At 42.5% G+C, this 130,028-nt stretch overlaps 11 protein-coding genes across 11 annotated transcripts; 1 reads left to right on the top strand and 10 right to left on the bottom strand.

Moving 5' to 3' along the window:
* Window positions 1–12,953: 12,953 nt before the first annotated feature.
* On the bottom strand, window positions 12,954–16,070 carry LOC306969815 (extracellular calcium-sensing receptor-like; the record flags this gene model as incomplete). Its single annotated transcript, XM_079565499.1, has 7 exons — window positions 12,954–13,876; window positions 13,976–14,099; window positions 14,175–14,402; window positions 14,470–15,252; window positions 15,366–15,663; window positions 15,780–15,839; window positions 15,934–16,070. 7 exons carry the CDS (start codon window positions 16,068–16,070, stop codon window positions 12,954–12,956), a joined length of 2,553 nt encoding a protein of 850 aa, XP_079421625.1.
* Window positions 16,071–21,768: 5,698 nt separating this feature from the next.
* Window positions 21,769–24,833, bottom strand: LOC306969804 (extracellular calcium-sensing receptor-like; the record flags this gene model as incomplete). Its single annotated transcript, XM_079565492.1, has 7 exons — window positions 21,769–22,679; window positions 22,779–22,902; window positions 22,978–23,205; window positions 23,273–24,055; window positions 24,124–24,421; window positions 24,558–24,708; window positions 24,782–24,833. 7 exons carry the CDS (start codon window positions 24,831–24,833, stop codon window positions 21,769–21,771), a joined length of 2,547 nt encoding a protein of 848 aa, XP_079421618.1.
* An 11,379-nt stretch (window positions 24,834–36,212) lies between these two features.
* Window positions 36,213–39,051, bottom strand: LOC306969792 (extracellular calcium-sensing receptor-like; the record flags this gene model as incomplete). The annotated part of the gene is made up of 6 exons (XM_079565490.1): window positions 38,972–39,051; window positions 38,571–38,868; window positions 37,720–38,502; window positions 37,425–37,652; window positions 37,226–37,349; window positions 36,213–37,126 (listed from the first exon to the last, which is right to left on the bottom strand). The coding sequence occupies exons 2-6, from the start codon at window positions 38,859–38,861 to the stop codon at window positions 36,213–36,215; spliced, it is 2,340 nt and encodes a 779-aa protein (XP_079421616.1). The 5' UTR covers window positions 38,862–38,868; window positions 38,972–39,051.
* Window positions 39,052–39,765: 714 nt separating this feature from the next.
* LOC306969785 (extracellular calcium-sensing receptor-like) lies at window positions 39,766–42,761 on the bottom strand (the record flags this gene model as incomplete). Its single annotated transcript, XM_079565489.1, has 6 exons — window positions 39,766–40,679; window positions 40,779–40,902; window positions 40,979–41,206; window positions 41,274–42,056; window positions 42,125–42,422; window positions 42,583–42,761. 6 exons carry the CDS (start codon window positions 42,759–42,761, stop codon window positions 39,766–39,768), a joined length of 2,526 nt encoding a protein of 841 aa, XP_079421615.1.
* A 592-nt stretch (window positions 42,762–43,353) lies between these two features.
* LOC306969777 (extracellular calcium-sensing receptor-like) lies at window positions 43,354–46,410 on the bottom strand (the record flags this gene model as incomplete). The annotated part of the gene is made up of 7 exons (XM_079565488.1): window positions 43,354–44,267; window positions 44,381–44,504; window positions 44,580–44,807; window positions 44,875–45,657; window positions 45,726–46,023; window positions 46,181–46,314; window positions 46,405–46,410. The coding sequence occupies 7 exons, from the start codon at window positions 46,408–46,410 to the stop codon at window positions 43,354–43,356; spliced, it is 2,487 nt and encodes an 828-aa protein (XP_079421614.1).
* Window positions 46,411–46,926: 516 nt separating this feature from the next.
* LOC306969760 (extracellular calcium-sensing receptor-like) lies at window positions 46,927–54,549 on the bottom strand (the record flags this gene model as incomplete). The annotated part of the gene is made up of 11 exons (XM_079565477.1): window positions 46,927–47,840; window positions 47,973–48,096; window positions 48,504–48,734; window positions 48,911–49,729; window positions 50,034–50,322; window positions 50,391–50,598; window positions 52,300–52,434; window positions 52,585–52,645; window positions 53,068–53,865; window positions 54,076–54,346; window positions 54,413–54,549. 11 exons carry the CDS (start codon window positions 54,547–54,549, stop codon window positions 46,927–46,929), a joined length of 3,987 nt encoding a protein of 1,328 aa, XP_079421603.1.
* A 356-nt stretch (window positions 54,550–54,905) lies between these two features.
* Window positions 54,906–57,031, bottom strand: LOC306969753 (vomeronasal type-2 receptor 26-like; the record flags this gene model as incomplete). Its single annotated transcript, XM_079565461.1, has 4 exons — window positions 56,951–57,031; window positions 56,703–56,826; window positions 55,968–56,615; window positions 54,906–55,153 (listed from the first exon to the last, which is right to left on the bottom strand). The coding sequence occupies exons 1-4, from the start codon at window positions 56,990–56,992 to the stop codon at window positions 54,906–54,908; spliced, it is 1,062 nt and encodes a 353-aa protein (XP_079421587.1). The 5' UTR covers window positions 56,993–57,031.
* A 55-nt stretch (window positions 57,032–57,086) lies between these two features.
* Window positions 57,087–58,711, bottom strand: LOC306969743 (extracellular calcium-sensing receptor-like; the record flags this gene model as incomplete). Its single annotated transcript, XM_079565450.1, has 5 exons — window positions 57,087–57,098; window positions 57,158–57,178; window positions 57,249–58,049; window positions 58,246–58,516; window positions 58,575–58,711. The coding sequence occupies 5 exons, from the start codon at window positions 58,709–58,711 to the stop codon at window positions 57,087–57,089; spliced, it is 1,242 nt and encodes a 413-aa protein (XP_079421576.1).
* Window positions 58,712–59,070: 359 nt separating this feature from the next.
* Window positions 59,071–63,272, bottom strand: LOC306969728 (extracellular calcium-sensing receptor-like; the record flags this gene model as incomplete). The annotated part of the gene is made up of 6 exons (XM_079565432.1): window positions 59,071–59,969; window positions 60,100–60,223; window positions 61,282–61,509; window positions 61,665–62,417; window positions 62,541–62,826; window positions 63,061–63,272. 6 exons carry the CDS (start codon window positions 63,270–63,272, stop codon window positions 59,071–59,073), a joined length of 2,502 nt encoding a protein of 833 aa, XP_079421558.1.
* A 451-nt stretch (window positions 63,273–63,723) lies between these two features.
* Window positions 63,724–73,525, top strand: LOC306969716 (extracellular calcium-sensing receptor-like; the record flags this gene model as incomplete). The annotated part of the gene is made up of 11 exons (XM_079565419.1): window positions 63,724–63,797; window positions 68,986–69,159; window positions 69,227–69,524; window positions 70,489–70,575; window positions 70,771–70,878; window positions 70,950–71,116; window positions 71,203–71,680; window positions 71,762–71,986; window positions 72,087–72,210; window positions 72,298–72,770; window positions 73,088–73,525. The coding sequence occupies 11 exons, from the start codon at window positions 63,724–63,726 to the stop codon at window positions 73,523–73,525; spliced, it is 2,646 nt and encodes an 881-aa protein (XP_079421545.1).
* A 14,733-nt stretch (window positions 73,526–88,258) lies between these two features.
* LOC306962945 (neprilysin-like) lies at window positions 88,259–121,887 on the bottom strand. Its single transcript, XM_079556331.1, has 23 exons — window positions 121,351–121,887; window positions 117,800–117,976; window positions 114,730–114,765; window positions 113,231–113,392; window positions 103,009–103,089; window positions 102,790–102,885; window positions 102,582–102,700; window positions 102,212–102,280; window positions 101,594–101,728; window positions 100,125–100,226; window positions 99,906–100,042; window positions 99,672–99,765; window positions 98,623–98,751; window positions 93,967–94,065; window positions 93,792–93,869; window positions 92,795–92,898; window positions 92,502–92,560; window positions 92,309–92,428; window positions 91,852–91,985; window positions 90,812–90,877; window positions 90,371–90,466; window positions 89,894–89,970; window positions 88,259–89,692 (listed from the first exon to the last, which is right to left on the bottom strand). Exons 1-23 carry the CDS (start codon window positions 121,391–121,393, stop codon window positions 89,593–89,595), a joined length of 2,313 nt encoding a protein of 770 aa, XP_079412457.1. The 5' UTR covers window positions 121,394–121,887; the 3' UTR covers window positions 88,259–89,592.
* Window positions 121,888–130,028: the final 8,141 nt, after the last annotated feature.

Here is a 130,028-nt window from a genome sequence, read left to right as displayed (position 1 = left end):
TGCAAACCAAGCTCCTGCTGCGGTCATACAGGGAACGGACCGCCCTTAGCAGAGGGCCCCGGACCCCATACTCCCGGAGCACCCCCCACAGGGCACCACGAGGGACACGGTCGAACGCCTTCTCCAGGTCCACAAAACACATGTGGACTGGTTGGGCAAACTCCCATGAACCCTCAAGCACCCGACGGAGGGTATAGAGCTGGTCCAGTGTGCCACGAACAGGACGAAAACCGCATTGTTCCTCCTGGATCCAAGTTTCGACTATCGGCCGGATCCTCCTCTCCAGCACCCTGGAGTAGACCTTACCGGGGAGGCTAAGGAGGGTGATTCTTCTGTAATTGGAACACACCCTCCGATCCCCCTTCTTAAAGAGAGGGACCACCACCCCGGTCTGCCAATCCAGAGGCACTGTCCCCGACCGCCACGCGATGTTGCAGAGACGTGTCAGCCAAGACAGTCCTACAACATCCAGAGACTTAAGGTACTCAGGGCGAATCTCATCCACCCCCGGAGCCTTGCCACCGAGGAGCTTTCTCACCACCTCGGTGACTTCAGCCCCGGTGATGGGCGAGCCCACCTCCGAGCCCCCAGCCTCTGCTTCCTCATTGGAAGACGTGACGACGGGATTGAGGAGGTCCTCGAAGTACTCCTTCCACCGCCCGACGACATCCCCAGTCGAGGTCAGCAGCCCCCCACCCGCACTGTAAACAGTGTTGGTGAAGCACTGCTTCCCCCTCCTGAGGCGCCGGATGGTTTGCCAGAATCTCTTCGAGGCCGACCGATAGTCTTCCTCCATGGCTTCTCCGAACTCCTCCCAGACCCGAGTTTTTGCCTCTGCGACCGCCCGAGCCGCAGCACGCTTGGCCTGCCGGTACCTCTCAGCTGCCTCAGGAGTCCCACAAGCCAACAAGGCCAGGTAGGACTCCTTCTTCAGCTTGACGGCATCCCTTACTTCCGGGCGCCACCACCGGGTTCGGGGATTGCCACCGCGACAGGCACCAGAGACCTTACGGCCACAACTACGAGCAGCCGCATCGACAATGGAGGAGGAGAACATGGTCCACTCGGACTCCATGTCTCCAACCTCCCTCGGAATCTGGGTGAAGCTCTTCCGGAGGTGGGAGTTGAAGACCCCACTGACAGAGGGATCCGCCAGACGTTCCCAGCAGACCCTCACAACACGCTTGGGCCTGCCAGGTCTGACCGGCTTCCTCCCCTGCCAGCGGATCCAGCTCACCACCAGGTGGTGATCAGTTGACAGCTCAGCCCCTCTCTTCACCCGAGTGTCCGAGACACGCGGCCGGAGATCAGATGACACAACTACAAAGTCGATCATCGACCTCCTGCCTAGGGTGTCCTGGTGCCACGTGCACTTATGGACACACTTGTGCTCGAACATGGTGTTCGTTATGGACAAACCGTGACTAGCACAGAAGTCCAATAACAGAACACCACTCGGGTTCAGATCGGGGAGGCCGTTCCTCCCAATCACTCCCTCCCAGGTCTCACTGTCGTTACCCACGTGGGCGTTGAAGTCCCCCAGCAGAACAATGGAGTCCCCAGTCGGAGCACTATCAAGTACCCCTCCCAGGGACTCCAAGAAGGCCGGGTACTCTGCACCGATGTTGGGCCCGTAGGCCGAGACAGCGGTGAGAGACCTGTCCCCGACCCGAAGGCGTAGGGACGCGACCCTCTCGTCCACCGGGGTGAACTCCAACATGTGACGGCTGAGCTGGGGGGATATGAGCAAACCCACCCCAGCCCGCCGCCTCTCCCCGCGGGCAACTCCAGAAAAATGGAGAGTCCAGCCTCTCTCCAGGAGTTGGGATCCGGAACCCAAGCTGTGCGTGGAGGTGAGCCCGACTATATCTAGCCGGTATCTCTCAACCTCCCGCACAAGCTCAGGCTCCTTCCCCCCCAGCGAGGTGACGTTCCATGTCCCGAACGCCAGAAGCTGCGCATGTGGACCAGGTCGTCGAGGCACCCGGCCTCGACTGCCACCCAGTCCTCTCTGCACCCGACCCCTACGGATCCCTCTGCGGGTGGTGAGTCCACAGGAGGTTACATTTCAGTAACAAATCCACACACCAGTGGTAAATGAAATGGTCCAATGACGGTAGCTATGGCCATGCTCATTGAGGATGCACTCACTCCCAGAATAGCCTGCACTTGTGCTGATCTGGTGCATAGCGTTTCAGAGGAAACGAACGTTGCTTCATTGCAGTTGGCGGAGGCTAGTGCTCCTGCAACTCCATGAGGAGTGGATCCACAAGAATCATACATCTTATATCCCAAAGAGACACCTGGCAGCAGGTCTGAACTGTTGTTTATCTCTGCTATTGCAAAGAGCATAGCCTGTGCAAACTGGAAATTCCTGATATTTAAGCTGACAACAGAGATACTTGTTTTACCACTCTATTTAGTACACTCTATTTGTGTAATGTACATAAATTCATAATGATAAAAAAAAAAAACATGAATTCTCAATTTTCCTTGAGGGTATAATGATGGAGTGTGTAACTTACCTGACGCACTGCAGTGGCAGTGGTTTTTGAGTATAATTATTCTGCCTGATAATCCAGCTGTCATGAAAAGAAAAAATCCCCCCCAGCAAAAGTTCAACATCCTTCAAAAAACTGAAGCTTCTTTGATCCCCTCTCTTAAAACAAATGTTGTCTTTAGTATGTAACAAAGCAGCCTTCATGAGCAGACAAAGTAAAGCCAAACCACTACAGTCTGAGTGTCTGACCATCATTGGTGTGGGCCTGCGAGTGGCAGTTCCCTGAGAGCAGCACACTCATTGTGTTTTTATATCACAGTAACATCACGTGATCTCATGTTGAGGTTGAATGTTATAATTAGGGATGCACCGATACCACTTTTTCTAAAACTGATACAAATACGAGTACTTTGATTTAAGTACTTGCCGATACTGAATACCGATACGAGTACATGGCATTTTCTCCAACATACTTACTTTTTCACAGCAGACTGGTTAGTAATTAGTCAATTTGCCTATTTACATTTCCTTAAGTGAAGTAGGCTACACTTTTAAGAGAAGTTATATCAAAATTGTACAGATGCCTTTTTTTTTTCATTCAATATGATTTTTATTTTTTATTGCACTGTCCATCATAGACAGAACACCCCATGTACAAAAGCTCCAATCCCTTTGCTTTATTCATTTATGTATTTTTTTTTTTTTACAATAGTATTGAGATGGTTACTATGGAAGCCCGTTTCCGCCATGTTAAAAAAATAAAAGCCCAACAGGAAGTCTAAATTTCGAGATTTAAACTCGAAATTTCGAGATTTAAACTCGTAATATGAGATTTAAACTCCTACTACGAGTCCTACTCGGAATTACGAGTTTTTAAGATCCGTAATCATAGACGTCAGCCCTAATTTACTTTGAAAATCCGGATGTTGTTGCCGTTCTCTTTCCTGTCTGATGCGTCTCAACTGTGGAGCTGGATCTGGCCAGCCGAGCCGTATCTTGGAATCGTATCATGCCTGAAAAACAACTGCTATTTTGGGGCAAACTCGTGCCTCTTTGCCTCTGCCATGTCCTATGGATACCCCTATGGTCTCCCCGCTTGATTAAAGGGCGATGCATGTGCAATCCTCCTCATTGTTGATAAAAAAAAAAAAAATTGCAATTAACCACCAATGCGTCAATCCTGACCCAGTGTGTGATAATCTTCAAGGCTGCATTATGTGGTTACTGGCTTTATTGACGTTTTTAGTGTATAATACTTAATTCCACAAGATCCATTATTGGAGCTGGATGCTAGAGCTGCTCAGAAGCTAGTTAGCTCTGGGTGCTAAGCAATCGTCTACGGCCATAAACTGCAAAATCAACCAGCCCGGCTCAGTGTGTGATCGTTGTTAAAGGGATGCTTTATGTAGATGATGGGTTTATTGACTTTATTCATGCATATTTCACATTTTCACATGATCATGATCATCCGAAGTTCATCGAAGTTCATAATGCTACGATCGTAGCATTAGCTTTGGGAATGCCCTGCATCATCAAGGCCTAAACACATTCCTATCGTGGATACAGTCATTTTTAATACGTTTTCTTGTCACTTCTTTTAATCCTGGGTGTTGAGGTAAAATAAACACTTCTGTGTGTCTTTGTAAAAGTCCCAGAGTTGCTGTAGCTCGTAGTACGAGTTTAAAAGTCGTAATTTCGAGATTTAAACTTGAAATGTTGTGTTTTAAACACGAAATTGTGACTTTTAATCCATAGGTTACTTATGGATTAAACCAACCCCGTGAACTGCTACCTTAACGTGGTGGGGTTGTTTGAGTGCCCGAATGATCCGAGGAGCTATGTTGTCTTGGGCTTTATGCCCCTGGTAGGGCCTCCCATGGCAAACAGGTCCGAGGTGACGGGTCAGACGAAGAGCAGTTCAGAAGACCCCTATGGACGTGACACATTCAAGGACCGTGACGTCGCCCGGCATGGCGCAGCCGGGGCCCCACCCTGGAGCCAGACCTGGGGTTGGGGCCCGAACGCGATAGTCTGGTGGCCGGGTCTGCCCACGGGGCCCGGCCGGGCCCAGCCCGAAGGGACGACGTGGGCCCGCCCTCCTGTGGACCCACCACCCGCAGAGGGATCCGTAGGGGTCGGGTGCGGAGAGGACTGGGTGGCAGTCAGAGGCGGGTGCCTCGACGACCTGGTCCACATGCACAACTTCTGGCGTTCGGGACTTGGAACGTCACCTCGCTGGGGGGGAAGGAGCCTGAGCTTGTGCGGGAGGTTGAGAGATACCGGCTAGATATAGGCTGGCTCACCTCCACGCACAGCTTGGGTTCCGGATCCCAACTCCTAGAGAGAGGCTGGACTCTCCATTTTTCTGGAGTTGCCCGCGGGGAGAGGCAGCGGGCTGGGGTGGGTTTGTTCATATCCCCCCAGCTCAGCCGTCACGTGTTGGAGTTCACTCCGGTGAACGAGAGGGTCGCGTCCCTACGCCTTCGGGTTGGGGACAGGTCTCTCACCGTTGTCTCGGCCTACGGACCCAACATCGGTGCAGAGTACCCGGCCTTCTTGGAGTCCCTGGGAGGGGTACTATATAGTGCTCCGACTGGGGACTCCATTGTTCTGCTGGGGGACTTCAACGCCCACGTGGGTAACGTCAGTGAGACCTGGGAGGGAGTGATTGGGAAGAACGGCCTCCCCGATCTGAACCCGAGTGGTGTTCTGTTATTGGACTTCTGTGCTAGTCACGGTTTGTCCATAACGAACACCATGTTCGAGCACAAGGGTGTCCATAAGTGCACGTGGCACCAGGACACCCTAGGCAGGAGGTCGATGATCGACTTTGTAGTTGTGTCGTCTGACCTCCGGCCGCGTGTCTCGGACACTCGGGTAAAGAGAGGGGCTGAGCTGTCAACCGATCACCACCTGGTGGTGAGCTGGATCCGCTGGCAGGGGAGGAAGCCGGTCAGACCTGGCAGGCCCAAGCGTGTTGTGAGGGTCTGCTGGGAACGTCTGGCGGATCCCTCTGTCAGTGGGGTCTTCAACTCCCACCTCCCCAGATTCCGGGGGAGGCTGGGGACATGGAGTCCGAGTGGACTCTGTTCTCCTCCTCCATTGTCGATGTGGCTGCTCGTAGTTGTGGCCGTAAGGTCTCTGGTGCCTGTCGCGGCGGCAATCCCCGAACCTGGTGGTGGCGCCCGGAAGTAAGGGATGCCGTCAAGCTGAAGAAGGAGTCCTACCTGGCCTTGTTGGCTTGTGGGACTCCTGAGGCAGCTGAGAGGTACCGGCAGGCCAAGCGTGCTGCAGCTCGTGCGGTCGCGGAGGCAAAAACTCGGGTCTGGGAGGAGTTCGGGGAGGCCATGGAGGAGGACTATCGGTCGGCCTCGAAGAGATTCTGGCAAACCATCCGGCGCCTCAGGAGGGGGAAGCAGTGCTTCACCAACACTGTTTACAGTGCGGGTGGGGGGCTGCTGACCTCGACTGGGGATGTCGTCGGGCGGTGGAAGGAGTACTTCGAGGACCTCCTCAATCCCGTCGTCACGTCTTCCAATGAGGAAGCAGAGGCTGGGGACTCGGAGGTGGGCTCGCCCATCACCCAAGCTGAAGTCACCGAGGTGGTGAGAAAGCTCCTCGGTGGCAGGACTCCGGGGGTGGATGAGATTCGCCCTGAGTACCTTAAGTCTCTGGATGTTGTAGGACTGTCTTGGCTGACACGTCTCTGCAACATCGCAAGGCGGTCGGGGACAGTGCCCCTGGATTGGCAGACCGGGGTGGTGGTCCCCCTCTTTAAAAAGGGGGATCGGAGGGTGTGTTCCAATTACAGAGGAATCACCCTCCTTAGCCTCCCCGGTAAGGTCTACTCCGAGGTGCTGGAGAGGAGGATCCGGCCGATAGTTGAACCTCGGATCCAGGAGGAACAATGCGGTTTTCGTCCTGGTCGTGGCACACTGGACCAGCTCTATACCCTTCATCGGGTGCTCCAGGGTTCGTGGGAGTTCGCCCAACCAGTCCACATGTGTTTTGTGGATCTGGAGAAAGCGTTCGACCGCGTCCCTCGTGGTGCCCTGTGGGGGGTTCTCCGGGAGTATGGGGTCCGGGGCCCTCTGTTAAGGGCTGTCCGTTCCCTATATGACCGCAGCAGGAGCTTGGTTCGCATTGCCGGCAGTAAGTCAGACCTGTTCCCGGTGCGTGTTGGTCTCCGCCAGGGCTGCCCTTTGTCACCGGTTCTGTTCATTACTTTTATGGACAGAATTTCTAGGCGCAGCCAGGGGCCGGAGGGTGTCCGGTTTGGGAGCCTCAGGATCTCATCTCTGCTGTTTGCGGATGATGTTGTTCTGATGGCTTCAACAAACCAGGACCTTCAGCACGCTCTGGGGCGGTTTGCAGCCGAGTGTGTAGCGGCCGGGATGGGGATCAGCACCTCCAAATCTGAGGCCATGGTCCTCCACCGGAAAAAGGTGGCTTCCCCTCTACAGGTCGGTGGGGAGTCCTTACCTCAAGTGGAGGAGTTCAAGTATCTCGGGGTCTTGTTCACGAGTGAGGGACGGATGGAGCGTGAGATCGACAGACGGATCGATGCGGCGTCAGCAGTGATGCGGTCGCTGTATCGGACTGCCGTGGTGAAGAGGGAGCTGAGTCGAGGGGCAAAGCTCTCGATTTACCGATCGATCTACGTTCCCACCCTCACCTATGGTCATGACATTTGGGTAATGACCGAAAGCACAAGATCGCGAATACAAGCGGCCGAAATGAGTTTCCTTCGCAGAGTGGCTGGGCGCACCCTCCGATTTCGGGTGAGGAGCTCAGTTACCCGGGAGGAGCTCGGAGTAGAGTCGCTGCTCCTTCACGTCGAAAGGAGCCAGCTGAGGTGGCTCGGGCATCTGTTCCGGATGCCTCCTGGTCGCCTCCCGCGGGAGGTGTTCCAGGCATGTCCTAGTGGGACAAGGCCTCGTGGAAGGCCCAGGACACGGTGGTGGGACTATGTCTCCGAGCTGGCCTGGTGTCGCCTCGGGGTCCCCCCAGAACAGCTGGAGGAGGTGTGTGTGGATCGGGAAGTTTGGGCATCTCTGCTGAGACTGCTGCCCCCGCGACCCGGCCCCGGATAAAGCGGAAGAAAATGGATGGATGGAGGTTACTTATTACTGAAGATAAGTTGTCTCTCTTTTCGCCTTTACTACAGCTCCGTGTGGATTTTCTCGTGTGTTTATAGTAACTTAGCCAGTAGCCAACACCATTTTGATTGTTTTGCTGCAGCTCATTTTCGCTCAATATGGACACGCTGTATCTCTTTAAGTTGGATTTTCTGAGTACTTTTTAGTCGCTGGGTTAGTTTTTCGGATGAATAAGTCACCAAAACTGTTAGCCACGAGTTAGTGGCTAGTTAGCAACATCAGCAACGTTAGCGTGTATCTTGTAAACACTGCAGACTCCACGCTGTAGCACTAACAACATTTAGCTCTGATTAAATCCAGTACAGACTCTGATTTAGGCAGTCTAATCTGTAATAAAGTCAGCTCTATGTGGAATATTGTACTTCCACTAAAGAGTTCTCCAGTTTGTTGCCATTTTCTCTCCTCAGCGGAGACGTGTAGAAGTGCCAGCCGCACGTCAAGTGGTATCGCTTTCTGGTATCTGAACCTCATTAATGAGTGCGAGTATGAGTACAAACATGTTGTATCGGCCCAATACCCGATACTGGTATTGGTATCAGTGAATCCCCACACTGCGTTCCAAATTATTATGCAAATTGTATTTTTGTATCAAAAAGGTAAAAAAATTAATTAAAAAAATTAATGAAACTCATGGATGGTATCGTGTCTCGGAGCTCTATATCACTGACATTAATCTCAGAGACCTGTGATGATTAGTTGTCAGGTTAAGCCCAGTTAAGGGAAAAACTGCTGAAAAAGGGTGTTCCACTTTATTAAGCAGATCATCATTTTCAAGCAATATGGTAACGAAAAAAGGATCTCTCTGCTGATGAAAAGCGTGAAATAGTTGAAAGCCTTGGTCTAGGTATGAAAACCTTCGATATTTCATGAAAGATGAATTTGTGCAGATAATGGCACAATAAGGACGGTTTCTGCCAGACAAACACATCAGATTAAGAGAACAGATGCTACAAAGCAGCAGACCGGTATTTGAAGCTGCTGGTGCCTCTGGAGTCTCCCTAACATCAAGGTGCAGGACCCTCCAGAGGCTGCAGGTGTGCATAAAACTTCAATCTGGGCCTCCCCTAAACTGTTAATTGAATGCTGATGAACAGAAATGGCTACAACGGGCTCAGAAGTACATGAGGACTCATTTTCAAAGAGTCTTGTTCACTGATGGTCAAATCAATGGAGTAGTGGATAGTTGGTGAATGGCCACAATGTCCCAACAAGGCTGCGACGTCAACAAGGAGGTGGCGGAGTCATGTATTGGACCAAAATCATAAGGGAGAGAGCTGGTCGGCCCCTTTAGGCCCTTTTAGGCTCCCTGAAGGTGTGAAAATGACCTTTGAAAAATATGTGGAGTTTCTGACTGACCACTGTCTTCTATGCTACAAAATGAAGAGCCGTGCTTTCCCTAACAACATCCTCTTCATGCATGACAACGCACCATGTAAACCGTAAAGAATACCTCTGCATCACTGGCTGCTATGGGCATAAAAGGAGAGAAATTCATGATGTGGACCCCCTCCTCCCCTGACCTCAACCCTATTGAGAACCTTTGGAGCCTCAACAAAAAAAAAACATCTATGAGGGTGGGAGGCAGTTTTCATCCAAACAGCAGCTCTGGGAGGCTATTCTGACATCCTGCAAGCAGAAACTGTCCAAAAACTCACAAGTTTAATGGATTTAAGAATTTTGAAGCTGCTATCACACAAGGGCTCCTATGGTAAAATATAGCTTGACCTGTTAATATTTTTTTTGATTGAAATAGCTTTTGATTCAGTAAATATGACCTCCTAATGCTACAAATTCAACAAATGACCATTTTCAGTTAATTTCAAGCTTTAAAATGTATTGAAACGATGAGTTGCATAATAATTTGGAACTACTCTAGACAGCACAGACACTCGAAAACGGTACAATATTTGTGGATAATAATGAATTTGTTTAAAAAAAAACAACTAGGTGAAATTGGATAATTTTCCAAGGCACATCAGACAATATCTCACGGCACACTAGTGTGCCACGGCACAGTGGTTGAAAAACACTGATATAGAGGACAGATTCAGACGGGCTCATTACAACGTGTAGCGCGGATCCTAAAACAGCGCAGACGTTTTGTTGCAGTGGTGCGTGTATGTGCAGGCGTGTATCTGCAGCTGCTCCGCGCCTGCAGGTTTCTATTATAAAGAGGCTTTGGCGCAAAGCGGCATCAATAAGAGGCGACGTTAATGATCATCCGAACCGGTTCTCCTTATACTCCCTATCGGTGCTCCTCCAGTGGGACAAAGAGCCACTACAAGGAGCTTGAAAAACCGCATGTGGCTCCGGGGCCGCGGGTTGCTGACCCCGGTGATAGGCCCTTGAATATGGTAGGCCCCTGGGAGGCTCCAGCCCCTGCTAGCCTATTGGTTAAGGCGGCTCTGAATATAATATGAGAGTGGTGAATCGTGACCGCTGCTATGGTTGGGGAGGTGTGATGCGTACTGGCGCGGAGTGTGCGCTTGGAGAGCCTTTGGCACAGCTGGACGTTCAGTTCCTCCACAGGTGTGGCGGGGCTGAAGATCTTGGGATGCCTTTTGGCGGCACATATTGCATGGGGGGCTAATTTTGCAAGTTCGTGTAGGGCTGTGCAATTAATCGAAATTGGATTACAATTTCGATTATTACACTAAACAATTACAAAATTAGCATAATCGGGATTTTTTTTTCCCCGATTATGCTATGTTTTTTAATTTTTTTATATATATTTCTTTTTGCAAAGCAGACTTGCATTATTTCATGGCGCTGAGATTATTTTACCTTCGCATTTCATGTGCCATGGCTCATGCTTTTGCCTGACAAATAAAAACAAACAGTGCTGTGTGATGTCATCAGGCCACACTGCTCAGTTTACTTGCACAGGTGTGAAGGCTGGCCAGCAGGGGGCAGGTGTGAAACAGAGACCTCTCCTTAATCGAGGCATACTTGAAATCATTTGTACTTTTATTAATAAATTAATATTTGTTAATAAATTAATATATGTACTTATTTTATTAATAGATACATACATAAAATAAAGACAACATATTCTTAATAGTCTATCACTCAGATAAGCAAAAAAGGCTTAATTGTGGGAAACCAGCTTGAGTTTACTGTAATAATGGATGAAATAGATATTTTATTATAATATATGATATTCATAGCCAGAGTTGACTCATCACCCACAGCTTCAGGGGGTACACAGCTCCAAAAAGTTTGGGAAGCACTGGCTCAGGCTATTTTTTGTGACACAGTCTATCTGGTCCTAACATTTCCTCCTCATTGAAACAAACAGAGAAAGAGATGAAGAGGTTCAAGAAAAGCAAGTTGGTCAACCTGAAGCCTCAGCTTGACAGCAAAAAAACGAGAAAGAATCATGAAGAAGACAGGGAGAGAAGAAAGTGCAGGTAGTGTCCATGGCGTCTCACTAAAGTTTCTTTTAAAGTTTTCTTTGTTCTGGCTTTGACAAACCTGGGGTTGATGTTTCACACTGGGTTTGGAACATAGTGTTGGTTTTGAAATAGCTGTTTAAATAAAGCTTTATAATAAAGATAAAGCACATTTTTGTAATCTGAGAGTGAGTGAGCATGAGGGTGCATGAGGGTTGATGAAGCTGTTAGAGTAAAGAACTGTGTTTTGCTATGGTTTGTTGTGACTAAACTGATGTAAAACTGGAAATTGATGTTAGTCAGCAAGGAAAGCTGTAATATGGAAAATAATACTAATGCATTAGTCTTATGTAGCGCTTTTCAGATGCTCAAAAGTTGCTTTACAATTTTGTGCATTATTCATTCACTCACTCACTCACTCACTCACTCACTCACTCACTCACTCCAGGCCGGTCTCCAAAAGTGCAACAAAAAGCTGCTCACAGTTGGGCAGATACACTACTACAATAAAGTAGTTTCTGAATTGGGTTAAATGTAATGTACTTACTCTCAATGGGAGCTTGGGGGCGCTGTTTTAGCAAATGTCTTATGGTCGTAATTCAAGGATAAAACAAACAACCACTTGTGTCATATGGATTTGGAGGACTTGTTGCCCCTTTTACCATCTCTGGTTGAAAAAGCACTGCTAAAATTAGGTGGAGAGGCCTCAGGGAGGACAAGTTTTGCATCTCCACCCAGTCAGGTTTCAATTAAAAATAAACAAGTTTATGATCTAAAATGAAATAATTTATGATAAACAGCTTGTTCAGCAGAGAGCGGACATTTTAAAGGGCCATGTTTATTGTGATGGGGGACTGGATACTAACAGAAGTATGTGTGTTGTGATTTGGAGATAGGTCTGAGGTTATTGATGTTAGCAGTGTGAATGATAGTTTTACCTTTAGTCGGCTCTCGCAGCAACTACTTCGCCCACTAAACCATTTATAAATGCAACGGTATAGGGATTTGTCAGTTAAAGGTTGTTCCTATGATGCAGAGGAGTAAACATGTAATGCAATTGTTTTTTTATCTTTTGAAACTGGTGGGCTTGCTTTAATTAACATACATGTCCATCAATCCATTTTCTTCCGCTTTATCCGGGGCCGGGTCGCGGGGGCAGCAGGCTTAGCAGAGATGCCCAGACTTCCCGATTCACACACACCTCCTCCAGCTGTTCTGGGGGGACCCCGAGGCGACACCAGGCCAGCTCAGAGACATAGTCCCACCAGCGTGTCCTGGGCCTTCCACGAGGCCTCGTCCCACTAGGACATGCCTGGAACACCTCCCGCGGGAGGCGACCAGGAGGCATCCGGAACAGATGCCCGAGCCACCTCAGCTGACTCCTTTCGACGTGAAGGAGCAGCGACTCTACTCCGAGCTCCTCTCGGGTAACTGAGCTCCTCACCCGATCTCGAAGGGTGCGCCCAGCCACCCTGCGAAGGAAACTCATTTCGGCCGCTTGTATTCGCGATCTCGTCCTTTCGGTCATTACCCAAATCTCATGACCATAGGTGAGGGTGGGAACGTAGATCGATCGGTAAATCGAGAGCTTTGCCCCCTCGACTCAGCTCCCTCTTCACCACGACAGACCGATACAGCGACCGCATCACTGCTGACGCCGCACCGATCCGTCTGTCGATCTCGCGCTCCATCCGTCCCTCACTCGTGAACAAGACCCTGAGATAACATACATGTCACCAAAAGAAAACACCAAACATCATTTAATGAATATTTCTTTATTCATCTATGTTTTACTTAGTCTTATATACACTAAAACATTATTTTACTGCATATTATTAATAATAATAAAAAAATATGTTTTACCAACTCCTAGTCAGAATGTTTCTGTTCATATCACTTTTTTCATTTATTGGTTTTAAAAGTAGCTCTACTCTTACCCATTACATTCTTTTTTGTGTTCTTCTCTGGTTTGAATAAAATGACATAACACTTGGGGACAAAAATACAAAAAAGAAGCCCAAAACTTGAGGCCAGTATTGCAAATATCTCCACAGCAACACTAAACTTTCCTGGAGAGCTGACATAAGCTGGGATAAAAGCGATCCAGACTGTACAGAAGATCAACATGCTAAAAGTGATGAATTTGGCCTCATTGAAGTTGTCAGGCAGTTTACGAGCCAAGAAAGCCAATACAAAACATAAAACAGCCAACAGGCCTATGTATCCCAGTACAGCCCAGAAGCCAATGGCTGAACCCATGGCACACTCCATAATGATTTTGTAAGTGAACTGTTTCATGTTTTTGAAAGGAAATGGAGGTGATATTGTTAACCAGAGGACACATATCAGCACCTGTACCAGAGTAAAGGCTACAACACTGAGTCTCTGCTGAAGAGGCCCAAACCACTTCATGACATTACTGCCTGGAAGCGTGGCTCTGAAGGCAAACAAAACCAGTAAAGTCTTCCCCAAAATACAGGAGATACAGAGGACAAAGGTGATGCCAAACGCTGTGTGGCGCAGCATACAGGACCACTCAGAGGGACGGCCGATGAAGGTCAGAGAGCACAGGAAACACAGGCTCAGGGAGAAGAGCAGCAGGAAGCTCAGTTCAGAGTTATTTGCTCTCACTATTGGAGTTTTTCTGTATTTGAGGAAAATCCAGGCCACAACACAAGTCATGCAGGTCCCTAATAAAGAGGCAGCTGTGAGTAGAGCTCCCATTATTTCTTCATAAGACAGAAACTCTGTTTCCTTCTTCACACAAGCGACTCTTTGGGCATTGGACCAAAAATCTGGAGGGCATTGGATACAGGTGATGGAGTCTGTAAATATTCAGAGAAAACACTCAGTCAGTGTCTGTGACAATATTTAAAATGAGATACATCATTTTTACAAATGTGTAATACATAAATCTTTGAAACCTGTAGTGTTACTGATTTCTCCCTCTGCACAGGGTGTACAGTCATAACAGCAAACAGGCTTTCCTTTCTGGAGGACTTTACGTGTTCCTGGTAAACATGGTTTGCTACAAATGGATTCTGGCACCTATAGAAAAACATGTACAGCATATTTATAAAGCTACTATACTGCTTCATATTGTAGCCTCCGTGAATTACTCCCCTGCTTTGAATTCTGTGCCCAAAATAGAGATGTGTTTTGTAGTTTCAGCTGTCGGTCCACAGGTAAAGAAGCATCATACAAACCAACTGTGACAAACTCCACTGTGCCCTGTGCCGTAGGCTGCCAGTTTATAATTTCATATTTAGCAGCAGGGTCTCCTTTTTCATTGAAATAAACCTCTTCTCCTTCTTTGGTTTGGAAACGAATGTTTTTTAGATGCTGCAGAGTCTAATAAAAACATACATTCATTTAAGAACTTGAGTGAGCAGGCAACAACACTTGTCACCATACGCACCATGGATGGATCAAGAGTCACATTCGTGTCACAGGTTTTGTTACATTTGAGGATTTTGTGCAGGGCATGAGCCACTGCATACACTCCCTTATAGACATTGTTGAAGATTGGCATCAGTGACATGTCGGTGAAGCTGTTTTGCACATCACTCAGGTCTTCAGTTCCTGTACATCGTTTGTGGTTGTTCTTGGAATTAAATTCACAGCTGAACAGAGCTTCCCAAAACTTTGTGAACAACTGATTACCAGATGAGTTTAAAGGCTTCACATCCATCATAAACTCTTCAATGCCGCGGACATGAGCCTCTGGGATGGACAACCCTATAGCCCCGTCCAGAATGTGGTGCTCATCTAAAGCAGCAGTTTGAGCGTGTAAAATCCAGCCCTCACTGCCCACCCACTGGTAGCCACTCACATTGTGATACGATAGCTTATGTATGATTACATCCATATCCATGTGTGACACAAAAGCCACTATCACTTTGGCGGAAGAGTGTTTTATCACGTTGACTATATTGAGTATTTTTTCTGCAGGATCGGTTCTGAAGAAAGACACAGAATACTCCAAACAGATGCCCAGCTCATTGGCTGTTTGAGTAAAAGTGGCCATGCCATTGTTGCCATAATCATCATTTGTTCTGATGGCTCCCACCCATGTCCAGCCAAAGTGTCTGACCAGCTGGGCCAGGGCTCTGCTCTGGTACAGGTCACTGGGTATAGTCCTGAAGAAAGAGGGGTATTTGGCTTTGTCACTCAGACAGGCACAAGTGGCAAAGTGGCTGATCTGGAAACAGATATTACATGATATAATTTATTATATAATTATATATAATTTATAATTATAATTTATTATATATTATGTCTCCTGACATTTTCCTGCCACTGACTTAAGCTTACCAGTGGTAAATGAAATGGTCCAATGACGGTAGCTATGGCCATGCAAGGGGAAGATGAAGTCTCTCCCAGAATAGCCTGAACTTGTGCTGATTTGGTGCATGGTGTTTCAGAGGACACAAATGTTGCTTCATTACCATTAGCCAGGGCTAGTGCTCCACTCACTGCTCTTGCAATAGAGCCACAGGCATCGTACATTTTATAGCCCAGGGAAAGGCCTGGCAGTATTTCTGAGCTGTTGTTAATTTCCGCAATAGCAAAAAGCATCGCCTGGGCAAACTGAAAATCCATTAAGTTTAAGCTATATTCAAAAGGCAAACAGAATGCTGAATTAAAATTAACTTGGCCATGCCCAGTGAAATTTGTTACTTGCAAAACCCTTTGAAAGGATCTTTCTTTTCTTACCGTCTCACTTACCTTGTACATTGCAGTGGCTTAGGTTTTTGTGTGTAATTGTCTTGCTTGTTTATCCATCGGCTGTGAAAAGACAAGATTCCTCCCAACAAAACATCACCATCCTTGAATATCTGAGGTTCTTCTACTTTGCCAATCTGCTGACAGACTGGCTCACGGGCCTGTGAAAATGATACCACCAGCAGCAGATGAAGGAAAGCCCAGCCCTGCTCTGGCCAGCTCTGTGTAAACGTCGTACTGTCGAAGCAGAGCATCATTCAGCACATATTGGACTGGGCAGGGGCCGTCACTCATATTTATACTCTAATCTGGTCACGGTTGGATGATTCTTTTCCTGTTTAATGAAACAAAGTGAAAAGTAAAAAAGACAATAAAGATTAAGATTTTCAAATTCAGCTACAAAGAAAACATTATATATTATATTATATATATTATATATAACATGTTATTCTTTTGCTTGATAAACAGTCAACAACTTGATTTTTTTGTCATTAAGTAAATGAGTGGCTGAGTCTCAAAACATGCTTGCTTTATCATACCCCCCAAAACAATCACTCTCTCCTCTTTGAAGCCAAGGCAAGTTTTTTCCTGTATAGAATTGCAATGCAAAGAGCTTCATAGTTACATAAAATTACATGAAGGCAATCCATAAAACATCAGTATAATATATATAGCCGCAAGCGGCGATTATCGGCCCTCGCCGACCGCCCTGCCCCCTTTTGTCTCCCTCAATCTAAATTTACGGTATTGCTACTGCCTTTATGTTTGTTTGCTTTTTAAGTTTTTTCCCTAGGGTCTTACTTTTAGGATTTTTGGAATGCGCTAATGTGCCCTCTCGGTATCTGACAAAGTTTTTTTCAGAAAAAAAAAGAAAAGTTTTTTGACAATGCTGAGAACTCTGCTCTTGATTTATACATTATACAGAGAAAACTGTGAACACTGCATTCCAAATTATGATGCAAATGACATTTTTCTCTGATTTCCTAAACTGTCAACTTAAATGTGAGTCAGCATCATTTCAAGTCTGTAACTGGTCGAGGATCATTTAAATGTGGTTGACGGCATGGTAGCGCAGTGGTTAGCGCCTCTGCTTCACAGCAAGAAGGTCCCGGGTTCAATTCCCACCAGGACGGGGCCTTTCTGTGTGTAGTTTGCATGTTCTCCCCGTGTCTGCGTAGGTTTCTCCTACCACTAAAAATATGTGCAATAGGTGAATCCTCCAGCCAGGTGATTCTGACCATCATGGAGGTGGGGCCCCGGGCGCGGCACTGCCGTCGACCACTGCTCCCAGCGGTATCGAAGGATGGGTTTAATGCAGGGGACAAATTTCCCTACGGGGACCATAAATTATACAAACAAACAAACAAACAAACAAAACAAACAGAAAATCTCCCAGTGAAAACAGTATTTTTTTCAAAAATAAATATAGTAAAAAAACTCAAAATCTACTGTTCCAAATTATTATGCAACTCATCGTTTCAATACATTTTAAAGCTTGTAACTTTAACTGAAAATGGTGATTTGTTGAATTTGCAGCATTAGGAGGTCATATTTATTGAAATCAAAAGCTATTTCAATCAAAAACATCTCAGTAGGTCAAGTTGTATTTTAACACAGGACCTTCTTTGAGCAGCTTCACAATTCTTAAATCCATTAAACTTGTGAGTTTTTGGACAGTTTCTGTTTGGATTTCTTTGTAGGATGTCAGAACATCCCTTGTGTGGCCTTTGATTGTAGATCAATATTTTTTCAAACATTTTTTACATAGTTATGTTAATCCACTTCTGTTCTGCACAAAACTTTTAAAGTTTGAAGAAATGTCTAAATATTTAACAATTTTATAGTCAATTTAAAAAAAAACTAACACACACAATTATTCATTTTTCATTAAAAAAAAGTGATTTGGGGCTGAATTTGAATTTACATTATAAAACACCCTTGGGTATGTCAAAGATCAGTAACAACTTTGATCTTGTTTTTATGTAAAGTTGAGTTTTTGCATTTTCTCCCTAATCTTACGTTTCAACTGCTGTAAAAAATATTGTAGATTAACATTTTTTAAAACTTTTTTCACATAATTATGTTAATCCTCTTCTGTTCTGTACAAAAGTTGAGGGTGTGTACGGATATTCTGGCCTGTGGTGGGATTGAGTGTGTTGGGGGCGTGTGGGGATATACTGGCCTGAGTGGGGTGCAGGTGTGTTGGAGGTGTGTGGGGGTATGCTGGCCTGGGTTGGGGCGTAGGGGTGATGCGAGGATCTGGGGAGGTCTGGGCGGTGTTGGGCAGATGTTGGGGATATACTGGCTAAGGGTGGGGTATTGGTGTATTTGGTATGTTGAATTTGTGGGGGATATACTGGCCTGGAGCATGATGGAGGTGTGATGGCAGATGTTGGGACTGTGTGGGTGACTATAATAGTCTGGGGCAGGGTGTAAGGGTGTTGTAGGTGGGGATTGGGGGATATACTGGCTTGGAGCGGGGTGTGGGTGTGTTGGTGGGGTGGTGTTGAGAGTGTGTGGGGGATATTCTGGGCTGGAGAGCGGTGTAGGTGTTTTGTGGTGTGTTGGGGGTGTGTGGGGGAGGTACTTGTCCGGGGCGGGGTGTGTTTGGGGGGTCTGGGGAGTGTGTATTTTTTAGCATCTGTGTTTAGGTGTGTTTTATAGAGAGCTGCTTGATTACAGCCATATTTGTAAACAAAAACACCTGACAACTACCCCCACCATGGACAACCACCCCAACTCACAAACCCTCCAACACCCCCCAGCACCTCTCCACAGACCTCCCCCAAGGCCCTGTATAAGCATATCCCCCATGAGCCTCAGAACTCTACAGAAACAGCCTCAGTATGATATTAGGTCTTCTCCATTGAAATGGTTTGAAAATGCATTTTCAGGGTAAATGCTCAAAATTCAGTTTGAACTATAAACTGGAAACTGTTCCAAAAATATCTAATGCAGAGTGAGCGCTCACTTTATCCACAAACAATATTTGATCCCAAATGCTCTGGTGCTGCCATTTGGTGCAGCTGGAGTTTAGTAAACAACAGAGCGTAACTTCAGGCTCTGCGGGGCTTTCGCTAAAGGTAAATAGACGATGTGTTTCTTGTTGTCACTGCCGTGTTGTCACTGCTTTTCTCTTTGTCTAAGAGCTTTAGTTTTTTATTCAGTCCAGGTTTAGTCCTGTTTTTTAACCAGCTTTCTGTAAGTGGTGTCCTGGCTCAGACCGCGGCTCTGCCATCTCTGATAATGACGAAAGTGTTAGTAAGTTATAGCTTTGCTTCGCTTCTGCATTTGCACTGAAGCTGGTCATGAGTTATGGTTGCTTTTTTAGACTCACTGCGGATCATTTAAAAAAAAGTTTTTCAAAACCGCCCCCAACCGGAACATTTCGGTCGGTACCAAGTAGGTACCGTTTAACGGTACCCAGGCCTATTCCTCACTGATGCCATGGCCGTAATTAATTGTTTTGTGGAGAAGCAGTGTCTCCAAGTTCCAGTAGTTTTACCAGAATTATGGCATTTTAATGAGCAAACTTAAAACACATGCATAATTATGCTTGATGAATGAATGACTGAATAATATTTTATTCTAACCAACATTTATACAACCTGCCATGAGTGAGGCAGTTGTGAGCTGAATACCAACATATTTCGTCATCATTTTAGTCAAATTAATATATGTGCTGACTAAAACCTGACTAAAACTAAATTAAAAGTTATTTAATCAACTAAAAGTAGACTAAAATTGAAAAGACTTATGTGACTAAATCTTGACTAAAACTATAAACAACATTTTCTTCAAAAGGCTAAGACATAATTCAAATAAGTTGTCCAAATGAACACTGGTTCATAACACAGTTAAAACGCTGGGAGCCCAAAGAACACATGCAGCACCCGCCAGTTATAATGGGAGTTCAAAAACAAAACTTTGGGTTCATGTACAAATATTTTATCAGTTAAAAAGACTAAAAATGTCAATGGTTAATTTCCAAAAACATCCAGCACTACACATCTCCACTTACTCGGTTAAGAGTAAAATATAAATTTTGGAGCAATGTAGGTTCTCAGTAATCCATGTGGTCAATTCAAACAATTCTCAACACAACATGCACGATGACCTATAATAGTATTCTCATCCTGTTATTGTGAAAATTAACCTGTATTTATTCATATTGTGAAATAACTAGAGGTGGGCATAGATATTGTTTTTAAATCTAGATTAATCTAGATTAATTTTGAAATTAATCTAGATTAATCTAGATTAAAATGGCTCGCTTGAATTCTGCCGAAGCCATTCAGAATATGTGTGCTGCTACCCAAATAATGACTAAAAGCAAGTCTTTGAGAACGAGTTTCTCAAGCCAGGCGGTGCAGGGTCCAGGGGCTCATCTCCTGTTTCCAAAATGCATCACAAACTGCATGAGAACGTTCTACTATGATAATTGGTGATGAAAATAATTCATGTTCAAGAAGATGCACTTGCGTTTACTAACTGTTTATTCAGTTAAACATTAAAGCAGTACTAAGTAACTGTTCCCCCTAGAGGCCATAAGCGCAACTGCAGGTGTAGTAGCAAGTTACGATTTTTTAATTTATTAATTGTCTTGGAGAGTAAATACTACGCTGACAGGAAAGGCGAAGGGAGAGAGGGTTACTGTGCAACCAATTATACAATTGAAATATTTTTTTTCACTCAAACTTGGCAGTAAATACTGTTTAAAGTGACGTTAGCCCGCAGTTAGCTTTGCCCGTTAGCATGTTAGCTTCTTCTTCGTGATTAGATTAGTGTGTATTGCTTTCTCCGCACCGGGGGCAGTCAAGTTGCAAACATGGTTTTCTGGCCAGAGACACCAGGGGGAGATGAAAGACCCTCCAATCATCCCATAAACACTTGTGTTACCCCCACAGGGACTACGGAAAGGATTTATTAAGGTAAATAAGTTACTTAGTACTGCTTTAATTTTGAACTGTAGGCTGACATTAGGGGTCCTGATGAACGGTTTACAGTCAGTAGCTTTGTGTCAATCAGTCCAAGCTGTTTCTCCTTCTTCCACCGGTCACTCAGGCTGACCAGCTTGTTCACATTTTCTGGTGACAAACTAAATCTCCTTCTTTGCACAAAATGACCTGCTAAAGAAAAAGGTCTCTCAGTTGTGGCAGGAGTCCCCAAGTATTTATTTACTGGCAGATCATTATTTATATATTTTTTATTTACCAGATCAGAAAATATAGGCCTCTGTGAGTGTTGGAAACATGTGCGCGTCTCCTGATTGGTCAACAGTGTCACGTGATCACTGTCACAACAACGCAGTTCATGCTGCTGGAGCTGCTGCTAGTACGAGCTTCAACTTGGCGATAGTTCTGTCAAAATGGAGATAAACGTCGACAACACGAAGATGCGGGACGTATTTCTTTGGATTTAATAAGAAAAGGAAACGGACATGAGGCGGAGGAGACAGTGGAGAGCGGAAAAAGAGAAGCTAACGGAGAAAAGTAGCTGGAAAGTCCGTCTCCAAACTCAGTAAGTGCTGTGGTTAAACTCTGCTCGCGGTTGAAATGTAGCTGGAAAAGGCTCTGGTGAACTTTTGGTGATAAAGTTGCGCTGTTTCGTGTGGGGTTGTGGCCATGAAATGAGATGTTTATGTCGCTGTTTTGAAAGAGAAGTGAACACGGATGGGCTGCGGTGTTTTTCTGTCTATTTTCACTTTGTCATTGGCCGCTGCTTCTGAGTGTCGCTTTGGAACCGCTATATTCACTCATGTTTCTCCTGTGCGTTGGGCATAAAAGTCGTGTAATGTGTGCTGACCTTAAAATATCACGGTGAAAGTCATCATAGCTTGTAGAGTATAGACCCAGCTCCCAACCCAGCTTTGAGAATAGATTAACGGCGATATTTGTTTTATCGCCCGATAAGAGTCTCGCATTAACGCAGCACGTTAATGCCGATAACGGCCCACCACTAGAAATAACATATAAGCTTAACAAACATGACACTATATTTTATGATTTCCCTTGCTCATTAAATATTTTTTTGAATTCTTTTCAGGTTTGAGTAAAATAATATAACACTTTGGGATGAAAATGCAAAAAAGAAGTCCATAACTTGAAGCGAGGATGGCAAATATCTCCACAGCAACACTGAACTTTCCTGGAGAGCTGACATAAGCCGGGATAAAAGTGATCCAGACTGTACAGAAGATCAACATGCTAAAAGTGATGAACTTGGCCTCATTAAAGTTGTCAGGCAGCTTACGAGCAAAGAAAGCCAATACAAAACATAAAACAGCCAACAGGCCAATGTATCCGAGTACAGCCCAGAAGCCAATGGCTGAACCCATAGCACACTCCATAATGATTTTGTAAGTGAACTGTTTCAGGTTTTTGGAAGGAAATGGAGGTGATATTGTTAACCAGAGGACACATATCAGCACCTGTACCAGAGTAAAGGCTACAACACTGAGTCTCTGCTGAAGAGGCCCGAACCACTTCATGACATTACTGCCTGGAAGTGTGGCTCTGAAGGCCATCAGCACCACTATAGTCTTCCCCAGAACACAGGAGATACAGAGGACAAAGGTGATGCCAAACGCTGTGTGGCGCAGCATACAGGACCACTCAGAGGGACGGCCGATAAAGGTCAGAGAGCACAGGAAACACAGGCTCAGGGAGAAGAGCAGCAGGAAGCTCAGCTCAGAGTTATTAGCTCTCACTATTGGAGTTTTTCTGTATTTGAGGAAAATCCAGGCCACAACACAAGTCATGCAGGTCCCTAATAAAGAGGCAGCTGTGAGAAGAGCTCCCATTATTTCTTCATAAGACAGAAACTCTGTTTCCTTCTTCACACAAGCGACTCTTTGGGCATTGGACCAAAAATCTGTAGGGCATTGGATACAAGTGATGGAGTCTGTAAATATTCAGAGAAAAAAATCAGTCAATGCCTGTGACAATATTTAAAATGAGATACATAATTTTGGCAAATGTGTAACATATAAATCTTTGAAACCTGTAGTGTTACTTATTTCTCCCTCTGCACAGGGTGTACAGTCAAAACAGCAAACAGGCTTTCCTTTCTGGAGGACTTTACGTGTTCCTGGTAAACATGGTTTACTACAAATGGATTCTGGCACCTGCAGAAAAACATGTACAGTATATTTATAAAGCTACTATACTGCTTCATATTGTAGCCTCCGTGAATTACTCCCCTGCTTTGAATTCTGTGCCCAAAATAGAGATGTGTTTTGTAGTTTCAGCTGTCGGTCCACAGGTAAAGAAGCATCATACAAACCAACTGTGACAAACTCCACTGTGCCCTGTGCCGTAGGCTGCCAGTTTATAATTTCATATTTAGCAGCAGGGTCACCTTTTTCATTGAAATAAACCTCTTCTCCTTCTTTGGTTTGGAAACGAATGTTTTTTAGATGCTGCAGAGTCTAAGAAAAACATACAATCATTTAAGTACTTGAGTGAGCAGGCAACAACACTTGTCACCATACGCACCATGGATGGATCCAGAGTCACATTCGTGTCACAGGTTTTGTTACATTTGAAGATTTTGTGCAGGGCATGAGCCACTGCATACACTCCCTTATAGACATTGTTTAAGATTGGCATCAGTGACATGTCGGTGAAGCTGTTGTGCACATCACTCAGGTCTTCAGCTCCTGTACATCGTTTGTGGTTGTTCTTTGAATTAAATTCACAGTTGAACAGAGCTTCCCAAAAGTTTGTGAACAACTGATTACCAGATGAGTTTAAAGGCTTCACATCCATCATAAAATCTTGAATGCCGCGGACATGAGCCTCTGGGATGGACAACCCTATAGCCCCATCCAGAATGTGGTGCTTATTCATAGCCACTGTTTTCGAATCAAAGATCCAGGCCTCTGTGCCAACCCACTGGTGACCCGTCACATTGTGCTCAGATAAGGCTCTGATCAGAATGATAATGTCCTTAGGTTGCATAAAAGTGACAATAACTTTGGAAGTGGATTGTTTGATTATATTGACTATACTGAGTAATTTTTCAGGAGGGTCAGTACTGATGAAGGGCACAGAATACTCCAAACAGATGCCCAGCTCATTGGCTGTTTCAGTAAAAGTGGCCATGCCATTGTTGCCATAATCATCATTTGTTCTGATGGCTCCCACCCATGTCCAGCCAAAATGTCTGACCAGCTGGGCCAGGGCTCTGCTCTGGTACAGGTCACTGGGTATAGTCCTGAAGAAAGAAGGGTATTTGGCTTTGTCACTCAGACAGGCACAAGTGGCAAAGTGGCTGATCTGAGGGAGGGAACAATCATGAGCATATTTGAAATCAATCGTTACATTTCAGTAACAAATCCACACACCAGTGGTAAATGAAATGGTCCAATGACGGTAGCTATGGCCATGCTCATTGAGGATGCACTCACTCCCAGAATAGCCTGCACTTGTGCTGATCTGGTGCATAGCGTTTCAGAGGAAACGAACGTTGCTTCATTGCCGTTAGCGAGGGCTAGTGCTCCTGCAACTCCATGAGGAGTGGATCCACAAGAATCATACATCTTATATCCCAAAGAGACACCTGGCAGCAGGTCTGAACTGTTGTTTATCTCTGCTATTGCAAAGAGCATAGCCTGTGCAAACTGGAAATTCCTGATATTTAAGCTGAGAACAGAGATTGTTTTACCACTCTTATTTAGTACACTCTATTTGTGTAATGTACATAAATTCATAATGATAAAAAAAAAAACATGAATTCTCAATTTTCCTTGAGGGTATAATGATGGAGTGTGTAACTTACCTGACGCACTGCAGTGGCAGTGGTTTTTGAGTATAATTATTCTGCCTGATAATCCAGCTGTCATGAAAAGAAAAAATCCCCCCCAGCAAAAGTTCACCATCCTTCAAAAAACTGAAGCTTCTTTGATCCCCTCTCTTAAAACAAATGTTGTCTTTAGTATGTAACAAAGCAGCCTTCATGAGCAGACAAAGTAAAGCCAAACCACTACAGTCTGAGTGTCTGACCATCATTGGTGTGGGCCTGCGAGTGGCAGTTCCCTGAGAGCAGCACACTCATTGTGTTTTTATATCACAGTAACATCACGTGATCTCATGTTGAGGTTGAATGTTATAATTAGGGATGCACCGATACCACTTTTTCTAAAACTGAAACAAATACGAGTACTTTGATTTAAGTACTTGCCGATACTGAATACCGATACGAGTACATGGCATTTTCTCCAACATGCTTACTTTTTCACAGCAGACTGGTTAGTAATTAGTCAATTTACCTATTTACATTTCCTTAAGTGAAGGAGGCTACAATTTTAAGAGAAGTTATATCAAAATTGTACAGATTTTTTTCATTCAATATGATTTTTATTTTTTATTGCACTGTCCATCATAGACAGAACACCCCATGTACAAAAGCTCCAATCCCTTTGCTTTATTCATTTATGTATTTTTTTTTTTTTACAATAGTATTGAGATGGTTACTATGGAAGCCCGTTTCCGCCATGTTAAAAAAATAAAAGCCCAACAGGAAGTCTAAATTTCGAGATTTAAACTCGAAATTTCGAGATTTAAACTCGTAATATGAGATTTAAACTCCTACTACGAGTCCTACTCGGAATTACGAGTTTTTAAGATCCGTAATCATAGACGTCAGCCCTAATTTACTTTGAAAATCCGGATGTTGTTGCCGTTCTCTTTCCTGTCTGATGCGTCTCAACTGTGGAGCTGGATCTGGCCGGCCGAGCCGTATCTTGGAATCATATCATGCCTGAAAAACAACTGCCTCTTTGCTTCTGCCATGTCCTATGGATACCCCTATGGTCTCCCCGCTTGATTAAAGGGCGATGCATGTGCAATCCTCCTCATTGTTGATAAAAAAATAAATAATTGCAATTAACCACCAATGCGTCAATCCTGACCCAGTGTGTGATAATCTTCAAGGCTGCATTATGTGGTTACTGGCTTTATTGACGTTTTTAGTGTATAATACTTAATTCCACAAGATCCATTATTGGAGCTGGATGCTAGAGCTGCTCAGAAGCTAGTTAGCTCCGGGTGCTAAGCAATCGTCTACGGCCATAAACTGCAAAATCAACCAGCCCGGCTCAGTGTGTGATCCTTGTTAAAGGGATGCTTTATGTAGATGATGGGTTTATTGACTTTATTCATGCATATTTCACATTTTCACATGATCATGATCATCCGAAGTTCATCGAAGTTCATAATGCTGCGATCGTAGCATTAGCTTTGGGAATGCCCATGCATCATCAAGGCCTAAACACATTCCTATCGTGGATACAGTCATTTTTAATACGTTTTCTTGTCATTTCTTTTAATCCTGGGTGTTGAGGTAAAATAAACACTTCTGTAAAAGTCCCAGAGTTGCTGTAGCTCCGGTTCACAACACGATGAAGCTAATCCTCCATGATTGTTTACATTTGCACCAGTGGTTCCGCTGTCCCCGCCGTACCGACGTCTATGATCACGGATATGAAAAACTCGAAATTCCGAGTTTAAATCTCGAAATTCAGAGTTTTAAAAGTTGTAATTTCGAGATTTAAACTCGTAATTTCAAGATTTAAACTCGTAGTACGAGTTTAAAAGTCGTAATTTCGAGATTTAAACTTGAAATGTTGTGTTTTAAACACGAAATTGTGACTTTTAATCCATAGGTTACTTATGGATTAAACCAACCCCGTGAACTGCTACCTTAACGTGGTGGGGTTGTTTGAGTGCCCGAATGATCCGAGGAGCTATGTTGTCTTAGGCTTTATGCCCCTGGTAGGGTCTCCCATGGCAAACAGGTCCGAGGTGACGGGTCAGACGAAGAGCAGTTCAGAAGACCCCTATGGACGTGACACATTCAAGGACCGTGACGTCGCCCGGCATGGCGCAGCCGGGGCCCCACCCTGGAACCAGACCTGGGGTTGGGGCCCGAACGCGAGCGTCTGGTAGCCGGGTCTGCCCACGAACGGACGACGTGGGCCCGCCCTCCTGTGGACCCACCACCCACAGAGGGATCCGTAGGGGTCGGGTGCGGAGAGGACTAGGTGGCAGTCAGAGGCGGGTGCCTCGACGACCTGGTCCACATGCACAACTTCTGGCGTTCGGGACTTGGAACGTCACCTCGCTGGGGGGGAAGGAGCCTGAGCTTGTGCGGGAGGTTGAGAGATACCGGCTAGATATAGTCGGGCTCACCTCCACGCACAGCTTGGGTTCCGGATCCCAACTCCTAGAGAGAGGCTGGACTCTCCATTTTTCTGGAGTTGCCCGCGGGGAGAGGCGGCGGGCTGGGGTGGGTTTGCTCATATCCCCTCAGCTCAGCCGTCACGTGTTGGAGTTCACCCCGGTGAACGAGAGGGTCGCGTCCCTACGCCTTCGGGTTGGGGACAGGTCTCTCACCGTTGTCTCGGCCTACGGACCCAACATCGGTGCAGAGTACCCGGCCTTCTTGGACTCCCTGGGAGGGGTACTAGATAGTGCTCCGACTGGGGACTCCATTGTTCTGCTGGGGGACTTCAACGCCCACGTGGGTAACGACAGTGAGACCTGGGAGGGAGTGATTGGGAAGAACGGCCTCCCCGATCTGAACCCGAGTGGTGTTCTGTTATTGGACTTCTGTGCTAGTCACGGTCTGTCCATAACGAACACCATGTTCGAGCATAAGGGTGTCCATAAGTGCACGTGGCACCAGGACACCCTAGGCAGGAGGTCGATGATCGACTTTGTAGTTGTGTCATCTGACCTCCGGCCGCGTGTCTCGGACACTCGGGTAAAGAGAGGGCCTGAGCTGTCAACCGATCACCACCTGGTGGTGAGCTGGATCCGCTGGCAGGGGAGGAAGCCGGTCAGACCTGGCAGGCCCAAGCGTGTTGTGAGGGTCTGCTGGGAACGTCTGGCGGATCCCTCTGTCAGTGGGGTCTTCAACTCCCACCTCCGGAAGAGCTTCACCCAGATTCCGGGGGAGGCTGGGGACATGGAGTCCGAGTGGACTCTGTTCTCCTCCTCCATTGTCGATGCGGCTGCTCGTAGTTGTGGCCGTAAGGTCTCTGGTGCCTGTCGCGGCGGCAATCCCCGAACCTGGTGGTGGCGCCCGGAAGTAAGGGATGCCGTCAAGCTGAAGAAGGAGTCCTACCTGGCCTTGTTTGCTTGTGGGACTCCTGAGGCAGCTGAGAGGTACCGGCAGGCCAAGCGTGCTGCAGCTCGTGCGGTCGCGGAGGCAAAAACTCGGGTCTGGGAGGAGTTCGGGGAGGCCGTGGAGGAGGACTATCGGTCGGCCTCGAAGACATTCTGGCAAACCATCCGGCGCCTCAGGAGGGGAAGCAGTGCTTCACCAACACTGTTTACAGTGCGGGGGCTGCTGACCTCGACTGGGGATGTCGTCGGGCGGTGGAAGGAGTACTTCGAGGACCTCCTCAATCCCGTCGTCACGTCTTCCAATGAGGAAGCCGAGGCTGGGGACTCGGAGGTGGGCTCGCCCATCACCCAAGCTGAAGTCACCGAGGTGGTGAGAAAGCTCCTCGGTGGCAGGACTCCGGGGGTGGATGAGATTCGCCCTGAGTACCTTAAGTCTCTGGATGTTGTAGGACTGTCTTGGCTGACACGTCTCTGCAACATCGCGTGGCGGTCGGGGACAGTGCCCCTGGATTGGCAGACCGGGGTGGTGGTCCCCCTCTTTAAAAAGGGGGATCGGAGGGTGTGTTCCAATTACAGAGGAATCACCCTCCTTAGCCTCCCCGGTAAGGTCTACTCCGGGGTGCTGGAGAGGAGGATCCGGCCGATAGTTGAAACTCGGATCCAGGAGGAACAATGCGGTTTTCGTCCTGGTCGTGGCACACTGGACCAGCTCTATACCCTTCATCGGGTGCTCCAGGGTTCGTGGGAGTTCGCCCAACCAGTCCACATGTGTTTTGTGGATCTGGAGAAAGCGTTCGACCGCGTCCCTCGTGGTGCCCTGTGGGGGGTGCTCCGGGAGTATGGGGTCCGGGGCCCTCTGTTAAGGGCTGTCCGTTCCCTATATGACCGCAGCAGGAGCTTGGTTCGCATTGCCGGCAGTAAGTCAGACCTGTTCCCGGTGGGTGTTGGTCTCCGCCAGGGCTGCCCTTTGTCACCGGTTCTGTTCATTACTTTTATGGACAGAATTTCTAGGCGCAGCCAGGGGCCGGAGGGTGTCCGGTTTGGGAGCCTCAGGATCTCATCTCTGCTGTTTGCGGATGATGTTGTTCTGATGGCTTCAACAAACCAGGACCTTCAGCACGCTCTGGGGCGGTTTGCAGCCGAGTGTGTAGCGGCCGGGATGGGGATCAGCACCTCCAAATCTGAGGCCATGGTTCTCCACCGGAAAAAGGTGGCTTCCCCTCTACAGGTCGGTGGGGAGTCCTTACCTCAAGTGGAGGAGTTCAAGTATCTCGGGGCCTTGTTCACGAGTGAGGGACGGATGGAGTGTGAGATCGACAGACGGATCGGTGCGGCGTCAGCAGTGATGCGGTCGCTGTATCGGACTGTCGTGGTGAAGAGGGAGCTGAGTCGAGGGGCAAAGCTCTCGATTTACCGATCGATCTACGTTCCCACCCTCACCTATGGTCATGAGATTTGGGTAATGACCGAAAGGACAAGATCGCGAATACAAGCGGCCGAAATGAGTTTCCTTCGCAGAGTGGCTGGGCGCACCCTCCGAGATCGGGTGAGGAGCTCAGTTACCCGGGAGGAGCTCGGAGTAGAGTCGCTGCTCCTTCACGTCGAATGGAGCCAGCTGAGGTGGCTCGGGCAGCTGGAGGAGGTGTGTGTGGATCGGGAAGTTTGGGCATCTCTGCTGAGACTGCTGCCCCCGCGACCCGGCCCCGGATAAAGCGGAAGAAAATGGATGGATGGAGGTTACTTATTACTGAAGATAAGTTGTCTCTCTTTTTGCCTTTACTACAGCTCCGTGTGGATTTTCTCGTGTGTTTATAGTAACTTAGCCAGTAGCCAACAGCATTTTGATTGTTTTGCTGCAGCTCATTTTCGCTCAATATGGACACGCTGTATCTCTTTAAGTTGGATTTTCGGAGTACTTTTTAGTCGCTGGGTTAGTTTTTCGGATGAATAAGTCACCAAAATTGTTAGCCACGAGTTAGTGGCTAGTTAGCAACATCAGCAACGTTAGCGTGTATCTTGTAAACACTGCAGACTCCACGCACTAACAACATTTAGCTCTGATTAAATCCAGTACAGACTCTGATTTAGGCAGTCTAATCTGTAATAAAGTCAGCTCTATGTGGAATATTGTACTTCCACTAAAGAGTTCTCCAGTTTGTTGCCAATTTCTCTCCTCAGCGGAGACGTGTAGAAGTGCCAGCCGCACGTCAAGGGGTATCGCTTTCTGGTATCTGAACCTCATTAATGAGTGTGAGTATGAGTAAAAACATGGTGTATCGGCCCAATACCCGATACTGGTATTGGTATCGGTGCATCCCCACACTGCGTTCCAAATTATTATGCAAATTGTATTTTTGTATCAAAAAGGTAAAAAAATTAATAAAAAAAATTAATGAAACTCATGGATGGTATCGTGTCTCGGGGCTCTATATCACTGACATTAATCTCAGAGACCTGTGATGATTAGTTGTCAGGTTAAGCCCAGTTAAGGGAAAAACTGCTGAAAAAGGGTGTTCCACTTTATTAAGCAGATCATCATTTTCAAGCAATATGGTAACGAAAAAAGGATCTCTCTGCTGATGAAAAGCGTGAAATAGTTGAATGCCTTGGTCTAGGTATGAAAACCTTCGATATTTCATGAAAGATGAATCGTTATCATCATACAGATAAGAGATTTGTTGATGATTCAGAGCACACTCGGGTTTGTGCAGATAATGGCACAATAAGGACGGTTTCTGCCAGACAAACACATCAGATTAAGAGAACAGATGCTACAAAGCAGCAGACAGGTATTTGAAGCTGCTGGTGCCTCTGGAGTCTCCCTAACATCAAGGTGCAGGACCCTCCAGAGGCTGCAGTTGTGCATAAAACTTCAATCTGGGCCTCCCCTAAACTGTTAATTGAATGCTGATGAACAGAAATGGCTACAACGGGCTCAGAAGTACATGAGGACTCATTTTCAAACAGTCTTGTTCACTGATGAGTGCCGTGTAACCCTGGATGGTCAAGTCAATGGAGTAGTGGATAGTTGGTGACTGGCCACAATGTCCCACCAAGGCTGTGACGTCAGTAAAGAGGTAGCGGAGTCATGTTTTGGGCCAGAATCATGAGGAGAGAGCAGGTGTGAAAATGACCTCTGAAAAATATGAGGAGTTTCTGACTGACCACTGTCTTCTATGCTACAAAAAGAAGAGCCATGCTTTCCCAAACAAAATCCTCTTCATGCATGACAAAGCACCATGTCCTGCTGTAAAGAATACCTCTGCATCACTGGCTGCTATGGGCATAAAAGGAGAGAAACTCATGATGTGGACCCCCTCCTCCCGTGACCTCAACCCTATTGAGAACCTTTTGAGCCTCAACAAAAAAACATTTCTATGAGGGTGGGAGGCAGTTTTCATCCAAACGGCAGCTCTGGGAGGCTATTCCAACATCCATCAAGCAGAAAATGTCCAAAAACTCACAAGTTTAATGGATTTAATAATTTTGAAGCTGCTATCACACAAGGGCTCCTATGGTAAAATATAGCTTGACCTGTTCATATTTTTTTGATTGAAATAGCTTTTGATTTCAGTAAATATGGCTTCCTAATGCTAGAAATTCAACAAATGACCATTTTCAGTTAATTACAAGCTTTAAAATGTATTGAAATGATGAGTTGCATAATAATTTGGAACAGTGTATTTTGAGGTTTTTACTATATTTATTTTTGAAAAAAATACTGTTATCACTGGGAGATTTTTTTCAACCACATTTAAATGATCCTCTACCAGTTAAAGACTTGAAAATTATGCTGACTCTCATTTGAGTTGACAATTTAGAAAATCTTCGGAAAATGTAATTTGCATAATAATTTGGAACACAGTGTAGTTATTATCTCAATGTATAAACATTTAAAGAGGGGGTATTATGCTTTTTTCACATAGCACCAGTCTATAGCACACTACAATGATGACGAAACCTTCTGTTGGTCTGTAAATGCAGTAGATTAAAATAACTGCCTTGTATAAAATTGCACTCTCAAAATGGCTGTAGCGAATGGCTTGAAATTGGCCCCTCTCTCCCCGACCCTTTCCGACACGCCCCCTCCACACGCTGTCTGTGGCATCATCACAACACTCCGCTCGTTGTCTCCACACATATTCAAACTACGATAGATTTTCGGTGCATATTTAATTTTTATTGTTGGAAAGGACCTACGCTTTATCACTTTGTGAACAATGGCCACACAGGATATGATTTGATCCAGCGTCTGACCCGGAAAGTGACTTTGCTTTGGAGACGAACTTCCACACCGCACGCTAAGGAGCTGTTGCCTGAAAAATAACTGCTGTTTGGAGGCTCTAGTCCCTCTTTGCCAGAGGTGGGAGTAAGTCACTAAATGCAAGTCAAGTCCAAGTCGTGAAGGTCCAAGTCCCAAGTAAGTCCAAGTCAATCGGTCATGGGCTCAAGTCAAGTCAAGTCATAGCTTTTGTCAAGTCAAGTCAAGTCAAGTCTTGCTTAAGCCGGCAAGTCACCTCAAGTCACAAACGCCAGCGTGTCTACTTTTCAAAATGTGTTTAATCTTGAAAATTACAAATGCTTTCTCAAGATATAGCGATTTTAAAAGTTTAGGCTAAAATCAAACCTTTTAAAATCTCATGGATTTGGATTTAAGTTTCAAGTTTCAAGTTTAATGGTTTTGTATAGCCCAATATCACAACAGAAGTTGCCTCACAGGGCTGCACCAAACATTAAGGCAATGCACCAAACATAAAGTCTAATTAATATTTAATTGCCAAAAAATTCAAACTAAATATATTTTAAATGAACAGTCTATGTACAAAATTACTGGGACAGCATTTTAAGGAAGGGGGCCCGGGGGGGGCCGACTTAAAAAAAAAAAAGAATGAAACAGAGTCTTTTAAACATGAGCTGCTATTCCTTGTACTATGAAATATAAATATAAAATATTATTTTTATTTTTGTTACTCTCTGGCGGTTTTTCTGTCAGTGGTTCCCCTGTACTGCCCCAGCCCCTGTATACTCGGATTCGCCCCCACTCAAAATACATTCTGCGTAGCCTTTAGTCCAGCTGTCACTGGGCTGTGTGCGGATGCGTAAAATAGTCTCTAAATGCGGTAAACTTTGTGTGAACGAATTAAAACATCGAAAAGCCCCAAGATTTCGGTTGATTAATCCAGCTCTTACGCATCGTCGTTCTGGAGGCCGCATGTTTGCGCTGTAGGTACAGTCCATTGTTTCAAACGTTTTCCTGTCCGTAAATCTCCTCCTCTTCACTGTCTTTCGAAAACTTTAAATGTATCCAAAGAAATATTTCCTCCTGCCTTTTCGCACTGTATTGATTAGACGCTCCGTCTGGAAACCGAACGCGCATGTGGCTAATTACCATATGTAAACATAGATGCGCCGCTTTTACGAAATTAATCCTGATCTTTCGACAGTTTCACTCAAATAAATAACTATAAAGTCACAGCAAGTCATTGAGAGTCATTGGCCTCAAGTCCAAGTTAAGTCTCGAGTCACAAACAGCAATTCAAGTCTTTTTGGAGCTTTGGTCAAGTAAGTCTCAAGTCCCAAAAATTTCGACTCGAGTCTGACTCGAGTCAAGTCATTTGACTCGAGTCTCCCACCTCTGCTCTTTGCTACTGCCATCCCCTATGGATCTCTAGCTATTCCCCCACGGACTACACCAAGAACTTCAGGAGCCCATGCGACTCAAAAGACGAACATTATCTGTGCAGGTGGACAATGGTTATTCGAGGTTGCCCCGTTAGCTTGTTATAATCGACTACAGCTCATTGTTCATGAAAAGTCTGCAATAAACCACAAATGTGTAAAGCCAGGCTCAGTGTCTGATCATTATAAAGGCTGCTTCAAGTAGTTGCCTGCTTTATTGACGTTATTTGTGCAAAATATGTTGCTTGTTTTCAATGAATGTTCCGAGCTGGTTGTTAGCTTGTCGCGGCTAATAGTGCCTTAGCTCCGGGAGAAAACCACTTGGCTACGACCCACTGTAGATGAAATGTGAGCAATAAACTTCCAAATCAACAAGCCAGGCTCCGTGTGTGATCATCATAAAGGCTGCTTCAAGCAGTTGCCTGGTTTAGTGACGTTATTAGTGCATAAAATGCTGCTTGTATTCAATGAATTCAATGAACTAGCTGTTAGCACCTCGCGGCTAGCTTGTTAGCTCATGGAGAAAGCCACTCGGCTACGACCCATTGTAGATGAAATGTGAGCAATAAACTTCATAATCAACAAGCCCGGCTCAGTGTGTGATCATTGTTAAACGTTTTTTTATGTATGTGGTTTTATGGGCTAATGCACAGTGACCCCACGTGATTTCCGCCTGGACAGTCAGCCAGACGCTGTCCTTCCTGTCCGTTATCTCTTCCCATTAAAAATTAGCAGGTCCCACAGAAATGAAGCAATAGCTTAAGATTTGGCAAAGGACAGCTAGTAAAAGTTAAGATGTGAGTGGAGCAGGTTAAAAAATATTACATGAGGCGCAACGACTTCACTGGAGGAAACGCGGCTAACAAAATAAAAAATAAAACTATCGCAAAGTTTTGAACGAGCCTGCGCAAAAAAGAATTGTCCTGTTAGTAGTTTAAATAATATTTACTTGTTTACATGTTATATGATCATTTTTCAACACTAGCCTTTAGCTCTAAGATAAAAGCTCCTACCTTACAACAGCTGGCGTTTCCTTTGGGTGCTGGATTCACAGCGAACATGATGTGTGTAATACGTTGCTGTGACTGTCCATCAGTAACTCGTTGTCCTTAACCAGATCCTGAGCTATCTCTATATTTGTGTGGGAACCTGCTAATTGTGAATGTAAACGATCGCTGACAGGAAGTACAGCGTCTGGCTGACTGGCCAGGAAGACGTCACGTGCGGAAACTGTGCATATAGCCTATTGACTTTATTCGTGCATGTTTCTCGTTTTCACGTGATTGTAACGCCCAGAGTTCCGTCTGACAACCAGTAGGTGGACAAAATTGCAGAGCCAGGTATTGTTTTTAAAAAGGTAAAGTTTTAGTATTACAAAAAAGTCAAATTGTTAAAAAGGTAGGATAAAAGGGGGGATTTTTCCAAAAGTGCGGTGTGCGTAACGGTCAGGAAGGGGAAAAGTTAATGGAGGAGTTGGGTCGGTTCTGTTGGTCCGACTGGCAAGACCTGGCAGCTGTGACGCGAAGCATTGCTGGGCTGCGGTGTGTCGGACCTTTGGCTTGGACCCACTTTGCTTCTCCAGAGGGCCACGCCCGTAGCTCCCCCTTCCACACACCTGCACAAGTGTAACCAGAGACAGAGAGGTTAGTCACATGTACAACACTTGTTTTAAAGTATGTATTGGTCATGTTAAGTTATTAAAGTATGCAGTTTAGAAGGTAGGGCTGCTGCGAGTTACCTGCACAAGTGTAACCAGAGACAGAGAGACAGAGTGGTATGTGCCTGCTGCTTAAGTAGAGTGTTCCCTGAGCTGATTCCCGACACCTGTACTGCCACACCAAGACACGCCCACAGCACACAAACACAAAGAGGAGGAGGTGGGGATACAACTCTACCAGGTTACATGATGACTCGAGGTTTAGCTTAGCACTATCTTTCTTCGGAGGCTCTGTGCATCATCAAGGCCCTAAGACATTCCGAGCGCAGAACCAGCCACTGAAATAAGTGTTCCTTTCACCGGTTTTAATCCTGGGTGTTTAGGTAACAGAAACACTGATGTGTGTCTTTGTAAAAGTCTCAGAGCTGCTGTAGCTCCGGTTCACAACACATGAAGCTAATCCTCCATGATGACTCTGACTGTTTATATCTTAGGGCTAGACACTGCGGGGAGGGGGTTCTGCTGAGGAGCAGTGGTTGGTTAATCCGCAGGTGACGAAAGGTCGGAGGCATCTCCAGGAGGTGGGGGTGTGCCTAGGAGGACTCAGGCAAACCTATCCCTAAGATGGCTGCCATCAGAGTTTTTACAGATTACTCAAAAATACGTGAATGTGCCAAGGCAACACTTCAGGCATGTTTTTAATGAGGGAATGACATAATAACATGATGTAAAGCTTGAAAAAGTCAATTTTGCATAATACCCCCCTTTAATACACTTAATAATAATAAGTTAAATTTTCACTGAAATGTGTTCAATACCTCACTTGTCTTTGGATTTACTCAGGAATTACACAATGCAACCAACGATGATGATGACATTTATTTCAAAGCTGTTAAAATCCAGGGTTTTACTTTTTCATTAAAATATTTTTACAGCATCACAGTTGATCCTTTGTTTTGTAATGTAGCTTTACAGTCCTCTGTGAGAGACTTTGCCCATCAGATGTTTCTTTGTATTGTGCTCAGGTTTTAATAAAAGGATGTAGCATTTAGGCAAAAATATGCAAAACAATAGCCCATAGCTGGAAGCCAGAATTGCAAATATCTCCACGGCAACAGTGAACTTTCCTGGAGAGCTGACATAAGCTGGGATGAAAGTGATCCAGACGGCACAGAAGATCAACATGCTGAAAGTGATGAACTTGGCCTCATTAAAGTTATTAGGAAGTTTACGAGCCAAGAAAGCCAACACAAAACATAAAACAGCCAACAGGCCAATGTATCCGAGTACAGCCCAGAAGCCAATGGCTGAACCTAAAGCGCACTCAAGTATAATTTTCTCTTCAAAGTGGTTCATATTTTTTAAGGGGAACGGAGGGTTGATTGTTAACCATAAGATGCATATTACAACTTGTACCAGTGTGAAAGCAAGAACACTGAGTATCTGCTGAAGAGGCCCGAACCACTTCATGACATTACTGCCTGGAAGTGTGGCTCTGAAGGCCATCAGCACCACTATAGTCTTCCCCAGAACACAGGAGATACAGAGGACAAAGGTGATGCCGAACGCTGTGTGGCGCAGCATACAGGACCACTCAGAGGGACGGCCGATGAAGGTCAGAGAGCACAGGAAACACAGACTCAAGGAGAGGAGCAGCAGGAAGCTCAGTTCAGAGTTATTAGCTCTCACTATTGGAGTTTTTCGGTATTTGAGGAAAATCCAGGCCACAACACAAGTCATGCAGGTCCCTAATAAAGAGGCAGCTGTGAGTAGAGCTCCCATTATTTCTTCATAAGACAGAAACTCTGTTTCCTTCTTCACACAAGCGACTCTTTGGGCATTGGACCAAAATTCTGGAGGGCATTGGATACATGTGATGGAGTCTGTAAATATTTAGAGAAAAAAATCAGTCAGTGTCTGTGACAATATTTAAAATGAGATACATCATTTTGGCCAATGTGTAACATTTAAATCTTTGAAACCTGTAGTGTTACTTATTTCTCCCTCTGCACAGGGTGTACAGTCATAACAGCAAACAGGCTTTCCTTTCTGTAGGACTTTACGTGTTCCTGGTAAACATGGTTTGCTACAAATGGATTCTGGCACCTATAGAAAAACATGAACTGCATATTTATAAAGCTACTATACTGCTTCATATTGTAGCCTCCATGAATTACTCCCCTGCTTTGAATTCTGTGCCCAAAATAGAGATGTGTTTTGTAGTTTCAGCTGTCGGTCCACAGGTAAAGAAGCATCATACAAACCAACTGTGACAAACTCCACTGTGCCCTGTGCTGTAGGCTGCCAGTTTATAATTTCATATTTAGCAACAGGGTCACCTTTTTCATTGAAATACACCTCTTCTCCTTCTTTGGTTTGGAAATGAATGTTTTTTAGATGCTGCAGAGTCTAATAAAAACATACAATCATTGAAGTACTTGAGTGAGCAGACAACAACACTTGTCACCATACGCACCATGGATGGATCCAGAGTCACATTCGTGTCACAGGTTTTGTTACATTTGAGGATTTTGTGCAGGGCATGAGCCACTGCATACACTCCCTTATAGACATTGTTGAAGATCGGCATCAGTGACATGTCGGTGAAGCTGTTTTGCACATCACTCAGGTCTTCAGTTCCTGTACATCGTTTGTGGTTGTTCTTTGAATTAAATTCACAGCTGAACAGAGCTTCCCAAAACTTTGTGAACAACTGATTACCAGATGAGTTTAAAGGCTTCACATCCATCATAAACTCTTGAATGCCGCGGACATGAGCCTCTGGGATGGACAACCCTATAGCCCCGTCCAGAATGTGGTGCTTATTCATAGCCACTGTTTTCGAATCAAAGATCCAGGCCTCTGTGCCAACCCACTGGTGACCCGTCACATTGTGTTCAGATAAGGCTCTGATCAGAATGACGATGTCCTTAGGTTGAATAAAAGTCACAATAATTTTGGAAGTGGATTGTTTGATTATATTGACTATACTGAGTAATTTTTCAGGAGGGTCAGTTCTGAAGAAAGACACAGAATACTCCAGACAGATGCCCAGCTCATTGGCTGTTTCAGTAAAAGTGGCCATGCCATTGTTGCCATAATCATCATTTGATCTGATGGCTCCCACCCATGTCCAGCCAAAGTGTCTGACCAGCTGGGCCAGGGCTCTGCTCTGGTACAGGTCACTGGGTATAGTCCTGAAGAAAGAGGGGTATTTGGCTTTGTCACTCAGACAGGCACAAGTGGCAAAGTGGCTGATCTGAAGGAGGGAACAATCATGAGCATATTTGAAATCAATCGTTACATTTTAGTAACAAATCCACACACCAGTGGTAAATGAAATGGTCCAATGACGGTAGCTATGGCCATACAAATCGAGGAACCACTCACTCCCAAAATGGCCTGCACTTGTGCTGATCTGGTGCATGGCGTCTCAGAGGAAACAAATGTTGCTTCATTGCCGTTAGCGAGGGCTAGTGCTCCTGCAACTCCATGAGGAGTGGCTCCACAAGAATCATACATCTTATATCCCAAAGAGACACCTGGCAGCAGGTCTGAACTGTTGTTTATCTCTGCTATTGCAAAGAGCATAGCCTGTGCAAACTGGAAGCTCCTCATATTTAAGCTGAGAACAGAGATACTTGTTTTACCACTCTTATTTAGTACACTCTATATGTGTGAAGTACATGAATTTCCTTGAGGGTATAATGATGGAGTGTGTAACTTACCTGACGCACTGCAGTGGCAGTGGTTTTTGAGTATAATTATTCTGCCTGATTATCCAGCTGTTGTGAAAAGAAAAAATCCCCCCCAGCAAAACTTCCCCATCCTTCAAAAAACTGAAGCTTCCTTGATTCCCTATCTTAAAACAAATGTTGTCTTTAGTATGTAACAAAGAAGCCTTCATGAGCAGACAAAGTAAAGCCAAACCACTACAGTCTGAGTGTCTGACCATCATTGGTGTGGGCCTGCGAGTGGCAGTTCACTGAGAGCAGCACACTCATTGTGTTTTTATATCACAGTGACATCACGTGATCTCATGTGGAGGTTGAATGTTCTTATCTCAATGTATAAATGAAGAGTTAATTTAAAAAAACAGATCAGCGCCACTGAAAAAAAATCAACGTATGCTTGCATTTCTCTTTACATAGCAGTGTTTTTCATTACCAGGTCTGTTTCAGTGCCATGAAAATATAAAGTCACAAGATAATCAAATTTACACAACTTTAGCTTCACAAGTGTCATCTGTAGAGTACAGTAACACATATCCAAAACAATTCTGACAAAAATAAAAAAACTTAGATTTCTGCTTTTGCAAATGAACTCTTCAAATTGTTTAGTACGCTTGCCATTAAATTTTCACTTAAAGGTACTATACTTGTCTTTGGATTTACTCATGAAAAACACAATGTAACCAACGATGATGATCACATTTATTTCAAAGCTGTTTAAATCCACAGTTTTACTTTTCATGAAAACCTTTTACATCATCAAAGTTCATCCTTTGTTTTGTATTGTAACTTTACAGTCCTCTCTGAGAGACTTTGCCCATCAGATGTTTCTTTGTATTGTGCTCAGGTTTTAATAAAAGGATGTAGCATTTAGGCAAAAATATGCAAAACAATAGCCCATAACTGGAAGCCAGAATTGCAAATATCTCCACGGCAACAGTGAACTTTCCTGGAGAGCTGACATAAGCTGGGATGAAAGTGATCCAGACGGCACAGAAGATCAACATGCTGAAAGTGATGAATTTGGCCTCATTAAAGTTATTAGGAAGTTTACGAGCCAAGAAAGCCAACACAAAACATAAAACAGCCAACAGGCCTATGTATCCGAGTACAGCCCAGAAGCCAATGGTTGAACCTAAAGCGCACTCAAGTATAATTTTCTCTTCAAAGTGGTTCATGTTTTTTAAGGGGAACGGAGGGTTGATTGTTAACCATAAGATGCATATTACAACTTGTACCAGTGTGAAAGCCAGAACACTGAGTCTCTGCTGAAGAGGCCCGAACCACTTCATGACATTACTGCCTGGAAGTGTGGCTCTGAAGGCCATCAGCACCACTATAGTCTTCCCCAGAACACAGGAGATACAGAGGACAAAGGTGATGCCGAACGCTGTGTGGCGCAGCATACAGGACCACTTAGAGGGACGGCCGATGAAGGTCAGAGAGCACAGGAAACACAGGCTCAGGGAGAGGAGCAACAGGAAGCTCAGCTCAGAGTTATTAGCTCTCACAATTGGAGTTTTCCTGTACTTGAGGAAAATCCAGGCCACAACACAAGTCATGCAGGTCCCTAATAAAGAGGCAGCTGTGAGTAGAGCTCCCATTATTTCTTCATACGATAAAAACTCTGTTTTCTTCTTCACACAAGCGACTCTTTGGGCATTGGACCAAAAATCTGGAGAGCATTGGATACAGGTGATGGAGTCTGTAAATATTCAGAGAAAAAAATCAGTCAATGTCTGTGACAAAGTTTAATATGAGATACATCATCTTGGCAAATGTGTAACATATAAATCTTTGAAACCTGTAGTGTTACTGATTTCTCCCTCTGCACAGGGTGTACAGTCATAACAGCAAACAGGCTTTCCTTTCTGGAGGACTTTACGTGTTCCTGGTAAACATGGTTTGCTACAAATGGATTCTGGCACCTGCAGAAAAAACATGAACTGCATATTTATAAAGCTACTATACTGCTTCATATTGTAGCCTCCGTGAATAACTCCCCTGCTTTGAATTCTGTGCCCAAAATAGAGATGTGTTTTGTAGTTTCAGCTGTCGGTCCACAGGTAAAGAAGAATCATACAAACCAACTGTGACAAACTCCACTGTGCCCTGTGCCGTAGGCTGCCAGTTTATAATTTCATATTTAGCAGCAGGGTCACCTTTTTCATTGAAATAAACCTCTTCTCCTTCTTTGGTTTGGAAACGAATGTTTTTTAGATGCTGCAGAGTCTAATAAAAACATACAATCATTTAAGTACTTGAGTGAGCAGGCAACAACACTTGTCACCATACGCACCATGGATGGATCAAGAGTCACATTCGTGTCACAGGTTTTGTTACATTTGAGGATTTTGTGCAGGGCATGAGCCACTGCATACACTCCCTTATAGACATTGTTGAAGATCGGCATCAGTGACATGTCGGTGAAGCTGTTGTGCACATCACTCAGGTCTTCAGCTCCTGTACATCGTTTGTGGTTGTTCTTTGAATTAAATTCACAGCTGAACAGAGCTTCCCAAAACTTTGTGAACAACTGATTACCAGATGAGTTTAAAGGCTTCACATCCATCATAAACTCTTGAATGCCGCGGACATGAGCCTCTGGGATGGACAACCCTATAGCCCCGTCCAGAATGTGGTGCTTATTCATAGCCACTGTTTTCGAATCAAAGATCCAGGCCTCTGTGCCAACCCACTGGTGACCCGTCACATTGTGATCAGATAAGGCTCTGATCAGAATGATAATGTCCTTAGGTTGCATAAAAGTGACAATAACTTTGGAAGTGGATTGTTTGATTATATTGACTATACTGAGTAATTTTTCAGGAGGGTCAGTTCTGTATAAAGGCACAGAATACTCCAAACAGATGCCCAGCTCATTGGCTGTTTCAGTAAAAGTGGCCATGCCATTGTTGCCATAATCATCATTTGATCTGATGGCTCCCACCCATGTCCAGCCAAAGTGTCTGACCAGCTGGGCCAGGGCTCTGCTCTGGTACAGGTCACTGGGTATAGTCCTGAAGAAAGAGGGGTATTTGGCTTTGTCACTCAGACAGGCACAAGTGGCAAAGTGGCTGATCTGAAGGAGGGAACAATCATGAGCATATTTGAAATCAATCGTTACATTTCAGTAACAAATCCACACACCAGTGGTAAATGAAATGGTCCAATGATGGTAGCTATGGCCATGCTCATTGAGGATGCACTCACTCCCAGAATAGCCTGCACTTGTGCTGATCTGGTGCATGGCATTTCAGAGGAAACAAATGTTGCTTCATTGCCGTTAGCGAGGGCTAGTGCTCCTGCAACTCCATGAGGAGTGGATCCACAAGAATCATACATCTTATATCCCAAAGAGACACCTGGCAGCAGGTCTGAACTGTTGTTTATCTCTGCTATTGCAAAGAGCATAGCCTGTGCAAACTGGAAACTCCTAATATTTAAACTGAGAACAGAGATACTTGTTTTACCACTCTTATTTAGTACACTCTATTTGTGTAATGTACATACATTCATTTTGCTAAAAAAACAAACATACATTGTTAAAACATGAACAGAGCTAATGGTATTTCCATGAGGGTATAATGATGGAGTGTGTAACTTACCTGACGCACTGCAGTGGCAGTGGTTTTTGAGTATAATTATTCTGCCTGATTATCCAGCTGTCATGAAAAGAAATAAGCCCCCCCAACAAAACTTCACCATCCTTCAAAAAACTGAAGCTTCTTTGATCCCCTCTCTTAAAACAAATGTTGTCTTTAGTATGTAACAAAGCAGCCTTCATGAGCAGACAAAGTAAAGCCAAACCACTACAGTCTGAGTGTCTGACCATCATTGGTGTGGGCCTGCGAGTGGCAGTTCACTGAGAGCAGTACACTCATTGTGTTTTTATATCACAGTAACATCACGTGATCTCATGTGGAGGTTGAATGTTCTTATCTCAATGTATGAATGAAGAGTTAATTTACAAAAACAGATCAGCGCCATTGAAAAAATTCAACGTATCCTTGCACATTTCTCTTTACATGGCAGTGTTTTTCATTACCAGGTCTGTTTCAGTGCCATGAAAATATAAAGTCACAAGTTCTTAATCAAATTTACATAACTTTAGGTTCACGAGTGTCATCTGTAGAGTACAGTAACAAATATCCAAAACAATTCTGACAAAAAATAAAAAACGGAGATTTCTGCTTTTGCAAATGAACTCTTCAAATATTTAGTTTTTCACTTAAAAGTACCTCACTTGTCTTTGGATTTACTCATGAATGACACAACGCAACCAACGATGATCATAACATTTATTTCAATCCAGGGTTTTACTTTTCATGAAAACATTTTACATCATCACAGTTTATCCTTTGTTTTGTATTGTAACTTTACAGTCCTCTGTGAGAGACTTTGCCCATCAGATTTTTCTTTGTATTGTGCTCAGGTTTTAATAAAAGGATGTAGCATTTAGGCAAAAATATGCAAAACAATAGCCCATAACTGGAAGCCAGAATTGCAAATATCTCCACGGCAACAGTGAACTTTCCTGGAGAGCTGACATAAGCTGGGATGAAAGTGATCCAGACGGCACAGAAGATCAACATGCTGAAAGTGATGAACTTGGCCTCATTAAAGTTATTAGGAAGTTTACGAGCCAAGAAAGCCAACACAAAACATAAAACAGCCAACAGGCCAATGTATCCCAGTACAGCCCAGAAGCCAATGGCTGAACCTAAAGCGCACTCAAGTATAATTTTCTCTTCAAAGTGGTTCATATTTTTTAAGGGGAACGGAGGGTTGATTGTTAACCATAAGATGCATATTACAACTTGTACCAGTGTGAAAGCAAGAACACTGAGTCTCTGCTGAAGAGGCCCGAACCACTTCATGACATTACTGCCTGGAAGTGTGGCTCTGAAGGCCATCAGCACCACTATAGTCTTCCCCAGAACACAGGAGATACAGAGGACAAAGGTGATGCCGAACGCTGTGTGGCGCAGCATACAGGACCACTCAGAGGGACGGCCGATGAAGGTCAGAGAGCACAGGAAACACAGGCTCAGGGAGAAGAGCAACAGGAAGCTCAGCTCAGAGTTATTAGCTCTCACAATTGGAGTTTTTCTGTATTTAAGGAAAATCCAGGCCACAACACAAGTCATGCAGGTCCCTAATAAAGATGCAGCTGTGAGTAGAGCTCCCATTATTTCTTCATAAGACAGAAACTCTGTTTCCTTCTTCACACAAGCGACTCTTTGGGCATTGGACCAAAAATCTGGAGGGCATTGGATACATGTGATGGAGTCTGTAAATATTCAGAGAAAAAAATCTGTCAATGCCTGTGACAATGTTTAAACAAAATCTGTTGCAATGAGATACATCATCTTGGCAAATGTGTAACATTTTAATCCTTGAAACCTGTAGTGTTACTTATTTCTCCCTCTGCACAGGGTGTACAGTCAAAACAGCAAACAGGCTTTCCTTTCTGGAGGACTTTACGTGTTCCTGGTAAACATGGTTTGCTACAAATGGATTCTGGCACCTATAGAAAAACATGAACTGCATATTTATAAAGCTACTATACTGCTTCATATTGTAGCCTCCATGAATTACTCCCCTGCTTTGAATTCTGTGCCCAAAATAGAGATGTGTTTTGTAGTTTCAGCTGTCGGTCCACAGGTAAAGAAGCATCATACAAACCAACTGTGACAAACTCCACTGTGCCCTGTGCTGTAGGCTGCCAGTTTATAATTTCATATTTAGCAGCAGGGTCTCCTTTTTCATTGAAATAAACTTCTTCTCCTTCTTTGGTTTGGAAATGAATGTTTCTTAGATGCTGCAGAGTCTAATAAAAACATACAATCATTTAGGTACTTGAGTGAGCAGGCAACAACACTTGTCACCATACGCACCATGGATGGATCCAGAGTCACATTCGTGTCACAGGTTTTGTTACATTTGAAGATTTTGTGCAGGGCATGAGCCACTGCATACACTCCCTTATAGACATTGTTGAAGATCGGCATCAGTGACATGTCGGTGAAGCTGTTGTGCACATCACTCAGGTCTTCAGCTCCTGTACATCGTTTGTGGTTGTTCTTTGAATTAAATTCACAGCTGAACAGAGCTTCCCAAAACTTTGTGAACAACTGATTACCAGATGAGTTTAAAGGCTTCACATCCATCATAAACTCTTGAATGCCGCGGACATGAGCCTCTGGGATGGACAACCCTAAAGCCCCGTCCAGAATGTGGTGCTTATTCATAGCCACTGTTTTAGAATCAATGATCCAGGCCTCTGTGCCAACCCATTGGTGACCCGTCACATTGTGTTCAGATAAGGCTCTGATCAGAATGATAATGTCCTTAGGTTGAATAAAAGTGACAATAACTTTGGAAGTGGATTGTTTGATTATATTGACTATACTGAGTATTTTTTCAGGAGGGTCAGTTCTGTATAAAGGCACAGAATACTCCAAACAGATGCCCAGCTCATTGGCTGTTTCAGTAAAAGCGGCCATGCCATCGTTGCCATAATCATCATTTGATCTGATGGCTCCCACCCATGTCCAGCCAAAGTGTCTGACCAGCTGGGCCAGGGCTCTGCTCTGGTACAGGTCACTGGGTATAGTCCTGAAGAAAGAGGGGTATTTGGCTTTGTCACTCAGACAGGCACAAGTGGCAAAGTGGCTGATCTGAGGGAGGGAACAATCATGAGCATATTTGAAATCAATCGTTACATTTCAGTAACAAATCCACACACCAGTGGTAAATGAAATGGTCCAATGACGGTAGCTATGGCCATGCTCATTGAGGAACCACTCACTCCCAGAATAGCCTGCACTTGTGCTGATCTGGTGCATGGTGTTTCAGAGGAAACAAATGTTGCTTCATTGCCGTTAGCGAGGGCTAGTGCTCTTGCAACTGCATGAGGAGTGGATCCACAAGAATCATACATCTTATATCCCAAAGAGACACCTGGCAGCAGGTCTGAACTGTTGTTTATCTCTGCTATTGCAAAGAGCATAGCCTGTGCAAACTGGAAATTCCTGATATTTAAGCTGAGAACATACAGATACTTGTTTTACCACTCTTATTTAGTACACTCTATTTGTGTAATGTACATGAATTCATTATGATAAAAAACATACATTGTTAAAACATGAACAGAGCTAATGGTATTTCCTTGAGGGTATAATGATGGAGTGTGTAACTTACCTGACGCACTGCAGTGGCAGTGGTTTTTGAGTATAATTATTCTGCCTGATTATCCAGCTGTCATGAAAAGAAATAAGCCCCCCCAAAAAAACTTCACCATCCTTCAAAAAGCTTAAGTTTCCTTGATCCCCTCTCTTAAAACAAATATTGTCTTTACTATGTAACAAAGAAGCCTTCATGAGCAGACAAAGTAAAGCCAAACCACTACAGTCTGAGTGTCTGACCATCATTGGTGTGGGCCTGCGAGTGGCAGTTCACTGAGAGCAGTACACTCATTGTGTTTTTATAACACAGTGACATCACGTGATCTCATGTGGAGGTTGAATGTTCTTATATCAATGTATAAATGAAGAGTTGATTCACAAAAACAGAATTCAACTTATGCTTGCACATTTCTCTTTACATAGCAGTGTTTCAGTGCCATGAAAATATAAAGTCACAAGTTCTTAATCACATTTTTACAACTTTCGCTTCACAAGTGTCATCTGTAGAGTATGTCAAATATCCAGAACAATTCTGACAAAAAATTTAAAAAATGTAGATTTCTGCTTTTGCAAATGAACTCTTCAAATTGTTTAGTACGCTTGCCATTAAATTTTCACTTAAAAGTACCTCACTTGTCTTTGGATTTACTCATGAATAACACAACGCAATCAACGATGATCATTAAATTTATTTCAAGAGTTTTACTTTTCATGAAAACCTTTTACATCATCACAGTTTATCCTTTGTTTTGTATTGTAGCTTTACAGTCCTCTGTGAGAGACTTTGCCCATCAGATGTTTCTTTGTATTGTGCTCAGGTTTTAATAAAAGGATGTAGCATTTAGGCAAAAATATGCAAAATAATAGCCCATAACTGGAAGCCAGAATTGCAAATATCTCCACGGCAACAGTGAACTTTCCTGGAGAGCTGACATAAGCTGGGATGAAAGTGATCCAGACGGCACAGAAGATCAACATGCTGAAAGTGATGAACTTGGCCTCATTAAAGTTATTAGGAAGTTTACGAGCCAAGAAAGCCAACACAAAACATAAAACAGCCAACAGGCCAATGTATCCGAGTACAGCCCAGAAGCCAATGGCTGAACCTAAAGCGCACTCAAGTATAATTTTCTCTTTATAGTGGTTCATATTTTTTAAGGGGAACGGAGGGTTGATTGTTAACCATAAGATGCATATTACAACTTGTACCAGTGTGAAAGCAAGAACACTGAGTCTCTGCTGAAGAGGCCCGAACCATTTCATGACATTACTGCCTGGAAGTGTGGCTCTGAAGGCCATCAGCACCACTATAGTCTTCCCCAGAACACAGGAGATACAGAGGACAAAGGTGATGCCGAACGCTGTGTGGCGCAACATGCATGACCACTCAGAGGGACGGCCGATGAAGGTCAGAGAGCACAGGAAGCACAAGGTCAGGGAGAAGAGCAGCAGGAAGCTCATTTCTGAATTATTTGCTCTCACTACTGGTGTCTGTCTATAGTGAAAAAATATCAATGCTATTGTCATAGCCAAGCAAGCACCAAAGACCGAAAAAGAGACAAGGAGTACACCCATAAGTTCCCTGTAGGTGAGGTACTCGATTGCTTTCAGATCACACTTAGTCCTCTTGGCATTTGACTTGTATTCTGAAGGACATTTGTGGCATTTCACAGCATCTGAAAGGATAAATATTTTTAGGCTGTGCCACATCCACGTCTTGAGAAAGTGTATATAAGTAGCAGTGGTTATTTTGCCCATGAATAGCGTAATGAAGGCAAGAGTAACGGCCAAGAGTCCCGGGTTCTCACTGGTGCTATTGCTGTACTCTCCGTCAGCACAAGTGATGCAGTCAAAACAACAGACTGGTTTCCCTTTAACAAAGGCCCGACGTGTCCCGGGGCGACAGCTCTCACTGCACACAGATCTGGGAACCTGTGGGGTTAAAGACGTAGTGTTTGGTAAAATATCCCCCCATATTTTACGCCTATGTGTGGGGTCACAATGATCAATGTGAATCATGCTCTTTTTCCAACAAAATATAACATACAGCCTGTATCAAAATATATGTGTGTAAAGGGCAAATAATTCGAAAAATGTGGTCATACATTTGGTGCAAATTAATAATTTGGATAATTTTACTCTAATTATTGGGGCAGTGGTTTAGACTTTCATGAAGGGGCAACTTTATAGTTTATAGTTTTTCATTTTATGTCAAGATTCATACTCAATGTTGTGTTTCCCACACAAATGTTATCATTTCTGTCTGATAATAAAACTGTACAAAGAAAAAGTGAATTGATTGTTTGTGCGTTATAGAGTCATACTGTATATTTGTGTACCTCTGAACTGTGGCCTGCCCATACAGCTTTTTCACCCCTTGTCATGTCAAACTGTTGACCTTCTGGTTGAGAGGCGTCATAGTATCCAATAGTGTTGAAAAGTATATAACTTTTTTTGTCCATTTGCCAGTTCACCAGAGCGTATCGGGCCACAGGGTCGCCCACCTCATCAAAAAACACATTCTCACCAATCTTTGTGGTGAAATTGACTTGCGTTAGGTAATGCAAAACCTGTAAGGACAAAACATCAAATGCAATTTGGAAGGATTAAATATTGTGGAAATTGTATACAACTGCATTTAAAACAATACACCTTTTCAACATGCAAGTTTTCTTTTCAGAGGTTTTGTAGTTATATCTTGAACATAAATCCTAAAATGCTCCTTAAATTGTTTATTTACTATTACCTGCCATGGTTTAACATTGCCTCTTTCAGCACAGGAGTTGTTCTCAAACGGTCCGAGTCTTTCTTGACATGTAAAAAGCTTATGCACTGCATGGGCTATAGCATATGTGGCCTTGTACACATTATTCAACAGACTGGCATCTGACACATCTGTGAAGCGCGAGTCTGTATCCCATAAGGATTCACTCCCGCTACACACAGGCAATAAAGATGTAGTATCAGATTTGGCATGTGGAGTACATTTGAACACAGATTCCCATAATTCATGCAGACCCTGATCTCCAGATTGAGTGGAGGGCCTACTGTTGGCCAGAAACTCCTGCAGCCTGGGGATATGTGCATTGAGGGCAGCAAACCCCACTGCTCCCTGTACAACGGCATAATTGTCGGCGGAGGCAATGTAGCGATACGTGATCCAGCCCTCACTGCCCACCCACTGAAGCCCTGTCACATGCTGAGCATGGAGTTCCTTTATGAGAATGTCTAAGTCCGTGCCATCTGCAAATGCCACGATGACTTTAGAAGTCGATTTTTTGATGATTTCCACAACTTCCAAGAACCATTTTTTAGGGTCCGTTCTGTAAATAGCCACAGAATACTCCACACAAACTCCTTCCTTTGCAGCGGCTTGCATAAAAGTAGCCATGCCCCCATTTCCATAATCACTTCTGGTTCGGATAGCACCAACCCATGTCCAGCCCAGATGTTTGACAAGTTTAGCCAGTGCTTTGCTTTGGTATAGGTCACTGGGTATTGTTCTGAAGAAAGAAGGGTAGTCTCTCCTGTTGCTAAGGCAAGCACAAGTGGCAGAATGGCTGATCTGGAAGAGAGGAGATAAGTCAGTTATGCTACGGGCATAGAGTAAGAATGGACAGGGCTGACAGGAAAAACCTTTGGTCAGCCGCTAAAGGGTTGATTTTCATATGTTTTGGCATATGGTTTAGGGCTAATCTTTCAGCATTACTTAAACACACGTGAGAACAGTTTTGTGTTTGTGGACATTGAACAATACTGTCCATAAATGCTTGTTTGACATTGAGACAGCAACTGCTCCCCTCAACAGGACCTTTTGACATCAACAGATGTTATATGAAACAACCAATAACTGTGTGGCATACACTCACTACAGGTATATGGAAGGGTCCCATGGTGCGTGCGATACCAATGGTGGAGGTAGAGGTGGTTTCCCCTATGACTGCATGCACAGTGGAGAGCGTCTCACAACTCTGATCCCCCGCACTCTCAAAACGGTTCATGAGATTTAGTGAGGCACGAACAGACAAGGGGATACTTGGGCAGGAGTCAAAGATCCTATAGCCCAGTGTCACATCAGGCAGAAGCTCTGTGCTATTGTTAATCTCCTCTATGGCAAACATCATGGTGTATGCATACTGAAGCTCACCGGGATCCAGCCTGAAAAAATACAGACACATTCCACTGTAAGTTACAAAAAAACAATCATCCTATTACAAAGAGCTTACCCATTGCACTGTATAGTTCCAGGGTTGACTTGGAAAGTCTGATGTACACTGAGAGGGTTTTGGTGGAAGGAGAATATGCCTCCAATGTTGATGTCCCCTTCCTTGGTAAACTGGGACATCTCTTTGATCGCATACGTTTTACAGAGGGGATGACTTCCTCTGACAGACATACAAGTCAGAAGGAGTATAGCTGCGAGCAGTAACATGGCTGTTCACACTAATCCTATGGGTCGTGGCAAAGAAGACAACCCTCCACACTTGGTATTTTATAGCATTTTTCCTTCGGGCACCGGCACAATTGCAAAGGGGCTCAGGTGCATTGTTAGAGGTGGATGAGTTTCTCTCAACCAATCACAGTTCATCAGGTGTGAATACAAATGGTTTAAGCCAATGAGATCTTTCATTATGTCTCAATGTCTTAGCTAATGACTTGTCATGTTTTTTGTTACTCATACACATAACATATAACCAGTAAAACAAATTGCATTGCCCAGTCTTGATATACTGAAAAAAATAAAACATGGGGGAAAAAATATCTATATGTATGCTCTACACAAAAGAGTGAGTATAGTTAGTTATTGGAGCGACAATACTACATAACAAATTTAGTACATTTATTTTTCAAAATTAATCAAACACGATCCCAGTGGTGTGTGGTCTAAACAATTTTGAGCCTTTATTTGTTGGTGGCTTTACATACTATCTAATTGCTAATCTGTTTGTGGCAATGCATGATGATGAACAAGACTCATGCATGTAAACATGCCACACCAGATTGCAGCCATGCGGGCTATCTTCCATCCATCGCACTAGTACACACAAACACACTCATTCATTGTGGCCCCAGAGGGGTTCCTATTGTACATGCTTTTAGTGGTGGGAGACCCCAGAGCACCCGGTGGAAACCTACGCTGGAACAGGGAGAACATGCAATCCCCAGAATGAAAGGCCCTACGTGGCACAGGCATCAAACCCTGGGATTTCACAAACAAATGCAACGGCGTACAACCACTTTCCCCCTGAAAAAGTAGTACTTTACCCACAGTTTGCTTTGAGCTTCATTTGAAAACACTTCTTCGATTATTTTTCTACGATAGTATGTTTCTATATGCGTCATCACAGGATCAACATCGCAGCTCATCACATTAATTGATTCTTCCCATCATGTTTTTTTTTGTGTTTTTCTCCGGTCTCAATAATAAAATGTAACATTTTGGCATAAATATGCAGAAAAGTAAACCAAAACTAGAGGCCAGAATAGCAAAAATCTCCACAGCGACAGTGAACTTCCCCGGAGAGCTGACATAAGCTGGGATGAAAGTGATCCAGACTGCACAGAAGATCAACATGCTGAAGGTTATCAACTTGGCCTCATTAAAGTTATCAGGCAGTTTACGAGCCAGAAACGCCAATATAAAGCACAGAATCGCAAGTAAACCAATGTAGCTTAACACTGCCCAGAATCCAACATTAGATCCCAACTGGCACTCAAGAATGATTCTATCTTTTGCATAAGCTGTATTTTTGTGTGGAATGGGTGGAGCTAGAGTCAGCCACAAGACACAAACTAACACTTGTAATGATGTAAAGACAAAAACGCTTGTTCTCTGAACAGGAACGGAGCACTGAGGCGCAGTGTTTCCAGGCCTTCTCGATTTAAATGCCATTACTACTGCTATGGTCTTAGCTAGGAGACAAGACATGCACAAAGCAAAAGTGATGCCAAACGCAGTGTGGCGCAGCATGCATGACCACTCAGAGGGACGGCCGATGAAGGTGAGAGAGCACAGGAAACACAGCGTTAGGGAGATCAACAAGAGGAAGCTCAGAAAAGAATTACTAGCTTTTACAAGAGGGGTGTGACGAAACCTGAAAAACACACACATCACCATCATGGTTAAGGATCCACCGAACAAGGACAAAGCAGCGAGCAGGGCGCCCATGGTCTCTCCGTAAGACAGAAACTCAATCGCCTTCAGCACGCACTGGCTGTTGTTCTTGTTGGACCAGTACTCCAGTGGGCACTGTGTGCACTTGGCTGAATCTAAATTGACAGCAAATGTGTTGCTTAAAATAGCGTTTTCTTCATCCCTTTATGCATATTGTGTCTGTTGGTTTTAAAGTGACTTACTGTTTTGGTGACTGATCTCTCCAACTGCACAGCGAACACAGGAGAAACAGCAAAGAGGTTTACCTTTGATCTGAGCTTGACGGTAACCTGGGGCACAGCTTTGACTGCAGACAGACATGGGCTTCTGCATAAACAAGGCACATTTTTATTACAATCATAAATGAAGAGAATGTCAGCAACACATTGACATTCATACATTATGCCTTTGTAGGCACTGTATAATGCTAGCAGTATTTGTATTGTGTTACCCTTTTTGAATGATTGGCCCATGTTATATTTTTGCCATTCATTGTAAATTGCTTCCCCTCAGGAAGTAAAGCATCATAGTTTCCAACAGTCACGAAGGAAATGCCCCCATTTTCATTTTGTTGCCAGTTCACAAGCTCATATGAGGCACTAGGATCACCATGTTCGTCAAAATACACTATGTCACCAGATTTAAGGGTAAAATGTATATGCTGAAGTTGTTCCACCACCTGTAAGATAATGTAAGATACATTATACACAGAGAATGAAGGGACATTTGGTTACATTGTCTAATCTTACTTGGATTGGCTCAATTGAAGTCGGTGAAATGCAGTCCTGGTCCACCACGTTGAAACATTTGATTATATTGTGAAGAGCGTGGGCCACTGCATACACTGCCTTATACACGTTGTGTGATATTCGTAGCTCTGATACATCAGTGAAAGAGGTGTCAGCATCACTGAGTTTCTCTGATCCAGTGCACTTGACCTGATTTTGCACACCAGCCTGAAAACTACAGCCAAATATTTCTTCCCAGAATTCTTTAAGCAGGCTGTTTTGAGGATCTTTAATTGGATTAATCTTTAGGAGGAATTCTTTCAAGCCTGGGATGTTTGCTTTTTGAAGAGTAAAGCCGAGTGAACCCGATAAGACTCCTGAGTATCTTTGAGTTGCCAGATAACCAGCTGTTATCCAGGACTCACTGCCCACCCACTGCACTCCTGTCATGTTCTGCTTCACAGCCTCCTCTAACAGAATATCAATCTCACCCTGAGCAAGAAAGGCCACCAAAACCTTTGCAGTTCCTTGTCGGATAGTTTTGACCACACTGGCGACTTTATCCTGGAGGTCCGTCCTGGAAATGGCTTCTGAATACTCTACACAGACGCCTTCTTGGGCAGCTGCCGCCACAAATGTAGCCATGCCATTGTTGCCGTAGTCATTGTCACTTCTCACTGCGCCGACCCACGTCCAGCCAAAGTGCTTGACTAATTTTGCAAGAGCCCGACTCTGGTAATAATCGCTAGGTATTGTCCTGAAGAAGGTGGGGAAGTCGTTTCTGTTACTCAGACAGGCACATGTGGCAAAGTGGCTGATCTAAACAAACAAGCACAGGCAAGATCATTCACATTTCAAGAACCAGTGTTCATTTTGACAACACCTTTATGTCAGCACATTAGGTTGGGAGCACAGGAAGTGTGTCAAGTCCCCCAAAGTGCTTCACACAAGGGAAGGGGATAGCCATACTGTACATCACTCCATAACTAACATCTGTAAAAACAAAACAAAAAAAAACAATCCATTTACCACTGGTATATTGAATACCCCCGCCGTCTGCAGCACCTCAATAGTGGATGACGACTCAGAGGCTCCAATGATTGCGTGAATGGGAGAGTGTCCAGAGCAGGTTTCTCCCACCTGCCCATTCATAAGAACCATGACTGCCTGCTGGGCTGCGCAGCAACTATCAAGCACCTTGTAGCCAATGGAGATGTTGGGCAGAAGGTCATTATTGTTGTTAATCTCCTCTATAGCAAATATCATAGTGTGGGCAAATCGTAGCTCCCTTGAATTAATCCTGAAAAAAAACAACATCATCATCAAATATTTTTCAATGAACATCGACTGATTTATGTTCATTTACCTGGTGCAGCTCAAAGCATCCGGAGCATTTGTAAAAGTTGTTGGAGTGCGTGAGATTTGGCTGTGCAGGGAGAAGGCACCTCCAACCAAGACATCACCGGCTTTGTAGAGAAGAGGCTGTTCCAGTGGCCTGATCATCTTGCAGTCATTTTGCTCTTCTTCTCTTGCGGCCCAGAGAACGCAAATCGAAATCAAAAGCAGTAGCATTGTGCAGTCCGTGCATAGAGGCATGTTAAAACTTGAACGATGGAAAATAATGAAACCTGTGCGTGCGATACTGACTGAGATTTATACTTGCTGATGATGATGGTCATGGGTTCAGACAAATCATGTGGATGCATACATTTCCCTGGAGGTTAAAACTGAGCAAGGTGACAGGTTTATACTTTATTCACTATTGTACAAAATGAAGTAGTAGTTCAAAAATATCATTTGATTTGTCATTATGATGCTCCTTTTTTAAATGTATTGTATCTTTTTAAAACATCATCACATCATTGTTTCCCCATCAGAAACTTCATTTTGTTCTGTTCAGGTTTAAAAACAATTATGTGGCATTTTGGGGCAAATATGCATAACAGTAGTCCATAACTTGAAGCCAGAATAGCAAATATCTCCACGGCGACAGTGAACTTTCCCGGAGAGCTGACGTAAGCTGGGATAAACGTGATCCAGACGGCACAGAAGATCAACATGCTGAACGTGATGAACTTGGCCTCATTAAAGTTATCAGGCAGTTTACGAGCCAAGAAAGCCAACACGAGTATAGTTAGTTATTGGAGTGTCAATGCTAACTACATAACAAATTTAGTACATTTACTTTTCCAAATTAATCAAACACAATCCCAGTGATACATGGTCTAAACAGTTTTGAGCCTTTATTTGTTGGTGGCTTTGCATACTATCTAATTTATTAATCTGGTGGTGTCAGTGCATGATGATGAACAAGACTCATGCATGTAAACTAGTACACACAAACACACTCATTCATTGTGGCACCAGAGGGGATCCCATTATACATGCTTTTAGTGGTGGGAGACATCAGAGCACCCGGTGGAAACCTACGCTGGAACAGGGAGAACATGCAATCCCCAGAATGAAAGGCCCTACGTGGCACAGGCATCAAACCTTGGGATTCCACAAACACCAAATGCAACAGTACCAAACCATTTTCCCCCTGAAAAAGTTGTACTTTAAGTAATGTTACCCACAGTTTGCTTTGAGCTTCATTTGAAAACACTTCTTCAATTATTTTTCTACAATAGTATGTTTTTTTATGTGTCATCACAGGATCAACTCATCACATTAATTGATTCTTCCCATCATGTTTTTTTTTGTGTTTTTCTCCGGTCTCAATAATAAAATGTAACATTTTGGCATAAATATGCAGAAAAGTAAACCAAAACTAGAGGCCAGAATAGCAAAAATCTCCACAGCGACAGTGAACTTCCCCGGAGAGCTGACATAAGCTGGGATGAAAGTGATCCAGACTGCACAGAAGATCAACATGCTGAAGGTTATCAACTTGGCCTCATTAAAGTTATCAGGCAGTTTACGAGCCAGAAACGCCAATATAAAGCACAGAATCGCAAGTAAACCAATGTAGCTTAACACTGCCCAGAATCCAACATTAGATCCCAACTGGCACTCAAGAATGATTCTATCTTTTGCATAAGCTGTATTTTTGTGTGGAATGGGTGGAGCTAGAGTCAGCCACAAGACACAAACTAACACTTGTAATGATGTAAAGACAAAAACGCTTGTTCTCTGAACAGGAACGGAGCACTGAGGCGCAGTGTTTCCAGGCCTTCTCGATTTAAATGCCATTACTACTGCTATGGTCTTAGCTAGGAGACAAGACATGCACAAAGCAAAAGTGACGCCAAACGCAGTGTGGCGCAGCATGCATGACCACTCAGAGGGACGGCCGATGAAGGTGAGAGAGCACAGGAAACACAGCGTTAGGGAGATCAACAAGAGGAAGCTCAGAAAAGAATTACTAGCTTTTACAAGAGGGGTGTGACGAAACCTGAAAAACACACACATCACCATCATGGTTAAGGATCCTCCGAACAAGGACAAAGCAGCGAGCAGGGCGCCCATGGTCTCTCCGTAAGACAGAAACTCAATCGCCTTCAGCACGCACTGGCTGTTGTTCTTGTTGGACCAGTACTCCAGTGGGCACTGTGTGCACTTGGCTGAATCTAAATTGACAGCAAATGTGTTGCTTAAAATAGCGTTTTCTTCATCCCTTTATGCATATTGTGTCTGTTGGTTTTAAAGTGACTTACTGTTTTGGTGACTGATCTCTCCAACGGCACAGCGAACACAGGAGAAACAGCAAAGAGGTTTACCTTTGATCTGAGCTTGACGGTAACCTGGGGAACAGCTTTGACTGCAGACAGACATGGGCTTCTGCATAAACAAGGCACATTTTTATTACAATCATAAATGAAGAGAATGTCAGCAACACATTGACATTCATACATTATGCCTTTGTAGGCACTGTATAATGCTAGCAGTATTTGTATTGTGTTACCCTTTTTGAATGATTGGCCCATGTTATATTTTTGCCATTCATTGTAAATTGCTTCCCCTCAGGAAGTAAAGCATCATAGTTTCCAACAGTCACGAAGGAAATGCCCCCATTTTCATTGTGTTGCCAGTTCACAAGCTCATATAAGGCACTAGGATCACCATGTTCATCAAAATATACTATGTCACCAGATTTAAGGGTAAAATGTACATGCTGAAGTTGTTCCACCACCTGTAAGATAATGTAAGATACATTATACACAGAGAATGAAGGGACATTTGGTTACATTGTCTAATCTTACTTGGATTGGCTCAATTGAAGTCGGTGAAATGCAGTCCTGGTCCACCACGTTGAAACATTTGATTATATTGTGAAGAGCGTGGGCCACTGCATACACTGCCTTATACACGTTGTGTGATATTCGTAGCTCTGATACATCAGTGAAAGAGGTGTCAGCATCACTGAGTTTCTCTGATCCAGTGCACTTGACCTGATTTTGCACACCAGCCTGAAAACTACAGCCAAATGTTTCTTCCCAGAATTCTTTAAGCAGGCTGTTTTGAGGGTCTTTAATTGGATTAATCTTTAAGAGGAATTCTTTCAAGCCTGGGATGTTTGCTTTTTGAAGAGTAAAGCCGAGTGAACCCGATAAGACTCCTGAGTATCTTTGAGTTGCCAGATAACCAGCTGTTATCCAGGACTCACTGCCCACCCACTGCAATCCTGTCAGGTTCTGCTTCACAGCCTCCTCTAACAGAATATCAATCTCTCCAGGCTGAGAAAGAAAGGCCACCAAAACCTTTGCAGTTCCTTGTCGGATAGTTTTGACCACACTGGCGACTTTATCCTGGGGGTCCGTCCTGGAAATGGCTTCTGAATACTCTACACAGACGCCTTCTTGGGCGGCTGCCGCCACAAATGTAGCCATGCCATTGTTGCCGTAGTCATTGTCACTTCTCACTGCGCCGACCCACGTCCAGCCAAAGTGCTTGACTAATTTTGCAAGAGCCCGACTCTGGTAATAATCGCTAGGTATTGTCCTGAAGAAGGTGGGGAAGTCGTTTCTGTTACTCAGACAGGCACATGTGGCAAAGTGGCTGATCTAAACAAACAAGCACAGGCAAGATCATTCACATTTGCAGAACCAGTGTTCATTTTGACAACACCTTTATTTCAGCACATTAGGTTGAGAGCACAGGAAGTGTGTCAAGTCCCCCAAAGTGCTTCACACAAGGGAAGGGGATAGCCATACTGTACATCACTCCATAACTAACAACTGTAAAAATCAACCTATTTACCACTGGTATATTGAATACCCCCGCCGTCTGCAGCACCTCAATAGTGGATGACGACTCAGAGGCTCCAATGATTGCGTGAATGGGAGAGTGTCCAGAGCAGGTTTCTCCCACCTGCCCATTCATAAGAACCATGACTGCCTGCTGGGCTGCGCAGCAACTATCAAGCACCTTGTAGCCAATGGAGATGTTGGGCAGAAGGTCATTATTGTTGTTAATCTCCTCTATAGCAAATATCATAGTGTGGGCAAATCGTAGCTCCCTTGAATTAATCCTGAAAACAAAAAGACATAATCAGATATTTTTCAATGAATGTCGACTGATTTATTTACCTGGTGCAGCTCAAAGCATCCGGAGCATTTGTAAAAGTTGTTGGAGTGCGTGAGATTTGGCTGTGCAGGGAGAAGGCACCTCCAACCAAGACATCACCGGCTTTGTAGAGAAGAGGCTGTTCCAGTGGCCTGATCATCTTGCAGTCACTTTGCTCTTCTTGTCTTGCGGCCCAGAGAACGCAAGTCGAAATCAAAAGCAGTAGCATTGTGCAGTCCGTGCATAGAGGCATGTTAAAACTTGAAAGATGGAAAATAATGTGCGTGCGATACTGACTGAGATTTATACTAGCTGATGATGATGGTCATGGGTTCAGACAAATCATGTGGATGCATACATTTCCCTGGAGGTTACAGCTGACCAAGGTGACAGGTTTATACTTTATTCACTATTGTACAAAATGAAGTAGTAGTTCAAAAATATCATTTGATTTGTCATTATGATGCTCCTTTTTTATTATTATCTTTAAAAGTGTTGTATCTTTGTAACATGATCACATCATTTTTTCCCCATCAGAAATTTCTTTGTGTTCTGTTCAGGCTTGAAAACAATAATGTGGCATTTTGGGGCAAATATGCAAAACAGTAGTCCATAACTTGAAGCCAGAATAGCAAATATCTCCACGGCGACAGTGAACTTTCCCGGAGAGCTGACGTAAGCTGGGATAAACGTGATCCAGACGGCACAGAAGATCAACATGCTGAAAGTGATGAACTTGGCCTCATTAAAGTTATCAGGCAGTTTACGAGCCAAGAAAGCCAACACAAAACATAGAAGAGCTAACAGGCCAATGTATCCGAGTACAGCCCAGAAGCCTATAGGTGACCCCAAAGCACACTCGAGTAAAACCTTCTCTTTATAGAGCGTCACATTTTTAAATGGGAACGGAGGGTTGATTGTTAACCATAAGATACATATTACAATTTGTACCAGTGTGAAAGCCAGAACACTGAGTCTCTGCTGAAGAGGCCCGAACCACTTCATGACATTACTGCCTGGAAGTGTGGCTCTGAAGGCCATCAGCACCACTATAGTCTTCCCCAGGACACAGGAGATACAGAGGACAAAGGTGATGCCGAACGCAGTGTGGCGCAGCATACAGGACCACTCAGAGGGACGGCCGATGAAGGTCAGAGAGCACAGGAAACACAAGGTCAGGGAGAAGAGCAACAGGAAGCTCAGCTCAGAGTTATTGGCCTTAACTAAGGGAGTGTCTTTATGATAGAAAAACAAAATGGCTGTCGATATTGTTAGCAAAGCACCCAATGCAGAGAAAAACACAATAACTTTGCACATTACATCGCTGAAGGAGAGGAATTCAATGCTTTTAATGACACACTTATCTCTACTTTCATTGGACCAATATTGTTCCGGACACATTATGCACCCATTAGAATCTGTAAAGGAACGCAAGTTACTATATACAATGATAGCATTTTACAAACAATATGATTAGGCACAAAGATTGGAAAACATATCCAGTAATGATGCTGTCATATTTCAGGTCATTTACTGTTATTGTTGTACCTGTGGTGTTGCTGATCTCTCCTTCTGGACATGGGTTGCAGTCATAGCAACAAACAGGCCTTCCTTTCTGCAACACTTTGTAACTTCCTGGACGGCAACTCTCACTACACTGGGACACGGGGACCTGCAGAACAGGGCAATTCCGAAATGTGTTAAATGCAGATGTGCACAACATTTTATTCATTCATTTAGAAACTGACTGAGCTCATGACCTTTAAGGATACATTTTTTGCTAGTGAGAACGCAATGATTTTGTTGGGGGAACGCAACATCTTTGGCCTTCACATGCACACGTCATCATCAGCACATGACTCAGACTGCAGCTCAAGTGATGAATATTGCAATCCCTCATGAAATCATGGCATTTTCTTGCAAAGGGTATGTTTTTTTCTGTCAATATCATAGTGTTCCTACATATTAAAATGCACTTCTATAAGGTCCTCTAACCTTTTTTCCTTGAGGCCCCTTAAAGCCTTTACCAAGTGCATTTTCTCCAGTTTGGCTTTACCCAAATCTAAAAGCTTCTTGACTGGAGCTTACAGCCCATAGGCCAGTGCAACGCCTCATTTGAAAGCTAACACTCATCTCGCCGGATTTTTATGGTTTATGGTTTCATTTCTTGCATATTGCCAAAATATTCCTACTTTCATTTTGTGCCAATATTGTTCTGGGCACATTATTCACCCATTAGAATCTGTAAAGAAAGTTTTCATTGCTTTTTCATGTCTTTTCTCATAAATTTTATCCACGCTTTTCGTCTTTTTTTGGTCACATTTTTGCTTACAACCTGGAGGCCAGTGAAATGCCACATTTGAAAGCTAAGACCTTGTAGTTTCTGAAAATATGTGTAAGATCTGTGTGGTGGATGCAGGTAGCTGGTTAACCATATAATTTGGCCACATAATATAATAGTATAAATAATACATATGACCTGACCCTCTGGGAACCACAGCTCTAAGTGGCTCATTATTTACTTACCTACATATGTAAAAAAAAAAATAAAAAAAAAAAAAGCTAATTTTTTGTTATATTTTTAATCAAATTAATTTAACTTATGTGCCTAATGTGTCCGTAACTATGGAAACATTAGGCAAGGAAACTTTATTCATACTGCACATTTCACACACAAGGCAGCTCAATGTGCCTTACCCTGGGAAGATTCATTGTTCTTTTCACACTTGCCTGTTGCAGTCCTCCAGGCCATGTAATTTGCTGTGTTTGCAGGACAAATCTCTGTCCTAGAGGCAGCGAGGCATCATAGTATCCCACAGGCTTGAACTCAATCGATCCATTAGGGCCTCGCTGCCAGTTAATGACCTCATACCGAGCCACAGTTGCCCCAGTGCTGTCGAACCAAACTCGGTCTCCGGTTTTGATGGTGAAATTAACTTTCTTCAGTGACTCTATCATCTACAAACATGGGAACAAAAAGTCACCTAAGTTCTTCATCAAGTTTTCATGTATATATTGTTCTTCTAATTTAGTTAGTTTTATCATTTTGGATGAAGTCCAAATTTGGTCCTTTTCATCCTCAAATCTCCCTTGATTATCTTTAATATCCATACCTCCCTTGGAGTGACGGTCACGGTGCTATCACAGCCCTTATGGTCGGAACACTTGAGTAAGCCATGCAGAGAGTGTGCCACTGCGTAAATAGCCTTGTAGATGTTGGTGGAGTACCTCAGTTCTGCCACGTCATCGGCATAGTCTTTTAGAGTGTACAGGTAGTGATCGTCTTTACATTTCGCAATTCCAGTACCATTTTCCTTTGCATATCTGCACAGGATGTCCGTCTCCCAGTATTCTCTGAGTAAAAAGTTATCGTGACCCGTGATATTTGCTTTTGGCACAGCAAAACCCAGCGCACCCCCCAGCACGCCGAAGCTGGTGGGTGTGATCAGGCTGTCTGCGGTCATCCAGCTCTCCACGCCAATGAACTGCCGACCCGTCACGTCTTGCAAACTCATCTGTTTTAAGAATTCATTCATTTCGACATGTGAGAGAAACCCAACAATGACTTTTGCTGTGCCTTTCTGGACAACTTCCACCACTTTTTTCAACTTATCCAGTTCAGTTCTGCGGAATTTCTCAGAGTATTCGACGCAGATTCCTTCATCTTTGGCAGCGTCAAGAAAAATTGCCATGCCGTTGTTGCCGTACTCGCTGTCACTGTTCACCGCACCGACCCACGTCCAACCAAAGTGTTTGATCAGGTAGGCCAGAGCGCGGCTTTGGTGAAGGTCACTGGCAATGGTCCTGAAGAAAGATGGATACTCCTTCCTGTTGCTAAGGCACTCGCATGTAGCTGAATGACTGATCTGAAAGTACAGAACATACAATCAAAAAATAGGTGGTATGCTTTTAAAAGTTAGATATGTTGTTAAGTAGTCCAAAAACTTGCTTGAGAATCGGTACTGTATAATGCAAATTGCCTCTCTTACCACTGGAAGCTCAAAGGGGCCTGAAGTGCGGGACAGAATGACTGTAGAGGACGACTCGGACTCCCCTATAATGGCCTGGACAGAGGACTGACCGGAACAGCTCTCGGTAGCCTCTGCTTCTTCCCCGTTCATCAGTCCCATCACCGTTCGCATTGAGGTCAGAGTGGAACCGCAGTTGTCGTAAATCCGATATCCAATGGTAACATTTGGGAGAAGGCCATTTCTGTTAATTTCCTCAATAGCAAATATCATGGTCTGAGCGAACCGGAACTCCCGAAGGTTCATACTGGAATACACAACACATACTCAACCTTGGAGGAGAATTGGAGACTGAAGTGTAAAAAGTATTGCTGAAATCTGAAACTCAAATCAAATGTGCATATTACATTGACTTTCTGAATAGATTTTTTTCGACTAGTCATTATATATGTCTAAAGCAATAATAATACATTTTGTACTTTTCACTAAATTAAACGTTTTACCCACAAGATAAGACAACAAAGTTCATACACAGTGTTACCTAGAGCATGACAGGTCTGAAGGTTTCTCTGTGAACAGAAGTGGAAGTTGTGATATTTGGCTGTGTATAGAAAAGGCTCCTCCAATAATGACGTCTCCTGGTTTGGACAGCAGGGGTAACTCGGGACTCCCCATAATCTTACAGAGGGGCACCTGTCCCAGCAGTCTCCCTAATGCCAAAAGAAGTATTGTCGCTGCCAGTGTAAGTGACATGGTTGCTTATGGTCGAAGAAATGCTGGTCACAACTTTTTATAATGTGTGAAGTGTGATGTTGTTTGCAGCTGGCCAATCCTGTCATGGCTATTCCCTGTTCATTACAGAAACAGAAATGTCTATATTATACTATTGTTTTATGGCATACATTTTACTTCAGATGCTCTTCCTGACAACCATTCAGCCATAATTGTATGATATGTTATGTTTCCAATCCAAAGCACAAAGGAACTCAGTGTCAAAAAGAAAGCATTAAGTGAGAATAATAAGGACATTTTAGAAAAACAGGGTTTTATTGGTAGAATTTGCCCATAATCTCTCATGTGATCTGTGGATCTGGAGAAGGCATTACCACACAACTGTGACAGCCTCTGTGGGTACTCTGCAGTAAGGCTGCCTTTTGTCACTGGTCCTGTTTATTGTCTTTATGGACTGCAGTAGTTGTTAAATATGTATGGCACCTCGGAGGCAGCACATCTAGCAGAATCCGCTTTGGACCTACAGCTGGATGTGTCTTTTGCTGGGTCTGGGAATCTTACTCTCAGTCTTGCCACCATGACCCCTGATAAATGATGGATATATTATAATCTTTATTATTGAAATGTTAATATTATTTTGATGCCTTAACAAAAATCAAAAGCTGCATAATTCATGTTATACACGACAAACTAATACTTCGAACTCAAACCAATCTATCATGTGTCAAAGACAAGGCCCGCGGGCCAGATACGGACCATGAGATGATTTAATCTGGCCCGTGACTTGTAGAGCACAAATTCCTGAGCATGTCCCCCCCCCCAAAAAGTCTCTAGCCCATTCCTGTACGGAGGTTTTTGAAGAAGTAACCAGAATGCTCACTCCAGCCACTAGGGGACAGCCAAAAATAAATTAAAAGTGCAGAGGGCACTGACATAATAAGGGATCAGGATATAAACCTCTCATTATAGCCACGTGGTAAATGGTCAGTCTACTCCAGGGCAGCTGTGGCTACAACGGCAGCTTCCCGCCAGAGTGCGGAGTGAATGCATAATGACAGCAATGTAGCACTTTTAAGCTTTTAAAGCGCAATACAACTGTAAGCCGTTGTTATTATTTAAGTCCATGCATGGATTTCTGGGTATGTCCAAAAAAAAGTATGTTTCTAAACCATTCCTGTGTGGAGTTTTGAATTTTTAAAGACATAATCAGAATGCTCACTCCAGCCACTAGGGGGCTGATTAATTATTTTTTTTTTAAAGGAAAGAATTCCGCATGTGTCCGGCAGAGGGCACTGACATGATAAGAGATTAGGATATAAAACAGCATATTAAAGCCATGTAGAAAAATGGTCAGTTTGCCCTGACGGCGGCAGTGGCTACAATATTAAGTTAACCGCCATCGAGTGTGGAGTGAATGAATAATGTCTTTAAGTAGCACTTTGAGAAACGTGTGACACAGGCTGATAAAACGTGTGTAAGCCATTATTTATTAGGCCACAGTCCTTTAAATGGTAAATGGACTCAACGTATGTAGCGTTTTTCTACCTTTATCAGGCCCAAAGTTCTTCATAGTAAGGAACCAGTCACCCATTCACTCTCTCATTCATACACCAATGTATGCAGACACTGAGGCAAGGTGGTTGAAGTGTCTTGCCCGAAGGACACAACGACAGTGTGCATGTGCGGGAGCTGGGATTCAAACCCACGACCTTCCAATCAAAAGACGACCCGCTCTACCACCTGTGCCACCGTCGCCCCAATATTCTGTAAATGCAGCCCGCGACCCCAACGAGTTCGACACCCCTGCCATACGCAACAAACAAAACGGGACTAAACCAGTGTTAATTTTGACAACATATTTTATCTTAGTTTTAGTCTTAGTCTTTTGACTAAAATGTAATTTAATTTTAGTCGAGATTTAGTCTAAAAAAAACTTTTCAATTTTAGTCTAGTTTTAGTCGACTAAAATTGCATGTCAATTTAGTCGACTAAATTTAAGACGAATTTAGTCGACTTTGCATTGAAAATATTCATTATAATCATATTTAATGTTGTTCCTCTGCTTCATGGAGCTGCTCCACATGAACAAAGCACAGAGCTGATCCTTTAACAGAGAATTTACATGATCTGAGGCTCTTTCAGACGCTCAATAGAAGTTTGGATGATTTTAGTCTCTACTTTTCATTTTTATTTAGTCTTATTTTAGTCGACTAAAATATCTGGACATTTTAGTCATAGTTTTAGTCTCATGAAAAACTTTTAATTTAGTTTTAGTCCAATTTTAGTCGCCAAAAATATCACTTTGACTAAAATTAAGTCTAAATATTTTAGTCGACGAAATTAACACTGGACTAAACAAGATGGGTAAATAAGGGATCTCATGCGACATCAATGATACGCTGTCTTTAATACAACAATAATTTAACCTGACGCTCACAATCACATTAAATATTGCTTGGGTCACTTAATAAACATATTATTCAACTTTATACCTTTCATTTTATTGTCAGACAGATAGAAAGTTTCTCTTTGAAAGTAGTCAGTAACTTGTGCCACATCAGAAAAACAAATTGATGCAACAGCACAGCAGCTGATTAGACAGAGCAGTGAAGTGTGAGACATTTAATTTGATGTTATTGTTATTTGGAGCTAAAAGGGCTGTTTATGAGCTGCCGAAACCTCTCCGAAGGCCTATTTTAATTATGAAGAATGATTGTTTGTGTATCCATGACGTTGTTTGCAGTTTGTTAGTTTATGAAGTAGCTGCCGTCCTCGTGGGAGCGGCGGATTCAGCAGGAACATGTCTGCAGTGCCCCAGGAAACACCTCCGGCACTTTCCCCTCAGTCTCTAACAACACTCACAATAACTCCCTCTAGTGTAGAGACGTCATGCATACACAGTGCCCTTGTATCACTTTGACAGTAACAGCAGAAACTTTTGATGTATGTTAGGCCTATGATTATTTCATCTGGTAAAGAACATTACCGTATTTTTTTTTTTTACAAATTTGTCTGCACAAAAGGAGATTGTATTGGGTTAGAACTGTTAAATGTATTGAGTATATTATGAAATTGATGTTGAGTGAACAAAGGGATGCCGTAATTTGCCATAATTTCCGGCAAACTAATAGAGATTAATTAGGTTGTGGTATTTTTGACATTGCAGTTTAAGGATTTAAGTTGAATTTATTGTCAGTTCAACCACATGAACACATACAGAGAACCGCAATGTTACTCTCAAACCCTTAGGGCTGACAATATACTGAACAAAATGTCACTATATGAAACTTTATAACTACTGCTTTACTACTAACACATATAACATGCATACAGTGCATGAGTTTAATATGATGGCACAGTAGTATATTAAAGTCATGATTTTAGAGCTGTGTCTGTGTTTATGGGCCTTTGAAAGCACGTTATGTGTAAAAACGGTAGGATTGGTCTTCATGTAGAAGTGCTGAAGCTTCACAGGAACAATGTCTCCATCTTCAGGAACACAAAAACAACTTCAGGAGATCTTGAGCCTCTTCACAGATCAGCATTTAGGGATTTCACAGTGAAGTGTGAGAGTATAATTACACAGTTTAAACCTCATTTAAAGCAAACAGTCTCAGGGCTTAACTGTGAAGGGATTTGTGTAGCTACATGGTGAGGCACAGCGCCTGCAGTTCATGCATTTACACAGATGATGGCAGCACAAGTACAAACACTGTTATTCTGCACAGTGGTTCTTTCCTCCCAAATATCCTTTATTAAATAATGATCAGGAAACTCATTTACGTACGAATGATGAGCTGGGGACAAAGAACATTAAACACACTGTATTCATGTTGCCATGATTACTTCACAATGATATATTTATCAATTTATTTATGAATTGACCTTTCAGGCATTTGCCTATTTCACCTGAACTTTGTTTTTTTTCCTAAAACTAAAACAAAAGTTTGTGTTTTGAGTCAGTCACAGTTAATTGCTGTTGTTAACCTTTTTTTTGTTCCGACAAAGGCTGAATGACAGAGGAGACAAAGTAACTTTGATCAGGGTTCAGAACAACTTTGGAAAGGACAAAGTAGTTGGTGAAGTTTCTGTTTTCGATTACAACAGTCCACAGGTCATTAAATTAATTATGCCACAGAGAGGCCCCAGTCACACCTGGTGCAGTGTTTTGTCAGGTGCCTTGTTGGAAACACTTGCTTGTCATTACTTGCCCGCTCAGCCCTCTGCTTCTCTCTCCAGGGAAATCTGCATCAACAAGTTTAGAGAAACACAATGTTGCCACTTCTCCCATGGGACAAACAAACCTATTCTCCTATGCGAGCAGAAAACAACTGTTTTACAAGTTTTACTCCATAAAAGTACTAATAAAATATATACACAGAATTGTGTTAGAAAAGTGTTAAGGTTGAGCTTTATGAAAATGATGTAAAATTGGCTTAATCTTTATTTCTACAGTTAACAGTTAGAATACCACTGTGATCACGATAAAGTAACACATTGCAAAAGTACATGCATGTTTATGGTTGGTTCAAACTATCTATTATTGTATTTATTTATTCATTTCAAAACTCACATGCAGGTATGATAGAGCATCATGTTGAGCAGCTTCTCTGGAGCATGAATTTTTATCACTTTGAGGACATTTTTAAGTTTACTTCATCGGCCCAGAAGTCATGAATTTAGTTTCACTGAGAAAGTAAATCAAGACCTCACATCTAATGTAGTTCAGTAGAGACTAACTTTCTTTAAATTGTTGCTACTGTTTTATTTGTTTTTATAAACAACTGCAGACTACTTCTGGTAGAATGTTTTAGAAAACCTAAGCCTTGGCTCGACTTTTCTTTCTTCTTCTTCTTTCTCTAAAACTGTTATTTTTTGTGAGCCAGGCTTTAATTACATGTATTTTTGCAAGCCATCGTCAGACTTTCCTCTCCAAAGTTGAGCTTATATGAGCCAAGGTCAAACGTCAGGTGTTAGGACTTGCAAAATGTGGTCGCCCTTGCAAACGAGATGTTTCATTTCAAGGGGTTTTCCATTAACAAGCTTGAAATGGAAAAAAATCCACAAACACAACAATATAAAGCTCCCTTTCAATTCAGAGTTTAGAATTCAGAATGAGCCAATCATCTGGGCATGATTCAAATAACCAGGATGTGTCTTTTGGCTTTGTTGGCCGTCTTTTTTACAGATTTGGCCTTGCTTTTACAGTTTTACACAGTTTTTTAAAAGAGTGTGTAATAGTCAAAAAAATAATAATAATAATAATACTGTAAATCCAATGCATGTGCAGAGAACCACATTGTAGTATACATGCACAAGTGATTGTTCAACTACTGGAGTGTCTTGTCTCCTCACATGACTAAATCATCCATCAGGCTAAGTCATGCATGCTGCAGAGAAACAACCTTGCCTTTATTTTTTCCTATTTAGATCAAGAGTTCATTCACTCGTTCATTTTGTTGTTGTCACAAGTGTAAAGCAGGGAGGCCATTTTCCATTGATCAAGTGAAGGGGAACAAGTTCAGAATGACAGCTCCAACAGGAACAAGACGATATATACAAGACCCACCACACCATTTATTGTACTGCACACACCGCAGTACGAGCATGTGATATTTGTTGCAGATGATCCTGTTATTTCAAGAATACAAATTAGTATAATGGCCAACAAAAACAAATTTATATCGAAAACAACTAAAATTGTGCTTCATATTGTGAGCTTTCTCATTCGCAGTTCCATCCAGCGAGAATCTGAGGACGTTTGTGACGTTATCCCGGGTTCAATGTCACTGCCAGTGTTGCAAAAAGAAGGGGACATTGTCTTGGGTGGTCTGTTCTCTTTGCATGACATGGTACTTGAACCAAGCGTTTCGTTTCAATCTGTACCAATGCCAACACAGTGCACAAGGTAAAGTATGTTAGTTCTCATGTGTGTTCTAGATTAAGGATTGCTTTATGTGTATGTTTTATTTCAGGTTTAACTTCCGAACATTCAGATGGATGCAAACAATGATTTTTGCCATTGAGGAGATTAACAGACATGGAACCCTCCTCCCAAACATCACACTGGGCTACAAGATCTATGATTCATGCAGCACCCCGCACCAGGCTCTGAAGGCCGCCATGGAGTTAATGGGCAGCACAAAGGAGGCTGGAGGTCAGGCAGAGGTCACACGTCGCTGCCTAGGGACGGTGCCTGTGGTGATCGGAGACGGAGGATCTACCCAGTCTCTAGTCGTCGCTCGCTTCCTGGGGGTTTTCTATGTGCCTCAGGTAGCCGTGGGAAAATCAGAGTTTCAGTCCTGATTAACCCAGTCCAGTTGACAAATGACAAAGCCATTCTAATTGCAATTTGTGCCCTTCGTGTAAGAGTTCATGCTTCACTGGGTTTGGATATTGGAAATTATTGCTCAGCTCTTGGCACTATATACACTGCGTTCCAAATTATTATGCAAGCTGTATTTCAGTATCAAAAAGGTAAAAAAGAAAAAGAAAAAACTTTTTCAATGAAACTCATGGATGGTGTTGTGTCTCAGGGCTCTTTGAATCACTGACATCTGTCTCAGAGACCTGTGATGATTAGTTGAGGTTCAGGTTAAGCCCAGTTAAGGGAAAAACTACTAATGTTCCACATTATTAAGCAGACCATCATTTTCAAGCAATAAGGGAAAGAAAAAGGATCTCTCTGCTGATGAAAAGTATGAACTAGTTGAATGCCTTTGTCTAGGTATGATAACCTTCGATATTTCATGAAAGATGAAGTGTAATCATTGTACTTAAGAGATTTGTGGCTGATTCAGAGCACACTCGGGTTTGATCAATTAAAGGCACGATATGGACGATTTCAGCCAGACAAATACATCAGATTAATAGAACAGCTGCTACAAAGAGGCAAACAGGTATTTGAAGCTGCTGATGCCTCTGGAGTCTCCCGAACATCAAGGTGTAGGACCCTCCAGAGACTTAAGAATTTTGAAGCTGCTATCGCAGAAGGGTTCCTATGTTAAAATGCTTCTTGACATGTTTTTGATTGAAATAGCTTTTGATTTCAGTAAATATGACCTCCTAATGCTGCAAATTCAACAAATGACCATTTTCAGTTAATTAAAAGCTTTAAAATGTATTGAAGCGACGAGTTGCATTATAATTTGGAACAGTAGATTTTGGTGTTACACCTTTTAACAAACTGTGCGTTGTTTAATTTAATACTTTGAATACAAATTTCTTTCCATTTCAGGTGAGTTATTTTTCAAGCTGCGCCTGTCTCAGTGACAAAAAGGAATTTCCAGCTTTTTTAAGAACAATGCCCAGTGACTTTTTTCAGGTGGGTGCGCCAAACATTGAAGTCGGTGGTTCAGTTACATCTATTTCCAGTGTGTGTTCGTGATGTTCTTTTGAGCTGGTCACTTTAATCGTCTCCAGTGTTCATTTGAATGCTATGTGTGAGCCTGTGAGTGTGGATGATTTTCTTTCAAAGTGGTTAAAAGAAGTCAGACATGGTTATTATTCTTTGTTCTAGGTCGATGCGTTGGCACAACTCGTCAAACATTTTGGCTGGACTTGGGTGGGTGTTATCGCTGGTGACGATGCTTATGGACGTGGGGGGGCCAACATTTTTGCTGAGGAGGTAGATGCAAACCACAAGACACTTCTTTCATCAACATATTTGGATGATGATGAATCTATCTTTGCTCGTAGGTTCGAAGGCAAGGAGCATGTGTTGCACTTCATGAGATCATCCCTAGAATCCACACACAGAGGAAAATTTCTGATATAATATCCAAAATTCGGTCATCAAGGGCCAAGGTCATTCTGCTTTTTGCTGTTGAGCATGATGCTGAAGCTCTATTTGATGGTGCACTAAGGTACTACTATATTACTTTATTTAGTCTCTGATTTAGGGAATTTTGTATACTATATATGTGCGTTGTTTTTTTTTACATAATTTCAGGAATGACCTGACTGGGATACAATGGCTAGCTAGCGAGGCCTGGAGCACAGCCGCAGTCCTGTCAACGCAGAAAAAATATCATAAAATCCTTCATGGCTCAATGGGATTTGCGATCAGGAGAGCAGACATACCTGGGCTGCAAGATTTTCTCCTTCGACTCGACCCATCCAAGACTGATTATGATAGAAATCCGTTTCTTCTACCATTTTGGGAAGAGGTGTTTCAGTGCCACTTTGGAGTCTTGCACTATGGCCACGAGAACAGCACCAAAAGTAAACCATCATGCACTGGAACCGAGGATCTCAGAAGTGTTGAAAACATCTACTCAGACGTGTCCCAATTGAGAATTTCTTATAACGTTTACAAAACTGTCTATGCTATTGCTCACGCACTGAAGGCTATGCGCGATTGTGAGAATGGCAAAGGGCCATTCGACCACAACGTGTGTCCAGATATTAATAACGCTGAAAGCTGGCAGGTAAAGGGTCAGAAATCAGTACATAAGAATATGGAGCATTTTACAACAGTTGTTTGTATTGTTTTTTTTTTGTTTTGTTAGCTGCTTCATTACCTTAAACAAATCAACTACTTTACCACTTTTGGAGATGAAATCAAGTTTGACAAAAACGGGGATCCAGCTGCTGTGTATGACCTGGTTAACTGGCAACTCAACTCCAATGGAGAAATGCAGTATGTCACCATCGGAAAGTTCGATGAAACCACAGTCGCTGGACAACTTGATATACAACACGGCAATATCGCATGGAACGGAAATCTAACAGAAGTAAAGGAAAAGATCCAGGCATTGCTTTTATTTAAACCAGTAGGAGCTGAAATTGTGACGTTTGACCGGAGCAGTGTGCCTCTCTGTGCTCTCTCCTGAGGTGCCGTTGTCGGTGTGCAGCAGCATTTGTCCACCCGGCACGCGCAAGGCAATCAAACTCAACTTCCCTATCTGCTGCCATGATTGTGTGGTTTGTACAGCTGGGGAGATTAGCAATCAGACCGGTGAGTTGAGCTCTATAGCATTGGTCACAGTTCTCATCTCAATGCCCCATTTCTGTGTCCCGTGTTCACCCATGCCCCCCCCTGCAGATGCCATAGAGTGTGTGCGCTGCCTGCCCGAGTTCTGGTCCAACGACGAGAGGACAGAGTGCATTCCTAAACAAGTGGATTATCTGTCCTTCACCGGGACCCTGGGCATCGCACTAGTGGCCATTTCCCTGTTTGGTTCTTTCTGCACCTCTGTCGTGGTCTTCATTTTCTCCCGGCACAGAAACACACCGATAGTCAAAGCCAATAACTCGGGCCTCAGCTTCCTCCTGCTCTTCTCTTTGACCCTGTGTTTCCTGTGCTCACTCACATTCATCGGTGAGCCCACCCAGTGGTCCTGCATGCTGCGCCACACAGCGTTCGGCATCACCTTTGTCCTCTGCATCTCCTGTGTTCTGGGGAAGACTATAGTGGTGCTGATAGCCTTCAGGGCCACACTTCCAGGCAGTAACGTCATGAAATGGTTTGGTCCGGCACAACAGAAGGCAATCATTGCTTCTTGCACTCTGGCCCAAGTAAGGAACGCAATACTTTTACAAATAAACATGTTTGCATTGGCTTACTTTTTAGCTTCTACCTAAGTTATTTTGTTGGTTTTAGGTGTATTTTCTTTAACTCTTTAACTTTTTTTCAAGCTCTCTTATTTTTAGTTATTGCTTATACCCTGCCTGCATTGGTTTCCTGCAGGTGCTCTGGTTTTCCCAAACTCTAAAAACATCAAAAGGCCAGGATCAATGCGAGTGCAGGGCCACAGATGTCCCGAATCAAATAAGCCAATACATAAAACTTTGGCCTATGCAATTGAGTATTTGGATGATACTTTTTATTTCAGGTCATCATTTGTACCGTGTGGCTGGTGGTGGCCCCCCCTAGCCCTCAGCGCCTGATGCCTCGGGAGAGCGCTGTAGTCATTCTCCTGTGTGAAGAGGGCTCTGCAGTGGCGTTCGCGCTGGTCCTGGGTTACATCGGCCTCTTAGCCTGCCTCTGCCTGCTCCTGGCTTTTCTGGCCAGGAAACTCCCGGATAACTTCAACGAGGCCCGTCTCATCACTTTCAGCATGCTCATATTCTGTGCCGTGTGGGTGGCCTTTGTGCCTGCCTACATCAGCTCTCCTGGAAAATACTCCACGCTCACTGAAGTGTTTGCTATACTGGCCTCCAGCTATGGACTGCTGGGATGTATCTTTGCCCCCAAATGTTACATCATTTTACGGAGGCCAGAAAAGAACACCAAGAGGTTTTTAATGTCCAAAGCCTCTGGCAAAATTTAGAAAGAGGAGCACCGACCTTCTTAACCCACCAGGTGGTAGCATTGTGTTACTCCACAAACATCACTCTCTGGTTACTGCATTCACACAAATGACATTGTTAATGAGTTCATTGGCAAATGCAGATATCTCGTCTGTGTGACTCTACAGATGACACTTGTAAACAAAAGCGCAGTAAATCTGACTGAGAACAAGTGTTTTTATGGTACTGAAACAGATCTGGTGATGAAATTTACAAGCAAACATTCTCTCATGGCACTTATCTTTGCAAATCTTCATATACAACAAAGATATTATACTGTACTTTACTGTAAATAAAAGCATAGATTTTAATACCTCAACACTCCCTCAGGCCAACATGATGTGATAAAAGAGCACAATGTCATGGATATAGTCTATACGTTGCATGTGCTTATCATTGCATCAATCATAATTGCAAATATTGTGCCTTTGTGCTTGAAACCCTGGATAATGACTTTGAAAGACAATAAAAGACACACAGACATGATTTATGACACATTCCCTGGTGTGTTTGCCTGTGATGATGACTTTTTTTAATATGTCACTCCCTGCCAAATGTTGCTTTAGATTATTCATGAAAATGCAATATACCCTGCACCTCTCGCCGTGTTGCCTGTCAAGATGTTGTTTATGCAACAGAGTCATAAAAAAACATCAGCGGTCATTTTCATATGGAAAACAATAATAAGGAAGTGAAATATTCTGCAGAAACCTCGGCACCCATTGCTTCATTAAAATGTCATTCTGGACAGAGGCAACATCTCAATGAGTTTCTGCAGCAGTAAAAAAAAAAAAAAAATCAATTTCAAGTCTTTCTGTGTCAACAAGTGGGATAAATACACGGGGGCAGCAGAGATAAATTTGTGTTCATGATGTATAGTTCTATTTCAGTTTTCACAAAGATGTTAAATGTTTATTTTTCAAACACAGATAGACTTGCCATCTCACTAAACGTGTGTGAAATTGCAAGTCTAGAAAGCAAGATGTTACATAAGATCAAGATCGGTATTAAAAGTCAATGTCCATATGAAATGCTTCGTCTAACACTTGATCATAAGGTAGACTGAAAGGAGCACACTCTCCGGTGAAAAGCAGCAGCAATGTATTTCTCAGGTTATCGACAAGAATCTCAACAATGTTCTTTTTTTTTTTTGACCTGACAGGATAAGCTATCCCGGCTGTAGATGCACTCCCAGTAGTGTTATGCCCAGTCACCAATGTGGTTGTTGCCTAACACAAACAAAGTGTGAGGTATTCGGAGGTTTGGGTCCGGGGTCCTTTTTAATTCCTTACAGCGGAAACGTCTGTTTGGCGGTGCTTAGAATAAACCCTCCATCTGTCAATCACCGTGGTGAGGCCATAGAGGATCAGAGTCATGGAACACTTGGAAAATGGGGATGCAGCACGAGTTAAAAGAGCATTGATTAATCGACTTATGAGAGCATGGCACATAACACGCTCAGTGAATACCCAAACATGGATTAAAGAGGGCAACCAAGCAAGAAACACGATTCTTCACAGGGACTTTGTAACCTTAACATCAATCATGATTCTGTTTTATCTGCGGATGCACAACAAAACATGCTGCCCAAACACAAAATATATGAATATAAATACAAGGCAGCAGGCAGTAATATGATGAGGAAATTTACAGTGCAGTGCAAGTTAGCGAATTAGAAAATCTTGGAAAGTAGCGGGAGCTTTTAGTGCATAGAAAATGTGTCATTGATTGCAATATTGGTTTGTTGCATAATTACTGGTGTGCATTGGTGTAAACAATATTTACTATTCCACATCATGCTGCCAAGAGATAAAACTGAATAATTTGCGGTAATTACTGAAATGAAATGCTTTTTCCCTCCGATGTAACCTTGATGCTGTACTACTGTGTTTGTGGCAGTGCGAGTGTGCTTGTAAGATGCACAATTGTGAACATTAGGAAGGCCCTCTATTGATGAGAGATGGTGGAGCAGAGGGGAGGGCAGGGCTGTCATCTTCAGACCTGCCTGTCTCTAACAAGGGCTCATCCAATTATTCCACAAGTGCACTTCCTCCTCTCCTCCTTCACTCTGCTCTGAGTCGGAGTCCACTTTTCAGACCACCTGATCACTCTCCTCGGCTCTTCTTCTCCCCCTCTCATCAGTGCACTTCGCCCAGTCACAAGACGAACTGAATCTCTTTGGTTTTGTGCGGTGCAGAAAAAGTAACCCACTCATGCCTTACCCGCCGCGCACATACTGTATGCACACGTTTGCAAAGGGATTGTATCAATGCTCAGTTAAGTGCAACAAATACTGGCCTATTCTACACCAGCAGGCTTTTCACCCACCCCCAATCACACAGTCACAAAAGAGGACATCAGCAAGGACAAAATGTGTCTCATCAAATATGTCACAAAAACAAGTTGAAATGAATAAATCATTTTTGTTGGCATGTTGTATTTGCTCGAGTGCAAGTTCTCCCTCATCCGATCAATGTGTTGCCGCGTGTAGCTCTTCCTTCACCATAGTGGTCCCAAAAAAGCAAACTGGTCCAGACCCAAATGTGGCCCCCGGAAAAGAAACATTTGGAACCCATCCAGAAAGATTACGCCCCCAAACCACTCTGTCCCGCACCGTGTTGCTCCTGTCGAAAAGCACCTGATGATGTAATGCTGGTCACTTGAAACAAATCACCAACAAGCGGGCATCTGCTGTAAAAGGCGGTCATGGACTATTTTCAGTGTAAAACGTAACCCAACTGGTTGTAGTACCCGTATTGCACAGATTTTTGCACAGACATTTTTTTTTTGTATTTTGAAAACTACAACAAATTGGCAAACATGAAACCTATCCACCTCTGTAGGTGGATATAGTGAAAACAAGCAGCAACCTCAGTACAGCTGATTTTTTTTTTGCATTTTTCTGCGTTCTGCAGTTGTGGTTTCTGTGTTCCACATTGTTTTACTGGATGATTTTGTATGTTTTTGCCATGTTTTTCTGGGGTTTGATGGATGTTTTTTACTTTGAGAGTCCATGAAGTCCTGAAGGGACAAACGAGGAGGTATCCGGGCGAGACTCACAGCTAAGCTACACAGGCCTTCTATTGTTCTGGCTAATGGACGTTCACTGGAGAATCAAACAGATTAACTGCTAAGATCTTCCCAGAAGATGGTGAAAGACTCTTGTGGAGTGGAGGGAGCTGCGTAGGAGGAAGAGGAAGGAGGAGGTGGAGCTGGCCAGTGCAGGACACCACGCTCTGAAACAGGGACAAACCCAGGAGGCGCTGCACCGTTTCAGAGGACCAGAGGAGACTGAAATCAACCAGGTTTCCTCCAGGTGCTCCGGTTTCCCCGACCTCCAAAAACATGTCAGGTTGACCCACAATGGCGGTGCGGCTTGGGACTTACACCTGAACACTATTTGTTGTCGCTTGTGCAATGACAAATAAAGCACTTACTTACCATTACGGTTAGGTCCTTTATACTTTACACATAATATAGTAGCGTGTTTGACTCTCCATCTCTTGGAGCTCTCTCGTAGCCTCAGCTGTAGAGGCTCTCCCAGGGGGGGACCTGGGCCGCAAAGCTCATGGGTGCTGCACAGCTGGCACCCAAGGCTCCACAGAGAAACAGAGTGAGCGCATTGAGCCAACCATCCAAAATGATCCAACTTACCCACGTCCAGTTAGTCCAGTGCCAATGTTTGTTTGCATTGCATGATTACAAGATGGATTTGCGTTGTGCTCCACCGGTGTTTTTCCAGCCTGCCTACCCAGACGCCAAATCCTCACAGCACCGACATCATTATGGCAAAAGGATTCAAGCCAGTGGGAAAGAAGTGTCCAATAGAGGTAAGCAAACAAAGCATCCGCAAATACGTGGCATACTCCTTTTCATCTTTCATCTTCATTGTGTGTGCTTTGCTCTAGATGTGGGACTAACAGATCCAAACCAAAAGCTCTTCCCGGCTCTTCTCATTGTGGGCTGGGTGGTGTGCTGCACAGCGGTGGTCTATTTTGTCTACATATTTGCGTGGGTATGTCGCCTTTCTCCTTCTCTTTATCGGCTCCATAATTCCATTTGAATTGTTTGGTTTGAATTGTACTTTTTTCTTCTTTTTTTGCTTGACAGAAGAGAGGTTTTGGAGGAAGAATCTAAAACCAGGCCAAATGTATGATCTTCTGCCAAGACACAAGAAAGAAAGTGTCTTCTGTGGTCTTTTAATAGTTAAATATCCATTGGAAAGTTGCAAATGTTTGATAAGCAGTGTTTAAAGAAATTTACCTTTTTCTTTATGCTTGTTTGGTTGCTTTTTTGTTGTGGTTTATTGTATAAGAAAACTAACCTCACCCCGTAAACAATGCTTTATTTTGTAAAACATAATTAGTTTGATATTTATACATTTATAAAGCATATTTCAAGTGAAAAGCACAGGCCAGATGTGCTCGGGAAGAAAATCAGTTACAGTACATTACAAACCATGCGTAAATATGGCATTTTGAAGAAATCATTTAGTTTGACAATCTTAAAAATGTCCAAAAGAAAGGCTTGTTTGAGTCAACCAGATGTGTTTTGAAGTGTGATAAAGCGGCGCAGATGTGGTGAATGAAGTACTGTGACTAAATATGATTTTGAAGTCTATCCTTAGTTTGACGGGTGACCAGTGGAGAGATGACAGAATGGGTGTGAAAGGGTTGAAAAGCAATAGTTTTGGTTAGAACTCTGGCAGCTGCATTTCGGACGAGTTAGGGTTTGTTTATTGATTGTTTTGGTAGTCCTGAGAATAAAACAATAGTCGATACTGCGGGAGATTGATGCATGAACCAGTTTTTCTGAGAGGAGCGGAATAGGGGACTTTTGCAATAAAACGGGGTTTTGGAGAGTTTATTGATGTGGTTTCTACACCTGGGGAAGAGTAAACATTTTGACCAATATTTTTCTTCCTCCCCGCAAAAAGGAGTTAATTACAGCAAACCCATCCATCCACGGATAGTTCCAAAGGACAGTGACAGAATAATTGGCTTTTTCACCATATTTTCTTCAAGCTACAGTTATTTAATGGATGGATTAAAGGTTTAATCTAAATGACAGAACGTTCTGGGTTTCAGCTTTTGTCCCACTATACTTTTCAGCCCTTGGAAAAGAGACTGATTTGTTTTAAGAAGCTGTTATTTTTATGTAATCTTCAGAGTCTGTACTTTTAACCCATGGGAATTATGTAATTGTAGCTTGGTTGCTGTCTCATTTTTTCAGGACATGAAATGTAATACGGTTAACAAAAATATATATTGCGCAAGTTGTATTTTGTTTATCTCTCCATAAATCATAATATGATATAGTGACTCTTCTCATTTCATCTTGCTCAGTTCAACTTAAGTTAGATGATCAATTTGTGTACACTATGCCAGGCCGGAACCCCATTACAACCATGTGAACAATCCCGGATGCCAACTGTGTAAAGCTTATTAAATATAGTTATACCATGGTGTGGGTGAATACTCAATTCTGATTGGCTAACTGGACTGTGTTAAAACTGTATAACTGTGCATTGTGGCGAGTTCATGTGGTCCTATCGTCCTAGCTTTTTAGTTAAACACTGCTACTGACATCAACTTTTGCAAAAAGTTAATTTACGTGATATTTTTTTTTAACTTACAAACTAACGTTTAGGTTTTGAGACCCTGACGTATTTAAATGATTAGCTCAGCTAAGCGCTAATCAATGATAAAAGATCGTTTTTATTTGATGACATCAAAATCCCCACTTTCCCACATAAAACCCACATGAAACCAACTGGGGGACAATGACGTCATCTCGGGGAGACAAACACCCCAGTCCACATGGATGCACCATTAGTCCGGCAATAGTTAAATCATGTTCTATATCACTCCACTGCGGCTGTTTCCAACGACAAACATTTGACTTGGAACTAGTTTCAGGTAAAAGCTTAAAACTTAAAATTACTCCTGCCCCGGACTTTAAAAAAAAAAGCAAACAGGCCACAATGAATGGTTTCAGTTTGTGGGACCATGGTATAAGTGGATTAAACAACTCAGAGCTGTGCTTTATACAGTTTTAATGCACGCTGGGCATTAAAACTGTATAATGCACAGCTCCTGTTTGTTGAATCCTTACATAATTTCAAGCAAAAAATATTTTGTAATATGTATTTGTTATTTCACCTCAATGCACAAATCTATGCTGTTCTCAATAAAGAATTAAACAAATACACAATCAAGAGTTTTCTTCTTTTTTTTTAAATCTTGCATTCATTTTAGAACCGCCTATATCAGTGTCCACGACCCCCATTTTGGGCACAACCCCCACTTTGGGAACCACTAGGCATCCTGAATGTGCACTCCAGATGTCAGCAAAAGACGCAGGTGAAAATGAGGTGATAGAAACCGCAGACAAACACCGACCATGTTTGTGTGAACCTAATCTGTTTACCTAAATAACCAAGCACATGTTATATCTCTGCATTTATAGGGCTCTCCAGTTATTACAGCATCTGCTCTGCTCAGATAGATGGTTACGCAAGGACACCACATGCTCGTGGCTTCAAGGTAGCATGGGTTACAAACGTTTACGGCATGCAGATGGTACAGTGGAATGCAATTTTCTTTGGGCCAAAAATTGCCAAAAGGTATAGGTTGTAAATGATTTAATGTGTGCCATAAAAACAAGAAAGAACTTTGTAGAGGTTATTCTTGAAAAGATTTACAGTGAACTTATTTCAAGCCACAATGTGTTAGTGCAATGGATACTGTAAGTGCAGCTCACAATAGTTAAGAGACATGCTCAAAGTGAAGTAATTAGTAAATTAACCTGCATTGGACCAAAAAGACTGAGGAAAAGTGTGGCTCACATTTAAAGCTTATGTGCAAGCTTCGAGATCGACGGTAAGCAAATCAAATCTGAGTAAATGGAAAGAGGTAAGGAAAGAAAGGCATCTGAAATAAAAAGAAAAAACATGAATATATGTATTATGCAAATCACAGCACACTGCACAGTTCTTTGGTTATTCTTTGAGTGGAAAGACAAAGCATGCAGAGGAGGATACAGTTAAAGAAAGTATATGAAGATATTTTTATGGCATGTGTCCCAATGTGCAGAATATCAGCACAAGCAGTTTATGTGACCACAAGATATGGTGGGTGCTTCAAATAAAGGTTACTCTACTGTATCACAAAATCTAATGAGAAGTGCAACCGTATAGATTTTACAAGTAAACCTGCTGTAGCGCACATATGAATCCCATGTGACTTTATGACAAACACCGACATTTGCTCTGGCCATTACTGTGTAACTGAAGAAGCTTGTAATTTTTCACAAGCACCCCACAGGTAGCGCCCTGTGGCGGGTTTATTAAGCCATGTGCTTAAATGGGGTCAGAAAGGTCGCTGAAAATGAAGCTGTGTTTTTGTTTTACTTCCAGCCACTTATTTCAATAAAAAAAAAAAAGAGCTTTGAGAGCATTTTATAAAGGACTCGGCTGCCTACTGGTGACCTTTAACAGTGAGCGCACCCTGGGAGAGCACTATACAGCGAGAGTGAAGTCCAAATCAAACAACATTACCGTTCCACTTTAATTGTGCTTTCAACACATTTTATGGTATGGATTTGCTTCAACGCACATCTGAAAGATATACGGTGTCATATGGGCCGCTGTGATTCTTGAAGCACACTCTCACACATGAAGCATTCCTGAGGCAGCATGCCCACTGCCCCCACAGACATACCACCGCCCCACTGCTGGAGTCACACAGGCTCTGCAAAACTGAGACACTTTATGGAGGGCAAATAGTAACAATGTTGCATGGGAAAGGTTGGTATGATCGCTAACTCTAACTCTTTTAACATTTTTTAACATGTTAAATGCTTAAACCACTGAAAGGACATGCTAAATATTTTCTTGTTGGTTCAAATGTGTCAGATTTTCCCCTCAACTGATATCCCCCCCCCCTCTGTATTGACTTGATAACATGTTTTTACTAGCCATGCACATGATTTGTCTGTCATAAATTTGAGCAACTTAAACAGTATATCTACGGTCCCGGAAGTCAACTTCATGAACGATTTAAAATGCATGTTTTTAATAAGCATAATAAGTGGGTAGTTATTTCCACAGATCTCTGCACATTATGCTTTATTAATAATAGATATGCTTCTTTCTTTTCAATTCATTGAATTATACTGTATATTATAACTCCTAATTTACTTTCATACATTCAGTTTACACTCCTATTAAAAATACATATAAACATGTTGCCATCTGCAAACATCCCTATTACTTATTTTATTCAAGTACTTTACAGATGATTAATAAAGTCTAGCTTTTATCAGCTCAGGCAACTGTCCAAGGCAAAACTGTTTGTTCCCTTGCAGCATCAATTTCAGATTTTAATTCATGCTTTCATCACAAATCATCTATTGCAGCACACTTTATGTCAGGCTCAATTAGTCTCTCATCTGACTACAACTTGTAAAAGCAAAATGCTGCTGCTCGGCTTTTAACAGGCACCAAAAGCACGTTTCAAAGAGTGTTGAGTTTAAAATTCCTCTAGTTGCTTTTAAATGGCTTCATGGTCTTGCTCCTGTTGCAGCTCTATACCCCTGGCCGCTCCCTCAGGCCAGCAGATCACTCCTTGTTGGCTGTTCCCAAAACAAATAAGAAAACCAGAGGGGACCATGCTGTCACTGGTCCTAAACTGAATGCACTCCTCCAGCACCTTAGACAGAGTCACTTGTTATATTTTGTATTTTTACTGTTCCTTTTGACTTTTAATATGCAATTTTACTGCTGTGTTCAGTACTTTGGTTGATGTTTTTAAAATGCTCTATGAATAAAGTTGGATTGGTTAAACTGCTTTGGCCCCAAGACTCAGCCTTGTGGAACTCCACAGACAATATTTAGTTTGAGTTTTGATCATAATGCTGTCATTCATATAATAGCTTTTAGATTATCATAACACTAAACTTCTAATTCAATATCTTCTAGCAAGTCGTTGATTGTTGTTTTATCTCCAACAAGTCCTCCAAATCCATACGACACAAGTGGTCGTTTGTCTTATCCCTTAATTACGACCATATAAGACGTTTGCTAAAACAGCGCCCCCAAGCTCCCATTGAGGGGATGTACATTTACATTACATTCAACCCGATTCAGAAACGACTTTATTTTACGTAGTGTTTTGCGATGACGATTCCAAAACACAAACGCAAAGAAATAAATCACAAACTGGCAAAATTAGCCCCACATGCACTAAGTAAAGCCGTCCCAGGTCTTCAGCCCTGCCACACCTGTGGAGGAACTGAACGTCCAGCGGTGCCAAAGGCTCTCCAAGCGCGCTCTGCGCTATTACGCATCGCACCTCCCCAACCGCAGCAGCGGCTACAGGTCACCACCCTCATCATTTATTATATTATATGTGTGAGCTATAGGTTATCGCCATTTTACTCACAACAACAGCGACACCAAAGCACAACTCACCATTGACGCCTTCGTTTCTTCTCCTCCATATGCGTCACTGCCAACTCCATAAACTCTCCTGTCCGCTTCCATCTCTGTCCTCAAACGTCCTCGTGTCTCAGACTCCGTGTCTCCCGTACGTCCGGTTGTCCGGTGACCGCGGCGAGCCTCGGATCCGCCCCGGGTTCCAGTGCGCATGATGCGGAGAAACTCCTCTGTCGTCCCGGCAAAGTCGGGCCTCGGCTCCGCTGCTGTTCTCCACAAAGTCCCGCATCTCTTTCAGAGTTCCTCTTGAAAAGGTGCAGCCAAATGTCCTGATCAAACTGATGTGGTTCATTTCTCCGCAGTTTCGTCATTTAAGGATAAAAATATAAAACATCACAGCTGTGTTTAGCTCGCGGGTTTTTCCAACTAGATTTGACGGACAGGCGCTCTGTCCAATGAAAACACGTGAATCAGCTCGAGGGCGTTTGGGCAGGTGAGCCTGCGCTCTGATTGGCTGAAGGGTCTGCTACGTCATATCCAGTAATATTTGTTAATAATTATCATCATTATATTATAAACAATCTGAAATAAACTGTTGTAAAGCATTTCCTCTGATGTTTGTGATTTATATGAACAATGTTACACATTTTATTATTTTTCTATTCAAAATAAATTTCTTGGTCATAATAATCATTCTACCCATATGTGTTTCTATGACATAATGAGCTAAACACATGAGTGCAGATAAAGGTTAAGATCATTTATGTGACATTACAAAATGTGTCTCTGCATTTGGCCCCTCCTTCGACTGAGGCGAGCCGTCAGTGGGCAGGAGCGTGTAGCATCTGGGGACCATCTCCAGATGTGGAGCAAGGCTGATGGTCAGAATCACCTGCTGGAGGATTCACCTAATGCACATGTTTTATGTTTAAAGCAAATGTAATAGAGACACTGCAGATGTGGCACTTTGTGTTCAGTGTGAATGTTTTGTCATGTCTGATTGTGTGTGCGCAGATGAGCGGCTCTGTCGCCAAGAAAGAAGACAAATCCCCCTCTGGGGCTAAAGACGTTTATCTTATCTTATTATATCTTATCTTTTGTTGGGGTGCAGATGAACTCCACACTTAAAGGGAATTTAACCCAGGACCCTCTTGCTGTGAGGCCAGAGCACAAACCACTCAGCCACATGAGCCGCCGTCATGTAAGTCATACAGGCGACTGTCAAGTATGTTTTAATAAGATATAGAAATGTAAACATGACTTTATCAAATAGTAACATATGAGGGTGTTGCATTATTTCTGATCTGTTTTAGGAACATCATCATCATTCCCTATGATGTAAACTCTAGTGAACAGCTGCAGGGACAGATGTGCTTCATGGAGTTCTGGACAGTCCAATTGTGTCCAGTTCTTTAGGTTCCTTTGTGAGCCGGTGTGCGACACTGAGATGGTCAAATGTACACGCTCACTTTTATGTTACATGACTTAACACTGGTGATCCACATGTGGCTGAGGCTCCTCCTGTGGCTCCTCCTGTGGCTTCTCCTGTGAGCTCCACCGACATCACATATGATCAACCAACACACACATGCACCACATGGATGTGCGAACCCTCACGGTCCAGATGAAACGTGACATGATGAAAACTATAAGAATTATGTTTTTGTTTCTTAATTTGATCATAACCCCTGAGTAAATGTTTGTCTAATTAAGGTTTAGTGTTGATAAAGCAGAGAAAAAACATAAAACAATGTTGAAAATTCGGATATGTGTAAAAAATACCCCAGAAAAAAATAAATCACAATTATTTTGATAAGACACAAGAAAATTAATACAGGTTTAGATTCATTGTGCTTTGATTCATTTTCATTTTTTTCTTCAGTTTGCCGCTTGCAGATTTACTCAGTAAAAAGAGAACTATACACTCGAGTACAGATACTACTTCAAAATAATATTACTTGAGTAAAAGTAAAAAACTCAAATAACAATTAAAAATATAAATAAATGGATCCCAGAAAGAATTTTTATTGCTGCGGTAAATATATAAATGCAGAAGTAGTAGATAATAAGAAATGTACAAATAAATCAATCAAATCAAATACATAAACCCCTTTCTTTTTTCTTCCCTCCTGTGCACCTTTTGCTATAGGGTTAAATCCTGCTTTAGTTCATATAAATCACGGCATCAGAGGAAATGCTTTACAACAGTTTATTTCAGATTGTTTATAATATAATGATGATAATTATTAACAAATATTACTGGATATGACGTAGCAGACCCTTCAGCCAATCAGAGCGCAGGCTCACCTGCCCAAACGCCCTCGAGCTGATTCACATGTTTTCATTGGACAGAGCGAGTGTCCGTCAAATCTAGTTGGAAAAACCCGCGAGCTAAACACAGCTGTGATGTTTTATATTTTTATCCTTAAATGACGAAACTGCGGAGAAATGAACCACATCAGTTTGATCAGGACATTTGGCAGCACGTTTTCAAGAGGAACTCTGAAAGAGATGCGGGACTTTGTGGAGAACAGCAGCGGAGCCGAGGCCCGACTTTGCCGGGACGACAGAGGAGTTTCCCCGCATCATGTGCACTGGAACCCGGGGCGGATCCGAGGCTCGCCGCGGTCACCGGACAACCGGACGTACGGGAGACACGGAGTCTGAGACACGAGGACGTTTGAGGACAGAGATGGAAGTGACAGGAGAGTTTATGGAGTTGGCAGTGACGCATATGGAGGAGAAGAAACGAAGGCGTCAATGGTGAGTTGTGCTTTGGTGTCGCTGTTGTTGTGAATAAAATGGCGATAACCTATAGCTCACACATATAATATAATAAATGATGAGAGTGGTGACCTGTAGCCGCTGCTGCGGTTGGGGAGGTGTGATGCGTAATAGCGCAGAGCGCGCTTGGAGAGCCTTTGGCACCGCTGGACGTTCAGTTCCTCCACAGGTGTGGCAGGGCTGAAGACCTGGGACTGCTATTTGCCCTCACTTATTGCAATTGGGGCTAATTTTGCCAGTTTGTGATTTATTTCTTTGCGTTTGTGTTTTGGAATCGTCATCGCAAAACACTACGTAAAATAAAGTTGTTTCTGAATCGGATTGAATGTAATGTAAATGTACATCCCCTCAATGGGAGCTTGGGGGCGCTGTTTTAGTAAACGTCTTATATGGTCGTAATTAAGGGATAAGACAAACGACCACTTGTGTCGTTTTCTGTTGGAGGACAGTCTCTGTTTTATTGTTCTAATGCATTTGTTATTTCTTCAATGGCCGATCTCAATCGCGATGTTGACGTATTTGATCTGAAACCAAATTTGCTGCTGTTGGGAAAGAGGCACTTTTTTTACACTTAACCTCGAAGGAATAAAATTGTCAAAATGTGTTATTGACACGTAGGTTGTGAGTTATAGTCCACACTCTGAAAATGTTTTCCTTTAGTTGAATTGGTTAAATTTGAGTTGGAAAAATCAAATTTCTCTGGAAAATCAAACCTTGGCTGTGTTTTCAAGGATGTGCAGGTGCTGCGATGGTCGCTGTGATGGTACCGATTTCTTGCTACCGACAGAAAGGGTGAAAGGATGAGAGAGGTGGGTGGTGTGAACATTCACCTTTCTGCCAGAGGATTAACACCGAGAGTGGAGAAAACCAGGCGGTAAATAAGCAATTTGAACTGCTGAAAACAACACATCAAGGCCAGCAACAGAGTCAGTGTATTACAGACAATAGAATGAGCTCCCGATGAGAAGAAGTGATGCAGGAACTTATTTATACTCATTATTGCTTTTACAGATTTCCACTAAATGCGAACATTCTTGAGGCCAATAAGTTGTATTATGTGATCCAAGTTATTGAATATTCTGAGCTCGAACATTTTTTGACCATACAATAATTTGGAGTACAGTTGTAACAACTACATAATTGGTATTAGCTGCAGTAACCAATCAAGAGGCATAACCTCGGTTCTGTCTTACATACATTTTCTGTCTTTATTTAAGACTTGAAGGAAAATAATAGTTTGAAACGGTGTGTAAACATGTTTTTCCCTCATGTTTTCACCTGCTCTGAAAGGTCTCAGGTCCTACAATTAGCCCTGTTTAATATTATTCTGAAGCACTGCATGTTTTAGTCTGCCATCTGTCTGGTGTTATTACTCGGTTTGGCTTCTCTCACACCTCTTCAGGTCTCTCTCGCATTTTCCGCATGTAGACCTGCAGTTTTAGTCTCTCCCGTTTCAGCATGGGCTGCTCCAGTGCCAGGAAATGTGCTGCAGCATGGGCTTTATTTATTGGGCAGTAGCTGGGGAGTCGTCATAAAACAAACATTTGGCTATTTTCATTGTGCTTGTATCTTAACATATTATGCCCATATTCCCCAAATGCCTGCAAGTAATTAGCGGGGAAGCGGGCAGAGATAATGCTGCTGTTACATTACCGTTTTGGGGGGCTCTCTGTGGACACGGCTAAATTAAACTAAATCCCTGATTCATGACAGTCTACTCTGCCTCCGTTCAAGTGTGCTCCATCAGTGGGCCTACTTTCAGGAAAATATCACTGTTATTTTGGGAACGCTCTACACAGTGTACTCATTATGAATCAAAAATGATCCCCATACAACTCATGTAAAGTAGGCCATTGTTCTATTTGATTGCAATTATACCTAAAATGTGCTTCCACTGGGAGCACACAGAAGTACCTATATCTGGTATAAGAATATGAACAACCCAGTGGCAGCCATTTTGTTTAAGTTAATCACCCACTGGTTCAATGGAGAGAGAAAAAAGGCAACAAGACCAAATAACCATATTGTAACCCTGTAGCTCAGGTGGTCAATTCTTTTTCTTTTAGTTTCTTCTTCATGTAAAAGATTTGTACATGAAGTATTGGCATTAAACCATTTAAAATGATGTCCCGGATCACCGAAGCCAAAATGTATGTGTGGAGCCCTGTAAGTGGTTTGTTAAGGTGGCGGACTATGGGAGACAGAACCCTCTGTGGCCCGGCCTCCACACTCTGGAACTCAGTCCATTCACACATACAAACAGCTGATGAGATTGATGAGATTGGTCATTACAAATCTGTTCTCAAAACACATCTGTTCAAATTGGCATTTAACCTCACTGAGTCAGTGCAACAACCCGTTTTGTGTGTGTGTGTGTGTGTGTGTGCATGCGTGCGTGTGTGTGTGAGTGGGAGGGGCGTCTTGAAAAGCGCTACATAAATCATTATTATTATTGTTATTATTAAGGTAAGTAAAAAGAAGTGAAAGAGTGAAAATATGCACCAAGGAAGGGATTTTTAATTTAAAGATTTATTTTGAAACAAATGTTCTTCAATACGATTATCAGTCATTATAAAGTATCTAAATACAGGCAACTGAGGTATATCTTCTTTTCTACAGGTGGAGTGTGGGAGGCAGAGACAGGCAGTGAGCATCGTGCCCTGCCTCACAAACTATGTAGAAATGATTACAATCTTCAACAATTTGCTGCACTATGAATCAAAGGCAGGTTGTTTGTGTTGTAACTTAAAACTAAAACATCATTAAGATGATCAAAAATGAAAGCAATTGTGATTTATGTGAAAATTCCAACAAATAGTTATGTGATGTGTATCTAATTACGATGCAGAAAGGTATTTTTTTTAAAGTTTATAGCAAATTCATTTTTCTCTACTTTTTTGTTGTTGTCCGTGACTACTGTTTGTCCCGTATTCCACATCCACCCACTCTAAGCACATACAACAGACATTAAATGTAAGGCATAGCAGTCGTCTGCTTTGTAGACCCAACATAATGAGACAGGGATGTGCTGCTAATGAGAGACTCATAAGGAGAGAAAGGCTGCATAAAAAGGTGTCAGATGATTGTCAACTGGCAGCAGCAAAAGGCAAGAACCTAATTTCGGTTCATTTGACAATCTGCTAATAATCCTGCCATCCCAGAAACTGTGTATAATACTGTACTTGATAGCTATATACAATATAAAGATCCATACAAAAATATATGACTTAAACATGGTGTGTCAGAGGCAGTCTTCATTTGGCTCCAAAAGACTTTTTTCTTCTTTGTGTGTTTTTTGTTCTTTTTTTTCTTTTTTTGGCTTGTTCTTTTGGCACTATTACCTTGTAATGCCACACAGTTAGTGGCATAATGTTTACCCTTTTTAATATATATATATATATAAAAAAAAATCTAATTTAACCACCAGCATATTCTTAGTGTGTCATCCTTCACCACACTGTTACCATTACATTATGTCTTACTACGTCCCACACAGAATTAGGGCCAATTAAAGTTTCCTCTGAGTGGTCATAATCAAAGCAAATAACTGAATGGAGCATGTTTACAGTCAGGTATGAATGATAAACACGTGATTGTATCCAGTGAAACTAAATATGAATGAACTACACACTCCATCTGTTTGCAAAGTCCACCAGTGTCTTAAAACAAGTGCATACTGCGGTGTCAGTCCACCAGTCCTGGTCCACTTGGTTCTAAAAGGCGGAAGAGGCTGTTTTTACTGTTCGCCTCCACATTCAAAAACCCAATAGTCACGGGGTAAATGCTGGCATGTGACAATCTCCAGCTCACATTATGGTTTCACCAGAATCACCACACACGGCAGACGTTCTCTGGCACCATGTAGCTGTTCTTGTTGCACTTGAACGCTCTAGCAAATTCAGGGAAATTTTGAAGCGAACCGAGTACCCTGTTAACAGAAACAGAAAGTGCATTAGAGTTAGCAGAAAGCAACTGTCTATTGAAAACCTTTAGGCAGTCTTCAAAGTGTTGTTAAAAGATTTTTCTGAATGCTGCATGGCCTTTTTGTGTTTGCAATTAGCAAGTGTAGGAGTGAAAATATTACAGTAAACATGCTTTGTCTCTGTATTATGCTTGTATATTACTGTACCTGAATTTCCCTGGACTGTGAACATCGACTTTGATGGAATTGATGGCTTGCTTTGGCCGATGTGTTCCACACCAAATCTAACATAGTGAGCACAAGGGAAGGAAGGGAAGAGAATGATTTGAATAGCGTTTTTTTTCCAGAGAAGGTCACAAAGCACCTCACAAGGGGCTACTATGCATTCACACTTCACACTCACTGGTGGTAAGTGATGTGTGTAGTTACTTCTGCCCTGGAGTGGACACTAACCACTCACTCACACACCACCTTCATCAGCAAAGGTGAATGTGAAAGTGCCCCAGCACACAATGACAGTACGCAGTGAATAGAGCTGGATTCGAATCGCCAGCCTATTGTTACGATTGTTAGGGCTTTTGAGCCATACTCCTTCATTATTATTATTATCATACAGTAAATCACGCATGCATTAGCTTTCCTTCACAGCACTCGTCTTTGTCGATGCAGCAGAATGTTTGATACCTGGGCAAAGTTTAGAAAGAACAGCTGATCGTGGGACAGGTTGATTCCAGGCAGAGGTGGTTCTTCACCGTGCAGCGCTTCATAGTTTTTATAGGCCTGCAACAAGAAAGGATACAGTGCAAGTTGAATACGTTTGATATTCTTATTTTAGTTATTAAGACATACACATGTCAAATGTGTGATATGCATAATCCAGCAACACACTGTGAATTCCCACCCTGGCAACAAATTATGTTTTTAGGCAGATAACTTTTTAAACTAACAAATGACGTGTCACATTTATAATGTGTCACATAAGAAGATCATTCATTTTCTTTGAGAGGTCATAATCATAAAGAGCAAAAAATAACTCCAGACTTCAACTCTATTTGTAGAGAAAAAAAAGATTCTATAACTTCCTCTGGTAACGCTACTTCAAAACTGCTGCCTGTGGCTCATTACCTGATAGGCCTGCCGTATACCGCCATTGTCAGCGATGTTCTCCCCGAGGGTGTTATTACCGTTTAACTGTGGACGAGAACAAAGAGGAGACACAGATTGGTGAGAGGCAGTGCACTGGAGGAGACTGTAATTGTTTCATTTTATTTCAGCCAGTTACAAATATCACTCATTTTTAATATAAAAAAATAAAAATCATTTTTCCCAGAGGAAAATAAATAACAGCATTGTTTAAAAGACGCAGGAGGCGGGAGGCAGAGGGGGTGAGGGATGGTTATGACAACACAATATATTAAAGACGGAGATGAGATGAGCCAGCACAAGTGCTTTGACGGGAGACAACTATAAATAGGCCCTTGGTTGAATGGAAAGGCTTGATGCATTTTCATTCCCATGGTAAAATATCCTGCTGCATTGCCAAGGCTTTTGGCTCTCCAAAATACTAACTATCATGATATTTTTCTATAATGTTTGTTTGTGTTATGTGTTCTGACTTCAAAAGCTGAACATATGGCTTTGGTGCATTACTTTGTCTCTGTGTGCTTTAGCACCAGCATTGTTCTTATTTATTATTTACAATACAGCATAACACGCTAATCGAGTCGACGGTGTTAACAAGGACAAGCCTGAAGTGCATCCTACTGATAAGCATTCTTTCTTTCCAATCTTTCCACTCTAAATTATTCAAAACCAACTGGATTACAAAAATCTGACACCTATAAGACAAATGGAAAGACACCCACTATGGCAAAACAAGCGAATGATTACTTATATGCTGAAGAAAAAAAAAGTTACTTTCCTCGCTTAGCTCTATTACCCATTAACACTACGCTGTATGTACTGTATGTCCTTCTACATTACTTTCAGAACAACTCAACTACATACATGTCAGAAGTGTATTAACATTTTTTTCGCTCGAGCCTTTCAAGATGGATTTTGGATAGATTAAAGTCGAGGCTAGGGAGAATATTGGTTTGTGTTATATAATGCTGGGTCAGTTTGAGAAAAGAGGAGCACTTCGCAAACAGAGAACAGTGACGTACATGGAGCCCGTTTGCCAGGTCCCAGGAGAAGTTTCCGTACTGGTCCACAATGCACTTGGACAGCTCCAGGAACCTCTGCGTGGAATCTGGGGTCCACCAGTCCTTCAAGTCCCCATCTTTATCATAGTTCCTGCCTGAATCACCAAATTATTTCCGTTAACATAATACATATAAACACGTTTTCAATAGGTTTAGGTCAAGGTACTCTTCCTCTGAATTCAACCTTTTCCTCAATCACATTTGAGCAACCAGTACAAAGCAGCCCAAACTTTTACAACATAGGTACAAGTACAGACAAAGAGAAACTGTAGTAGCACCTAAATTATTGCTACAATGTAATGTATGAAAAACTGAAGAAAGACATGTAGTACTTGTTCTACTTCAAATCTATTCATCTCACCAAGGAGATCTGACTAAATCACTTTGTATCAAATAGAAGCACTGAATAAAGTTATACCATTGTCGTCAAAGCCGTGTGTTATCTCGTGGCCGATCACCATGCCAATACCACCGTAGTTGAGGGACTTGGTTTGGCCTTTGCTGAAGAAAGGAGGTTGTAGAATCCCTGCAGGGAACACTGAAACCATACAACACACTGTTAATGCAAGCTCACAAGCACATCATTGGCTGCATTAGCATACACTCCCTACCTATTTGGTTTTTACTAGAAGAATAAAACGCATTTACAACAGCAGCTCCGGTTACCCACCTGCGGAGAGAAGCGAGTGTGCATTTGAGATTCAGTCTGAATAAGAAAATTAACCTATGCTAATAATAACCAAAGCTAATATTAGTATTCCTGCTGTTTCTCGTGAGTGTGGGTGTCAGTGTGGGAGAAAGCACTACAGTAAATGCAGGCAAACTCGCAACACAAGAGCGCTTTCATTCAAATGTGTGGAATATCATTTCCCATGTATCTTTTATAGCACAAGCACAGCCTTACTCTTCTTTGTTGACTTTGACTCTGAGTTTCCGCAGCCGCTTCTTCTGTGCAAATTCCAAGTTTTTCAAGATGTTTTCAAAGTACTCCTCAGCACTGTAGTTGAGCTGTATCACGCAAAAACAGAGGAGATTAGCGGCGATGAAAGCTCTCAACGCCAAGTCATTTATTGTGCTACAAAATCTCACATCACCAGCCCATAATTCACTGAGAGGCTTTTTTTTAGAGGTTGCTGGTTCAGTGAAGCGGGTATTGTTAGAGCAAAAAAAGAAAAAGAAGGCATTCGCACAGTGGTGAAAAATGTGCTTAAAAGAGTTGGTAGCACTTTTACAGTCCTTCACAGTCTTAGCAAGGTAATAGTATTGAAACATAGTGGCACCATTTATATTACTATTTGTATGTGGACTTTATTATCCCTGTGAGGACATTTTGTCTCATCCTTCAAACAGTGCCCATTTCCAGACCGTAAGCCTGGATCCTGGAGGTTTTAGTCTCCTGTGCACGTTGTGAGTTGATGGGGGAAACCGGAGCACCCAGAGAAAACCCAGCCACAGACAAGGACATGAACATGAACAGGCAAACTCCACATCCGGCCTGAGAATCGAACCTGAGGCCTTCTTGCTCTGCTTCTTTCTTTTTTTTGACTGTGTAATCTACTCAGTCTCCTCCTCAAGCCCTCAAACACTTACCCCCCACCTGCTGATGTCATGGGGTTTGGCTGATATACTCATGTTGTAATTTTAAAAGATTGAATAACAGAGTAATTCAAGACTTTAAATGATCTTTTTTAGTAAATGAAATGTTTTTATATGTGCCAATTGTCTCTTACTTAGGTTCAGATCATGTACCCAATGACATCATTAGTACATGTTATTTAAATGCAATGTACTTAAAGAAAATGTGTTTTTAGGGACATTGACAAAATAAATAAACAACAAATGATTAATGCTTCACAAATCCACGCAAGTGTTGCATTAACATTATAAAGTGTTGCACTCACATCTTTATACTCGTTGTTAAGGAACTGATCTTCCATAATGTTGTCAGAATATCCAATCCGTTCTCGAATCGCTCTGGCCTTAAGAAGAAGTCGCAAAACAAAAATGACACACAATGTTAATTTCCCTGTGTTCACTGATAAAAACTACCCCCACATTGAGTTGAACTGTAGTTACCTTTTCCTCAGCTGCCTTCTTGGTCTGCGCATCCATCCAGGTCAGGTCATCCAGATTGCTAATGAACACTTCTCGGATGTCCTTAATCATCTCCTGCATCTGAGGCCCACACAGATTATCACGGAAAATTTAATCAAATCAGCAGTCAGAAGGAAGATGGCATGCTTAACAGTGCAGTATACTGTATTTCAAAGTCTCCACTGAGTGGGCGTTTTGCTAAGAGGGCTTGTGGAGAGTTTCACAATGTCTATGAAAAGGTGTTTCATAAATGCATCCAGTATTGTGCAACAACATTTTCTATTGTCAGCTCTTTCATTTTATTTGCCTAAAGCATCTTCAAGTCAGTGTTTGAGAAGTCACACATTTTTATTAGTATGTGTATCCCTTTATTACACTTTATGTATTTCTATTACTTTTGAGGAATTTTTCAGGAATGCGCTTGGACTACACCGAGAGACAGACAGACTGACGCCTTCACCATGGGATTTTGTTGTGCAAACCAAACATGGCTTGCACAATACAAGACAAAAAGACAAGACGGAAAAGTAAATGCCGTGTAAAACAAGGAAAGGTTGCATTTGCAAACAGACTGCCATAATGATGGGCAGTGGGCAGGCAGATGCATTCCTCTGTCTCTTCACATCAGCAAAGCTCTCGCTAACACACCACAACACACTTGGACACTTTGCCATGGCCAACCACAAAACCCATGAGGGGGATAGTGAGGCCAGAATACTGCACTTGAGTAATAGACCAATCTGGGGTGATGATAACCCTATGCAAGGGAGAGATCACAATGAGTTTTGGTGGTGGAAAGAGTTTCAATTCTCATGTTCGTTGTAATAGGATGGAAGCTCATTTGTATAGCTCTTTTTCACAGAAGTGACACAGGGTTGGGAACTTTCTTCTTTCTTAGCACACAAGTAAGCTACGTAGCCACGGTTTTCCCTGGGGTAGACTTACAGAAATGCAGCTGCACATATCAACGGACCCTCTGACCATTCGCACACAGACACACACCCTAGTCATACATTGTACATGTTTTTTGTGGTAGGGGAAACCGGAGCAGCCGGAGGAAAACCTACATAGGGGAGAACATGCAAACTCTACACACAGAAAGGCCCTGTCCTCCCAGGGATCAAACCGGCAACCTTCTTGCTGTGAAGTGCAAGTGCTAACTGCAGCGCCATGCAGTGGGTTATTGCTCTTTGCAGGAGTTTGCGGATAATGACTCATACCCATATGGTATGTGTATGGTATGTATGGTATGGCATGGTATGGTATGGTATGGTATGGTATGGTAGGGTAGGGTAGGGTAGGGTATGTGTATGGCATGGTATGGTATGGCATGGCATGGCATGGCATGGCATGGCATGGCACGGCACGGCACGGCACGGCACGGCACGGCACGGCAGGGTATGGGTATGGTATGGTATGGTATGGTATGGTACGGTAGGGTAGGGTAGGGTATGGGTATGGTAGGGTAGGGTAGGGTAGGGTAGGGTAGGGTATGGTATGGTATGGTATGGTATGGTATGGTCCACCATCCAGAGCTAAGTGAGGCGGGATTCTCTGTCAAACAGCAGCTTGCCACAGACACATCATAAGGCAAGCCTATTTGTTTTTGCACATTATCCTGTCTAGTTGAACCCCTGAGTGGTCTTCAGAGCTGATGTTTACAAGTGAATTTCTCCATTGTGAGATCAATAAAGCTACATCTTATCTTATCTTTCTCTGAGAAATACTTTTGGGCTTGGATCCTAAAAAAGACTAACACTTTCAGGTTGTCCACCACTGATACTGTTAAAGCCATAGGGTCAGTGACAGGAGTGGCTAATACCTTTACTGAATTCTTCACATGTGTAAATGTACTTAGTCACATTTCAGAAAGCATCATGCCTGAAATCTGAATCTGAGGTTGGCATGTTACGATCGCGCCGGCTGTGCCAGGTTTTGTAGGTCAGCAATCCTGCCACATACACGCCATTAAATCTCTTGGCCTGCCCCCAGCCCCTGCCCCTCAGCATCTCCACCTGCCATTGACCACAGTATACAGCATGCTGCTCACGCTCCCTCACTCATCGCAACTTTTTTTTTTGTCTTCTCTTTTAACTGAGTCCCAGATGTGCTGTCGCTTGTTTATGGCCAAAGCATGACAGCTCAAATCTTTTTTTCTGGTATATGTCTCATGTGGCCAAAAGTTGTATTCCGTCTTGGGATAGTGTTGAGCATCAAAAACATAAGTCTGACACTTCTTTTTCTGCTTTTCTGTGGAGCTCAGGACGCTATAAATGTACCTCTCCTTAGCGCACACACTACCTGAGCAGAGGTAAGTAGGACACACATGGTACACTGCACTTCACAGGGCAGTTTCTTACTGGAGAATCTGTAGTGAAAAACGATAAACTGTGCAGGATGGTGCTAGTTTTTCCCCAACACACAAAGCATCTAGCTAGAAAACAGAAGCAACCAAACAAAGGTCCATCACTGTCAATGTCCCTCATGCATTGTCCGGCCGTTTCTAAGTAAGTATATTAGCATAATGTCAAAGAAGACGAAGAGCAAAACACACCAGCATCGAAAGAAAGAGAAAGCAAGACCTGAATCAGAAAGCTATTCCAAGCTATTTGGATGCACTGTATCATGGTAATAGGAACGAAATAGCATGGTATCAATGGATTATGAAGTATAATACATTTAGTAGCCCTATTTCCAAACATTACTGAGAAAAAATATATAAATAGATGTTTGGTAACTGACAATCGGTATACTGGAGTAGGATTATCATATTTTTACTCTTTTAGGTGCCATGCTATTTGCATTCTATAACTATCCTATATCTGTGCTGTACAGTGTTTCCCAAGCAGGGTATGAGGAATTTAAAAGCAAAACTGACCTAAAAGCTATTCTACTGGAGTTTACAGCCTATTTGAAAGTTAAGACGGACAAAACTGATCATATCTTTTTTGCTTGCATTGTGGCCACATTCATGTCACGTTTTTGAAGCGTTTTTGTAGATTTTTGTGCTTTTCCATCATTTTTTCGTAGCTTTATTGATGCTTTGACGTAGTTTACCACCACCGAGTATGGAGTGAATGTACAATTGTGTCATGTAAAGCGCTTTGTGACCATGTCTGTGAAAGGCGCTATATAAATAAAGATCTTCTTCTTCTTCTTCTTCTTCTTCTTCTTCTTCTTCTTCTTTTATGTCATGTTTTCATCACTTTTTTGTCTCTCTTCTGTTTTTGTTGTGTTTTTGACGCTTTTTTTTATTGTGTTATTGCTGCTTTTCCGGCACGTTTTTGTCACTCTTTTGTTGCATTTTCATCCTCGTTTTCGTCGCTATTTTTCAAGGAGCTGTTAGGACAAATTGGACAAAATATGCTTGGTTCAGGTGGGGTTTAAGAGATTATGGGGTGCGTGAGACAAAAAGGCTGGCGCCGTTGCACTTCAGGAAAGTGCTACCTATTTTTTAAGCTATTCAATTTAATCAGCTGTGTGTATATGGTAGAGCTATCTGAGCTTGTTTCTCTCTTCACCTGTTAGTATTTTTCAAAATTCTAAAGCCAAAGGTAGGTCACTGCACCAGGAGCCTCCACAGAATCCATTTCTGTATTCCATCCATGCCTGGACTCATCTTCTACCTGTTGTAATAAATATTTACTACTCCCGAAATCCGTGACATGGAGAAATATACATAAACAGAGTTATAAATCTGTGCCTAGACGTGACGCGAGAAGCAGTTGTGCGTCAGCCTTGCACACAAATGTGCGTGTCCATTTGGCACTATCAGGGATCCATATGGTAAAGCACAACAAGGTGATGATTTACACTGTGTAGCAGATGCACTCACACACGCTAGCAATCACGTGGACGCTGGGACATTTATAACCATATATACATCCAGAGCAGAGCAAGCTGAGTGGGCATCATGTACTGAGCGAAAGCAGAAGGGAGCGGAAGGAACGGAGGAGCACTCACAACTAGGAGACGTGTATAAAATAAGACAAAGCCTGTCAAAGTGAGAAGTCGAGTTTTGTTCATGTATTGTTTACTATTTTCTGAATAATGTCATGGCCTTGTTAGATGGTGAAAATAGATTGCTAGATTTAAATTTTGCACAATATCACTTCACATTTCTGTCATTGATATTATCAACAAACCCACAGCACACGACACTCAGGAAAGATAACACTCATTTGGACTGCCTAAGTCATCAGTATGAGGATTCCCATTAAACCGTTGAAATATGACTTGGGCTAGGAAAGCTAACAAAATAATACATGACTTGGGCTTTCAGTCCCATAAATGTTAAGAAACCCAACCCATTATGTGCATAAAGAGCTATTTGAGGAATTAAATGTTGAAAGCTTTCTTTTATCCTTGCTTCTGTTGCTCGTCCTGCAAAAAAATATAATAAAAGAAAGAAAAAGAAACCTTAGCTGCACTTCATCATCTTCCTTTTATCTTGTTTTTTATCCAGTTTTATGTATTGTTTTATTTATGTTCTTAGGTCATAGTTCACTCTTTAGAAGACTGCAGCTGCAGGCAGTACTCTGAGCCCAAGATAAAAACCTTTATCCGATGGGAAAACCAAACCACCATTTATGAGGTCAAATGATTCCCTTTACACTGAATGCAGACAAGCAGACTGACCAGTTCCTTGCTCTTCTCAGAGAAGGCCTCCTGCACGTACAGTCGTCCCACAGAGTTCTCCAGGTTGTTGTTAACGTAAAGAGCGCACTGTCGCCACACGGCTGCCTCCGAGGTGGTGCCTGAAAGAGCCTGTGGAGCAGGGCACAAAAACAGTCACTGAACCGACCTCAGGGGGGCACTTTATGTCATATAACCTCAGTGTATGTTGCTGGAATGGTGATGAGTGTTACAAGAGTGTGTTGGGTATTATTTAGTTATTTATTACTGCAGTGCTTAGAGACTTACACTGGCTAGCGCTGGGTACCGTTGAATTTTTTTCGATACTGGTACTTTAACCATAGTTGGTTTTAGATACTGACCTAAATGATACTTATTACTTGTCATATTGAACCATAAAACAGATTAATAATGTTAATTTATTCCTTTCCCTTCCATTTTTTTTTGGTGTGCATTTCTATCATTTTTTGATGTGAAAGAACCAAGAAAGGGCGGAAAAAATACTTTCCAATTGTTATTATTTTTTTTATGAACAACAGCATGAAGATAAAGATTTTATATTCCTTTTCGGTACCTGCTTTCAATACTTATATTTTTTCTCTTATATGAGAAAGACCCTACCTTCGTTTCAACTTCGAGGGTGAAGTACTTAAAGTAGTACCTAAACTTTTTTTTTCCGACTGGTATCGTTTGACGGTACCCAGCCCTAACAGCGACATCATATTCATTACAGGCTGGACAACCTAGACCGTGCATCGCCATTTTTTAGAGCCTCGATCGTAATTCATATTTCATTATGAATAATGTGCACCTAGTATTCTGCCCTGAAGAGGTATCTAAAACCATCTGCTAAAAAAGAGTTCACAGTTATTAAGTTTGGTTGAATGCGGAACTATCACATTTGACACTCTTCTGCTGGTCTAAATTTGACATCTGGCTCTGTGTACTGCAGTAGAGAAAGTTCAACTGTACTCCACAAAAGCAGCTAAAGCAAGTTCTCGCACAGCTGCGTGTCTTTCATACAGCGACAGCTTTAGGCTTGCAGCTTGTACCTTTCGAAAAGCTTTCCTGGTGTCCCTGTACGATCTGCTCAGGCCCACCACCATGTTCATAGCGAAGCGCCACACCATGTAGTTCTGTAGGTCCCTGTAAAAATGAAGAATGTTTCAAAGAAAACACACACATAAAAGCTGAGGCACAGCACATGGCAAAGAGGAGCATCTGTTTTTATTGACCGGGCACTCTCGGGCAAAACATATTTAAACAGCACAGCAGCCCCGTCTTACCGCTTGGTATATTTGGCGAGGAGAATGTTGAGCTTTCGGTAGTAGTTTGGCGAGTAGTTAATGATCTTCTCTGTATCAGGGACTGTTATGTTGACTGTGTTCATGATTTTTGCTGTGAAGTAACTCCAGTTAAAAGTCTATGGAAGACAAGAATCCAAAGACATTTAAAAAAAAAAAACATAACCAGAAAGGATTTACTGTATATGAGAAAGATCCTACCTTCGTTTCGACCTCGAGGGTGAAGTTGGCGTTCATGTCTCCTAACTCCATCTTATTGTAAAGCAGCACAGGGTTGTTACGGTCCTCTGGAGTGTCTGTGGCCTTGAGGAGCAGAAAGAGAAACGTGTGGGTTAGAAATCACAATCCCTGTCACAGAACCACCACACCTTTTTCTCCAACACATCCATATGGCTACACCACGCACGGAGACCAGCACCAACAAACATATCAGTGGTCCCAGGAGGTTTGGGGGGGGGGTCTGTAAATGTCAAGCCTGAGAAGGTAGCAAATGCCCTATAAAAGCCAGTGCTGGAGTGGAGCTCAAGTGAAGCATGGCAGTAAGCAAGACAGGCTTCCAAAGACAAATGTGCACCTTGGAAAGCTAAAGCGTCTCGGAGTTGTTGGTGGTGCTTGTGTCCAGTTAATTGTCATCCAGACAGGAGTCACAAGACAGCATTGAGCTCCAGGCAAGAAAAGGTCACACAGTCAATATTTGGTAAATAGAACATTCTGGGTTCCGAAAATACATACACAAAAAATAGAAATAGGTTGCATAATTGTTAAAGGGATATTTCATGATTTTTGAGGGCCTCATTTCCTAGTTATCCAAAGAGTTGTTCATGTTGTCCTTATATTTGAAGTTTAGTGGTGCTAGGCTAGTGCTAGACTAGTGCTAGGCTAGCGTAAGTCTATGCTAACTAGTTGCTTGCATTAAGAACAGTCTGACCCAAGCACAGTGCACCTTAGGCAAATCACATATAACACCAGAGACTACTGATATAAATGTCTGTGTTGACTGAATAATGTTTGAAATATAAGCATTTTGCATCTAAAAGAACTTATATTTGAGCAGAATCAGCTTCCTGGTTGTAAGCTACGCAGCGGCGGAGTGATCTGCGCGGTTACCGGATCGACAGTAGTTTGTTTACCTGCGGCATTACTGCACATGGAAGTCACGAGAGAAATTTCTACAAATCAGATATGGCAACGTTTGGAGGACTACATGATGATTTTGAAGAGGTTTTTAATGCAGGCTACTAGTTACCATAGACACGCGCTAGCCTAGCACCGCTAAACTCTTCAATATAAGGACTGCATGAATTAAAACAATTAACAACACTCTGGATAACAAAGAAATGATGCCCTGTGTCAGAAATCCTGAAATATCCCTTTCTTTACTCATTTAGGAACAACTTTTTCTACCCATTTTCATTCAGTTTGAGCAGGTGAGCAGCCGGAGAGATGGTGGTAATTTCCAGAATTTCCATCCATTGCACTATTGGATTGATACTGCATACCATCTTAGTTAAAGACCTTGACTAACCTGTGATCTACAGTGTTAAGCAATAGTAGAACGGTGCCATAATTTGTGACTTAACACCCTCCATTTGTCCACAGTTTGTATCTTTACTGATGTCATGTTTACCTTCGCCTTCCACAAATCACAACAATCGCCCTTGTATGCTTACGTTGGCGATGTCTTTTTCCAAGTCGAACACTCGCGTGACCTCTTCCCTGATGTCGGTCTCATTGATGCCCAGTCCCCGGTCGGCGCGTATGAGCTTGGCCAGGTCAACCATGAACTGCTCGTAAGCCCGACACGCCTGTCATTCAAACATATACAGTTCGTTAACAAGTGCATGACATCAACGCGCGGTGCAGCAGGTGTTTACATTATTTGGTTAAGTGGAATTCGCGTTAATGGAGAAAAGATGGCCTCCCCAATCACAGACATCTGCGCCGTATTAAGACATGACTTAATCTGTAGTTGAATCATCCCTTATTAGCTAAACAGACGTTTATAGGTTGCACATGGACAGACACATGTTGGCAGAGGCTTTTTTGCTGCGTATTAACCCTCGCATCAAACTCAGGTATTGCTGTTTTAAAGTGACACCCCCTTTTACTCTACGGGGCATCAAGTTTCCCAGAACCAGCTCCAGGGGACATGAAACCGAGACTCCGTGGCACGCATCCAAATGAAAACCTGCAGCTGTTTTCGATGTGCATCAGTTTAAAGCGTAATCACATGTGTGGGTGGGTATAGTGTGTGTGTGGGTGGGTGTAGGTTACGTAAGTGAGCTCACCTCTCCGTAAGCGCCACTGCAGGAGTAATAGTCTCGAGACAACAGGCCGAGACTTGACTGCTGGTCGAACTGGCAATAAATGAAAATACGGTATAGTCGATTACACATAGGCCAAATACTGGACATAAAGATGAATTGTAAATAGACAATATTGAAAATGATCCATCAACACTTTGATTGAAAATGAGCTTTTCTCCGGAGGATGAGAGTATCGATATACCCTATTGTTAGCCTATACACTGTAGAAATCCCTGTTGCCCCGTTAGATGTTTAACACTGACAAAGCTACAATGCGTGACAAGAAAAAAAAAAAAAAAAGAAAATCCAGTGTACTTAGCAGGAGGACATCTTGCTACAGTTGCACACCTACATGAATGATGTGCGAATTGGAATCTCTGTCATCGGTGCCCACAAAAAAGTTCACCAATAGTTGAGTCTCGTATTTTTCATTGAGTTTAGCGACAACGTCCTCCAGCCGCCAAGTTGCACCTGATGGCAGAAGAAGGTAAGCCACCATGAAATAAACCAACCTGTATCCAATGTGTCAAAATCAGCGCTTGTAGAGAATCAGGTTATACCATAGTGAGCTTCCCAGTCATCCACGGCTATTGGCCACTCAAACACGTCAGGCAGCATTTGCAACAGTGGAGCGCCTCCCCTGACTTCGATCAGACCTTGGATAAAAATGCATAACGTCAGTATTTGTTCTGGCATTGTAGACCAACAATTAGCTTAAAAACAGCAATGAATAAATAAAGCTTTCTCATAAAACTGGATTGAGTTGAATGGTGGCTTACTTTCATTGGTGCATGACTTGTAGAGTGTCTTGGCCTTGGTGAGTGCAGCTGCTTCACCCTCAACGCTCTGTTCGAGGACTCCTACAGGAAAAGCAGAGGCATGAGAATCCATATTTGCAACATGTTTGGCAAAGTGGGAACTATATGAAGAGCAGAGAAAGATGCAAATGACCTTGGCTATGAAAATAAGACAAGTAAGAAAACAAATTCAGATATACACAGCAAACGGTTTCTTTCCGGAGATATTTAAGCGGGAAAAAGATTCTAAAAACAGCTTTAACTATAGTATGAGTTGCTTTTCTCCCCCTGTTCCCTGTTTGGATCATGCGTATGTGAAGCATGTTTGGGCTTTAAGTCATAGCAATCACTATTAGAGAGACAATTCACCGGTTTGTCTATCAACATTCAACTATTCCCATAGCATGTGCATCAAACCAGGAACGCTTACCACTCTGCCAATATCCATCCCTTTAAATAATTCAGCAGTATATTAAGAGGGAGAACGGGACGTGTTTATGACTCTGAGCCATAGACTCCTCATGCTTGGTGGCGGTGGTGGTGGCGGTGTTAGATAAGGCCAATAGATTCTATGTCCATGCAGCTGTGACTATAACTACCAGTGTGTGACTGTGAAGACCAGAATATAAGGGGAAGGGGAGCTGAAGCAAATAAAAGGTTTTACAAAAGAGACTGAAATCAGTGTCAGTGTTTGCTTGTGTAAGCTCGGAGTTGTACAGAACTGTTCCATCATCGACAATGGTCCGTCATCTGTACTGAACCTTTGTCTACACTGTCAGTGCAGCCTCCCAGTAAAAATAAATGAGAATGACAGACTTATTACTTGTCAAAATAAATTAATTAGATAATTTGAACTGTCTATCCGTCCACAATTACAAATTTGCCAATAAACCTGCACTCATTAACATTACACTCTCATGGAAATCATGTTTGTACTTGCGTGGCAGTTTGCCAATGTCACCAAGTCCATCAACAAACTTTCCAAAGGTCAAACTCTTACAAATGCCCTTTTCAGTAAAAACACTGCTGATAAATGGACCAGAGCAGAGGGATACATGCAGCATTGTTAGGCAATGAGTGTCCATGCGCTGTGTTCAAAGGCCACCTCAGGTCTCTGGCCCGACGGCAGCTGAAGGAAACAGTATGTTCTACTCCAATTTTTCTCAACAAAGCATACAGAGAGAGAGAGAGTATTTAACTTTATTTTTGAGAGAACACGTACTACTGTAAATAATGTTCATGTAAAGGGTTTAGGTGAATAAGTGAAACCCTTAAAGGGACTGAATGGAGTTTAAAAATGTTAAAACTAAATATTTTCCTCCCCAAGGTGTTCCAGCAATGTCCTAATGTGTAGAATGAGCCCAGACCTGTTCAACACAGCTGCCTCTAAAATTCTGCGCTGTCACTTAAAAAGTTGTTACTTTGGGTCGAAGTGTCGTCATGCACGAGCTTGATATAGATGGTGCAGTTACACGTATGGCCTGAGGTGGCAGTAGTGAGTATAAAATGGCCAACTTGCATCTAGCCCCTTTAAGGAGTACACAAGACAAAAAACGTTGGAAACCACTGGTCCACTCATTGCTCATGACTTGTTGTTAGGCTAGAATGTAGAGGCATGATAGTGATGCTTCCATAAGAAACAAATTCTTTCTAAATGATTAAAAAGTTACTCTTTTTATAATAACACATAGATGCTTCAGGATATGTTTCTGTTGTCATCTCAGCCTTGTTTAGCTCAGAGCCCAGAGTGCAGCCTTAGGCCAAATGTTGTCTCATAGAGTCTAATCATAGTCATAAAGACATGTTTAACAAAAGAAAGGAAAAAACGGCATCTCTTCCGATACATGCACTTTGTGCTCTATAACATTTTTCTGTTCATCATCTTTAGGAAACTACAAGTTCTAGAACAGTGGTTCTCAAGTGACGTTTTTGGGACCCACATTAAAGCCATAAAGAAAAGCTGTAACCTACACTTTAGCTTCAACTTACACTTCAACATTTTTGCAGTTTTAAGCTTGTATCGAAAACTCACAGAGTTGTGTTGTTTTAGGCACTGAACTATCAAACAAGCAAACTTATATGTAGTATTTTTTGGGACAGGCTCATGGTATACTGAAAATGGTCCTGAGACTCACTTATACATCCTGACCCACAAGTTGAGATCCACCGCTCTAGAATCTCTTACCAACCACTGCAGAACCTTGATCCGAGTGCTTGCAACCACCGCACCCACAACATTCCAGTGGCCATGTGGCGCATACAACAGTGCAGGAGCAGATTACCAGGGCTACTTATGTATAGCAGCAAAGTGTAACAACATAATTAGAGTTCAATGGTTTTAATGGTTCAATCTACAAGAGTAAAAACCAGGTTAAGGACGATTTTAATGTTGTCACACGTTGCAATCTGGCCTTGTCATGGCTCAGTGGCACAGCAATAATTCATTAGGCCAATGTCAAACTTGGTAAATAAACTGCTCGATAAAACTGCACACAAAACAAATTAGACTGAGCACTTTCTCCACGCTTGACAGTTCAGACTCTATATCCCTGCTCATTATTACCTTGCAGCATGCAGACTGTCCAACGGTTTAGCCATGTGTCATGCTTAAAGACAGCATTATCAATAATTCATGGCATAAATTAATTAGTTAGTTAGTTAGTTTACTGCTGGATATGAACTTTCTGTAGTGTTTAAATGCATGACCTCAGATAACAGCTACAGATTATGAACATAAAGAAGAAAGAGACAGCTGAGCCAGTGCGTTTCCAATGTATGGTCCATAAAACTGGAAGTAATCTGCGTACAATTGCACCCCTGGATTCATTATAATGGGTTTGTGAAATTGATTATCAGAGTATTCAAGCCGACTGTAAAAAGAAAAATGAACAGTAACAGTTAACACACACTAATACAGTGGTCCTGTAGACAGCAGAGTGTACCACATGAATCACTTTCACACCAGCCATTGTTTGCTGACTTTTGGAGACATAAGTTAAGCCTTTAAGGTTCTTCAAAGTCAATATTCTGTAATATCTCTCCAACAGATGCGTATGGTAAAGTAAACACAGCTTTACTGGATCAATGGATTGATGATTTGGGATCAGCCAATTCCATACATACTGTACACTTTCCAATATCTGGCTGTAGACAGCAACTAATATTATAGACATATCAAATTCCCATGTTTTTCATTTGTCTTTTGTCGTTTATTATAACTCAAGTTTAGGCTGCAGGCTGCTTTATGAGACAAGCAAAACATATACAAATCTAAAGTGCTAATGGTTTGATTATGTTGAGAAAGTCTAAGCAATGAAGTCTTCAAGTTTCTCTGACCAATAAATCAGTTCGAATTAGCTTTTGCATAGAGCATTCTCAAAGGGGCACTTGACTAGTGCAATAAAGGTTGTACATTTTCAGGAAGTCTATTGAGCACCTTGTTTTGCTAAGAGGAAATGGAAAAAAAAGATTTCAGTTTCAATTGAAATAAAACCGTGAAACAGAGAAGCAGAAATACTCTTCTCAATTAAGTGGAATGCTCATTTTGACAAATCACTATTCAAGTGAACATATGGTGTTTCACCTGCTGCATAAAGTTGTAATAAAGTCATCTCCTGCTGAGGTTACATTCGGAGATATATGCCACAGTCTGGCACATCTAACTTCACGATCAATGCTGGGACTTGGCTAAGATTAAATTACACAGGCGGTCGACAGAAAGCTCTCCCCTGAGTCGCTGAGGTATAACTCACATCACACACAGTTGGCATCATACCAGAAGTATTAAACAAGATGGCTGTATTTTTCAAATTCTTTATAGGCATTTGGCACTTAGTTATACAGTGCCAATGGTAGAAGTCATAATTAATGTGTACCGTTTTCCAGACTATAAAGCACACTTTTTTTTGGCTGGGGGTGCGACTTACACTCAGGTGCGACTTATATATATATATCAAAATATATAATTTAACAGATTTATTATTTTCACACTGACAGCTGCTACAGGCACTCTAGGCTTGTGTACCAGTATCTGCTACTCTGAACACAAATGTCCCCCAAAAGAAAATCATATTCTGCAGATTGCAAACAGCAAGTAGTGAAATGCGCAGCCAAAAGCAGTTGTGAGGGTTTGGGGAAAAGCCGAGGTCACTCTTACTGCAATGAAGAAAACAAAAAAAGCTAATTGCGGGCTAAAAGCTAGATGGCCACAGCAAGAAGAACGAGAATGGGTGCTTGAACAACGTGCTGCCGGGAGAGGTAAACGTTGCAGTTACGCCTCCATGACCTAGTAGTTGCCAAGGCTGGTGCGACTTATAGGGCCAGATCTTGTGGCGGCGCACGGGGCGGCGCAGGCTCTTGGCGAATTATTTTCCGAGTGGCGGCGCTATATGTGCCATTCGCCTCCGCCACCTGTGAGGGGGCGTCACAAGAGGAGGTGACTGCACTGATGGAAACACGGCTGACATTCACTTCCTCGTTTACATTGCGCTGTCTTGCGTTCTTTCTTAAGCCTTAGGCTCTCACAGGTCAAACTAAAAACTTTATTTACCCCATCGTGAGCTAAACGATGTTCACGTCTCGAGAGAAAAAGAGCTACAGCGTCCGTATCGGCCCGCGCTTGGCGTGAACGCAAAGCAAAACAAAAGCACATGTTCACCCCCCACTCCCACACAACCACTCTCCTGGACGTGGAGTCGATCTGGTTGGAGGAAAATGTGTGTGTCTCAACCCACTTAAATGCGCCAAGTCTGGAGTGGCAAGATCACAAAGTGCGCTCCTACTGAGCGCAAAATGTCACGCTATCGTCTCCGTTTTGATGCACAAGATCGGGCCCATGGTCTGGAAAATATGGTAATTGCAGATAGCCAGAATAATAGCTAATAGATTGATTTCTAAGCCAAATGGGCCTCCATCCGATTTCCTCCAAGACCTCTCCATCAACCAAAAGAATCCGCACTAGTCTAATTAACGGCTTGGTGCCAAGCAAGAAGGTCGTAAACTCGACTCCCAGTGCTTACATGGGTTTCCTCCGGGTGCTCCTGTATCCCCTACCACTAAAACATGTACAGTATAGCATCATGTCTGGGGCCAAAATGAATTACAGTGTGTGTGTGACTAGCATGGGCCACTCCTGGAATCTGACTGACTGTCCTAGGCTCCTGGTATTCAATTTTACTTATGATAGGTCAAATATGGTGTAATGACTATAAATAAGTATACTAGCTACCCTAGTGCTGAAATGATAAATGTCTGTAAACACGTCTGCAGGGTAACCCCTCTATTTAATCATAAGTACCATCTGGATGCTGCAATATATCAAATAATGTCACTGCCTCCCTCGCACTTTTCCTAATTTTATTGAAATACTTAGTTTGTTGAATCTCATTTAGCTTGGATAAAGGCCTAGGAATGGACCCTTGCCGTGGCGCTTCCTGCCAAAGGGCACCGATCGTGTGTGTGATTGGATTAGCGACGGCCTGCTGCGAATGTTTAACCACAGCTAAAGCCTCACCTCTCCCTCTTCCACCTGATGCAGTATTTGAGAGTGGATTTTGTGCCACCTGATGTTTGTTTGAGACATCGCGTCAATCGGAGGCAAACCACAGCGTGTTACCGAATCAGAATTTCAAGTTCCTCTTTTTGCCTTTGCCAATTTTATCCTTGACTGCCTGTTGAAACATTTTGTGCACAGTGGGTCGTGATACAGTGTCTACTTCTTTTGTCGTTAAAGGTTTTCAGAAGACATCAAACTGAAAAAAGGAAACAATTTGTGAGTGTTTTGTAGTTGCTTTGTTCTGATGCAAACGTATTTATCAGTCATGCTTCTTTCATTTCTTTCTTTCTAATTTCGTGCCAGAAAATCATCATGATCCTTCTGTGTACTGAATGTCACTTGCTCTTTGCTGATGTTGCAACCGATACCCCTCTCTCACCTTTATTCAACCTCAGAGATGCTTAAGCCTTTAGGATATGTGACTATTTTTGTGTGAATTTTGTATATTTTTGTTTTACCCTTAAAGGGCAATGAACCAAACATGGTAACTTCGCTCACATTGATTTTCTGCATGATAATGAAAGTGCCCTATAAAGGGATAAGGACTGATTAAGTCCATTTAATTCAATTTAATCATCAATCAAACAATTAGGATTAGAAAAAACTGGACTATATAACAGGCATGTGCAAATGTAACTTGAACTATATTTTTCTTTTTCTTTCTTTTGTTTTTATGTCAGTCCCCTTCCCCTTTTCAAAACCTTCATCAGTCCAAGAAACAAATTTCATTTCCCATTCATTTTTCACTTTTCTAAACATGTAGACATTAAGCGCTTAAACGTTTCTTTTAAGCTCTATTTTTTATCTTCAAGGCGCCACAAATGACACTTTCTTCAGACAATTCAAAGAATGTGAACTGAAGTGCTCTGCTTAACTGAACAATTTAGATTAAAAAAAAAATCCCAAAGACACACTTTTGCCCAGTCCATGGCCACCCACGGCGCTCATAGTAAACCAGTTGCATATGCATACCTCTATAGCAAAATGAAAGCCTGTGTTTAGAGCAACATTTTCTTTACAGTTTAGAAGAAAAATGAATCGGGACAGACAGTTATGACCAGCAGTGGAGGTCCGAGGTCCTTCCTGTTATCCAAAAACATGGGGACTTGCAAAAACATATCAAATTCTGGAGTTGTATTAATTCTATTTGTGTTGGCTCTGTTTATCTCACTCAATATTAATACTATTATACTTGGCTATGGATGTGTGCTTTGATATTTTATAATCTCTTCAAATATGATGCGTTATGCAACTGAAATGATTTGATGAGAAAAGCCCAGTCAACAATCTTCTTCTTTTTTTTTTATTGTGTCAGTCTTTTGGCAGAACAAAACAATAACAGAGGCATATATGCATTCTGCCTTCATCATGGTACAGAACAGGATGAGAAGACAGAGGCCGAAACCCGGAGTTGTTCTATAATGTCTTGCCCGGCGTGCGTTGCATGATGGCGACCGCATGCTGTTTCACATTTCCTGACCTATCCTCAAAGCCTCTCTCAAAATCGCATTGTTCTTTGTCTTTCGACACTCCCGTCTGCCTCACCTCAAAGACCCTTTTACCGAGAGCACCAGCATGAGAAACATTGTAGCTTTGTTTTTGAATGTTACTGCATTGGGGCCTTTGCTCACTCTTCTCTCCGTGCTTCTCCTTGTTAATTAAACACTTTCGGTCAATTGGGGTGAGTACTTAACACCTGAGTAAACAGAAAAATTCAGTTGTTCTTCAAAAACCTGATAAGGGTTCTTTGAGTCAAAACGTTTTGGTCCAGTCGTACCTCGTGCAATATTACTCGTCAAATTACTGACGAGTGCTTCTGCTACTTTTTCAATGTTGAATGCATATATTTTAGAACTGTGATTCCCAACCTCTTTTGTCTTGCATACCCCGGGAGTTTTAAAATCCAAGTACCCCCTACCTCGAGGATCCTGCCAATATTTTTTACGAAGTCTTTGACTAAGCTCAGATTTTTTAGTGTTCAGTGGAGTGTTGTGTTCAAAATGAAGCAAAAATATTCACAAATTCAAACATTGTACAAAAAACAGTCATAACTACTGTAATTTTCCTTTGAATATAATTGAAAATGTCACCTTCTTTTAAAATTCCAAGTACTCCCTGCAAAGCACTCAAGTACCCCCAGGGTCCCTGTACCCCTGATTGGGAAACACTGGTTTAGAACATAATTCACTAACTAGACATAGTAGAAACTTAGAATGTTCCTTCTCGTTAAAGATGTTCTGATTATTAGTTACAGTTACAGCTTGCGCGCATGCTTTGCATACAGTACTTTATTGTGTGCACCTCAGTGCCTCGCCCTCTGATGTGTCGATCCCACTCTTAATTCCCTCTTCTCAGTCCTCATTATGACTCATTGACAGCGACGCGGAAAACAATCCCAGGCATTTACAAGGCACTGCAAACCGGCACAGATATACGCGTTTATGGCTAATCGTGCAGCCTGCAGTGCTCTGGCATCCAGGTGTTTCAGCCCTCCAGCTGTTGACAGGAAGAGGACCTGTCCCTCCGCAGCTAATGGTATCCTAGCCAGACGGAAGCAGGCAGCTCAAGGGTCAGAGTTCACTTGTTAGGGCAAGCAGAGGCCTGGCCTTAACTCACAACTACTGGAAAAGGAAACTAGTTTGGCTCCAGTCGAAGATATTTTTAAAAATACAATTGTAGCAATTTCTTTCTCGTTTCACATAAGGGACTGTAACCACAGCACAAGACATTCCTTCTCGTTACATACTATTATATGATACTATATTGGGAAAATATGCTGTTTGACTCGTACATCTAAATGCAAATACGCACTTCTTTAACTGATGAAAATCACAGATATGTGTCTCAACATGACATCATAAGCGTGGCCAGCAATAATGACAAAAGTGGTGCTAAAAGCAAATACAGAAGCAGTGAGTGACTTTAAATAAGCAAACATAGAAGTGGTATTGCCTGTGGTGGTGATTGTAGAGAAGAAGAAGAAGAAGGAGGAGGAAAGATAGAGAGTTTCGTACTATTAGCATCAGTAGTGTTGCACATTACTTTGAGTATTCAAGTACACGCGTTGAGTACGTCTCCTGATATGCTAAAGTTATAACCACGTAAACAAACTGAGACAGTAAGCCTTGAAATACCAGCACAAGACTGAATTCTTCGACAGGTAGCAAATATCACTGAAGGGCAAAGCAGCACAAAATCAACAGTGGCAAATGATACCGCACGCTTGCACACACCGACCTGCTATGTACGTAAAAGCAGAAGCCGTAACAGAATACCTAAAATGATCCCGGGTTGAGCAATGTTGACTTTACTTTTCCCCCCTGTGTGTGAGTTTTATAGCCACCACCGAGGAGACCACAACCAGACACAACAGAGCAGACAGAGGCTGAAAAGTCTATATCTTTGTGAGAGAGAGAGAGAAAAAAAGACTCTATTTCATTAACATAAAAAAAACTCCAATTTACAAGAAGTCATTGTCACAAGTGAGTATCTAAATCTTGTTTTGATAGAGATTGTGCATGTCATCAGTATTCAGGACAAGGAGGAAAGGAGAATGGCTGTTCGGAGATATGTGCCAATCTCTTTGAGGACAGGCAGATAAAGTTCTTGGCTGGTACAAGCTATCACAGTACAGAGGCAGACCAGCTGCACTTTCAACCCTCAGCACTTTCACTCACTTTGAGGATCATTCTCCACGTCCTGACTGAATATTACGGTCTTCCCCTGCCTGTTTGAACCAACCTGTCCTGATCTTTAAAACAGTGGAAGTCCCAAAGGGTTAGGCAAAAGGTGGTAGAGGTCTTCTAAATATATCCGCTGGCCCACTAGATGATACTGAGAAAAATAACTGGACACAAAATGGATCAAAAATACTGAAAATATTGTTAATTTCTTTACCAACCATAAATATGGACACACTTGCCTAACCCTGACGTTTTTGGCATAAACCTACAGCTTAATTCAATTTCAGTATCCTCTTACATCCATAGACCTATATTGTGAAGTCAGCAACTTGTGAAAAAAATGTATAAATAGGCCACGAAACATGCCATCACATGCACGTGCCGAGGCTTCTTCTCTCACATAAAATGGGATCCTTTTTTTCTTGTGAATTGGCAGAGGTTAAACTGACTGAATATGTACCATTTTTGTGGATATACAGTATATGTATTTGATATACAGTAGCTCTGTGTACAGTAGTGTTAACTCTTGTCTTTTTGCAACACGGGTTTGAGAGAGTAATGCAATTTGTATTCTCTGCATGTTCTTTCCGTGTAGAATTGTAAATAAAAGCTAAATGAATTGAACATGTGGTTTTAGTAGAGGTGAAAGTTGGTCAGAAATAGGTTCTAAATATCTCCTTAAATAAAATCCCAATTAATTTCTCCCCACTGGCATTTTCTGAGTCCCCACACACGGCATTATTGACAGTTAAATTGACAAACTTGGCTCATGTGGCAGAGCTGCAGCCAAACTCCGGTGACATCTGGAATATCTATAGACCCCGGTCTCAGAAGGACGATCTTCTTTAGCTCTCATTTGAGAGAGTCAATCTGTGCTCCAAGGAAGCAATGGAACCACAAAAATCCCCCACTTTATGTCATAAAGAAACAATAACTCATGAATCCATTACACAGCGCCGGGTCTGACCTTTCAGGACGACCTCCAGCTCGTCTCGTAAGATGTCGAAGGTGCTGTATCTGGACGTGCTTTCAGGGATTATGTTCTTCTTTAACCAGCCACCACAGGCATACTGATAGAAGTTGTCACATGGGTCCACTGTAGCATCCATGTTTTCAAGCAGCCGTGAAGCTGAAGAGAGATTCAAAAGTGTCATTATACACATACTCAGATTTTCCCTATTCCCTTTTATGTATTTTATATTTTATTACCAATCTCATTCCTGATTCAATCCTTCCCATCTATTTATCCAAATGGGATCCAGGTGCCGGGACTCTTCCAGTTTAGCCTATTGTTCATCTTTAATACAGGTGTGATTCTTAGATTTTGGACGAGAGTGAGAACTAACCAATTAATAAAACTTGTTTCAGTCCTGGAAGTTGGCCCGTTTCAGCGGAGATAAATCACTACAATTTAGCAAAGCAATGCCCTATGCTTTGAAAGTTGTAATTGCTGGAACAGGGATAAGCTGGTGGTTTATGAGTAATACTGCACAGTTAATAAAATATGGAAATTCAACATAGTCTTTAAATGTACGCTATGGTCTTTGCCAGGTGTTGGATGAAAAGGTCAACTCTAAGTGATATAAAGACGCAGCCATTTGCGGCGAGTAAAAGAGTAAAATAGTTGTAATTGGCCTGTGCTCGGCATCGCTGCTGGAAGTGTGTTAACTTTTCAGGGGGGCAATTAAATTACATGAGGCAGCTCAGAGATCTCCTGTGACAGGGCTGTCTGTCAAACCTGACTGAACTAGGACAGCGCTCACTCCCAACGCAAGGGAAATTAATTGGCATATGTTGTTGGAGTCAGCTCAAATTGACTATAGTAGTAATGAACCAGTTCTCTATGAAAGAATATGTGTAATTTAAATATTCGGGAGAAATAATCAGCCATTGGGGAGTTAGACAGACTTCTATAGAGAGAGATAGTCAAACCAGGGACTTCCATAGCTCCAATCAAAAGAATGTGTTTCATATTGCAAATGAGTGTGCAGAGGTTTAAATTAATTTAAGGGGGGGGAAAAAAAGACATGGATCAAGTTTATGGGGAGCAGAATTCTCCAAAAGGAATTGCAAGTTTAGATGGAGTTCCAATTACAGAAATGAGTTTGTAGTGATATCAAATCCAAAGCAATTCATAAGGAAAAAACCCTGACATCGACCAAATATCAGCTCAATGTACAACAACATCTGTCAGGCTGCATGACAGGTGATCCAGTCGATCCAGTTGTCTCTCCTCCCTGAATGGCCCACACTTCCCTGAACCACAATATAACAATGGCGCCTATTTTTTCTTTCCGTCGTGGTATATTTACAAATGAAATGATTTTTTTTTTTCCCTCCCTCAACACATCTTAAGTCCCAGGGCAATGGCAGCCTTCAAAGCCTGCCATCCCGCCCCTCCCTGAAAATGCCAAAGCCTTTCATATTGAGACAATAAAGCCAAACAAATACAAACACAAGGCTTACCTGATTGTGTACAGTCTGCAGTGGTGCATATCTCGTCTGGAGGAAAACAAAAAAGAAACCATTACTGGCTGGATTTTTAGACTCACCACTCCAAGTGTCATTCCATGTCCTTTTCCTTTGGTTTTGCTCACACTCCTTTAACAGACCTCCTAGCGCCGCTTCCCATCTCCGAGAATAATTAAGGTGTTAAAGAGTATATTAAACACAAGCTGGCACAGGCACATTCCCAGGAGTAAACTGTGACAAACACTCTTGATCGTGTGTGGCTGCACATGACCATATCTATATTAGTTGTATTCACTCAGGTAAAGCCTCAAGCTCATTAAGAGTTGTTAATATCCCTGACAGACAGAGCAAACATGTGCCGCATGAGAATGAAGAGCGTTTCCCATGTGCCATCACCACTAATTACATTGACCTTTTGATGTTCTTCCTGTGTTGCTTTCCGTTATACTTTTATGGAACTAACAACAGCACAGCTTGTTCTTTACATTATTGCATGTAATGGAATACATGGTGGAATATAAATGCTCAAGTTAGGTGTTTAAGTGAAAAGAATACAGCAATGTTGTAGTCAAATCTTTTACCAATTACGGTTAAAGCTCTGTACCTAATTGTATTTATCTACTGGTGGTCTGAAATTTGTTCTGTCCTAAGCACTAACAGCAGACATTGTGGAAAAAGATAGGGCATCTAATCAAAACATATTCGTAGTTGTGAAATGTGCCCTTAAGGCAGTACTAAGGACCTTGTTTACCTTAATAAATCCTTTCCGTAGTCACACTGGGGGTAATAGAAGTTAATGGGATGATTAGGGGGTCTTTCGTCTCCCTCTGGTGTCTCTGGCCAGAAAACCACACTTGCAACTTTCCCTGCTTCGACCCGGCAGCCCCAATGCACACTAATGGAATCACGAAGAAGAAGCTAACAGGCTACCGGGCAAAGCCGACTGCGGGCTAGCGCCACTTAAACAGTATTTGCAGCCAAGTTTGAGTGAAAAAAAAATATCTCCATTGTGTAATTGGATGTACAATATCCCTCTCTCCCTTTGTCTTTTCTGTCAGCGTAGTATTTACTCTCACGGACAATTAAGGAGTTAAAAAAAAACGTAATATGCCACGACACATGCAGTGGCGCTTATGGCCTCTAGGGGCATGAGTTACTCAGTACTGCTTTGAACTCGTCCCTCTGAAGAATTGCCATGTTAGAAATGTGTGTTCGGAAAATGTTAGGAATGAGTTTGGACTCTTTCATTGTTTGTAAACAAAAATCGGCCACAGAGCCTTTAATGTCCCAACTCATTCTCAGAGGAGAGTTTTTATATCGCCTTCCGCTTAACTTTACTAAGCAGTACTAAAACTTGTATCTGACCATTGAATAAATATATTCTATTTGTTGTCCTTACATTTTTGCACTGTGATGTAAAAATGGGTTTTTACAGTAGTCATTTCTTAGTATTGAAATCGAGTTTGAAACTTTGGAATCATGAGCAGTCTTAACACTTGCTGGCATACCATTTTGAAATCACGTTAAACCTCATGCATATAAAGACACACATGCCCTAGTATCAGCCTCTCCGTCTACTACAATGTGCTTGTGCAGATGATTTACGCCCACACGAGTGAGAGAAAAGTGGCAGGAGGTTTCGGAGGAGGCCTGTTCGATTTTACTGCTTCCATTTTCAAACACCCATTTGTCATAATAAGCACTGACATTTAGAGCAGCCGTACACATTCTTTCATATATTAAGCCCAAGTCGGAGAGGTGTTAAAACAGCACTTTGAGGGACGTACCGTCATAAAAAGTGAAAAACACAAAAGGACCTTTGCACTTTGCATTTTTCCTCCCTGGTTCAGCGGCTGCACGTTTGCCCCTCTTTGAAAGTGAACTCGGGTCTCGTCGCGGATTTACAATCGTATCTATTCGCGCACTCCCTGCCAGAGACTCAGCAGGAAGAGATCATCGGAATAAATTAAAGGCTTAGAAGGTGTGTGATTTTTATACATTTCTTAAAAGGCACAGACTATGGACTATGCTTACGTCATGAGATCGCTCGGGCAGTGGCAGTAAGTCGGAGGTTTTTTTTGAACAACATATCTACATATCAAAGTCGAAGCAATAGATAAAGTAGAATAGTACTGACATTAGCTACAGCACTATATGTCACTTACACGTTGCTGCAATACTTTGAAAAGTGCAATGTTTACTTTTAATCAAATATGAAGCCCATAAACCTGCTTTAGGACACCTGATCCTTGATATCTCAGTGAAAAATAATAACTATTTGTCCTAAAAATAAAATACAAGCTTTCAATTTGACCTAAAGCCATGGTAATAAATCGATGGTGAGTGCTGGACTCTTCAGAATGAGTCCAGTGATGACATTTTGTTCAATCGATTATTCATTAAATCCAAGGAATGCCAATCAAATCAATACAAAGCAATCAAAGGAATACTCAAGAATCAAATCCTAATTTGTGAAACCTTTTACTGGTATTGACTATTGAAGAAACAATCCAAAGTTATACCAAGAATGTTGTAATGTTGCTAGAAGTTCAAAAATGTATGTTTTGTCCTCTTTAAAACAGTACTAGGCAACTCATGCCCCTAGAGGCCACAAGCGCCACTGCAGGTGTCGTAACATGTTGCGTTTTTTTACTCATTAATTGTCTGTGAGAGTAAATACTACGCTGACAGAAAAGACAAAGGGAGAGAGGGATATTGTACATCCAGTTAGACAATGGAGATTTTTTTTTTCACTCAAACTTGGCTATAAATACTCTTTAAGTGGCGCTAGCCCGCAGTTAGCTTTGCCCGTTAGCCTGTTAGCTTCTTTTTCTTCCATTGGTGTGTATTGGTGGCTCCGACCCGGAGGCAGCGAAGTTCCATGTGTGGTTTTCTGGCCAGAGACACCAGAGGGAGACGAAATCAATCATCCCATTAACACATGTATTACCCAGAGAGGGACCACGAAAAGGATTTATTAAGGTAAGTTCCTTTATTTCATGCAGTACTTTTGTTGAGGGCCTTGACTTCAGCTTGAATGCTGCTATTTCGGATTATTACTCACCATTCTTGTGCGTAGCGAACAGGACGATGAGGGACACAATGACAATGAATAGCAGTGACACGATAGTAGTGAGTCCAATCTCCAGAGATGTCCAGCGCGGCTTCTTGGCCAGCTTGGGGGGGTTATTATCCGTCATCTTCAGCTCTGCTCCGTCTGTGGCCAGCTGCGTGAACTCACCTGGAGCACAACACAGCAGTTTCATTGAGCATGTTTATAAGAGATGAGTCGTCAGTGATGGAAGCGGCGATGACGAGCAGGGCCAGAGGAAAGCTACACTGTAAAATGTGTGGAATGAAGGTCAGGGGTTGTCTGTAATGAGGTATTGACAGTTCCTTTTACATCTGGGGCCGCAGTGAACGCCAGAAACAATCTCTCTCCGCAAGTTTATATTTGTGGTTCAGAGCCATCTGGTGCAGGGCCACGATTTATTTGATCACAAAAACTGTCTTTTTGAGGATTGACTGTTTAAATAAGCATTCAATCAGGAGGAACCCTGATCTAAATACAGGATTAATATGTGATCTCATTCTCAACAAGACTATATCAGTGTTATCAAATAAATAAAGATAAGAAAAGTACTTGATTATATGAAGGAGTTCAGCTTAGAGAAATCAGATCTCTGAGATACAGTCATACAAAAGCAGGTTTTATATTAAAGTAAAAAATATTGGCAAAATGTTAATGTCCTCACAGTTAAAAAGTTACTTTTGTGTTGCTAATGTAGTAACAATGAGAGCAGCAACAGAAAGGTGTCACCGCAGTAATTCTGTCTTGCAAATACAACTTTGAAAAACTTCTTTGCTTCTGTTTCAATTTGTCAAATTTCTTTTACCGCAACACATTTGAACTACAGGTTGAAAACCAAGGAAGGCATAAGTAAATCATGCAGTTGTTAGATCCCAGACAGTTTGGGGAAATTTCTGAACAAGTCAAAGAAAACAGAAAGTGAAGAGGAAAAAAAAGAAGACAATGCTAAAGTTTAAAAAACTGCGAGAGTGACTCCTTACCCTCCAGTGGCACTGCACTTCAGACACTTCTGAGGAGCACAAGCACAATGCCCTCTGCTCTGCTCCTCTGTACACACTACTGTTGTTTTCCCCTCGGAGCCAAGTGGAAACTTTACAAAGTTCATGTAACAAGCAGTTAAGTCTATCTCTGAAGGCAATTAATCCTTAATCCCCTCCGACGTCGCACACTCACCGCACGCACGCACACATTTACAAGCTCGTGTCATGAGGCGCTGTGCAGATGGGAGGGTCTCCGGGATGGAGGGGCGGCATAGACTTTGCACCCCCTACACTTTTCTTCTGTTCGCTCTGTCACAAACAGCCGCAGGTCAGCACCTTGCTTACCACGCTGTTAAGGACCATTATTGCACACCACTCCTCTGAAAGATCTGTAAGAATGATAGAGCAAGTAGCGGCGGGGTGCTGAGCGTTTCTCTCGAGGTAGATGTTTTTGTTGTTTTCTTTTGTTTTCGTAAACTTCACTGCCACTGCACAACTTTAGAGGCATAATAATTGCCACTTATCTATGACAATTGGGATTCAGTTCACAGCGCACATTACCATTTGAGAGAAGACTGTTACACCAATACAAGAATCAATCACATGGATGTAAGAACATGTTTGTAAAGGTCTAGAGAGCAAGGTTAGCAGGTTTTATAAGTCCCTGAGGAAATTACCTCGATAAAAGCAGCCTTTTTGAATTGCTTATTGAAATTGTCATTCATTGTGCAGCTCTAATATATCAGTACTGCTACGATGCTTTCTAAGAACTATATTTAAAGAACCAGAACTACTAATGTGTCTCATAGTTTCGGATCAAAAAGACGAGCTGGGACAAACACAGAATGGAAATAAGACTGAAAAACAAACATATCTAAATTATGAGTGATTCAGAACAAATATGGATTAAACTGTGAACCAAAAGAAACAGATAAAAGCAATCAAATTAGATCATGCGCAAAACACACAACAAAACAGGTCCAAAACACCAAACCTTTACTTTGAGAAACTGAGCCTTATAGAAATGTATAGTAGAGCAGAGAGTTTGTTTTTTAATGTAAGCCATTTTTTATGACAGGACCGTTGCTTCGGTAAAACCATCTGGAGACTGTATATTACATTTATTCATTCTAATGCAAGCCAAAAAAGAAGCCGAGTCAAGAAAGTTTGATGAAAAATAAAGAAAGAGGACATAAAGATAGTGTTGGAGGAATGTGCAGGAGGAATGAGACCAGAATAGTAAGAAGCTCTAAATCATTTTAAATGACTTGCTCCTCACTGCGCTGAGACATGTTCCAATCTGAGAGAGCCCTGACTTGATGTCCTTCTCATCTCTAATCTCTCGTACAGACTGTTTGCTCTGTACACAGCCTGGATCAGCTCCCCAGCAGTTTGTTTACGATCTATTTAAAGGGATTTTTTTTTTTTTTTTTTTGTGAGACTGAAAGGATGATCTGTATCACTTTAGGTGAGCCTTAAGGGATCACACACACTTCGATTGATATTACCATTATGGCTGTGTCAGGGCATCTGACGTCAAACCAATAGCAAAGTGATTTTCTCTTTGATGCACACGATATGTCAGGTTTCTGTCTCATCTCTGCAGCATGTAATGAGAGAAAGTTTCATTAAGTATCGCTTGTCTTAATACAGTCACTGACGGTAGAAACCAAATTGAGGCCACTATTTATAGATGCGCTCACTCCGCACTATAAAAGCAAGTGATATTCTGTGTAAGGAAAGCAAGAAACAGTGGCAAAATGTTGATGCTATAGAAGGTCTCACTGAAGGCAAAACTGGCTTTTTCATTATTGAATATTATGAAAATTGAGTGACCTTCCTCAAACACAATGATTTGTGCTTTCAGGCTAGTGATGCTGCTGGTGCCTGGCACACTCTTGAATACTAACACCGTTCTCCATCAACTTTACTTGTTTAAAATTGAAATCACAAGGCAACACATAATTACCATGGGCTATTTGCTTTGTCAAGTCAACATTTTTACATTCTTACACGCCAAGCAGCTAATTGGGAATGAAGAACTCCTGATGTCTGGCCTAGTTTAACTTGAAATAACACCTTCCTTGGCAGAGGAGTTGCACAAGCCGGCCTGGCAAAGCTCTCTGTGGGGAACACTTTATATCAAAGCAGCTGTCCAAAACGGATCCCTGCTGCTTAGTCTTCACTGTCTCTATGATATCTCATTTACTAGTCGGAATAAGACCGTCAGCATCGACACGTCAGGGTCTATTACTCAACTGTTTGGGGTCTGACGGTAACAAATTGATCAAAGACAATGTAGCCTATACCAAAAAACACTCCTTCATTCATGCCAACCTTCTAATCTCCTGTTGCATGTTGGGAACTCCAAGGGGGTGTCATGAGCAACTAGTGCACGTTGGCCCGTGTGTCGTCGAGCCGGCTTACGCGCACACGCACAAGAAAAAAGAAAACACTCTCACGCGCACTCATAGGACCAAGCAGAGAGTGGCACACACGCAACACCACTATCGCGGATGGAAATGTGCGGTGTAAATGACTTACCAGATGTGTCGGGAAATTTTCGATCGATGATATATAAGGGCATCACATCCACTGATTAAACATCCATCAAATCCACGGAGGGGAAGGAAGTGGCAAGTAGCTACGATTCCAGTCCAGATTATATTTGCTTTCCCCTGAATGCGAACAGGACACACAGCGATCCGCCTCTCTCCTCTTCTTCCCTTTCTATTCTAGGAGTGCAGACCCACACACACGCACGCGTGCACTTAGCACTTCACGCTCACACACACACACACACTATAACTACCTACTGTACCACATCTAGCGAAGACAGCGTGCACCTCGTCCCGTCAGACCGAGTGATGCGCTGAGTGAGCGATCCAGGTGCGAAGAGGAGACGGCCCACAGCCGGTTGACACAGAGCGATGTAGTCGCGTGTACAGTGCTGTCGCTCTCTGCGTGTGAGGGAGGTGTTTAGGAGTGACCCTGTCAGCCACCAGTGCTATCAAAAGAGGCTAAAAAGGAGGCAGCGACCGCAGGTGCCCAGCCGGAAAAAGCATCTTCCATATCACTGAGCCCGGCGCAACTTCTGTGAGAGAAAACGATTCAGAAGTGGCTCGTGCAAACTTTGGGGCTTTCATGTAGGCTACACTGAGATGCAGCCATTTAAGATGTGTAATGGGGTGTTTTATAGCAGGCTTTGGCAAAGATTTTGATAACTTTATTTATTTATTTATTTATTTATTTATTTATTTATTTATTTATTTATTTATTTATTTATTTATTTATTTATTTATTTATTTATTTGTGTATTTGTTTATTTATTTATGTTTGTATGTATTTATTTATTTGGTCGAGACTGCATGTTAATGAACATACATGGGACTCATGTAAAGTGCAGCCATGGGCTAATTTCCATCCATTGTCCCACACTGACCCAGTGGGCCAGATCTTGTGACTGGCGCAGTCCGTGCGCAACTCTAAACGCAACGTGGTACACGCGCGATCTTGCACGTGGCGCAGGTTTTGCTCTAAAGGCTGCGCTGCTGGAGAGGGCGTTATTTAAGAAAAAGAGGCGTGGTTCATTACAAGCAGCACTACTCTTCTATGGCAACCTTCACATTATGTTCCTCTTTACATCCCACTGCCTTGTCTTCTTCCTTAGAATCGATGTCAAATTGAAAACAAAAGCGAAATTGCCTTGAAAAGTCTGTTCGAGCGTAGGATACACACGGCTTACTTTCTACAGTAGATCAACACCACAACACAACACCAAAACAACAGTTTTCCATAAATAAACCACACATGCCTTCAAGTGCCACAACACCACGTCTGATCTGAGTTTTAAGGTGACATTTCCATCGTGTGTCAATCTTTACCTCCTGATGATGCTCCTTGTGTAGCCACAGCTCAGGGCCATAGCAACTTTTTTTTTCTTTTCCAATTCAGCCGCTCCAAGAATCCTGCAGCTGTAGCGCAAATGTTCCAATACGCTACAGTTTTCTTGCAACTGCTACATAACTCTGCAACTCCTCCGCAGCCGATATGACAGTTTCTGATCAGTTAAATCCTGTACATTTCCTAACTTTGCGCATTCGAACGGTGTCCAACGCGAGGTGCCTCCTCTCTGTCCCGCCCGCTCACCTTGGATCTGCAGCGAGTGGCTGCAGCAGCGGAGGGACAGTTTTATTTCTTTAATCTTTACCAAACATTGCGCGTTGCATCACGCATGTTACGCGTTTACAAGAGAACCCCTCCCTGCAAACCACCGCCTTCCTCAGGTCTGGGGAAAGCATGGGGAGGGGGCGGCACCACAACATCGCAATGTGAGTCTGTCCCCCCCTCCTGTCCTGCCCACTTTTTGCGCCAGGTATGACACTGAAGATTGCAAGGAGCGCCACCCGTCTGCGTATTCGTCTTCTCTACAGCCTGCGCTATGAACCACAAGATCTGGCCCACTCTCTTTCATCCCAACATGGAACCCAGGACCTTCTTGCGGTCGAGCACGAGCACTACCTCTGTGCCACCATGCTGCCATATATAGCAAGGGCATCTGGAGGGTAAAACCTTTTGCTGGAATATTACACATTAAGATTGATGAGTGATGAGGCCCCTAAAGTCATCAAAGGCTTTAAGGGCCAAAGGCCATACAGTTCACATGGACAAACACTTGGGTCATAAACAGTAGCCTAACAACAGCCCAGTGAGAAAACAGCCAGTGGCCAATATACAGTCAATAAGCCCATAGTGAAGAATGTGGGTTAATATGAGTTCAGGTGATTAAAGGCTTCCTGTCAAAAAGGAGTGCGCTGTTTTAATCAGTGACGTATGAGGGAGTTAAGGGAGTTGTTGCATTGTTGAAGATTATTGTAATGGGCCCTCAGACGATGAATTATGAGTCCGTAGGCTATTTATATCCATTTAACTCCTCTGAAGGCAGAAAATATACAATTATCTGTTTCCTGCAGATTATTTGTGACCAATTGACATACCTTTTGCTGAACATGACAGATAAGAACATGCCTGTGCTGATAGCTGTGTGGTGTGGACAGCAATGATCTTATGACTTGATGTATATGACTTGTTAGCAGTGATTAAAACACTGAAATCATAGGGGTTTGAGAAATACGCTGCAATACCTTTTGAAGTACCTTCCCAGAGATTTATTTTCAACCGTATTTCTTCTCCCATAGATGTTGATTTTCTCTCGCATTTGACTCGCATTACTCCCAGTGCAAACTCATTAAAACTCCACAGTCACAACCTTTCCGAAGACTTAAAAGATAGATGCCAGCTTGTACCGCATATAAGTCTCATCGCTTATGACAGAGCAGCTTGACTCCCCTCTGAACATTTCCCCTATGTGAGATCTCTGAATAGACGAGGCTGGGCTGACATGGGTGTCGCGGTGGCGTTAGTGATCATTTTTATGGCACTATTGAGTTGATGCAGTCAGGATGAGCGCTCAGCTGTCAGTGGGAACAGCGGGCCGTGGACACCAGGGGAGGATTGGATTTTAATTGGGTTGTGAGTCAGATTAAAGTGTTGTTTCGCAACAAACTGGGCGCAAAGAGAAACATTTGCAAATTCGAGGGGATTGCGAAGTGATGGAGAGAAGACTGCATGTATGTCTGTTTATAGCTATTGGGGGAGAGATGATGTATTGCCGCAGTGGTAGAATGTTTGATTTAATGATCGGTGTCAATCCGACTCTTTTCTTAGACTTAGATGTGGCTTCATAGAATAACGGGCGTTAGATCTTCAAAAGAAACTGCTCATGTGATCCATAATCATCTGAACAAAATCAACGTTGTTTTGGAAGCAATTACGGCAACCGTTTTACTGAAACATGAAGTCTTGAGGCAAAGTCTGTGACTAACGAACAGTACGGGGTGGATGTTTTTAACAATTAACTGGAACTGCAAAATAAATCTCGTACTTTTTTGTTTTAGCTACCAGTGGTGCTGCAAACATCTCTGGAGTCCCATGCAAATATCAACAGAAGGCCATCCGACCACATTTATCCCCGAAAAGGAGAATCCAGAACTGAAAGCAAACATGAAAAGCAATACAGCTGCATTTTATTTACAGTTCTTTTTGTTTTTATCAGATTTTATTATTCTGTTGTAGCACTTTGAGGTTTCGCTGAAATGTAAAGTGCAATATAAATAAAATGTATTATTATTATTATTACAGTATAAAGAAACATTAGATTTCAATGTGTGTAACAATCTAGCAATGAAAAGCTCAAAATGCATCGAAAAATGGGTCTTCTCATGTTAGCTGTCTTTAAGTCATGTACAGAAGTGAATCGAGAAAGAATCAGATTTATCTTGTAGCTCTCTGAGATATGCAGGATTTTCCCTTCTTCTGTTACAGACATGCAATTACCGGATCAAGGGTTTTCTTTCCTCATAGGTGGCCTCTTCCATTCTTCCATTTTTTCTGATTGGCCTCACTGTCATCAAAGACTATGCTCCGGTATTGTCCACAAACACTCCACTTGCACTCCACCTCGTCCAGACTGGCTCCCTGGATGGATGTGGGAGTCACAGCACGGCTAAAATAATAAAGAAATATTGGCACTTTGTGAGGAGCAGCACTACTAAGTTTGACTATATAGGATAATAACCAGCGCCTGGTAAACTTGCGTCCCCTAAGTTAAAGGAGGCCTAAAGTCACTTCAATTGGTCACAAGCAGCCATATGTCAATGCGAACTGGCCGTTGCTGTTCATGCAAAATTGGTGTGTTCTCTGGGGAAACACTTGCCTGCCTTTCCTGATGACGCCCCTAATGGCTGCTGACAAGTGACAGCGTTTGACGAGTTGAATGGAAGTGTAAGGATGCGAGGATCTAACAAGTGCACTACAGTCTGCAGTGATTTTATGTGAGAGATTATAAAGTTACAGTAAACGTTAAAGCAACTGCAGATATTGTCTTATGGTGACATAAAACAGTATCTGATGTTTGAACTGTTTTTTTTTGTCGTTGTTTGTGGATGTCTCCTCGATCAAGGGCGGCACCGTGCCTTCCATCCGGAGCTGTCAGGAGTGGAACGCATCATTGTAGCTTGCAGCTTGTTGACTTTTGCTAATACACACTCACACATGCACTCTGGCGTGGAAGAGTACATACAATAATAGTAACCTCACCGCCATCATTCAGAGAGGAGCTTTTAGGCCGCAGGGTGTGCAACAGAGAAGGAGGAAGAGATGTGTCAAAGTGAAAAGATGCTATTTTACAACAAAGTTTGTGTCCACCTCGGCCCAGAGCATCCACAGTTAGCCATGGTGGGATTTCATATTCGTACAGGAGTTAGTGCTCTGACCTCACAACAAGAAGCTCTTGGGATTGATCTGGGCTATAGGTGGAGCCTTTCTTGTTTCCTCCAGGTGCTCTGATGTACCTTTCAACTAAAAACCTAGCCGGGACTCAACTGTAAAAGAGATTCTGAATCTTAGTGGGACATTTCTGGCTAAACAAAGATCAAATGAAAGTATCTTTTCCTTGTAGTTTGTTCTTTGTTGCAAAAGCAGACATTGATAAAACACCTTTTCGCTCACTGCAGTTGTCGTTGTAAGTGTAACATACAGTGTTGTGTTCTTGATGTAGCTGACCACTATAGTGCTATGTTTAGTAAGAGTGTTAATAATTTCAACCCACAGAAGATAACACAGGCAAATGAGTGATAAGCTTAATCTAATCAATGGTTAAACTTGAAGGAATGAAAAATCTGAAACTATCTGGTGGTGGGAAGGAGACTGAGATGACTAATGTAACCACTGGAGGGTTTCTGCAATTGTAATCACTTATGTCCCGCTAATATTATACTCCTTATATGTTTGGAGATTTTTAAATGTTCTTTAGTACAAGGTTATTGAGTATTGTGTAGAATGTGTCACTTGTGACGTGAACAAAAAGAACTAGCTCCGCGATAACTAAGCTCATTGTATTGTGCTCCATTGTGTGTTATAAGGACACACTTTTGTCACCTCAGTGATTGTGACTGAAATATAAGTGATAAAACATTAGTCAAGAGCACTCTTGGGACATGCTTCATATTGAAGCAAAGCCATACACTGTTTATACGCACACTCGGGGCCTTTTGGGATTCTGACAGCTATGATATACAGTACACCGGCTTTAGAGACTGTAAAAGCTATTCCCTTAGTCTTACGTGGACAGCTTTATGGTTCCACTACAGCAGGGAGTCTAAAGACACCCTGCATTCATGATGCCAAAATGGGAAAGATACACAGTTTCCAAAATTATATATTAGTAGTAGTTTGTAATAGTACATTTAAAAAAAAGACAAGTGAGACCAAATGTTTCAGTCAAGTGGAGCTTACCGCAAGTCCCAGAAGAAGAGCAAATAGCGTGAATTAATAATAGATTATAAGTCCTTATCATCATTAATTTCTGTAGCACATAACTGGCTTCACTTGTCATTAATTAATCTGTTTATTTAAAGAATAAAATATGTTCAAGCAAAAAGTAAAAGAACCCTAATCCAAATAGGCTAATCCCCTTGATTCTTCACATTACTTTGTCATTGTAGCAACTGTAAAGAACTAGACAATTTAATGATTATTTTTGCTTTGCCTGAGCAAAACAAACAATATCCCTTGAAACACATCACACAAGCCTCTGCTGATTTCAATTTGCATTGATGAAACAAACCGTGGTTCGATGTGACCTGGTATTTTCAATCACCCACACTGATTGTATCAACCAGCTGAGTGCTTGTTCTGCCCCGTTTTCTCTTCCTCCTTATCCTCGGCCCTCAATATCATGCCATTTTAGTGTTTCATTGAACCCCAGCAGCCATCTGACTCACACCTTTTTCCTTCTTTCACCAATAAACAATGTGTCTCACGTCACAATCTACGTGTTGTCATCTTCATCCGAGCGTTACATATCAGTTTTGAAATTTCCATGAAAATTGGCCCCGGCTTTATCCCGCTTTGTTTCATTACGCCTGCCGCCCGCTGTCATGGACCCTGCCTCTGATTGACTTTGTACTTGTCTGCGGGCTCATGGCAGCATTTGAATTTTCCTCTCCTTGGTTCAGTGATTGTAAAGGTGCAATCTGACTCCCCAAGGAACCAGTGAGGATGTTAAATCACAATCTGCCTTTATTATATCATCTCTGGATGTAGCTGAGGGATTGAGGTAAATTCTTTGGAGGAAGGTGCAGCTGTAGGTTTCGACATTCCGTTTTAAGTTGTTTACTGTCACTATGAATACAGTACCTTTTTGGCTTGTCGTGCATGGGGTTTGACTTCAAAGCTGTTTATCCAACTATAGAGGAAGTTTTGTACCATTACTGTCGCATCCTAAAGACGTGCAATCTTCTGAATTTTGAACATTTTAAATACCCCCGCAGTAAGGGAATTCATAAAGCTGAAATCTGTCTATGGTTAGAAGTGCCGACGCCCCACCTTTACTGTTCTTTCAGTCATGGGGCTGTAACATCTGGAACCACATCCCGCTCACTGTAAGTCCAAGAGAATAAGCCCCATGTTTAAAAACTGGTTAAAATCAAGTCAACAATGTGCTCATTATTAGAACATACAGATCTCCAGGTGACTGAGCCAAGTGTCAGGATGTTCTGAACAGCTGCTTCATGAGCAAGAGGTGTTACTTTGTATATAACAACTGTACGTATCCATCTTCAATCTAATGTCCTCTGTTTCAACTGTATCTCCTGCCCTTGCAACAATGTCTTTTCCTTTGTGCAAGTCACAGAAGGAGCATTCAGTTGTTATCAGTGCATTAGTCATATGAACAAATGCGCTGTTTTATGTGTGTGTGTGTGTGTGTGTAGCTTCAACCTTTCATTTTTTCAATATGTTTTATACTTGTTGTTGGCACGAGACACCTTCCCGAGGGACAAAAGTAAAGTTGCTCAGGAGCTAATACTGATACCATCGTTGCCATTGTTGGTATTAGAGAAACTGTATAATGTGTCATCTTTGGACATAGTGTCACAGCTGTAAAAGAGGTCAGGCAGTATAAGTCTTGACTTCAGCCTAAACCCCTTTCAGTCAGGCATCCTTTTGCACTTTAATTCCTAATGTACATGTTTTTCTTATTGAATAATGTATAGGATCTTTAAAAACATGTGATCTAAATGTTTATAATGCTCCTTCCAGATTGTCCCAAAGATACAATAAAGAATGGGTCAAATGCAGAGGACAGACAGACAGACAGACAGACAGGCAGGCAGGCAGGCAGGCAGGCAGCAGACAGACAGACAGACAGACAGACAGACAGACAGACAGACAGACAGACAGACAGACAGACAACGTGTACCTAATCTATAGGCAGCATTGTTATAACAGGTCCAAGGCAAGCCCATGACTGACCAAACTGCGTTGTTCTCTGGATTGGCCGTGCTGCCAATATCGTCTCAAAGGATCTCAGACCCAAATACATCTTTCAACAACCACTGCAAACACCTAAAGAATTTGGAAATACTTCTATGCTCTGTGTGCTTTTTCCTTGACCCTATAGCAGTGGTTATCGCTTACATTGTCCCGACCACCAGTATTTTAACCATTGGGGTTTGTCACAAATATGATCTGGCGACACCCTGAAATAATATTGAACAAGCGTGCTGGTTTCACTCATGTGCAAAGCTTTGTTCATTGATCTAGAATACAAGTTTTTAGTACCTTTTCATTGTCACCGTCGCTGTCAGTTCAATCCTCCAATATTAAAAGGTTCTCCACCTTACTGTACCAACCCCTAATCGCAATATTCTCCTCAGTTACCGCCAGTGTGTCTGCACTGAATCACTCAGGTTTTCTCCCTGCTGGGGTATAAGTGCCTTTGCACCACATCACCAAAAGCTGTAAATATTTGATTTGGATTTGGTTCATAATGAAATATTTATCATTTTGCCATTCAGTCTTGAGTGAGTAACGTGAAACAATGCCAGTTAACCATGACTAAGTCTGCACCTCAAAAACAGTGTAAATTATAATCATTCAAGCACTGCCCCTTCTAGATGGCATTTCCCCAGCTCATAACAGCATCTTGGTTTCTCATCGTGCTTCAGCAGGCAGCCAGCCATTGTCATCATTTATTAACTTTTTTTGTCTCACCTCCAAGACATGTTTTGGGCCTCTACCAGCCCAGTGTGACTCTGGGCCTGGGGCAAGAGTTCAAACTCATAAATAATGACCAAGCAGTGGCCTCGTTAATGTTGTAT

Source organism: Gobius niger (genome assembly GCF_951799975.1).
Source record: "Gobius niger genome assembly, chromosome: 1".
Taxonomy (NCBI): Eukaryota; Metazoa; Chordata; class Actinopteri; order Gobiiformes; family Gobiidae; genus Gobius; species Gobius niger.
This window is presented reverse-complemented; position numbering and strand designations above follow the sequence as displayed.

Coding starts and splice junctions, on each gene's coding strand:
- LOC306962945 (XM_079556331.1), bottom strand. CDS start 121,393: ATGCCCTTATATATCATCGATCGAAAATTTCCCGACACATCTG. Junction 102,886..103,008: donor CAAGTCATGCACCAATGAAA/GTAAGCCACCAT, acceptor TTTTTATCCAAG/GTCTGATCGAAGTCAGGGGA. Junction 92,561..92,794: donor GTCAAAGTCAACAAAGAAGA/GTAAGGCTGTGC, acceptor TTCTCTCCGCAG/GTGGGTAACCGGAGCTGCTG.